Source organism: Ammospiza caudacuta, chromosome 1 (assembly GCF_027887145.1).
Source record: "Ammospiza caudacuta isolate bAmmCau1 chromosome 1, bAmmCau1.pri, whole genome shotgun sequence".
Classification (NCBI taxonomy): domain Eukaryota; kingdom Metazoa; phylum Chordata; class Aves; order Passeriformes; family Passerellidae; genus Ammospiza; species Ammospiza caudacuta.
Genome location: NC_080593.1, coordinates 2,346,664 through 2,490,842, shown reverse-complemented (window position 1 = coordinate 2,490,842; position 144,179 = coordinate 2,346,664). Strand labels below are relative to the sequence as shown.

The 144,179-nt window shown below is 46.4% G+C and overlaps 1 protein-coding gene across 1 annotated transcript; it reads right to left on the bottom strand.

Annotated features, from left to right (window-relative positions):
• Positions 1–37,519: 37,519 nt before the first annotated feature.
• Positions 37,520–136,689, bottom strand: WNT3A (Wnt family member 3A). The gene is made up of 4 exons (XM_058811455.1): positions 136,619–136,689; positions 79,934–80,175; positions 41,558–41,823; positions 37,520–37,999 (listed from the first exon to the last, which is right to left on the bottom strand). The coding sequence occupies exons 1-4, from the start codon at positions 136,687–136,689 to the stop codon at positions 37,520–37,522; spliced, it is 1,059 nt and encodes a 352-aa protein (XP_058667438.1).
• Positions 136,690–144,179: the final 7,490 nt, after the last annotated feature.

Here is a 144,179-nt window from a genome sequence, read left to right as displayed (position 1 = left end):
ATTGTCCTTGGGGGTGATGTCATTGTCCTTGGGGTGATGGCTCCGTTCCCCAAACCACCTCCTCTCTCCCACCTTTTTTTGCTTCAGAGCCTCCCACCACCATCTTTTGGGAAGCGCTTGTGGATTTTTCAAAGGATGGAGCCTTGGACCCCGTGTCCTGCAAAGCCAAGCAATGGTGACACTGTCATTGTCCTTGGGGGTGATGTCATTGTCCTTGGGGTGATGGCTCCATTCCCCAAACCACCTCCTCTCTCCCACCCTTTTCTGCTTCAGAGCCTCCCACCACCATCCTTCTGTGGATTTTTCCAAGGACGGTGTAAAAGGTGCCTTGGAGAATGAGCACTGCCTGCTCAAAGGCTCTTCAATCTGCCCAAAAACAGACAGTGGGAGATGGAAATGTGGATTAATTCACAATAGAAATAAAGCAGAGGTGCCCCAGGAGGGAAAACAAGCCCAGCTGATTGCCTCTAGCAAAGAGAAAGATTTGGGACAATCTTCTTGTCCAAGATAAATGTCCACAATTTAAACAGGTTATGTTTGGGATGACATTAAACAGCCAGGGAGAAGACAATGAAGAAAAGCCTGGGATCACAAACTGAGCCTTTGCATCAACAGCAAAATAAATCCATGCAAGTAAAGCTGGATGTTTGCTCAAGATTTGATCTTGGATAGGGGGATCAGGACCACTGAAACAGGAATAAAACCAGAGCTGGGTGTTTCAATCTTCGCACTGAGTTCTGAACCTTTGGAATGGGAAATTCAGGTCTGCACCTCAGAAAAATTATTGGGATTATTCCTTCTTCCAAATTGGCAAAAATGTTTTTTTTCCAGGCAGTGGGAACTCAAAACTTGATGTTTGGGTATTTGAAATTCAGCTCAAGGGCTTAAACCCCTCCAGAGGGAGAAGGTGATCAGAGCTGGGATGGTTTTGCCAACGCTCATGTGGACACATCTGAGAGGGCTTTTTCTGTACCAGCTTTTTGGAGGACAGGAAATCTCCTGCTAAACAGCATCTCATCCATGTTCCTGCACAGCAGAGATTTCCAAGGGAAGCTTTTTCCGTCTCAGAGCTGCACTTTGCCATTTTACCAGCAGGATACAGCTCATACTCAGGATTTCAAGTGAGAAAGAAAAATCAGATTAGCCTTCCCAGCAACTCCTATTAAAATTTGTTGGTTTTCTTTTTTTTTTTTTTTTTTTTTTTTTTAACATAGATCTACACAGTGATGGAATTCCTTTGGCTTTCTGATAAATGCTTTGAACTTCCAGCTGTTCTTGTGAAGAGAAAAAACATCAAAGACATTTCTGCAAAGGCCATTCATGTACCTGAGCAGCTCGGGGCTCTGTTCTTCTCCTGGGGTGCCTCTAGGAGACTGAGGGGTGTGAAAGTGTGGTTTCTCCTGGGAATTCAGGAGAATTCCCTCTTTTCTGTGATTGTCTGGCCTCTTTAAAGCTTCATTAAAGATCTTTTTCAATCCGTTGCTGTTTTTCAAGGACCCACAACATCTCATTGCCCCTCAGCCATGTGCTGAGATCCTCTTCCAGGTACTTCCAAAATTTGGAACAATCATGTTTCAAACTACCAAAAATCAATCAATTAATTCTATGGCATGGAATTACAGGTGAGGGACCCTCAGGTGGTGACTTGGTTATTAAAACAGGATCTGGCATTGCTGCCTTGTGGGAAATGGATTGGTAGAGAGTCCTCAAAGTTTGATAGAAGGTTGATGTAGTGTGCATCTGTACGTAAACTTGAGATAGGAAATGCTGATTTAGAAATGCCATGGAATAGGACAGACATTGCTGAGAGAGAATTGGAACCAGGAATAAGTTTCAAAAGTGTGGCCTTGCAAATAAGACTGGATACTTTGGAGAAATAGAACTGTGAAAGATGTATTGTAGTGAGATCCATGAGGGGTAATTTTAGATTATTGGCTTGAAGGCATTTTCAGCATGGTGTGGCTAAAGCTGACAGGCCAAGAAACATTTCTAATGTATTGGAATTAGGAAATAGTTTGCTTCTGATTGTGATGGTGATGTCTTGTGCAGACTGCCCTAGAACAGAGCCTGGACAGAGCTAAAGAATAAAGCAGGGATTTATTCAAAGGCCTCCATGGCTGCACCTTGGGCAGCACCAGAGCCCAGCCAGGGCTGCACCCAAGATGAACCAAAATGGCCCCAAAAAGGCACAGTCCTGCAAGTGATGGTTGGAAATACCTCTAGATGTCATCTCAACCTTGGAAACAGCACATGGAAGGGGTCAGAGACAAGTTAGCCACGAAAAAAACCCCAAACAATTGGAATAAGTATTATTCAGTCCTTCCAACCCAAACTATTCTGTGGTTCCATGATTATGTGGTTTATCTCCCTGCTTCCCTCAGGAGATCATCTTGGTGGGATGGAAAATTCCATGGGAAATTTTCTCCCCTTGGGAGGGGATTTGGTGTTTCAGCCGTGGAGGTGGATGGAGCTGCCAGGGGGTGAGATGTAGGCACAGTCCTGCAGTGATGGTTGGAGATATCTCTGGATGTCTTCTCAAAATTAGAAACAGCACATGGAAGGGTTCAGAGTCAAGTTTGCCATGAAAAAACGCCACTGGAATAGAAAATTATTCCAGTCTGATTCTTCTCCTGCAGTGGGGTGATGCAGGAGGGGAGAGAACTCAAAGCCCTTTCAGACAAGGCCAGAGTGCAGAGCTGTGCCTCTCCATCCTTCCTTTTCCAGGCAGAAACTGAGGCAGGGAAATTTGCTCAGACAGCAGGAGAACACCCCTGACAGCTCACATTTACTCTTCTGACACCACCCTGCTCACTGTCACATGAGGAAATGCTCATAAATATAATTTTTCTTTTTTTACTGTGGTGGTTGGAGAAACCAAGGTGATTCTTCCTATGTGATTTCCCTGCAACTACTTTTGCTACTTTTCCAGCAGCCACAGCTTTAAAATCTGGTTTTTAATGAGCAGAGCCCAATCCATGTCCTCTGAAGGAGAAGATCTTTGCAAAGTTTGTTGGGAAATTAGGAATTTTCTCAACACCATCCAGTAATTCCTAAAGGGAAAATGTAACAGCAAAGGATATTCACCCCAATGTTACACTGAGAGGGGAGAAAACCCTTTTCATCCCAGGTTTCAGACCTGGGATGTTGGAATCCAAAGAAAGTGTTGGGAATTTGGGCCAAATTCACTGAAACAGCCTCAGATTTGGGGCTGATTTCTCCTTGCTCGTGCTGCACTGGGAGCAGAGCTCACAGCCCTTTTATCCCAGTGGGAATAAAGAGCAGGATCAGCTCCATGCCAGGCTCCAAATGCTCTGAGTTTGCTGATCTGGAACTAAAAGGCAAACTGGGATCTCTCCAGCTCAAAGATCACCCGGGGCAGGAGGAAAAACTCAGCTCCCATCCCCTGCCAGGTTGCCCTCAGCATCTCTCAACTCACATAAAATCATTAAATTTGGAAAACACCTCTCAGGTCACCCAGTCCAGCCCTAGTCCTGCAGCATTCCTTGAGCTGCACCTCTGCAAACTGAAGGAAAATGAGAATTTCCAACCTTTTTTGGCTGCAGCTTCCACACCAAGGACCCTGCCCCAAGCCTGGGTAGCTCCAGCCACAGCCAAGCTGGGTAAAGCCCCAGGTTGACCTAAAAAATATGGGATCTAAAGATATGGGATATAGGAATATGGGATCGTAAAGAATATGGGACTGCCACCTCCTCCTGCTACAGCCAAGTTGGGAAAAGCACCTGTGAGGAGCTGGAAAATCCTAAAGAAAATGGGATTGCCACCTCTTCCAGCCACATCCAAACTGGGGAAAGCCCCAATTGGGAGCTGGAAAATCCTAAAGGATGTGGGACTGCCACCTTCCCAGCAATGTGGATTTGCCCCAGCATCCCCCAGAAGGAGCCAGCCCCGAGATAAAGGAACTTCTTGACTTTTAACACCACCTGGGAGAGGGGAGGAGGGGAAGGAAGCAGAGCAACAAACCCAGAGGAGGAGGAGGAGGAGGAAAACAAGAGGTTTACAGCCTGCCTTGAAAAGCCCTATTAAAAAAAAAAAAAAAAAAAAAAAAAAAAAAAAGGAAAAAAAAAAGAGTGACATTCTTGGCTGCCCTCACACCTATTAGCTTAGGAAATGGTGCCCTGGGAGCTGGCTGAGACCAAAGGCAGGGACCTGTTAGCAGGTACTTGAGAGAGGGGCTGGAGCCCCGCACCCGCTCATTCTGCCCCCCTAATGACCATATAAAAGGCTCGGGGGGCAATCAGCGCCCTGCGAGCCCCCAGCCCCGCACAAACCCCCCTGGCCGTGGCGGGGAGCATCCCGAGGGACGGAGCTCCTGCATATCCCCCCCTGCCCAGCTGCTTTCCCCAGGAAAAGCGGGATGCTCACACCCCAGGGCGGCCCACTGGCCTTTGATGTCCGCCAGCATCTCTGGGCAGCGGCTGCTGCTGCATCCCAGATGTGAATCCCGGGGTAAAGACAACTCCATCCCGCGTGTTTTGTAGCAAAATTGCTCGTTTTCCTCCAGAATCACAGAATGGTTTGGGTTGGAAGAGGCCTTAAAAATCATCAGCTCCAACCTCCCCACCAGGGGCAGGGATCCCACCCCTATTTCCTGGGGAAAGCGTCAGGTTTTGTGGCAGTGCAAGAGCTGTAAAAAATTGAAGTTATCAGAGAAATCTAAAGGAATGCCTTTCTGACCTGGATGAGGCAGCAAGGATTGTCTGGGCTCCCGCAAAATTTGGCTGTGTCATTCCTGGCTTTCCCAGAAGAGAAATAGGGATTTTGCTGTTGATTTCCCCTGATTTTTTGGGCTGGAAAATCCTGCAAGTGCCTTCCATGCCTGTTATGGAGGGCATTGCATGATTTGAGGGCATGGAGCCTGGGACACATCACTTAAAAACCTTGGGAAAATTCAGATGGGCTCCTACAGTGTCTCCAAATTTCCATATCATGGGGGGATGATGGATTGGATCATTCTCTCACTCTTTTTTTGGTCATGGATTGGGTTTTAGACACACCCTGGAGGTGGTGGGGATGAATTTTTGGACTGGAAAATCCTCCAAGTGGCTTTGATGCCTTTTGTGGAGGACAGTGCATGATTTGAGGGCGTGGAGCCTGGGACAAGTCACTTAAAAACCTTGGGAAAATTCAGATGGGCTCCTGGAGTGTCTCTAAAATTCCATATTGAGAGGGGATGAAGGGTTGGATCATTCTCTCACCTTTTTTTGGTCATGGATTGGGTTTTAGGCACCACCCTGGAGGTGGTGGGGATGGATGTGGAATAGGGGTTTCTTTAGGAAGTGCAGCCTGGTGTGTTGGGGGTTAATTGTATCAGGAAAAATACCTGAGGAATTAATAATGATTTGCCTCTTGAAAAATGCTACACAAGAAAAAACACGTTGGGAAATGCCAGAAAAATGCAGAGAAAAAACAAATTGTGGGGGTGTGGGGGTTGGTGGTGTGGGGAAGCGGTTTGGGATCCCATTCTGGTTTAGTCTAGGGGTCACACAAGAGGATTTTCCCTGCTGGATGAGGTCACCCTGAACCCCAGGGCCTGGATCTGCCCTTTGCCCAACTTCCCCAAAAGGGGAGACCAAAATTTTGGGGGATTTCGTGCAGGGCACGACCTGTCTTGCTGTGGTGCTGCAGCTCCACAAAAGGAGCTGGGAGGAAAAAATTCAGTCTGCTGTGTTAGGAGAGGCAGGGCTGTGGTATGAAAGGCATTCCTGAAGAGGATGGATCACCTGGGCTCCTGTCAGAGTGCAGATCGGGGATGCAAACCCAGCACGAGCCACGAACAGCTGCGCTGCTCTGTCCCCATCTGGGGAACTCCTGGCTGTGCCACCATAAAAAGGGAAAGGGGGGAGGAAAAAAAGGAGAAATAAAGTGATTTACAGGAGTAAAGGAGTGCTTGTACCTCTGGAAGCTCACAAGTGCTCATGTCCCAGGGAATAGGTGAAGCAGAGTAAGAGTTTTTTATAATTCCCCCTAATTTTGCACATCGAGGATAAACACAAAGAGCTGGCTTGGCATGGCAGCATCTCCAAATTCCTGGATTTCCTTGCTGCCATGGGACATCCCCAGAGGGATGGCAGTGCCTGGGGAGGTGGCTGAGGTGGCAGAGCCATTTGGAATGACACAGTCCAGGCCTGAGCCACATGTCCACAATGGCCCCTTGTTCCCACTCGCCCAGCTGTGCCCTGCCAGGGACGTTGGGTGTGCCAGGGTGGGCACTGGGCAGCAGGACACGATTCCTGTCCATGGTGCCCCTCTGCTGGAATGGAAAATCCCATTTCCCTGGAGGATGAAACTCTTTGGTTTCTGTCATTCCCACTTTGTTTTCTCATTGATTCCCACCATGGCTTTCCCCCAGGTGAGCCTGGTGTTGGCTTGGGACCTGCTCATGGATATTCTGGCAGCAGAAGAAGAGTTTTGTGGTGGTTCCAGGTGTGGGTTTCTCTGGGTCTGGACTGAAGGCACTTGAGATGTTATTTCATGTTCACACTCAGGTGTTTATTATTTCTTATCAGTAAAACAGTCTCACTGCTGTGAGCTCAGCAGCTTTTCATTAGAAGGCACAAAATGGCCAACAATCTCTTGTTCCAAGGGCTTTTCAGACTAAACTATCCCATGAAGAACTGACACCTGGATTATTTTCCCTTTTAACCCAATAACTGATCCCACAGAGCTGCCATGGGGACTTGTCTGCCCAATTACAAAATGCCACCCAAACCCATGGAGAAGGAGGAAGAAGCAGCATGAAGAAGAAACCCAGGATGACACCCTGTGCCCTCCATCTTGCTGCCATCCACAACACACTAAAAACCCCAAACCCTCAATTTCTCACCCAGTGACACACCTACACTGCTCTCTATAATCTGTTGCACACTTTGGTGGATTCCAGTCTATTTTAGAGTTTAGGAAACTTTCTCCATGGATGAGGGTCAGAGTCAGTGCTGCCCTGGGGGTCAGGGCACCCCAGAGCAGACACAGAAATATTCCCAGTGCTGCCCTGGGTTTCCACAGAGTTTTGTCATGAATTTCCCTGTGGACACCAGATTAAGGCAGGGACACCCAAAAATAGCCAGATTTAGGTGTTTTCCTCCCATTTTGGAGCCTTTTGGGATACCTATCCTCCCTATTAAGCAAACTACCAAAATCAGTGCAGTCTGCTGCTCAGCTCCACTGCCAGGGAATGGCACAGCTGGTTTTGGGGTCAGGATGGGTTTTTTGATCAACAAGACCTGGGAGCAGGGAGCTGCCGCGTGCCCTGACCCGGAGCCAGCTCATTGATTGATGCTGCTGGGAGCTCGTGCTGTGGCCAAACAGCTGCTGAGCCACTTCTCAGCCACCACTGCCTCTGCCTCTTTCTGCCAGGAATAATTTCAGTCCTGAAGCTGTGGAGTCGCTGAAATCCTCAAAATCCTGTGGAGAAGGATTTTGAGAAGAAATTTGCAGTCGTTCTGTGCCCGATAAATATGGCATGGAAGGAAAATACCTGGCTGCTTCCCAGACATCTATTCCATGGAGCTTGGTGAATATTAGAATTAATTTATGAAAATCCAAGAACCTTCAGCAGCCTTTAAAATGCAGAGATTGGGTCCTGGCAGTTGGATTTTAGTTCTGATATAATCCTGCCTGAATGACTTTTCCTGAAGCTTCAGTCCCTGAGAAGAAAGCAGGGAAAAAAAAAAAAGGAAAATCAGGACAATTTGTGTCCATTTACAGATCTGTGGTCAACACCCCAGCTCATTCTCTCCTTTCTAATTGCTGCTTTCTTCTCTTTTGTTTCTCTCTGCAAGCAGCCGCAGCTTTCAGATGTTTTAGGGTCATTCCTCCATGTGCTGCAATGCTAATTATTTCTCCTGCCCTAATTGGCTTTTCCATATCACTCCCAGGCACCCAGGACACCCGATTCACATGAGAAACCCTCCCCACAGCCACACTCAGGACAACACAAAACCAAAAAAAAAAAAAGAGACACTGGGGAGCAAACCATGGGTTGTGTCATTTCTTAATTGCGCTGTCTTAATTAGGGGGTTCCAAACCTGCTGCAGCCATGTGCCCAATTTGCCCCATTAACACTTTGGAATGATGAAAATTGCATTGATGATAGCCAAGATTCCTTTTTTTTATCCACAATATGCAAAACATTCAAATTGGAAACTACTCCAAACACTTCCCAGTTCATGAATGATTTGGGAAAAACTCTCTCTCTCTCTTCCAGACAATAATAGGAATTGGTGCTGATGTCATGGAACAGATCCCATTCAGAAAAACCATTGACAAGAGTCCAAATTCCTCCAACTGTTAAATCTCCTTTAATTTCTCCTCTTTGTGGAGATATAAGCTGTGGGGGTTTTGTTTGTTTGTTTATTTCCCCCTTGTGGAGAGTAAGTTTTAATTTAATTTGCATGTTGGGTTGCTGCTCTTTTTGTGTTGCTTTTTAATATATTCAGAGCATTTGGGGAGCCTGAGGTTTGGAGGCAGAGGAGGGGGAGATTGTTTTCATTGATGGGATCTGGCTTTGAGAAAAGAAAGTGAAAAATGGGGAAAAATAAATTCCAAAAGAGGAAATGGATTATTTTTTTTCTCCACACATTTTTCCCAGGAAAAATAAGCAAAACCCTGGTTTTCCTCCTTTTTTTTTTTTTTTTTTTTTAATAGTACCTGCTTTAATAGAAATAATTGCAGCAAGAGCAAGGAAAAAAAAAAATAAAAACCACTAAACAACTAGATAGGGATTAAAGTAGATAAATTCCAGAGAAAGATTAATCAGAAGGATTCATGGAGATATGCAGCCCTCACCCAAAAACAAACTGGAAAAATTAATAGAAAGAGGATTATGGAGATCTTTCCATGGACATCCTTGTGCCCTGTGTGTTCAGTTGGTGTTTTGCATCCTGTCCATGAGGATGAGGATGTATGGGATGGGGATGTTTTCTCTTCTATAAAATATATAAAAATCCCTTTTTTCCCTCCCCTCCCCTCCCCACTTCCCGCTTGCTCCATTTCAAAGTGGAATTCCTAATTTCATGTTTTAGAGCCCGAAATGAGCAATTTGTTACAAAGAGGAGTTTCCCTGCAGGCTGAAGGAGGTGACAATGCTGAGGACCCTTGTCTCTCCTAGAGGAAGATTTAGTACTTCTCAAGGGTTTAAAAACACCCCAAAAACAGCTGTGGGAAGGTTTGTAGCTGTAGGAATATTCTGTGCAATCTAATCAGATTTTATCACTCCAAGCTGCTGAGTTTTGCTACGGTTAAAACACAGGAGCCAAACTTGCAAAATCTCTGGTTTTTGGGATCATGTGGCCAAACCCATTTCAAAATGAAAGAGAATGGATATGGGGATGTTTATTTTTCTCTTTTCACCCCCCCAAAATGCCCATTTAGAAATGCCCCCACCCAAGGGATGCACAGCCACAGATGACACCCAGGGATGCTGGGCCAGGCTCAAACCTCTGCTTTTCCCACTCAGCGCCATCCCTGGCCCGATGTGAATTCCAGGAGACAGTGAGAAGTGTTTAAAAACATCCCAAAGGGAGCTGTGGGAAGGTTTGTAGCTGTAGGAATATGCTGAAATTAAGTGGATTTCCGAATTTCATGTCTTAGTGCCTGAAATGAGCAACTTGTTACAAAGAGGAGTTTCCCTGCAGGCTGAAGGAGGTGACAATGCTGAGGACCCTTGTCTTTCCTAGAGAAGGATTTAGTACTTCTCAAGGGCTTAAAAACACCCCAAAAGCAGCTCTGGGAAGCTGTAGGAATATTCTGTGCAATCTAATCAGATTTTACCACCCGAGCTGCTGAGATTTGCTGTGGTTAAAACACAGGACCCGGAGCCAACCGTGCAAAATCTCTGGTTTTTGGGATCATGTGGCCAAACCCATTTCAAAATGAAAGAGAACGGTCCCTAAAGGTGACATGGGGATGTTTATTTTTCTCTCTTCACCCCCCAAAATGCCCATTTAGAAACACTATCCACCTAGGGATGCACCGAAGGATGCACGGCACAGCCAGAGGTGGGGACAGGTGACACCCAGGGAGGCTCAGGCAGGCTCAAACCTCTGCTTTTCCCACTCAGCTCCATCCCTGGCCCGATGTGGATTCCAGGGGACAATGAGAGCTGCCTGAGGCCCATGAAAGGCTCCTGCCCTGCTGGCTCTTGGGGGAGATAACCCCGACCAAACCCCCGCCAGGCTCTGCTGCCGCCCTCCCCCCGGCGCTGCGTCCCCGTGCTTGCAGTTCCTGTGTGTGGCACCATTAAGAATTGATATGCTCGATATGAATGGCCATACTTCAAAACCCCCTGAATAGACCCCGAGCTTGCCCCTACCACAAAAAAAAAAAAAAAAAAAAAAAAAAGAAGAAACTCCCCCCCCCCAAAAAAAAAAAATTTGTTGGAGGGTTGGAGGGAAAAACAAAAAAAAAAAAGTCCCCTACTCAGCCTGGGAGGGAAAGTTTGTGTATCAATCTAGTTTTATAATAGTGTAATTTAGTGTCTAGGCCTGGGCTCTGGTGGTGATATTGTACTGCAATGAATGAGCCAGAGGGCTCCAGGCTGAGCAGGAGCTCGAGGACCCGGCTGCTCTATTCAGGCCAAACTAATCGGCTTCAGCTCAGCTCTCCGCCAAAGCTCCCCTCTCAGTAGTGGGTTTTTCTCTGGGTTTTTGTTACTGTTTCTTAAAGAGCTCAGCTGGCTGCTGAGGCTGAAAAGAATCAAATTATTAAAGATTTTGTGGAAAATCCAGTGAGAATGGGCCCATGCAAGAATAATAGCATTGTGCCACCGTGGGCCATTCCCAGCTTCCAGTCGGGAGAAATTGTCAACTCTGTCTTTGTTTTCTTAACCCTTTCAATGGAAACAAAATAATATTTAGCTCAGCACAAAATACCTTCTTTTTAATTTCTAATCCTTTCAGGTTCTTTTTTTTTTTTTTTTTTTTTCTCCTTCCCCCCTTCTCCTCCTCCTCCTCTTCCTCCCTCTCTTTCTCTCTCCCCCTCTCCTTTTTTTTGTTGGCTGTCCTCTGAAATACATTTATGTCCCTCATACATTCCCCTTTCCCTTGCCAGTTGGCCAGAGGGGCATCTGTTATCAGGAAAGCCCCTTCTTTTTTAAACAGGATGTAAAATGGGTGATTAAATCCTTTATTAACAGTTGCCACCAGAAAAGGGAAGAGGAAAGGGAAGCGTTTTCTTTCAAGCTTCTATTTTTAACATTTAGAAACAGTTAATAAATCATTAGCGTGTTGTTTGGAGGACTGGTTGTAAAATGTGTCATGTTTTTAAATGTCAATGCATTTTAAATTTAGAGAAGTGTTTAATTAGCATATTGTAACGGCATTAAGGAAATGTCTGTCTGTCCATCCTCAACCCGTCAGGGAAGATACAGACAAGCAGTTTAATCACTCTCCTCTTTTATTTAGGGACTAAGTAGCTTTTCCTGTGTGATCCATCTCTTTTCTGGGCTATTTTTCCTCTGCACACACCAATCCTGAATGCACTGGGGAGAGGCATTGTGTGAGGGAAGGGAGGAAAAGGCTGCTGGGCCCAGCGTGGGTGTGGAACCTCAGCTCCCTGAGGAACTGGGGCTGGGGAATGTGTAGCACCCCAACTCTCCTGGGGGATGGATGCCCATGGTCAAAACTCCTTTCTTTTTTGGCAACAAAGTGGCTGCCACCTTTTCCAGGCTTTCTCAGGGATGGAGCAGAAGGGGGAAAAGAGGGGGGAAAAATCAAATTGTCAAAACAAAACCTGTCTATGCCAAGAAGCCAGCAGCAGGCACACAATGCCAAATCTTGTCCTGGTGTAAAGCTGATGGCAGCAGAGCTAAGCTGGACTTAAACTGGATGAGGCTGTAACCCTCCAAGTTATGGCATTGATGGAAAGCTCAGTATCAGGGGCTGGGGGTGAAAATAAGGCAAAAAAGGTATTTCTGTCATATTGTGGGAGGTCCCTCTAATCTGGGTATTCTCCCTCAGCTTTGCTCTGCTCTAACCTCTGATAACAAAACTGGGTCATCTCAGCGAGTGGGGTGGGTTTGGGGCCACTAATGTGTGTTTGGGGCTGGGGGGGATTGTGTGTCCTGTGTCACAGACTGGACAGTGTCACAGATTGAACAGTGTCACAAACTGGAGAATGTCACAAACCTGTGTCTCAAACTGGACAGTTTCACAAATTGGACAGTGCCACAGACTGGACAGTGTCACAGACCGGACAGTGTCACAAACTGGGCAGTGTCACAGACCGGACAGTGTCACAAATCCATGTCACAAACCCATGTCACAAACTGGACAGTGTCACAAACCTGTGTCACAAGCTAGACAGTATAATAAACTGGACAGTGTCACAAATCCATGTCACAAACTGGACACAGTGTCACAAATTGGACAGTGTTACAAACTGGACAGTATCACAGACTGGACAGTGTCACAAACTGGACAGTGTCACAAACCCATGCCACAAACTGGACAGTGTCACAAACTGGACAGTGTCACAGACTGGACAGTGTCACAAACCCATGCCACAAACTGGACAGTGTCACAAACTGGACAGTGACACAGACTGGACAGTGTCCCAAACCTGTGTCAAAAACTGGACAGTGTCACAAATTGGACAGTGTCACAAACCCGTGTCACGAACTGGACAGTGTCAAAAACTGGGCAGTGTCACAAACCCATATTACAAACTGGACAGTGTCACAAACATGTGTCACAGACTGGACAGTGTCACAGACTGGATAGTGTCACAAAGCCATGTTACAAACTGGACACAGTGTCACAGACTGTCACAAACTGGACACAGTGTCACAAACTGGACAGTGTCACAGACTGTCGCAAACAGACCTTCTGTCCCCCTGTCCCAGCAGCTGAACAAGGGGACAGCTCCTGTGTTTTCCCTGTCACAGCCAGAGGGTCCCATCCAAGGCAGCCTTGCCAGCTGGCTTTGGGACAGGGGAAGCTTATTCATGTCTTTAGAGCTCAGCCAAGCTGAGCCAGGAAGGCTGAGATGTTTTAAGCTGGGGGAAGGGCTCAGGGAGCCAGGGAGGTGCCAGCTGGGAGGAGGCAGGCGTTGCATTATCCCGGTGTGCTCTGGAGCTGAATCCCTTTGTGTGTGCTCCCAGGGATAGATTTGTCTCCCTGTGGGAACACAGCACATCCCTCTGGCTGTCCTGGACTGCCAGGACCCCTGCCAGGGGGCTCAGAGACCCTGGCACAGAGCCCAAAACACCTGTGGGTTTGATTATGACCCATGGAGCAAATTACCAACCTTGTATGAAGATCAGCAAGCCACAACAGTTTAGGTAGAATAATAGTGAAGTTATCACAGGGTGGAAAAATAGATTTTTTGGGGTTTTTAGAATGGAGGTTCAGGAGGCAAGATGGAGGGATCTGGGTGTGTCCAGCCTTTCTCCTTCTTCTTCTTGGCCTCCACCTTCTGCTGTGATGGTGGCACTTACAGATTGGTTTAGAGTAGAAGCTCACTGTCTAACATAGGTGATGGGTATTGGAAAGTTATTGTACATATTGTATATATGCTTTTTAGTATAAAGACATAACGCCTCCCTGGCTAGAGCTGCTGGCATCCTCCCATTGTCATAATCATGTAATGAGACTGATGCTGAAAAATAAACAGCTCAAGACACTTTCCCAGCAGCCCCGTCTCATTCGTAGTCTGTAAATAAACCCCCTTGCCAGTGCCAAAGGCAGGAGAAAATTTTTTATAGATAAGGAACGATAAACAACCTTGAGACCGAGAAATGAAGAGCTCTGAATCCTTCTTCAAGCGCTGGGCTGGGAAAAGAGACTTTCTAACACATCTCGGGGTCGCTCTGAGCAGCTAAAGATCCCGACACTTCCCTAGCCCTGGCATAATGCTGGCTTGGGAGGGTACTTTTTGTGGTTCTCCTGGCACTTGTTGAGAGGACAAGTCCACCCCTGCTTGCTTGAATCACCTACAATGGCAGGAGAACAAGGGAGGATGTGCTGCAGCACCGTGCTGGTGCTGAGGGATTCACCAGTGAGTCAGCCCAGTGTTGGTGGGTGTTACACTGCAGCCCAAGACACTGACATGTCTGCTGATGAGGCAGACACAGAGGAGATGTTGATTATCTTCCTCTGGACAAGGTGTTTGCTGGGGAAGTTAAAACAGGAAAGCCTTACAAATATGATTGTCTGGTAAAAGATTTTGAGAATATGGAAACTATAAGTGAGATTGAAATGAAAGCTTTGAGATACCTCAGTTAATGAACAACTGGAAAACAATGGTGTGGCTGGCTAAAGGTAATCCCCTTTTGATAAAACAACACCCTCTGCTTTCAGACAGGCCCAAGGGGCAGAGCAGACCCTACAGCCTGGCAGAAGGGGCCCAAAGAGGAGTTTGTAGGGTTTAAAATGTAACAGAGTATGGTAATGTAGTGATTCTTATAGGCTGTATGTAAATGCTATAGGATTTGTATATTATACTAGATTGGTTAGTGAGAATCAGAATATTCAACACAGAAGATGATTTATTGTATTGAAACGAGAACTTCGCTCTCTTGCCTCTTAGCTCTTGCCTTTTACTCTCTTATCCCTTTTACTCTCTTATGCTTTTACTCTCTTACACTCTCATTCTCTCTGCCTCTCTCTTCTCTGGGACCTGCTCCGAGCTGTGGCTGCAGCTCCCAGCAGGGCCCTGCACCCAGGCCCTGTGCAATAAACCAAAAGTTCCAAGACCAGAAGAAGATTTATTGTATTGTAATGGGAACATCACTCTCTCATCCTCTTCACCACTCTCTTTATCTCTGTCTCCCTCTCTCAGGCCTGCCCCAAGCTGTGGCTGCAGCTCCCAGCAGGGCCCTGCACCCAGGCCCTGTGCAATAAACCCCAAATCCCAGCAGGGCCCTGCACCCAGGCCCTTTGCAATAAACCCCAAGTTCCATGACCTGGCTGCAGAGATGTTTCGTCTCTGACCGTCCCGACCATGCTACCCTCCGATGCTCTTACAGTGTTTGCTCCCCATCCCACCTCAGGATGTTTCCTCTTCACTCTGCTCCGAGGAAGGAGGGAGCATCATCGTGCTTTCTGTCTGAGGTCATGGGGGAATGTCCCAGAAAAATACCTGAACCACCTTGGTGTAATGCTGCTCCTGGCCTTTGTCAAGTGTAAAAACATCCTTGGATCTTTCAGAGCAGGTGATAAGAAGAGCTTCTCCGAAGGAATCCTACCCTGGAGATCCCTCAGACATTAGCTCAGGGCCTCACATGCCTTTTCCTTGTTAGTCAAACCTCACCACCAGTACTCTGCTGTCCTGGATCCTTCTCCACCCATTCAGGAATGTCACCTATCCCTCATTGAGCACCACATCCTGCGGATGACAGGAGAGAACACTCAGTGTGGGAATCCATAAAATCAGAGGGTTTTGGGAAAGCTGCAAAAGGCAGCTCAGAGACAGCAGAACTGTGATTAGAGCTAAGCAGTAGCCATGAGATTGGTCAGCAGAAAAATTATGTAAGAAGTAGAAAGGTAAGGACAAATAGAACAATGATTTGTGTATTAACGCTTGTCTAGAATAACTCCCTAAGCTGCAGAAAAGGATATCTAGTGAGATATTAGGAAGTTTGAAGTTTAATAATGGAGCTCTGTGTGTTGTGTTTTAAGGCTTACCAGCAGGTATTATATTTGAAATAAGAAAGCACTGTTTAACCAAAGGTACCTGTGCTTATAGTGGTTGGATGGAACTACTGTCAATGTGCTTTTGCTTTGTGTGATTGGTGAAAAAACGTATAAAGTTGTAACATTAAAGCTGCAACTTATAAAGTGGTAACATTGGTCTGCTGCCTGGGATGTGAGCTGCTGGCATCTTCCCATTGTCATAACCATGGAATGAGACTGGTGCCGGAAAATAAAACAGCTCAAGGCCCGTTCCACAGCAGTCCTGTCCCATTTATGATTTGTACATAAACCCTGGCCAGAGATAACCCAGCACTATCCATTGGGCTCTCCATGACTTCCACACTGTGATTCCCACTGCTGACCCCACAACCACTCCCCAGCACCCTTTGCTGGACACCTGGAAGGGGCTAAGCAGGGGTGACTGAGGGTGTTTGTTGGAGAAAACCTTCTCAAGGACATTCTCATCCTGGTGACACTCAGCTTTCCTCACCACAAGCCTGGAGATCAGACAAGGAGCATCACAGACAAGGAGCATCACAGGAACCCTCTCAAAGTTCCCTGTCTCTTGTGGTCCTCCTTGGTCTGCTCTTGGAGATGAGTTTTGCACCTCAAGGGGCTTTTGGTTGATTCGTGAGAGCTCTTCTCAAGCTGTAGGATGCTCATGGAGCTGCTGCAGCTCATGCTGAAGATGCTGTTATACAAGAGACAGTGTGTCCTAAACTTGGCTGTAAGCCTGGATTAGAAATTAAAGGCAAATAAGGCAACCTAAGCTCTGGAACTGCATCAAAGGCAAAGCCAGGATAATGGGAAGGATCCAATTTCACAGTTAGGTTTGTTAAACAGGTGGGTGGTGGCTGTCGGTGCTGCACACGTCCCTTTATTAACAATTTAAAAATGAAAGGTCCCTGCCTGGAGATAGCTGGAGGAGCAGAGCTCTTTTGGGCTGATCCTTTCTCATGCAAAATTCCTATTAAACCCAGCAGAGCTACAAGGACCATCCTGGATAAATGGAATATAGAAGCCAGGACAGTAATAAACCTTTGGCAGTCACAAATCTTCCTCTTTCTTTTTCATTTGTGTGTAATTCATGAGTAAATCCCAGATAGAAATTATTCATCTGTTCATTCACACAAATATGGTTTTTGTTTCAGGCGGCTCCTGAATTTCCCTGGAATCAATTATACCCCTTGCACTGAGCCTCTGACTGCTTTCCCTGAGGTAGACTCTGGTTAAAGATGACAATTTGGCAAAGAGAATTTGCCAGATGATTACTTGCCTTTGGCTACAAATCTTAATGTCATAATTATTGGGTAGTCATTAAAGCCAGAGTTAGCAGAGATCTCACTGACAGCATTTTTAAATCTCTTTGCAATGTAGAAAATAGGCTTTGTGTAACCTTAGAAAAAATTTAACAGCTTCATTCCAAGACTCTTACATATGTTTGTTTGCATTTTTCACTGGACAATAATTATTAAAGGTATATTTTCTATCTACATCAGGATCAGGATGAATAAATATAGTTTTCATTTATTTTTGGGCATAACTTTGTGTGACCTCAGAAAAAGTCTAATAGCTTCATTCCTAGGCTCTCACATATGTTTGTTTGCATTTTTCACTGGACAAGAATTATTAAAGGTGTCTTTTCTATCTACATCAGGATCAGGATGAACAAATATGATTTTCATTTATTTCTGTGCATAACTTTGTGTGCCCTGTTGAATTATTGCTACTTTTTGCCTGATTTTTTTTTCTTGCTTATGGCACTTTCTGCTTCAACTGCAGACCTTTTATATATCTGAACCTTTCCTCACATTTACATTCTCAGCCATGTGATAAACGGAGCTGTAAAGAAACAAAACCTCTTCCCTGGATTTCCACAAAACCATTTCTCTTGATTTTTAGCACTCAGAACCAAGTTGGAGAAATACGCACATGAAGACTCAAAACTCAGGAAATAAACTGCATGGATCCAGCATGAATTATTTCTAAGGTGTCAGGATGTTTGAGCAGATCTGATGATTTTGGCAGAGAAATGCCTGGAGAGGTTGTTGGGCTGCTTGGCAAGGGCAGCGCTACACGAAACAAGGCTGTAAACAAAAGGAGGTAATTAAAATACATTTGCCAGAAAAGAGCCCCAGATTTCCCATGCAACGTGGAATACCCCAGGCAGCAGAGCTCTTCCTTTCTGTGCTCCCCTCAGCTCTTTGGTTTTGTCACCTCTCAGTCAGAGGCAGGCAGGACAATGGGAATTCTTTGAGGAATTCTCTACAGGGGACACGACGCCGAGGTCTGTGGTGCCAGTTTTACATCTCCTTGGGACTTGTCTTCGTGGCAAATGTGACCAGAATAGCTATTTTGGAATTAGCTTTCTATGGTGTCACTACTCCAGAGGAAAGAGATTTTATTCCAGATGAATTACCCCGTTGAGGAGGGCGCTTGCTGTTTTTGCAGCCAAAACGCGTCATGGGTAGAGCAGCACATGGAAACGTGCAGAGATATCTGACATGAGGAGGGTCAGGTGTGATAAGACCACATTAATGCCGTGCTCAGATCATGGTCTTATCTGCAGCAGCATGTGGGAAAAATAGAGTATTTCTCCTTAAAATGTGTTTTACTAAAATACCTTGTTCAGCACGGGCTGCACACCTTGTGTCTCTTACCAGGTAATGGGATGAGAGGCTCCTCCAGAAGGATCTCAGCTGTTTCTTCCACCCAATTCTTCCATCTTTGAGTGAAAAATTTGCTTGGTATAAAATTTTACCCCTCTTTGATTAAAAAGGAAGCCAAAATTCAGAGCTTAATGTAGAACTGCAAGAGTGGTGATGAAACAAATCCTCCTTCAGGTAACCTCTCCTCTCAGACAGGACATGGGACTCATCCTGCCAGCTCAGATCAGGTACAGGTTGTGTTCCCTATGGTGAGAACACCTTGCCACAGACATGTTTTATGGAAAATCCATTCATTAGGATTTTTCCTCCTGAGAAGCTGGGAGGCCTCAGGAGCAAAATGTAACCAATGATTATCTGCTGTTGTGGAATGCAACAGGTGCATCTGTGATTGGTCTCATGTGGTTGTTTCTAATTAATGGCCAATCACAGACAGCTGGCATGGACAGAGAGCTGAGCCACAAACCTTTGTTATCATTCTTTCTTTTTCTATTCTTCGCTAGCCTTCTGGTGAAGTCCTTTCTTCTATTCTTTTAGTATAGTTTTAATGTAATATATATCATAAAATAATAAATCAAGCCCTCTGAAACATCGAGTCAGATCCTCATCTCTTCCCTCATCCTAAGACCCCTGTGAACACCATCACAACACCTCAGACAAAAGCTGTTGCAGTCCCTGAGATGAACATTTAAGATGCCAGAAGGACACCTGTGGGCAAAATCTGTGCACCTGAGTTCAGTGGTGTACTTGGGTTTCTCAGAAATTGCCACCTTCCCATTAATTCCCCCATACCATTTTACCTCTTGCCAAGCATTGTCTTTTGTGTGGCTCAGGTCCCTCCACATGCATGTTCTGCCCTGGATTTAAAATGTTTTTAAGCAGTGGGAAGCTGGCCCCCAATGCTTGGCACTGCCCTGCCTGCAGAAATATCCCTTCTGTCCCTGGTGGAGGTGCTGATTGTGGATTTTTAACCATGTATGGCCCATGGGGAGTGATAAAAACACACAGCACATGTTCAGGCAGCATCTCTGCGCCACAGAGCCTCCATATCAACTGCCCCAGAGGAGAGATGTCTGCATGGGTTCTCCCATTTTGATGGAAAATAAATATTCTTAGCTTTTTTTTTTGTGGGGGGAATGTGAGGATGTTCCCTCCAGTCAAGTATTGTTGGGGAAATTGGTCCATCCCCTGAAAAATGCTCCATAAATTCAGGGGAAAATCAACCCTACCAAGGATTAAGGCCACTCAAGAATTTGTGGAGAGGGTGAATATCTTTTATTGGGCCATCTAATATGGCCAGAGCAGAGAAATGTGCTTCTGGCTACACAAGATCTCCTTCTCATCTAGATCAGCAAAAATTAGGAGAGATCAGACAAACGGAGTCGTTAGATTAGATTGTGCCCTGTGGTGGTGGAGGGTTTGCAGCCTCCCATCTGTGACGTAGGCTGAGCCTTATCTCATCAAGTTATGCTCAGAATGAACCTCAGGGGCCTTTTCCTGCTGCAATCATTTCTACGGTCCCTGAGGATATGGATGGATGGCTCTGGAGAGCACAGGCTGCATGTCCAGCGTGTTGCAAGAGCCAATATGTGGATCAAGTATTGGCAAAAAGCAAATTACAAGGGTTGGGTTGGCCCTTGGAATGTGGGGATTCAATCCCTGCAATGCAAGTGCAACACTGGGGGAGTTATTTGCTGTGGGACCCATCTCACATTATTTACCAAAAATTGATGTCTAGTCCAAGGTAGTCTTTCACTTTCTGCTTAATTATAGAGTTCTGGTTGTCTGGAAAGAGATTTATTCCATTCATTCTGGGGGCAGAGGATGACTCTAATTCCTGGTGTGTCACATCAGCCTCCCTTCAGCAGCTTTTGCAGAATGAGACATCTCCATCTGCCTCTCCAGAAGGCAGCAAGAGACCCAGCTCCTCAGCTTTAGGAGACCAAAACCAAGTGAAACAAATCATATCCTGGTTTCTTTGTGCTTCTGCTCCTCACTTGTAAAATAAAGGCAAGCAGCCTCTGCTCCATCACAGAGAAGGTGTGGATGGAGATGTGATGAAGAACCTGAGGTGTGTGATGTGGTCACACAGCTGAACTTTGGCTGCTCAACCCTGGAAATGCTCCAGATCAGCTGGACAGGGTTTGGAGCACCCTGGGTTAGTGGAAAGTGTCCCTGACCATGATTTATTATCAAAAGGAAAAGTGGTGGGAAGGCATGGAGAAGGACTGTTGGCACTGGTGGGTGGTTGATGCCCAAAACTGACCTCAGAAATGTTGATCTGAAAACCTTGTCCAACACAGAGGAGCAAAGAGTCTCTGTCTCTGTGGAAGCACCTCTGGTGATGGGCACTTTACAGCCTACAACAGCCACTGAAAATCCAGGTACCTCAGCAAATCCCAGAAAAAGAAAATGAAATAAGGATAATGGAAATGCTGCACTTCAGATCTAGGGGTGCCAGGAGCAATGGGAAAACAACATAGTGTGGGGAAACAGTGCAGAATGCAGCTCATTTGGGGCACTTTTTCTTCCCTATTATTTTCATCCTCTGAGAGGAAAATTCCAGGTCAATTTGGAATTTTTGATCTGGAAAATCAAGATCAAATTGATCCCTGTGCTGGTGACTCTTCAGGTTTAGAGTCTGGAGGGATTTACAACCATCTAAGGTGTGTCTGGATCATCAATGCCCTGGCTCTAACACCTGGAGCTCTTGAGAAGGTTTCATGTCATGAGAGTGGAGAATTTGGAGGAATTATTGAGAGTCCCTCTGCAGAATTCAATTCCAGATCCTGGTTTTAGTGCTGCAGCTCTTCTCTTCAGCCAGATTTTGTCTTGCAGGACTGCAGGGATGAACCAACCCTCTGCCCCAACTGGACCTCTGCTGCCAAGGGCAGAAGAGCTTCTTTGAAGCCTAGTGGGAGAAACCTTCTTTTTCCCCAATATTTTATTTAGAAAAGGACAAATCAAGATGGGATTGATTATCACCCCTTGGATGCCCTCTGAGCTGAAATAAGAGAGGGCTGGGATGAGACATACAGGCTGTAAAATCCAACATTTGAGGCAACAGGAAGAGATCCATAGTATCAACAGGCACATTTTGGCACATTTTTTTGCCCCAAGGAACAGATGGAAGGTTTGCTATTGAAGAGGGAGATGTGGCAGCACACGATTGTGCTTCAGGCAAACTCAGTGGCGTCACATCTCTTAAGGGACACGTTCTTCTTGAGACATCCCCCTTCCCAAAACACCTCCCCAAACACACATCTCCTGCAATTTGCCTTGCAGGAAATCATTCAGCCACCAGATGTCTCTCCCTGCTGCCCTGGTGAGCAAGGAGGACAAAAAATGGAAGTCAAGTCATATGGAAAAATGCTTATTTATGGATTTGCGCTCTCATCCTTGTTAGACCAGATGCTTGGAGTTGGTTTTTCACCACCTCAGTGGGTACTCTGCTTCAGGGGTGGGTTTTGAGGCATCTCCATGGGTTGAAGAGGGTGGAATAAATTGTCTATGGAGCTCTTTTTGCCCATGGTGGCACTGTTGAAAAATTGGTGCTAATGAGGTCACTTTGGAGGTCAGAGGAAAATTAAGGAAGAGATGGTCTTTAATGCAGGGATTTCAAAGTGAGGAGTGTCCTAGATGGAGTGGAGTCCCCAGAGAACATCCAACCATGAATTTAGAGCATGGGGAACACACCTAGACAAGATTCAGTTCCAGTCTGGAGTGGAGTCCCCAGAGAACGTCCAACCATGAATTTAGAGCGTGGAGAACACACCTAGACAAGATTCAGTTCCAATCTCCGCTGTTTCTCCAAACTGCTGATTCCCAAGCTTTTAATCGGTCAAATATCCAAGATTCAAACTATCCAAAGTCTGAGACAACTTTTGCTTTCTGTTTGTATTGAGAAGTTTAAAGACCATCGTGTGATCTGGACACTTCAGAGTATTCCCAACAAATGAGGACTTTCCTATGGAATTGCACATTCCTGAGACTAAGAGGTCATGGAACTGGAATAAGTGCAAGTTCCTCTGTCCTCACAAATCATTTAAGAATTAAATCATTTAATTCTGCTTGGTGGTCAGTCTGCAGCAGGTTAGGAATGAAATGTCCCGAATTTCCTCTCTTTTTCCATGGATAATCCACATTTTTCTTTAAAAATAGCAGAATGGACTGAGTTTGTGGAGCTCGTGGACTTACAGCCCCTTAAATTTACTCTTCAAAATCACCCCCAATTTGGATTTAGCTCCTGAATCCAACAGAAAAATCCAACAGAAATCCTTGTGCAAGTGGAAGACGTCAGCTCTAATGACTTTGGATCTGGAAGAGGAGCCCACCCTCCACCACTGGCACACAGGGAAAGATCCAGCAAGGTGAGGGCTGGGTTTGAGCACCTCCTGCAAGGTCTGAATCTTCCTTGCAGCCACGGAGTTGAAATCCAGCCGACTCAACTCAAGCCTTTTGTGCTTCTTCAGCAGCTGTTCAGATTAATGCCATTAAGGATTTATTATTTCATAGCCTGGGCAGACACTGAGGGCATTTTTTGGTAAAGAATTGGATTTGTTTTGGTGTCTTCAGCTGCAGGTTTCTCCCTAGTTAGAGGTGGCCTTCACTCTTCAGGTCCTGTGATTATCAAGAGGTTTTCCTTCTTATGGGAGGCATTGTAGACTTCTCAGGGAGAATCAATTTTGGGCCAGGAGCCGACATGTTCAAAGGAAATTTTGATACCAAAATTTATTTAACTCATGCAAAACACTTCTGAAACACATGTGCATTTCCTTTAGTGTTTTATACTTTTTTTTTGGATACAGTTCAATCCAACATTTGAGGCAACTTTCTCTAAGTTCCACCTCACAATGGAGAATCCTGCAAATCTGATTCATGCAATTTTGGGAAGGTTTCATCAACCCTAATTTGCACCTCTAAAAGTGAGATGCCCAGGTCCAAGTCAGTCAGGCCAGGCTTGTTTTGTGGTCAGGGGAGAGGAGAGTCACCCCAAGGGGAGATTCATCTCCTAAAACAGATACCCAGGGTTGGCCATGAAAATCCCTTGCTGGACATGTCCCGCTCTTTCCTTGGCTGTAAAGATTTGTCAGGATTTTAATCTTTTCAAAGTCAGGTGGAATGACCAGTGTCTTCATTTTTTCCAGTCAGACTGAGAGAAGAAATCGCCTTTTTCTGAAAGCCATTCCACCATGAAGTGTTGAAGGAATAGTAGTCTCACGGGACCTGTTTCACATTTATGTCCATGGATTTATCATCAGCTGGGCTGGATCAGGTTGTGTTGCCCCATCTCCTGTTTCTGACACAGGCCAGGCGTAGGAAAAGGGAAGGAGAAGAGGACAAACCCATGGTGACACTTCCACCCAACTCCCATGGATTTCCCATGGAAGATTTGAATCGTTCATATAAAACCTCCTCACGTGTCTTTCTTTGCTGAACGCTGCCCAGTTGCTTCTTAAATTCAGATAAATTTAAATACCCACACCTCCCTGTGGCAGAGATTTCTGCCATCAAACCCCATGAGCAGAAAACCTCCTTTCTGTTGCTCTCACCCTAATTACAGTGGATGTCTCCTGGGTGTAATATGATGAGAAATGGGTATTGGATCCACATTCACCTCTCAGCACTCCTGTGTCCCAAAGCCTGGCTGCCCCGAGGATTTCTTTGGTGGATTGTGCCAGCTTGCACCACGTAACCCGTGCTTACAGAGCAGTTCCCACCTTCTCCATGCCAGCAAGCTCTAACCACCTGCCTGATGAGCTAGCAGAACGTTCAGATTTTTATTGGCTTGTACTAATTGCAAGCCACAAGGGAAAAAAAAGTCATTTCCTTGACATTACAGGCTTGATAAATGATGGTGAAAGGTGGACCTGACTTTTTTTCTAGTTAACCAGTCATTGTGCTGTTAATAATCTGATGTTTTGCTACATTTAGGTGACTTGCAAGACATCTGCTTGACGTGGAGAGCTGTGTGTCCACCTTGGGTACAGCTGTTTTTACAGACAAATGGCTGAGCCCACAGCAATGATTGAGAACTGGTTTTATTTATCAGCATCACTGTGGATGGAAACAGAGATAGCCCAAACCAGATCCCTGGAAGTTCTTTGGGGCAGGGTCCACCACCCTGTGCTGTGTTTGGGCATCACCCAGCACATGAGGGATGGTCTTAGGATGGTGATGAGCCCAGAGGCAACACCACAAAACAAGGATTATCATTGTGATGGAGGCTGTGATAGCAACAATGACACCTGGATCTCATTGTGCTCCCCAGCTATCAAAACATCCTGATTAAAGGGGAGGGAAACTAATCCATCCAAGCTGCACAGCCAGTCCTTTGGTCACATTTTATTCTGTGTTTGGAGTGCCTGCTGCCTTTTAATGAGTAACCTTTATCTTCCCCCAGCAGGAGCAACATCTGCTGCTAAGGCAAGGTGTGCCCAGCAGCCCCTGCCAGCCTGGAACAACAGCTGGGACCTGGGGAACTTACTCAGAGTTCTTGAGGACCACTCAATTATCATTCATTAACAAGCCTAAAGGTTAGGTTCGTGTGCCAAACTCCTCCTGTGTGACTGTGGTGCTTGCAGGGTGGTGTTCCCACTGCATGGCTGGACCAGGAACGAGTTTCCTTATTGATTTAGCTGTTCAGTGTCAGCCAAAGTCCTTCCCTTCCCCACTTCAGGACTATTTACTTGTCCTGCCCTCCCCACTTCATCGAGACACCGCGTTGTCCCAAGGGACACTGAGGGAAGCACAGCAGAGAGAAATCCCCTGCAAAGTCCTGGCACGGAAATGTGGAAGGTAAAACTATCTGTAGGTGCTTGAAGGGGCTGTGTCTCATTAAATTCTGCACTCACAGTGACAATTCTTGGTCAAAAAAACTCCCCCATCTTCATCCTGATTAACCAAAGTCTCCCATGTGGTCCCTTCTGTCTGAAAAATAAGTAGGACCTAAGCTGCTTCTTTATTTTTGATAGACATTTTTAGAAATAAATAAATTTCTGGAATCTGGAAACACACCTGGAATCTGGGTGTGTTGCTTGTGAAGGAGCAGCTTGAGGAACAGAAATTCCACAGGAAGCATTTGTCCTCTGGAAAGCAGCAGTTTGTTGAAACTGGAATTCCTGCGGGGTTGCTCAAGACCAGGCTGGAGTTATCAGTCCCTGGTGACTCAGAGAGGGCTTCAAGCCTTTGTCTGATAGGGAGGGGAGGCTTGGACCTGGATTTCCATATGCTGCCATAAAGGCCTTGATACTCCCAGGATGAAAGGCACTTCCTGCACAAAGCAGCTGCGTTGATTAGGACAGAACAAACAGGTTCAAGGCTCTCCCTGGATTCCTGCATGAAGGAAATTCTCACTGCAGCAAAGCTGGCATTTCTTCACCACCACCTCTCTTTCCCACACACAGGATTGAGAATTATCTCACATATTCCAGGAAAAAAATAAATTACAGAGCAAGTGGATTTTTGAGAGCTCAAGGGCTTGGTGAGGTGAAGCCAACACAGCCTTGCTGTGCCTCCTGTCTGACAAAAGAGGAGATGGAATTCAGGGTTTTGGGATGTTCCTGAACCTGGAGGAATGGCACAAGGACTCAAGAGGGTCAAGCCCAGAGCACAGATCTGTTCTAAATCACCATTAAAGTGATTTAACCTTGCTGCCCTTGCACAAAACCAACTTGAGGAGGAACTGAGCTGACCTCACCCTAACACCACCACCGAGTTCATTAGTGAGCACTTCACCTGCTGACACTCCCAGGCAAATCCCAGACCGGATTGAAGCCCTGTGGAATGCAAACCTGGCTCTGTGCCTCCAAATGACTGCATGGTGGGGGGAAAAAACCCTTCCACACCTGCAAATAAAAGACATCAGTAAGCAAATTCCAGAGCCAGGCTGGGTAGCAGTTAGATGGCAGAGCTTTCAGATTTCATTGGGTCACAGAGTGTTTCTTTATGGCCTGGTGAGCTGCTGGTCAGGAGCTGCTTTCAGCTGGATTTCACAGCTTCAAAGGATGCTGGCTTGGACTGATTGCTCAAGCAGGATCCAACTTGCAGATGAAGACATCATCATTTGGGTGGCAGGATGCAAATGCTGCCTGCTCGTGCTCAAAGCTCTGAGCTCCTGCTGCAGCCAGTGGAGATGGGATTTTCCAGGTGCCTGACTGAACACAGGTGTCCAGAACCATCTGTGGTGTCTCACTGTCATCCCTCTGGGTGTCCCCCTGCCAATCCAGAAGGACACAGACCTCCCAGAGGGTCTGTACGTGCCAAATCCAGATTTCCAGATTTCTGGTGTTCACAGGGCGCTCAGGATGGGGGAAGAGATGAGGATCTCCATGCTTCAGAAGGATGATCTATTATGATATATATTACATTAAAACTGTACTTAAAAAATAGAAGAAAGGATTTCATCAGAAGGCTGGCTAAGAATAGAATAAGAAAGAATGATAACAAAGGTTTGTGGCTTGGGCTTTCTGTCTGAGCCAGCTGGGCTGTGATTGGCCATTAATTAATAACAACCAACATGGACCAATCAAAGATCCACCTGTTGCATTCCACAGCAGCAGATAATCAATGTTTACATTTTGTTCCTGAGGCCTCCCAGCTTCTCAGGAGGAAAAATCCCAAGGAAAGGATTTTTCATAAAAGATGTCTGTGACAGGATACAGGCAGCACTCAGCCCTCATGGTGGAATGAATCCCTGAACTCAGTGTGAACAATAACAGGAACTTGATAGTCAGACCTCAAGTTCAGGCAAATTGGGCTCAGTCACTTGGCTGGAGTGTCTAACGCCTGGTGAATATCCTGAGGGATCTGAGACATCTCCCTGGAGCTTCCAGACATGACACAGACCCGTGGAGCAGCACCCAGAGGACAGGCAGAGCCTGGAGGGCATCCCCGTGCCTGTTTGTGGTTCTGTGGGCTCCTTCACTGGGCTGGGTGAATCCATGAGCTGAGCCTCACTCCCTGCAGCCCATGGAGGCTGTGGGGCAAGGCTGTGACTTCATGGAGGTTTTGGGGGCCTTGCTCAGGATGCCTTGTGAAGGCTGGCCTAGCACAGAGACTAGATAGAGCTACAGAATAAAGTATTCATTAGTATAAAGTATTAAAGTATAAGGTATTTATTCAAAGGCCTCCATGGATGCACCTTGGGCAGCACCAGAGCCCAGCCAGGGCTGCACCCAAGATGAACCAAAATGGCCCCAAAATGCACGAGCGCTGCCGGGGTCTCTCCCTGGGATCAGTTCTGCTCCATTTGCACCTTGCAGTTCATTGTCCCATTGCAGCTTTAGCCCCGGCAGTCCCACCCTGCTTGTTTTTCTCTCTGCAGCCCACGGGGTTTGTGCTCTGGGGCTGAGATTTGGGTCATTTGTCCTTGGTGCCCAGCTGGAGCAGGAATTGTTTTGTCTCCCTGCTCTGTGCACAGAGCTCACCATGCCCTGATGTGGAGCTCAGACCCACACACTAAAGCAGCACAGAATCTGAAAATATAAAACCTCAAACCTGAGGCATCACTCACATTGGGAGTGGTTGGTTTCCACCAGACTGGTGCAAAGAACTCAGGTACAGAACAATCTGCACGGTTCCTGTGGATCTGGCACATTCCAGGCTGGTTTGAGGTGCTGTTTGTGCAAGGAAAGCAGTCAGGAGAGGGGATGAAGTGCTACCAGAAGGGTGAACCTGGCCATGGTTTGCTGAGGAGTATCTCAATCAGTGCTGAGGTGAAAGACTGAGAAATGTGAGGCTGTTCAGCCTGGGGAGAAGGTCGCAGCACCTTCCAGGATCTGAAGCAGCTGCATGAAAGCTGGAGAGGGACTCTTCATCAGGAACTGTAGTGACAGGAGAATGGGAAACGTCTTCATTCTCGAAGAGAGGGAAATTAGGTGAGATACAGCAGAAATTCTCTGCTGTGAGGGTGGTGAGGCCCTGGCACAGGGTGCCCAGAGCAGCTGTGGCTGCCCCTGCATCCCTGGCAGTGTCCCAGGCCAGGTTGGACAGGGCTTGGAGCAACCTGGGATAGTGGAAGGTGTCCCTGCCATGGCAGGGGGTTGGAATGAGATGAACTTCAAGGTCCCTTCCAACCCAAACCACTCTATTTCTAATAATTCTAATTCTAAAATTCTAATTCTAATTCATTCTAATTCTAAATCTAATTCTCTTTCCAGTTCTAATTCTATGAGTTTTTTTTTGATGGTGACCAAGCTTCACCAAGTTCAGTGCACTGTTTCTCAAAGGAACATGGAGCTCTCAAATCTTCTGGCTGTCAGGCTCCTGGTACCTCTCTGCAGCACCTCAGTCCTTAAATTATGCCTGGGGATGAGGTCTGACTCTTGGCTCTCGTGTCAAATATCTCCTACTTGGTTGTGGAGCAGTTTTGGGTGACTTTTGTGAGCTGATTTGTCTTGAGCAAAGGCCATTGCCATGGCTAAATGTGACCGTAGTTTGTGCTGCCTTCCCATGGGGGAATAATTCTACAAAAACAATAGGAAACTTCAAGAGTTTCCCTAATAATGGAAAGTCCAGGTCATGAGGCAGCAATAAGTTAATAAGACTGTTTTATTTCATTCCTAAAATGATCTGGAAGGGCTCACAGTATCTGTAAGCTGAGAGTAACTGAGATGTCCACTCATGTCTTAGTTTTTCCTATTTAGGTTCAAAAAAAAAAAAAAGGAAAAAAAGATTCTTGCTCAAACCTGGCAAAGCAGGCAACACAGCTTAACAAATACGCTTATCTCAAGTGCTCTTTAATAAGAATGTTTATCATTTATTTCTGGAAAATATGCTGAGCCCGGAATGCTGAAAGCTCTCTGTGGTGTTTGGCCTGTGTTGCTCAAAGCCAGGCATGTTTCTGGGAGGGGGATATTCTGTCCCAGCGTGCTGCCCACCTCCCTTCCCAGGAAAAAGCTGTTTTACATTTATACAATAAATTATAAATGAACACATTTATAGGTGTGTTCATTTAGAGCCTCTGTAAGAAAGCAGATTTCTCCAGAAGGTGATTTATTCCAGCTCAGGTCTGTGGTTTAAATAATTGGGATAAATCTCTGGATGTGTTTAAATCCCTCTGTCAGTTATAAAGAAGTTATCAAGGTTGGTTTTAGAGCAGGTTCAAGGCTCCCAACCTAAAGTAATAACAGAGGAAGGAAGGAGTGATTAGAATTGGCAAAACCAACATGAAATTTCTTCTTCTTCCAGAGACATTGTGAAAACTCATCCCTTTGCCATGTTGGCTTTTTATTGCTCTGGGGGAAGAAGCTGGGTCCCGGAATGGTGATGTTCAGCTGAGAAACGGACTCATGGTAGTTAAAATGGATTTGTTTTATTTATATTTGTGTAGTCACCTCCCACAGGAACTGTTCATGAGTTAAATGGTGACAGTAGAAGTGACAATCTCTTCTTCCAAAGCACACAATTCCTGTCCCACAAGAGGAAGTAATATTTATTTCTTATTTCTCATAACTTTATTCTCATAACCTTATTTCTCATTTCTTACAACCCAGCTGAATTTCAGCCTGTGTTATGAAATTCCATCCAGTCAACACTAGTGAACACTGGGAAAAAGCACCCAAACGCAGAATTAATTAAAATTAATGCACTTTTTTTTTTTTTTTTTTTTAGATTTTAATTATAAAGTCAACACATCTATCAAACTTAACTGGTAACAAAAAACAGTTACAAGACATTGCTAATGTGCTGTCAGTAGAAAATGGGGTAAAAGCCAATGAGGTCACAAGCACAACAGCAGAGCAACAACACTGTCCCGATGAGTTATTTCAGCAAATATATACTCTTACTAATATATACATTTATTCATAAAATAAATAATCATAAAAAAATCATCAGATTTAACAAAATACTGAGAGGGAGGAAAAAAAAAAAAAAAAGAAAAAAAGGTGACAACTCTACTTTGTACAATAGCTTTGGAATTCCAGGTTGTATCATACATGCAATCTGTACACGGGGGTGAGGGCAGGGGTCACAGACAGTGATGGAGCTTTGAAGGAGGCGATGTAATCAGGCAGACAGTCTGTGGGAAGGGAAAGCAACAGCAAAAAAAAACCACTCACAAGAAGAGACTTGTCCCTGAGTGCTGGACAAGCGTGTTTTGTACCGTGGGGGAATCCCCTGGGGTGCTGCAGGTTTTGTGTTTTGTGTCTTCCACACTGCTGGTGGGCTTGTCAGAGAGTCCAGAGCTACAGCAGGGCTTGTTTGGGCAGGTTGGGTCCTGGGAGGGACAGAAAGTGATGCCACAAGGGACTGATGGAGTGGGATCCCACTGGGATGAGGAGGTGAAGGCTGAGCTGCCATCAGCTGGGGACGGGGACAACCAGGACTACAGCAGAGATCAGGAGGATTTTATCTGATTTTGGAGTTTTTGGGGGGGCTGATCTCAAACCTCTTGTGCTTTCCAAGGGGCAGCAGCAGGTGGCAAATGCTGGCAAGAAGCTCTGACACCATCCCTCAAAACCATGGGTGACACTCAGCTGCTTGCTCAGCCCGTGTCTGCAGCAGATCTGCCTTCAGGATTTTTGGTGGAGTGGAATGAATGGAGAGAAATAAATAAATACTAATAAATAATAAGAAGAAACTCGTAAAAGGAACGGAAACGGGGAAAGCTTCTCCTCACGCTTTCCCCACTTCCATGCAGGGCTGTCCAAGACCTTCCTTGGTGTAAGTAAAGGTCCACAGAGACAGAGGAGGAGATCACAGAGGTGGATCAGACCCTTGTGGCTTCAGGAGCTTTCTCCATCTGGGTGGTGTCCACCTAAGGGCAGGATTTTGCCTGTGGATGATTTGGTGGAACCTGTCCATTCCCTTTATGTGTTCCTCAGCAGGAAGAGCAGAGATGCTCCCTTGGGGTCACAGCCATGATAAACCAGGCAGTAAAGTAGATTAAAACAATTATTTTTACAGAACAGGTTCACCTTCTGCTCCCCTTGAGACACTTGTGCCTGATTTTGGTTGGTTTAAGTGAGAATTGAGACCTTGACCAGTTTTCCACCTCAGAGAATCTAAAGAGAGTTTGGAATCTGGAGTGGGATCCTGCTCATGGATGAAGACACACACAAGCCTGTGTCTGCATGGGATTCAGACATCTAAACACCCATCTCTGATGGAGAACCATCTGCATGGGCCTTCCAAATATGCCCTGGGATCCAAGGGAATCCCACATTCCTCCAGAGTAGCTTTCAGGAGCCACTGGGGTAACCTGGAGCATCCCAGATGGCTCTAGACACCTATTTCAATAATTTAGTTCAGCCCTAAATGCTGGGTTTAGGCAAATGGAGCCCATAATTTGGTTTCTATGGGGGTTTAGGCACCTAGCACACATGTAGATACCTGCCTTTAAAAATCTAACTTTGTATTCCAAACCCCACTGTAGGTGCCACTGCCTGGGAATCAACTCCTGGCCTCTTGTTCATGCTTGAGAAAAAAGTCTCCTCCTCCAAAGTGGAGATGCACCAAAGAACCCTCTGGAAAATGCAGGAAAGTGGGAAATTGGAAACTTAAGGAAACTTAACCAAGCCAGGAAGACACTGAGAGGGGCAGGAATGAGGATTAAACACCCTTTCATTGAAATGGAGGCCAGAGGAGCCCCCATTTCCCACCAAACTGAGGAATCTGCACCCCACAGGTGTTTATGGAGACCTGAACTGGGAGTGAGGAGCTGCAGAGCAGGAACTTTGCTGGAGAACACCAGGGAGGGCAGGGAACAGGAGGATGGAAGGGTTGAGGTGTGGATAAAACAATTCAGCCAGATGCCACCGCTGCTTCCAGTGAGAGAGGGGAAATCTGGAAAAAAGAGAGACTCCCATGATGAAAAGTCACAACTAAAGCAGCCAAGATTTGGCTTGGAGGGAGGTAGAAAATAGGAAATTATAGGTATGAAGAAGAGATGAGGTCTTGTCCTGCCCAGCCCACCTTCTCTCCCTTCATCCAACACTCCCTGACATCTCATCCCAGCAGCTGCTGGAGCTCAGGAATGACAGATCTGAGCAGGGCACTTGGGTTTGGTGCCTTTCATGGCCCTGTTTTCATCCTCCCAAATGGATTTTGTAAAAGCATCAAGGGAAGTCTGGAGTAATTTCCATAGTGCAGACCCTGGGAGTGGATTCACAGCTCCCAGCTCCTGCAGAGTGCTCATGCTGCAAACCTGAATATCCCCAGCGACATCAAGCACCAGATTTTCAGCATTGAAACCAATTTGAAGCTAAAAATAAAAATTAAAAAAAGTGACCCAAAGCTCAGAGTTTTTCTCCTGTATATTAATTTAAGGATGGGGGCATGATAAGAATATGAAGACACATGACAAATGTAACATAATCCAGGGACATTTCTGTGGCAATACCTCTGAATGCAATGAAAACACCAATAACATTTGAGTTTGAGAGGCAGAAGAAATTGTTTTCTGGGGTTTGTTAATACAGAAAATCTGCAGAGCTCAGCTTAGACGACAGCACTGCAGGGCTGACGTGGTCGGTGCTGACTCAGGGATTTCTGTGCCATATTGCATTTTGTGGTGTGGTTGTCTCTGCAATCCCCTCCAAATATTAAATCCCAACTGCTTTAGTTCTGCACGTGAAGCTTCCCATGAGGAGTGGAAGCAATTTGGGAGATTTCAAAATGCTTTGGAGAAGACTGTCAGTGCTGGGCACGACACTCAGTGAGATAACTGGGATCAAGCATCAAAAATGTTCTTCCCTCCCCATATTTTCATTTTCTCTGAGAAAGAGAAGCCCCCAAATTCTAAAACTAAACCAAACTAAGGGCAAAAAAAAAAAAAAAAAAAAAAGAGCAAAACCCAACAAAACAACCAAACTCCTAAACTTTCCATTTCTTTCATAGAAAGAAAAGAGATGAGGCCAAATTCACCCCTCGCAGGTAACGCCACTGTCTTGAATAAGCTGGATGTGGAACTGATCTGACCCATCTGTTCAGCTGAAGGAGAGGCTGGATAGCAGCATGGGAGAGGATGGAGTTATGGCCCTTTCTCACTTTTATTTTTCACATCTGTTCCTTTGTTGGGTGACACCTTGTCCCTTTCCCCCATCCTGCCAGAGACACCCCTGGTACAAACCATCTGCCTGAGGACAAACCTCACCAGGGAAGGACACCAGGGAGCACAGAGGTGAAGATGGCCAGTCCCATTTGTGGGAAATCAATGATGTTTTCCTTTTGGTTATAAACTGGAGCACTACACCAAGGTGAGGGAGAAGGTCTGACAGAAAACCACATCCAGAGAAGCGCCCAATTCAATTGGCTACACAAACACATCTTGGGTTATTTTGGACACCCATATGTCTCTGCCCAGGTTTATGATCTGTGTGGGTCTAAGGCCATTGAAACAACATCTGGACCCCAACAGGACACTGTAGGGCACCTGTAAAATGTCACCAGATGTTTGTATTATTGAGTGAAATGCCAAGACCCTTCCATAAGTAGTGTCCTGCTGTTTTCACAGGAGAAGCTGAGGCAGAAGGCACCTCTGGGTGGCATTCAGACCATCTCCTGTAGGGAAGGATGGCACCTCACTCATCACTGGCTAAATTTTCTCACTGGTGCAGTGGAAACCCTGACTTGAGACACTCAGTGTGGGCAGTGGAGAGGGATCTCAGTTTTCCAAAGACACCTCCCAAATTCATGTGTAGCAGTGAGCAATGGCCCAGGCCCCCTCTCCAAAACCATGGGCCCAGCTCCCAGACCCCTGGCAGGATTTTTTCCCCCTCAGGGATGGGGAGTGTCACACCCAGGACTGGAACCCCCTGGGTGTGCTCAGGGTGATGAACAGAATTCACTCAGGCATTTTTCATCGACTTTAGTAGCAGCTGCTCAGCCCCTTACATTGGATCACCACAGGGATGATTAATTACATAACAAACCCAAACAAGCACCCACAGGCTTTGTTAAAATCCCCTTGGATGGGGAGGAGTCCCCAACCACTGAGCTGGTTCCAGTGTGACCCCAGCTTGGAGGGAAGGAGCACAGCTTCCAGCCCATCTCAGATGATGATCAGGTTGTAGCTTCGCCTCCTTGACTCATGGTGGATTTCACATCATCAGTCTGGACCCATGGAAGAGCTCATTATCTGCTCCGAGCTCAGCAGCTGAAGTCACAGATACACCCAGAGGGCACTTAACCAAACATAACTTAGGTACCATCCTAAACACCATGAATCACCTCTGAGTTTGTTTCTTGTCATTGATCCCAGCAGAAAATTAGATAAATAGCTTAGACCGGATGAAGTAAATCCCACTGTTGCGGTCAAAATTTGTTCACCTCTAGAGGCAATTGCTCAGCAAATGCCCAGTTTCAATTTTTTTTCCCCTCTGCTTCCCAAAAAGCTTCACCTGCTGGTGATGCTGGGCTTGCTCTGGTGCAAAAGCAGAAATGGTGGATGTGAACACGCTGTGGATGGGCTGAGGGCAGATTCCAGCTCCCACTCATGGAAGCCAAATCCTGCAGCCCATTCCTTCACTGGTATGATATAAAAGAAGGAGTTTGAAACCACTTGGCTTAAAAATCTTAAGGTAGAACCAGTTGTGGGCGTGACCCCGCTGAAGTCAACGGATTGAAGGGACTGTGGTGGCCTGCAGTGATTTGAATTTCCACTGTTGCGTCACCATTTATAGGCAGAAGTTCCTGGTAGGACGTGTCTGACATCTCTCATTGTGGCTGCTTGCGCTGCATCACATTAAGTAAATCAGATGTATCTTCCCTTATCCCATCCTCTCCAATTTATCAATGTCTTCCACCCCTTGTGTGGCTTTCTGGAGCATTTGCTTTCCTGACAGATTGTGTTTGAATGTTGGTTACAGGTGCAATCTCCCCCTGCAGTGGCTTCCTTCTCTATTTCCCATGATTAAGTTTTCCTTTTCTCCAAGACTGCATTATGAAAATCAGTTATACATCCCTTAATTGATCTTCATTTAAGTTTTCAGTGACCTATTGCCTTCTCCACGTGGTGTGTGGCCATTAATGATGTGCAGTGTTCACATGGACAGGTGTCACAGATTGATTTTTCTCCCCATATTTTTCTTTGCTTCTCTCGATCTCCTCTCTCCTTCTGCTCTCATTTCACTGCAGCATTTTTATTTTTTTTGCAAAGCACTGATAGAAGTGCCTCCATCAATAAGCAAATCTTACTTGTGCCCTTGGGCACAGCCCCGAGACAAATGGGTGATGCATAAACTGCACCAGCCTAGGAGTAGTCCCAGGAGACGCTGTGAGTCAGAGCCAGCCCTTGGAGGCATCATTTCCTCCTGTTTTCTCTCTGATGGGATTAAGCTCTGTTTGTTCCCTTCTTCTTCTGCATACTCCCTCCTTTGGTTCCTGGGAAAAGGCTGACACACACAGAGAGAGCAGCACTCTGATTTCTCTACAAAGATTTCCAGGAGTGATCCAGCCAAGGGCCATGATTACCTCGCCATGAAATGGGAATTAACTCATGCCCTGTTTCCCTTCCTGTGCTGAAGAGACAGAATAAACACCCATCCATTGTCCTTTTTCCAGGATAGGAACCCAAAAGCAGGGGTGAGGCAGAGAGGACACAGGGCAAGTGCATCTGGGGCTAAAACAGGCTGTGACTGTGCTTGGTTCACCTCTCATTTATCCCAGTATTGACCAGGAATGGCCCAAGCAGGGTTCCAGTGCTGTAAACACCAAGGTGGTGGGCTGAGCTCATGCCTGATCCCCTGCAGGAATTCCTGATGCCCACGGAGGAGGTGAGACCTGTTTCTGTGAACTGTGATCCTGATTTGGAATTGGAAGCACTCAGGATGGGCACTCAGGGTGAGCAGCAGAGATGGGCCAGCGCTGCAAAGCTGGGGTTTGGCTCTGTGTCCAAACCTACCCAAACTCTGGGCTGGCTCACACTCTGGGTTTTGTCCATTTTAATCTGTGCCACTTTCACAGGTGGGAATGGCTGTAGGAATTAGCTGTGGGACAAGGTTTGGCTTGAGTCTGAGACTGCTCCAGCTTGGAGGTGGTGGTGGGTTGCTTCACCCTTGTGTCAATTAATGGGTGACAATGAGTCCTTCAGATCCATGCTCCCAACAGACCTGTGGGCTCAGGCTGCTGCCAAGTGCCTGGGGAGCCTGCATCAGGTGCAGAGAGTGGAAGAACGAAGTGCACTTTCCACTGCTGGTGACAGACCTCCCCAGCGAGGTGGGAAGGGTGAACACTGTCCCTTGCCATGCTTTCCCTGGGGTGCTGAGGAGAGGGATGTCCTGTGCTCAGGAGTGAGTGAACAGCCCCAGAGATTCACTGCACCACGTTTCCAAGGAAAACTCACTGGCTGAGCCACATGCCAGGTGGAGAGCTGCAGCAGCATTCCCAGCTGTGGGACTGTGTCCTCCTCAATGCACACAGAGTCCTCTTCACTTCACACACAAGACACTGAACTTTTCCATACTGTGCACATCACCTGTGTGCCAACAGAGAGTTTACAGGAAGTCATCAGCAGTTTTCTCTCTTTGTCTCCCTCCTCTTCTCCCTCCTTCCCTTTCTACAGATGTCACAGGATCCTATTGCCACAGTCCAATCTGGCAGAAGCTACTACGCTAAAAAGTTCACATCAAGAGCTTGCCCACTCTCCAGCTCTGTTAAATATTTGTAGACTTCTCTGGTTCCAAGGCAAAAGCAAAGAAGTAGTCATGTTTTTTATTTTAAAAATCCTTAATTTATCTGCTTTTATTTCTTTTGCTGCTGTTGCTCATATCACACAGTCTGGCCATTGGGGTTTGCAGAGAGATCTCTCTGAGTGCTCAGTGCTGCTGTTCAGCACAGCCTCTGCCTGGCTGAGGGAAAAGGAGATGCTTAGGAAGATGCAAGTCTTTCAAAGGACACTTAATCACACGAGTCACTTCAGGTGGGTGGGAGCAGAGCAAATCCATGCTTTTGCTAATGCTCTTCCTTCCAGCTCGGTGTTGTGGGCTGGTGGAAAGAGCTGCTCTCCTTCCGGAGGCATCGGCGTCGGGGCAGAACTTGTGTGACTGCCAGATGTACCTCGGGATAGCCCAGAAGTCATTAGACCTATTCTATCCAACCAGTTTTAGCCTTTTTATTTTTTAAATTTTTTTGTCCAGTTTTTATTCTTTTTTAATATCCAAAAAAAGTAGACTTCTCTCACGGATGCAACCTCAGAGGAAGTAGGCTCAAAAAATCCATTTCTTCACTCGGAGCCCGGCCAAGGGGGGTTTTACACCTGATTTATTTGCACGTGTGGACGTCGTAGACTCGTATGCACTCCTGGCAGCGGACGTAGCAGCACCAGTGGAAGATACAGTGACACTTCTCTTTCCTTTTCTCAGTCCTCGTGTTGTGCCCGCGGCCGCAGCACAGAAGGTCACAGCCGTCGATGCCGTGGGAGGTGACGTTGCAGATCCTGTCGCGGGTCCCGAAGGAGCCTGTCTCGGGGTTGGGCTCGCAAAAGTTTGGCGAGTTCTCGTAGTAGACCAGGTCCTTCTCAGTGGGGGCCTTGAAGAAGTTGTATTTGGGCCGCAGGGTCTCCACCCAGCCGCGGGATTCCCGGTGTTTCTCCACCACCATCTCGGACGCGCTGTCATACTTGTCCTTGAGGTAGTCGCCGATGACCCTGAAGTCAGGCTGGGACCACCAGCAGGTCTTCACCTCACAGCTGCCCGAGAGCCCGTGGCACTTGCACTTGAGGTGCATCAGCTCAATGATGGACTGCAAAAGAGAAGAAAGGAAAAGGAGAAGGAAGACATTAACTGTGACGGCATTCACAGGAGTCTGAGGGATGAGGGAAGAGATGAGGATCTGACTCCATGTTTGAGAAGGCTGATTTATTATTTTATGATGACTATTACATTAAAACTATACTAAAAGAATAGAAGAAAGGATTTCCTCAGAAGACTGGCTAAGAATAGAAAAAGAAAGAATGATAACAAAGGTTTGTGGCTCGGCTCTCTGTCCGAGGAAGCTGGGCTGTGATTGGCCATTAATTATAAACATCCAAGATGGGCCAATCAAAAATCTACTTGTTGCATTCCACAGCAGCAGATAATCAATATTTACATTTTGTTCCTGAAGCCTCTCAGCTTCTCAGGAGGAAAAATCCTAAGGAATGGATTTTCCATAAAAGATGTCTGTGACAGTTAACCTGTAATTAAAACTCTTTATGACATTCTGCCACTTGGCCATGATTTTCCAAGGAATTATGGATGTTTGCATAGATATATTTATACTCTTGTGAACAAAAACCCTCTTATTCCCCCAGTCACTGCTGGGTCTAAGACATAAAGCTTCTGTACTTTACGGTTTTCAGTGACTGATTCTAACTCCCAGCTCAAATTTAAGGATTTACCAAAAACTTTCACCAAGGGGATTTATTAACTTCTGTCTTATCAATGTTCATGTGGGAATATTACAGTGCTGTCACACAGGAAAAGAATTCAAACACATGTGGGCAGAGAAGCAAAGAACGCCCAAAGTTACTCAAACAATGCCTTCATAAATGAAAATAGCAGCTTTTCTGTTGGAAATAATAGGAAGATGAAGTGTCCTAACTATCTAGAACAGAACTCCATCCTTTACATATGTTTTGTGTTTACTTAAGCAAACAAGGTTCAAACCTTGCTATGGCTACATTCAGAAACTGAAAAGGGATTTGTTTTTATTTTAAAGCCAGGGTTATGATTTTTCTAAAATCACTTCAAAGGACAAAAAAAAAAATAATAAGAGCCCTACTTTTGATTTTAAAGGCTCAGGCTTCAACACAAACCACTTTCCTGGGATAAATGGGAGGGTGATTATTGATCCCAGAAGCTTTGCTACTTGTTTTTACCTCTTATATAACGAGTTTAAATAAACAGAGGTGTTGCCCTCCAGTACTCTGGGTGGGAGACAACCTTATGCAACTTGATAATCTGCATTTCCAGAGTGATCAGCAAATTTCTGGGTACGTGAACAGGCGAGTGCCGGCCTGAGTCCATGAGATTTGCCATGAATCAGCACCTTGGTGCTCACCAGGTGTTTTCCTGTGTTATTTACCGAGTATCACCCGCCACAGAGCTGGCTGCAATTAGCGAGGAGGGAGAACCGCAGAAGGTTTTGCTCATATAATCACCCTGAGCTTAATCAAAACTCCTGGAGGAGCAGTAGGGTTGGAGTTCCTGTGGGAACTGATAGGAAACATTGCCCATGGCTCAGGTTTAGCTGGGAACACTCAGGTATGGAGGCCTGGAAGAGCTGTCCCATGGGTGCTGGAATGGTGACGATGGAAAACACCAGTGCTTTCTAAAATACTGGGATTTCAGGTCATGGTGTGACATCTGTGGGATTTCACGTCATGGTCTGACACCTGTAAAATGTCCTAGAGTCAAGGAACAAAACTTAGAGTAAAAAGACCTCTGCAGGCCTGTGGTCACAGGGATGTTTGTGTCACGGACACATTTTATGAAAAATCCTTTTACCAAGATTTTTCCTCCTGAGAAGCCTCAGAAAAGAAATGTAAACAATGATTATCTGCTGCTGTGGAATGCAACAGGTGGATCTGTGATTGGTTTCATGTGAATTGTTTCTACTTGATGACCAATCACAGGTCCAGCTGTGTTGCGATTCTGGTCACTCACAAGATTTTATTATTCATTCTTTTCTAGCCTTCTGATGTCTCCTTTCTCTTTCTTTAGTGTAGTTTTAACATATCATTTTCTTTTTATATAATATGTATCATAAAATAATAAATCAGCCTTCTGAAACATGGAGTCAAGATTCTCATCTCTTCCCTCATCCTGAGGACCTGCAAACACCACCACATGTTTGTTTTTTTCCAAGGATTCTCACTTTAAAACAGATTCTCACTTTAAAGGAAACCCCTCTTTTTCCCATTACATATCCCAGTAACTGCCCCATCCCTGGGGGTACCTGGGATAATTTAGGCCAGAGCCGGAAGAAACCACATCATTGCTTGTGGTCATCTCCATTGCAGACAATTTTGGTTTCTGGTGGTATTTCCCTTTCAGAAGTTGTATTCCAACAGCTCTGCTGTGGTGTGGGGTGGGATAACAGCACTGGGAATTTACAGCATCCACTTCAGGAGTTCTCAGGAAACCCCAGCCTGCCTGAGGACGTGTCCCAGCACAGCAGCTGTGGTGGCTTTGGTACAGCTCAGCGCACAAATGTTCTCCTGGATATGTGCAAGACCTGAGGACAAGACCACATTAACCTGTCCTTTCTTATCTCAGAAAAGCTGTGGCATAATCTCTGTTAGAAAGGGCTTTGTGGTTCTACAGTTCTACAAATTGTTTCCCACAAATTACATTCTTCTGGATTTCTGGGCTATTCTTGAGATGGAAAAAAAAAAAAAAGGAATATCCCCCTTTTGGGATTATTCCACCTAGGGAAAAGATTAATTGTGTATAAGGCAGATTTTGTGCCTTCTTTTCCCCAACACGTTTTGTTCCAAGATTGTTTGAAGTAAAAACAGCTTCAGGGCATGGTCCAAGTTTAATCAGGAGGCACCAGAGTTCTATTGCCTCTAATTTTGTTTAAATATTTCCTGGGAAATAGAACAGGGTTGAGAAGATGGGTTGTGGGAAAAGCTCTCCTGGCTCTTCTCCTCCCTCAAGGCTGCAGAGAAGGGGAATGGACAATTGCACCAAAACTTCAGGTGCCCCACACTCAGTGGAAGGGAACAGCCACAATTAGGACATTATTAATAACTCTAATAGTGGAATAAGGGTTAATAACTCTAATAGTGGAATCACAGAATGATTTAGGTTGGAAGGGACCTTAAAAATCGCTCAGTTCCAACCACCCTGGAATGGGCAGGGACACCTTCTGCTAGCCCTGTCCAACCTGGCCTTGGACACTTCCAGGAATGGGGCATCCACAACTTTTGGGGGTAGATATCTTCAAAAGATGGGTTGAAATTCCATCTTCTGGGGGTAGATATCCTCCTAAGCTGGGACGAAATCCCATCTTCTGGGGGCAGGTATCCTCATAAGATGGGAAGAAATCCCAGCCTTCACCTGCCTTGATCCATTCTCTATAAAAGAGATCTGGCAGCTGACTCCAAGGCAGGTGTTTATATCTGTGTGGGTGAATTCATGTGGAGCTTTCAAAGACCAAGCACGTAGATCTAGACTATCATGAGACAGGTACTACCATTTTGTGACACAAATTAGCCCAGATTTCGGCCTTTTGAGCCCCCTTAATCCCCTCCCACCACTCATCCTCTCAGGTCAGAAAACACCAACAGGAAAGGAGGAGATGAGACGTCCTTACCGTCCTTCCAGCCTCGTTGTTGTGCCGGTTCATGGCCGAGCGCGCGTCGGGCCGGTTCTCCCGCGCGTCCGCGAACTCCCGGGACACCATGCTGCCGAACTCCACGTCCTCACTGCAGCCTCCCCACTTCCAGCCCTCGCCAGGAGAGCCCTTGTGGCGCGTGTCACACCCGCAGATGGTGGCCGAGCCCTCGGCACAGGACCTGGTGACAGCGAATGCCACCCCGGCGGAGGCGATGGCGTGGACGAAGGCCGACTCCCTGGTGGCTGCGAGAGAGAGGAAACGTCACTGGGATATTTTATGGAAAATCCCTTCGCCAGGATTTCTTCTCCTGGCAAGATGAGGAGCCTCAGCTTCCCCATGTTTTGCTCCTCTGGAATGTGATTTAGAGAGTTGTTTATTCAAACATGTTAATTGTTTTTACTTAGTAACCAATCCAAGTCCAGCTGTGTCAGACTCTCTGGTCTGTCATGGGTTTTTATAATTCATTCTTTTTTAGCCTTCTGATGTCTCCTTTCTCTTTCTTTTGTGTAGTTTTAGTATATAATTTTCTTTTAATATCATATCATATCAATCATATCATATAATGTTGTAATGTAATGTAATTAATATAATATAATATAATATAATATAATATAATATAATATAATACAATATAATATAATATAATACAATATAATATATAATATAATATAATATAATATAATATAATATAATATCAGGCCTTCTAAGAACTTAGAGTCAATTCTCATCTCTCACCTCGTCCTGGGGACCCTCACAACACCACAACAAGGAAGGGCCAGTGAAGCATGGATTTGGTCAGTGCTGTGAACACTTTCTCTGGAGGGCATGGCAGAAGGCCAGGGAATCCTCCTCTTCCCTGTGGTCTAGCTTGGACCTACTCCAAAGACTTGTTTTTTGCTAGGAAATGAGTTTCTGCGCAGACAGGACCAGGCTTGATCCAAAGCCACTGAGGTCAGCCAAAAAGTTCTGACTGGGGTCATCCTCAGGTCTTTGGAGAGGGCCATGGCAGCAGAGACAGCTGTGCAAACCTGAATTTCAGGGGAATATTCTATCTGGTACTGTGCAGCCAATGCACCACATAGCCAGCCCCTGAGCTGTGGGCTTTGCTTCAGAATTTGGATATGTTCCCAAAAAAATTAAAAATGCAGGTTTACACTTAACAACAACCTGGGACCAGCACCAGGTAAAGCTCCTCTTCCTTGACAGGGAGAGGTGCTGGTGGCTGGAAGGTAGGAAAATGCCAGGATGGTCACATCCTCAATCCTCAGGATGTGAACCAAGCCTTGTCCCCTCCCTCCATCTCTTTGCCCCAAGGCTGAGTGTTTTACTCAGTGACAGCACTCAAAATACACCTTACACCTGCCCCAAGTTCTCCTCCCTTGCCTGACCAAGGTCCCTGCCAATGGAAATGAGGGAAATGAGGGAAATGAGCTTTCCCTTGTGCCCACAGCCTCAGGCTGGAGAGTGGGATCAGCACAATGATCCCACCAGAATCACCAGAAGATGTCATGGCCAAGGACTGAGGAGTTTTAGTCTTTGTGGAGAACTTCCCTCACAGCCTTCCATGCCAGGGAGAGCTGGGCAGGGAAGGGGAGCAGGGAAGGCTTTCCTGGATGTATTAAAATGAAAACCAAACTTTTCAAACTGCTTTGCAAGTGGGGAGCACCCCAAGATATCAAATTTATTTCCCTTTCTCCTCACGGTTTTAGTTTCTTCACTCTCAAGAAATGACCCTGCAGTTCAACACCACACCTCAGAAAACACCAGAAGGGTAAAAATGGGAGTTTAACCATGAACAGGGCTGCTCTCAAACCTTTGGGGCAATTCTAAGCAGGCACAAAGATTCTGATAACAGGCCTACCTTAACCTCCTGTATTATTCCCCACTCACCCTGTGCTTATAGAGCACTTATCCTAGAAATTGTGTTGTCCCTGAAACTTTTTATATTATTCCACTGAGACATTGAAATATTAATGGATCCATAAAGTCACAAGGTCACATTTTCAGTTGATGCAACTTCACCAAAGCTTCTAATGAATTTTATATCACCTGACTGCTCAAAAACCACTCAAACCTTCCCTGCACCATATTTTGCTGATCTGAGCTTTCCCTGGGCACTTTGGCTTAATCTTTGCCTTCCAGATGCTTCCAGGCTTTGCTAATGTGAAGAAAGTTTAATGCACCAAGCCAAAAAGCTCAACATGTTTTCGGGGAGCAATCACGACTGTGGGGCAGTCCTGGCTGGATTTTAGGCTTAAGCAAGAGCTCAAGCTTTGCTTTGGGAAGGCTACCAAACACAACAGTATGCAAATCCCATAATGTGCATGACCTTACAGGCTGAAGGGATGAGCAATGTCCTGGAACATGTTTGCCAGGGCACTTGGGGAGGTTATTAACTCACCGAGGGCTACAACCAAAAGAAAAAAAAAGAAAAGGAAAATGCAGGAACCCTGAGGTCGCCAGTGAGATTTTGAAAAACCCTTGTTCAGCATCTGGCCAGCCTGGAGGATGCCAGCATCCTGCAAATGATGACCATGCAGTTCTTGATTGTGAAAGCTCAGCTTGGAGCATGGACAGGAGAGCCCCGTTCACACAGGAATGGGGACTCTGCATCTGACACTTGCCTAAGTCCAGGTGGGGATCCAGAAACCAAATTTTGGGGGTGCAGTGCTTCATATGAGGTCTCCAAGAACATTTCTGACCAGCTTTGGGGTCTCTGAAGAATGAAAGGCTCCTCACAAAAGCCAGTGAAGTGAAGTGAGGGGTGGATGCCATGATAATCTCTAAATCTCTAAAAACCAGTTGCAGAAGATGGCCTTGAAAAAAGACCAGATATTTTAGAGAATTAGAACTGTGAAAGATGCATTGTAGCAAGACCACGTGGGGTAGAATAATAGGTGATTATACGTGATTAAAATAAAGGTGATTGGTGTTAGAAGTATTAGCAGCATTGCCTGGCAAAAGCTAATAGGCTGAAAAATAATTATAAGGTATATATCTGTAAGGTAATATTTATAAGGTAACCAGGAAATAGGTTGGCTTCTGATAGATTGGTGTTCAGTTTTTCATCTGTCTCACCCTTCATTGAGACTGAAAATGGAATAAAATCTTTTAAAACACCTCTCAGGTGCCCTGTCTCTGTAGAGCTGGGATTTTCCAACACAGGGCCTTGCATTTGGCCTTGAGCTTCATGAGGTTTGCACAGAGCCACATCTCCATCCTTTCCCTCAGCCTGGTGTCACAAAGCTCCTGAGGGTGCCCTGGACCCCACTGTCCTTATCACCAGCAACCAGTGCCAGCCCCAAGCCCCAAGGAACACCACTGCAGTGCCACCATCCAGATAATTCCTGACCCACCAGGTGGCCCATCCATCAAACCCAGGTACCAGAGACAAGGATAGCGTGCTTTCCTAAAGTTCCTTGGTCAGGCCAGCTCTCATCTCTTGGAGATCACCCTTTCCTCTGCCCAGGAGGGATCTGGTTCAGGCCTGGGAAGGAGCTGTGGGTGCTGAACTGATGTTTGCAAACCTCCTGTGCCTCCTGTCCAAGCTTGGACCAAAGAGAAAATGTCTGCAGAGGTGGTGTTTGTGCAGGAAAACTTCTCCTGTGTGGGGATGAGAGGGGTGGCCTTGGCTTGGGAGTCCATGGTTTGGATTCAGCAGGAGCCATCAGCCCAGTGGTGTTTCCCTGGGCATTGCCCTCACTACAAGAAAGATATTGAGGGGATGGAGAGTGTCCAGGGAAGGGTCTGGAGCACCAGGAGAGCCTGAGGGAGCTGGGCAGGGGCTCAGCTGGAGCAAAGGAGGCTCAGGGGGGACCTTGTGGCTCTGCACAGCTCCTGACAGGAGGGGACAGCCAGGGGGGGATTTGGGATCTGCTCCAGGGAACAGGGACAGGAGCAGAGGGAACGGCCTCAGGCTGTGTCAAGACGGAAAATTTGTGAAATTTTAGGGAAAATTGGATGTTTTGGTTGGATATTAGGGAAAATTTCTTCACTGAAAGGTTTGTCAGGCCCAGGGCAGTGGTGGAGTCACCTGGAGGGATTTTAAGGACATGGCACTTGGAGACACGGGATTCTGTGGCAGTGCTGGGTTCATGTCTGGGCTCGGTGACCTTGCTGGTCTTTTCCAGCCTTAAGGATTCTACAACCCAGTGATTCTGTCCAGGTGCAGAGCTCAAACCCCAGGGAGCTTCAGGCAGCACAGCCTGGAGAATTCCCATATTTGCCAGACTTGGCCACAAGCAGTTCCAGGCGGACAATTTTGTCTGTAGACACCAAACCCTAAATCTCAGGTCCATCCCCTAAACTCTGCACGGTTTTTAGCCCTCATTGAAAGCCAGTAGGGCATTGATGGGATTTTCCTTAAGAAGCACCAATTACAGCGAGCTCTGCTCTTCCCAGAAAGCGCCGGGTGCCTTTTACAGCCTGGGACAGGACTCAATCACTCCCCTGCTTTTGAAATGCAGCCACCACTTAAGAGCACACAACAGGAAGCAAATCGCCTTGTATCTGATGGCAACTACCTGGGGAATGCAGGCAGGCAGGCCCAAGGAGCTCAGCTCTGGCCCCGGGGCACCGAGCTGAGGAGTTTTGTCTCTTGAGAAAGTCGCAGCCAGGTCTCTTAATGACTCCACGAAATTAGGGCACTGGCTTTAACATCTCCTGCCCCCCTAAGTTAAGGCAGCGGGTTCAATATTGACGCAGATGGAGCCGTGCCATGCTGTGAGTCACGTCCTGCCACCTCCCAAAAGCCATGGGACATGTCCTGCCTTCCCCCAGCATCCCCGAGCATCCCAAAAACATCCCCGGGATGCAGCCGGGGGCGGCGCGGCTGCAGGAATGGAGCAGGAGCAGCGTGGAGATGGAGATAAGCAGGAGGAAAGCATGCACTTGTGATGGAAATGAGGGGTTATTAAGGTGCCATATAAAAATGCAAGAGATTTGGTGAAGATAGCAGGAAAGTGCCCTGTGTTTGTCAGGCCTCATTCCTCTCTGGGTGGTTCTGGTGGCAGGAGGTGGTTGGGGCTTGGAGAGCTTCTGGAAAGTCACCTGGAAGGAGGAGGTGAGCAGGGACCACAGTCTCACGGGGATGTTGACTTCAGAGCATTTTAATTTTGGTCACCAAAGCTCTGCCTTCAGCTCGTTTGATTCCCTGAGTTTCCCTGCAGGGCGCAGAGCTGGATATCTGCTGCTTCTCCACAATTCCCTCTCCATTCTTGAGGGACTGAATATCAGTGAAAAAATTACTTACAGAGGGCCTTAGGGGTGTCCACCAAAGCAGAGCTCTCTCTCTCTGGATAGGGTTTCTAAGAAGCCCAGACTGAAATCTGAGAAAATGAACATCCCCTGAATATTCCGTGCAGAACCTCTCTGACCACTTGTCCCAGCACCAAACCCACCTCAGATGCAAAAACACGTGGCTGAGGAGTAAAATTTTGACAACCAGAGGCCTGAGGATGATGTGACCCAAGATTTGCTTTTCTGCTGTGACAGGGCTGTTTTGTGTGACTTTGGGCAAACCCTTCAGTAGCTCTGTGCTTCTCCTTCCTTATCTGTACACCTGAGGACAATCCTGCTTATCTCCCCAGGAGCCTGCAATGCTAAATTCAGTGATGTCTTCAGAATTGTAAGGAGAAGGGATTGGAGCCCAGCAGAGGGTTTTCAGATTGTGGCATGGGGAAGGCAAATGAATAACTGCATGAATATCTCAGCTGTCTGATATGTGGCAACGGCTCTTGTGTGTTCTTCTGCCCAGACAGTGACTTATTTTCCCTGAATGATGAAATTATTAACCCCAGGTCAGGTAGGTGTCCCAGATACGTGGCAAGATGGACTGTGGTGAGGCAGCAGGGTGAATAGAATGGTTTATTTTGCTCTGAAAATCCCTTTTTATCACATCTATCCTGCAACACTGAGCCATTCTCCATTCTTGAAACCCTAAATCTTTCCTTTTTGAAACAGAGTCCTTGGAGTGAAGCACTGATTTTGTGCATTTTGGGCTGGATAATGTATAAACAACATGGAAAAGAACAGAAATGTCCCAGACAATGAAGGGAAGAATTCCCAGCCATGTCTGCTCTTGAGGAGAGGATCCTGCTCCATTCCATGATTGGAAAGACATTGGGAATGTGTGACTATGAGCCCTGAATTTCTGACACCACAGACCTCTGGAGTGCCCTTGGGAGAGGCATTTTGCTAAAAATGGGGTGAAATAGAGGAAATGGTTTATCTGTTTAGCAGGGCTGTGGGGAGAAGTCGTGCTGGCTCCTCTGAGCTTTGTTTTTCAAAGCTAAAATTCTACAGAAAGTACCCCTAGCTCCAGCTTCTTGAAACCCCCATCTTAGAGGGGTGGAAGGGGCCAAGGCTTCCCAACATCTTTCTGGTTGGGCCGATTCCTTAGGTACACAGAGAGTGTGAGAAAGGGTTTCAATTCCCTCCTTGGCTCCAGGGGATAGAAACCCACAGCTGCCAGTTAAGATTTGCACAACAGCTGACACTACAGTGATTCTGGATTAAAAGGGAAAAAACCCAACCAAATAAACAAAATTAGCCCTAAGAACTAAGAAACTGGAAATAAAGCTGGGAACAAGCTGGTGTTTGTGGTATTTGGAGCAGCACAACGCAGCCTTTTACACAATGGGCTCAGTTTTCCTGGTTCCTGTGGTCCTTCTGCACCTTTAGCATCCCAGGCATTGGAAGGTGCTGCCCAGTGGAAAAAGGTGGTGAGGAATTTGTGAGGAGCTTTGGAAGCCCCGGCTTAGACTGAGGTGGGGTGAAGCAGAAACCCTGTGAGGAACCCCCGAGGGAGCTGGGGGTGCTCAGCCTGGAAAAAAGGAGACTCAGGGCTGCCCCCATCACTCTGTGCAGCTCCTGAAAGGTGCCTGTGCTCAGCTGGGGCTGGGCTCTGTCTGCAGCAGCACTGACACAGCCAGAGCACACAGCCTCGAGCTGCACCAAGGGAAATACAGGTTGGAGAGCAGGGAAAAGTTTTTACAGAAAGAGTGATAAAGTTCTGGAATGGCTGCCCGGGGAGGTGGTGCAGTCCCCATCCCTGGGTGTGTTTAACAAAGCCTGGATGTGGCACTGGGTGCCAGGGTTGAGTTGAGCTGTTGGGGCTGGGTTGGACTCGATGATCTTGAAGGTCTCTTCCAACCTGGTCATTCTGTGATTCTCTGAATTCTGTGAATTCTGTGAATTCTGTGAATTTTGTGAATTTGGGTTTTGACTGCACTACCAAGATCACCACCCAGCTGCTCTCAGCACAATGTGCTCTCTTTGAATCCACCCAGAAACATCTCCATGAAGATAAACCAGCAGGCTCTGAATGAAAGCCCACACTGCATCACTTTGGATGAAAAAGAAGAATCCCAGAAAAGATTAATACAGAAGGAGCCTGCTGATTGCTGAGGAGCTGGTGGCCCTTGGGAGAAGGAGTTTCTCTAGGCTCTGACAGCCTTGCAGGCACAGCTGCTTTCTGAACAGCAGGAGCGAAATCCAGAGGGACTAGTGAGTCAGAGCTCCCAGGATTTGCAAAAGCACATGGAGGCATCACTGCTGGCTTATACCAACACAAATGGCATTGCCTGCTGGCCCTGGGATCCACGTGCAGGAGGAGCAGTGCAGCCCAGGCTGCCCCAGATTCCAGCAGAGGATACCCCAGTCCTTCAGCACTGCTGGGCTCTGCTGAACCTGCAGCAGATCAGCACATCCCTGACCAGCAGATCCCTGAAAGCCAAAACCTGAGAGTTCAGGATATGGGGATGGCGTCCCCCACCTCACGATGCTCTTTGGTGGCTTGCAAGAAAGGAGGAGAGATTTCTCAGTAGAGCCTGCTGAACTAAAATAGAGGCAATGGTTTTAAACTAAAAATATGTGGATGCAGACATAAGGAAGTAATTTTTTATGATGAGGGTGGTTGTCCAAAGAGGTGGTGGATGCCCCATCCCTGGAAGCAGCCAAGGTGAAATTAGGTGGGGCTTTGAGCAAGCTGATCCATTGGAAAGGGAGCTGGATTTGATGAACTTTAAAAGTCTCTTCCTTCCAACCTAAACCATACTAAGAAATGAAGGTTCACATTTTCACAGGACATATTTCTCCCCAGGGAAAGGAATGAAGATGGGAAGGTGGGGAAAAAGAAAAAATGCTAGAAGTGTTTTTTGTTTTTTTTTTTTGAATGATCACCAAGCAGGAAATCATTTGCCAATCAGAACTATTAAATATTGGCCCAGCACCAGGGGAAGGCAGAGAACAGGGAACTCCTTGGCACAGGCTGGCTGACAGATCCATCCACAGGCTGTGCCCAAGTGCTGGAGGGCAACAAGCTCTGTTCCCATCACAGGGGAGGAGGAGGAGGAGGAGGATCACAGGGGTGTCACGGTGCTGGGACCCTGGCAGTGCTCAAGGGGAAAACACTGGGAACGTTGGAAACCAAATATTGGCACTGGGAGCCTCGGAGGCAGCTGAGCTTCAGCTTCCCCACATTCCTCTGGGTTGTACAAGAGAGGATCCCATCTCAGATAAAGCAGCCAAAAGGTTTTACATAAGCCTGGCTCAGCCTCCAGCTCCCCTCAGCTTCCCTCTGTTTCCAGAGTTCCCATTTCCCTTGACCCATCCTCACCTTCTGCAGCACCTCAGACCTCCTCAATTATCCCTTTACTCCTTAAAAAGGGGCTCCTTGTCCCACATGTGCTGTTTGCTTTCCACCCGTTAGGATGGAAGATTTCCACCCTTGGATGTGCTCAGCACCAGGACTCTAAAAGGAATCAGAATTCCTGGTGGGAGGGAGATTCATTCCACAGAGCACATTCCCAAATTCTGCAGTGTGAGCAGCGTCCATTTCATCCTGGTTATGCTGGAAAACACCTCCCTAAGTGGAAGCTTAAGGAAGAGATCCTGAGGTTCTGAGATTTTTAAACTTTTGTTTCTCTCCTTGGGGTCACTCCCAGCCTAAACCACCAAGTACCCTGACCCTGATTTTCTGTCTGACCCACCAGGGAGCCCTTGTGGAGCCCTGAGGAGCCTCCAGAGGCTTTGGGAACATCAGAGCCTGTTGGCTGCACCAAGGACCTCTCTGGACAAGGGTGACTCCAAAACTCTGCCTCAGTTTCCCCATCTGCAAAGCAATGGGCAGACATCTCATGTTACCCTCTCCAGCCTGAGCTTTGGGCACCTTTTCAGCCTGCAGCATTCCACAGGGGAGGGGAAAAGGGCAGGAATGCTCTCCTCAGCCAGTGCTGCATGATGCCTGAGCACCCCATGAGTGATGCTGGGATCACTGTTTATCCATGGAGCCTTCCAGAACATTCTCAGCACCTGGAGCTGCCTCTGGGTTGAGTTGTGGTCACCTCATTGCAAAGGGGTGGGACTAGAGGACCTTTAAATGTCCCTTCCAACCCAAACCATTCCATTATTCCATGACATGGAGACTTTCTAGCCAGCACCTCATCTGGTTACAGATCTTGGCAGCAGCTCAGGATGTTCCAGAGCAGCTCTGTGTTGCACAAAGGTGTGCCCAGGGTTATATAAACCCCATCAATCTTATCCTGAGGACCTTGGGAACTTTTGAACAGGAGCAGAGCCCAAATGGCTGCCTGGGATCCCTTGGTGCAGAAGGATCACTAAGTGTATTCCTCAAAGATCTCTTTGTGACACTGCAATCAGAGAATTATAGAATCAGAACGGTTTGGATGGGAAGGGACCTCAAGATTGTTTCTTTCCAAGCCCCTGCCATGGGCCCAGGTTACTCAGAGCCCCCTCCAGCCCAGCCCTGACCATTTCCAGGGATGGGAATCCACAGCTCCAGTCTCCACACAGTTGCACAGACTGGCCTGAATGATCTGGAGTCATTCCCCAAGCTCCTGCTGCCATTGCCTTGTGTCACATCCCCTCCTCTTCAGCAGCACTCCCACATGGGATTATCTCCAAACCAAGGGAAGCCCACTCCACCAGAACAGCAGTTACTGAGGGCTGCAGGTAACTGAGGCTTTCCCTGGAATGGGATGAGGGTGGCTCCAAGAGCAGCTGCAGCACCCACAGCACTGTTACCTTGGTTTTTTAAGATTTTCTAAACTTTCTGATGTTGACATTCTTGTAGTAAACTTTCTCACACACTTTCTGTAAATAACTCATTGTTTCGCATTTCTTTATGGAAGAAGAGAAAGTTGATGGCCTGTTAGTTTGACCAGTGACATTGGAGAGGTGGCACTGTCACCCTCCAACCCGCTGTCACTTTTGGAAAACTATAGATGTTGAAGTCAGAAAATAACCTTCCCTTTTTTCTTCACTTTGAGAACAGGGGTGTGATCTTGTGGTTTTTTGTGTCCTATAGTGACACAGCACAGCAGATGATGCCAACCAGGAGCTGTCCCATAGCTCTGTGTGGCACCACAGCCTGTCCCCTTCCTCACAGAGAGCTCTGTGCCCAGCTGGCTCTGCACAGTTTCTCATCAAAATCCAGCTCCAGACTTTGCCTGGCTTCTTTAATCACTTAAAAATCAGGCCCCTAAATGCAAAGATTTATGCAAATGCGTAGTAACAAGAAGTTAACCACACTTTTGCATATCTGAAAGGAAAGGTTAGGTTTGGGTCCCATCTGTGTTTTGTGCGGAGTTCTGATTGAGTTCTTGTTTCCTCTGAACCAGCTGTGCTAGTGTCAACACATCCCTGGGAAGATGAAAGGCCCTAAAAAGACATTTGATCAGATTAGCAGTGATTCAGCTCATTGGAGGGAAATTATTAAATGGGCAATTCCTACCAGGGAACATGAAGGCAATCCAGATAAGAGGCAATGCTGGATTGAAGGAGGTTGGATTAGCGCGGCTTGTAAAATCCTGAAGGCCAAGTTCCCCCAAAACATCTGAGTGATGGGAGTCTTCTCTCATTCTTTTTCTTTTCACTTTCTCATTCTTTTTCTTTTCACTTTCTCCCTGTTGGTTGCTCATGGTTCTTGTTGCACATCAGAGCTGCAACCTCCAGTGTCGTGCTCAAACCTCCAAACTTTTCTCACACTTCCAAACCTTTCTTACACTTCCAAATGTTTTTTGCACTTCCAAACATTTTTTGCACCCCAAAACCTTTCAGGCTGTACCTGGAACGGGCAGAGCCAGCTTGCCCAAGGCCAGGCCAGCCTGCAAGCCTGGTGTCCAGGGCCAGTGCTCCCTGCTGCCCTGCCTGTGAGCCCAGGGTGGAATGCTCTCCCTAATTAGCCACTGTCAAAACAACCCCAGGTGATCTCGCAGGTAACCAGACCCCCGAGATAGGCAAATCAGCAGGACGGTCTGGTATCAGTAACCCGAGTCTGATACCCGCAAAGCAAACACTCCCTTATCTCTCTCCCTATCGCCCTATCTCTCTGCTGATCTAATCATTGCCCTGTATGTCTCCCTGCCTACCCCGCTTAGTGCTTTGTCTGTCTTTCTGTTGGCTTGGTCATGTGTGAAAGGCTCTGATCCCCCCCTCCCTCCATCCCATGCATGCCTTCTCCTGAATATTCCATCTTCCTGGAGCAGCACGGTCCTATCCATCCGCCCCGAATTTCCCCTGGTCTCCCCAACATCCCTGGGAGGCTCCGGACAAAAGGAAGCTGTGTGTGCCAATTGGGGGAGATTAGCAGGGATACAGGGCTCTCATTGTGCCAGGACAGGGTCCTTAATGAAAGGGGAAGGAGGAAAAGGAGCAGGGAAGGACTGGGGTGAAATTCTCCAGGTTAAAGAGTCATTGGGGTCCCTCCTAGCTTTGGGAAAAAAAATAAATAAGGCAAGAAAAAGAAGGCAAACCCTAAAAACCACATATAAAAACAGCCCCAACGGTCAGTAGGATACAGGGAAGCATTAAAAAAAAAAAAGAAGAATATAATTGTATTCCGTTATCAGAAGCAACATGGTCAAACAAAAGGATCTCCTTCGCCCACCTGAGAATGGAATGCGAGGCTCCATTTCGCTGCTCTGATCGCATTTGACAGCCCCCCTCGAGACTGCCTGGTTGGTATGGCAAATCGTCCTTATTACCTGCTGGGGGGAATGAATCCCCCTTTGTGCTGCCACTGTCACGCCGCATTAGGCTGACAATGGGCCGAGATATTTTATATGAAATTTGCCCTCACTTGTGATTAGCCAGCACCAACTAAGTCATAGCAACCTAGAACTATGCATTGGCCGGGCCCCGTTGTCGGCCGAAAGGGAAATCCCTATTCAAATGGTTTAATAAAACAATCTAAAGGGCGTGTGAATCGTGAAAAGCATTTTCACTTTTCTCTTTAGCTTAATCTCATGGTCGCTGGGATATTGTGCTCCGAGCAGACCCCAGCAGGGTGTGGGCTAAGGTCCCCCATCAACTTCTTTTACAGCCTCCTTTTCTGCGAGTTAATGATATACCGGTGTGATTGCCTCCCGCAGCAAGAAGAAACACGCATTTGATGAAAAGGATGGACCTCCTAACACATCCTAAATGGCAACAATTTCTCATCCAAAGGTCACAGGTCATAACCTGGATTTTGAATCACCACCCAGATCTTTTTCAAAGCCCTGCTAAAGCTGGGGGATTCGGCGAGGCCGTTTTACACACACACACACAGACACGGCGTTATCTCCAGAGGTTCCTGCTCTGCTTGAGACCTGAGCTTAGAGCTTGGAAACAATTGGATTTTCCCCTGGTTTGGGGGCTACAGTTTGCTGCTTTTCACATCCTCTCAGCCCCGGGGAGAGGTGGGCAATGCAGAGATGTGCAGCCCCTGAGGGTCACCCAGAGCTCAGCAGCACATGGGGTGCCAGAAACATCCTTGCTTGAACCAGCAGCTTCTCAGCAGGGCCTGCTGAACTAAAACAGGGACAATGGTTTTAAACTAAAAATATGTGGATGCAGACATAAGGAAGTCATTTTTTATGATGAGGGTGGTGAAGGACTGGAGCAGGTTGTCCAAAGAGGTGGTGGATGCCCCATCTCTGGAAGCAGCCAAGGTGAAATTAGGTGGGGCCCATTCACCCCAAACCTGTCCCACTCCTGGCCCCAAACATCACCTCCAGCAGGGCTTTGAGGTCTCAAAACTCTCCCCACCTGCTTGAAGGTGTGGAAAAGCTTCCCCAGTGCTGACCCCTCCATAGATGAGGTCTCCCACAATGGGAGAGATGCAGCCACAGAGGTTTGGAATGGGGCAGTGTCACAGACATCTTTTATGAAAAATCCTTTCCTTAGGATTTTTCCTCCTGAGAAGCTGGGAGGCCTCAGGAATAAAATGTAAACATTGATTATCTGCTGCTGTGGAATGCAACAGGTGCATCTGTGATTGGTCTCATGCAGTTGTTTCTAATTAATGGCCAATCACAGTTGGGTTGGACAGAGAGTCCAAGACAGAAGCTTTTGTTATCATTCTTTGCTATTCTATTCTTAGCCAGCCTTCTGATGGCTTCTTTTCTTCTATTCTTTCAGTATAGTTTTAATGTAATATATATCATAAAATAATAGATCAAACCTTCTGAAACATGGAGTCTGATCCTTGTTTCTTCCCTCATCCAAGAGCCCCTGTGAACACGGTCACAGGGTGGGGTGGGAGGAGGGAGAAGGAGACACACAGGGCTCCCCTTCTGCATTTCTGCTCCACTTCCTCACTGGGAGGAAGCAGGGTCCCTGCAAGGCTGGATCTCAGCATTTATCTAAAGCTCTGCCTCTGCAAGACAGGGCTGGAAATCCCCAGGGTAACAAGCTCCCTCACGAACCTCCCTCAGCCCAATCCTGAGCACAAACCAAGGGTGAAGGGGGAAAGCAGCACAGGAACCTGTTCAGCTTCCCCCATTTTTCTCCCCTTTTGATTCCCCTCACAAAGCCTTAATCCAGGTGGGGAGTTCATCTGCTGCTTGAACATCAAGATTCTCCTTTGAGGTTTTCCCACTGGAGCCCATCAGGAAGAGTGGGGCTGCACAGGCTCTCGTGAGGGACCCTCTTGCCTTCCAAAATCCACATTAACCTCTCCTAAAAGGTGCTCACATGAGCTGTGGTGTGTTTCCACTGCAGCTCCCCACATAATTGCAAGCTATCTGGGGCAAGGAATGGTTCTGTTATTAAATGCTTGTACACTATTCAGCACAATGGGGTCCTGATCTCTGCTTGGGGCCTCAGAGTCTACTGTAATACAAATAATTAACCATAATAGAGCTGGGAAAATATCTTAATAAAACCATGGAATCAATTTGAGGCAATTAAGCAATTTTTCGGCTTGCAGAAATTTTTGCTTTACAGGCTGCATTTGGAGAAGGGAGGGGGTCTGGGTGCTGGAGGAGCTGCTCACCTCCCTGCAGCAGGCTTGGGTAATCTGGGTTTTTGGGGCTTTTTGTTTTGGTTTTTTTTTTTTTTTTTTTTGGGTTTTTGTTTCTTTTTTTTTTTTTTTTTGGTTGTTTTTTTGTGGGTTTTTTGGTGGGTTTTTTTTTTGGGTTTTTTTTTTTTTGGTTGTTGTTTTTCGGTTGTGGTTTTGGTTTTTTGGTTCTTTTTTTTTCCATGGGTTTCAGTTCCACCCAGTTGGGGAAGCAGAAAAATTTTGATGCAGCTCCCACAGCATAAAAGCCACTTTTTATAAATAGCTCATGAGAGGAAGCATGGTTTGGAGGCTGGATTTGTGGTCCCTAAGGGAGAAGGGGCTCCTACAAAACAGGACTTTCAAACAGCTCCTCTGCCCCAACTGCCCACCTGTGAGATAGAGAGCCACCATTATCTTCCCATTTTCTAATCCCAAACACTCAAGGACAATGCTGGGGAATTTCAGATCTATTTAGAAATTAAGGAATAAGGAAATTGCAAAGCCCCAGACACAGAGTGGATGATTTACAAGCAATTTTAAGTCAGCAGATAAGCTGTGGATGACAGATATTTTGATTATAGTCGGAGGCCTTGTATAAATCTCAAGCAGAAAAGGGAGTTAAATATATTGAACACTTGTCTGAAATGTCTCCATCATTGGGGGAGTGCACATGAGCACACTGCTGAAGGAGCTCAGCTCCTAAAGATGGGAAATCCAAAAAATCCCCTGCCTCACCCAACCAAAGCAGGAACCTCAAAAACTGAGCTACAGCTCCCTTTCCAGCAGCTCCACCTGCCACGAACACATCTGCTGGCCTGGTGAATAAAGACTCAGAACTTTGTCATGCAGAGATTTGTATGGCCCTTGGAAACAAGGAAAATTTATCACAGAACCACGGAACCACAGAGGGGTTTGGCTTGGAAGGGACCTCAAAGTCAGATTTCAACCCCTCTGCCATGGCAGGGACACCTTCCACTGTCCCAGTTGCTCCAAATCCCATCCAACCTGGCCTTGGGCACTTCCAGGGATCCAGGGGCAGCCACAGCTTCTCTGGGCACCCTCTCCAGCCTCCCAGCCAAGAATTCCTTCCCAAAATCCCCCCTGACCATTCCCTCTGCACCTTAAAACCATCCCCCCCGTCCTATCACAACTCGCTCTTTCACCCTGACCAACAGCTGCATTCTGAGAAATTCCCTTAAATCTTGCAATCCTAATTAGACGTAATCAAAATAATCAAAACAGGAAAAGTGGAAAAAAACAAATTTCCTCCTTATGTTGTGCATTGCCAGCATGGCTGAGAAAAGTCTATGAGCTGGTGATCAGCCTGGTGCTGGTCCCAGATACGGAGAAATAAATCCTAGAGGTTAAAAATGGAGGCAAATTATCCTGACCACAATTTCAAAGTGAACTTCACCCTTTACAGCATCATCTAATAATGTTTAATTTCACCCACCAAGAGGAGCCAGCCTGCTATTGTGTTGGGCTGAAAATGTCACTGGCTGGGTTTGGGAAGCTGAGCAAAGCACAGAAAGTGAATACATGGCCAGGGACCTCCTGGGAATCTGTCACACCCTGAATAAGACATGGGACCTTGTGTTCCTGGAGAATATAAAATCACAGAAATGTGATTTTTGGACACTCTCCATTAGCTTTACAGTTAAATCACAGACAGATGTTATATAATAATAATAATAATCATAACAGCACTAAAATAGCCAGAACTTTTATCTGCTTGTGATTTAAAACAGTGAAGCTCTCACCTTGCCCTCACCAATGAGAATGGGCTATTTGACCTCAAAAAACCCCCCAAAAATCAAACAACCTGCTGTAGAAGCAGAGGATACCAAACACCTCTGAATCTGACACACATGAATAAGACATATTCATACGACCTTGTGCTCCTGGTGAATATAAGATCACAGAAATGTGATTTGTGGTTGCTCTTCATTGGCTTCACTGTCAAATCATAGACAGATATTAAATAATGATAATGATAATGATAATGATAATGATAACGATAATGATAATGATAACGATAATGATAATGATAATGATAATAATACAGCACTAAAATAGCCAGAACTTGTATCTGCTTGTGATTTAAAACAGTGAAGCTCTCACCTTGTATTCACCAGTATGAGTGGGCTACTTGACCTCAAAAAAACCCCAAAAAATCAAATAACCTGCTGGAGAAGCAGAGGACACCAAACACCTCCAGATAATTTTCTTAATCAATCATAATTTGTATTCACAAGACAAACCAATTTCATTTATCTAATGCTTCCCTTGCTTTATCCAGGTTTCTTAAGCTCAAAGAATGACCCCTCTAATCAGAGAGATGCCCTGTGCCATGCACCGGTCAGCCCTCACATCCAGGAATCCTCTCTGCTCTGGAGATGATCCCTTCCAGCCTGACCTGCACATGGATTTTGCCCTCCCAGGCAAGGAAAGCACTGGGGACCAGACTGGGAATAATCTCTGGGTTGGGATTGGGGTCTCTCTGAAGGGCAATGGCACAATGGGAAGAGCAGGGAGGTGCTCTGGGGTTTGGTTCAGGGTCAATCCCTGGCTCTGGGCTCCCCCATTTTAAACCAAATGATAACAGATCCCTTGATTAACCCTTCCCTTGCTCAAGCTATGTGTCATTTCAATATATTTTCTTCTTTTCTTTCACATTGTGAGCTTTTTTCAGGGCTTTGCCAACCTGATTGCAAGAAAATTCACAATTCCAGCTTTGGCTTCTCATTCTTGCTGCTGTCAATTCACCAAATTCACCTGCTTGCTCTTACATCAACCCTGCCTTCATATTTGAGGACTGGACAGGTTTTTATTCCTGATTTGACTGATTTTATTCTTATTTGAGGACTGGACATGATTTTAGTCTTGATTTGACTGATTTTTTTCTTATTTGAGGACTGGACATGATTTTAGTCCTGATTTGACTGATTTTATTTCTGATTTGACTGATTTTATTCCTATTTAAGGTCTGGACATGATTTTATTCCTATTTGAGGACTGGACATGATTTTATTCCTGATTTGACTGATTTTATCCCTATTTGAGGACTGGGCATGATTTTATTCCTGATTTGACTGATTTTATTCCTATTTGAGGACTGGGCATGATTTTATTCCTATTTGAGGACTGGACATGATTTTATTCCTGATTTGTCTGATTTTATTCCTGATTTGACTGATTTTATTCCTGATTTGACTGATTTTATCCCTAATTGAGGACTAGACATGATTTTATTTCTGATTTGACTGATTTTATTCCTGATTTGACATCTGATGTTCTGTTTCAGGTTCTTGAAGAGCATCCACACCCCCCAGCTCTGGGTTTGTGCTCTCCAGGGTTGGTGGGAACAACTCATGGCTCCTTATCAATGATATTAATTGGAAGGGAGGTGATGACCTGTTCTGATTTTGGTGGTTTTCGTGGGAGGGAAAGGCACTTGTGAAGCTGCTGGAGGAACCCAGCACCTTGAGGATTTCCTGCCAGTGCACATTGCTTTCATCCCTGCCTATCTTAAAGCAACAAAATCAAAGCTCCGCATCCTGCGGCCCCCTGGGATGGGAATTGCTGAAGATTCCTCTCTTGCTGTTAAATGTGAGCTCCCTTGGTGGCAACACTGCTGCTGCCCTGTGTAATGAGTGGGGGGGAGATGACATGTGAAGTGCAAAAAAACTGGGAAAAAAAAAAAAAGAAAAAAAAAAAAAAAGAACTGAACAGCCTTTGGAAATGTCTATGCAAATCAGTTAGTGAATAAATCGAATCAAGTAAAAATATATATTTTGGCCATCAGCAGAAAAACACGTGGCCTGATTCTCCTCTTGGCCTGGTGTAATTTAGATCTAATTCAGTGGAAGGGGCAGAAAAGTTTAGCCAGTGTAATTAGGAGTGCATCTTGGTGTTAAAATACTCTTTTTTTCCTAGAAAAACTTACTTGGTTTATGATACACTTTTGACTTTGCACTGGATAGACTGGCAGGGCTCAGCCTGTGCTTGCAGGAACCCAGGACATTCCTCTGGCTGCCCTGGAGGACTCAAGACCATGGGAGGGGGCTCAGAGACCTTGCCATGGCCCTGTGCCTTTGATTTAAACCCATGGAGAAAATTACCAACTTTATGTGAAGATTTACAAGCCATGAGAGTTTAAGTAGAACGATAGTTAGTTTGCTACAAGATAGAAAAGTAGAATTTTGGGGTTTTTAGGATGGGGGTTCAGAAGCCAAGATGGAGGGATTTGGGCATGTCGTGTCCTTCTTCTTTCTCCTTCTTGGCCTCCCATCTTCTGCTGTGATGTTGGCACTTCTGGATTGGTTTAGAGTAGAGACAGACTGTCTAACATAGGTGATATGTACTGGAAAATTATTGTAAATAAAGTACATGTAGGTTTTAGTATAAAAAGATAACACTGCCTCTGGGGTGGTCAGTGTGCCACCAACTGACTTGCTAGACAGATCTCAGCAGGTCAGAAAAAGATTATAGACAACAGAGAATAAAAACCTTGACAACCAGAGCTAAAGAACCCTGACTCCTTCTTCAATCTCGGGGCTGGGAAAAAGAGACTTTCCAACACCTCGGGGTCATCCTGACCACAGAGACCCTGAGATGTGCTCCAGAATCCCCTAAAATCCCAGATCCCAGACTTGGACCTCTCACCCTGCTGCCCAAAGGCAGGATCCAGTGTGCCTGAGCCGTGCTGACAGATGTTGGTCTGACCTGTTCTCCAAAACCTCCCAGGTTGGGGCTCCCACCCTGTTGGAACTCAGCGCATCCATTTGGATGTCCAGAGTTGCCAAGGACCACTCTGGGGGGCTCAGAGACCCTGGCATGCAGCCCAGAACACCTCGGGATTTGATTATGACCCTTGGAGCAAGTTGCCAACTTTGTATGAGGATATGAAAGTCACACAGGTTTGAATGGTGTAATAATAAGATATTCACAGGGTGAAAATGTAGATTGTCGCAGACATTTCTCCACAGAAATCCTTTCTTTTGGATTTCTGTGTCTTCAGGAGGCCAGAGGCCTCCGAATACAAGGTAAACAATTATTATCAGCTGCTGGGGAATGCAACAGGGGTACCTATTTTGATTGGTGATTGGTTCATGTTTTATGTTTATAATTAAGGGCCAATCACCAGTGCAAGCAAGGGGACTGAGTCCTTGGCCACAGCTTTGTTGTGGATTCTTTTCTATCTATGCTTAGCTAGCCTAGCTGCTCTGCAAAACCTCTCTCCATATTCTATTAGTATAACTATAATGTATTATATCTTATATTAATAAATCAAGCCTTCTGATTCAAGAAACTAGATTCACCGTCTCTCTCTCACCAGCCGCGCCCACTCAGGTGCGGTAATAGTAGATTTTAGGATTTTTGGTATGGGGGTTATTGGGACAAGATGGAGGAACTTGGGTGTGTCTAGCCTTCTTTCTTCCTCTTCTTGTTCTCCATTTTCTGCAGTGATGTTGGCACTTTGGGATTGGTGTAGAGTAGAAGTGCACTGTCTAACATAGGTGATGGGTATTGGGAATTAAGTGTAAATATGTTATACGTAGCTTGTAGTACAAAAGGACAACACAGAGGGCCTGTGGCTGCCCTGCTGAGCAGATCTCAGCTAGGCAGAAAGAAAATTTTATAGATAAGAATTAATAAACAACCTCAAGACCGAAAAGTGAAGAGTCCAGACTCGTTCTCCAGTTGCATGGGCTGAAGCAGAGACATCCTGCTCATCTCGGGGCAGCAATGATCAACAGCAACCCAAGACCCTCCCATCCCTGCTCACTCCTCGCTGCCCTCTCTGTTACTCTGCCCTTCCCAAACTCTGCCCTCCACGGGCTGGACTTGGAGAGAACTCGTCCCATTCACCTGGAGGGGGTGGGAGTGCAGGGAAGGGGAGGATGGAGTTGTGGAGTTGTGTAACAGAGCTCAGCTCCCTGGGCTCTGTGAGTTATTCCTGCGTAAGCAAGGGAGCTCCTTAATTTCTAACTCCACTGGGAACCTCGCCTTTCTCCTGTCCCTTTTTTGAATTGGTTCCCTCTCCACGCTCCTGATGCTAATTTCCCTTCGCTCTCAGCATCTCTCACATGTGCCCTCAGAGGGAGAGGCTGCTGTAACACAAGCAGTCCCTGACTGAATCATCCCTTTGCTTCTGCATGACTAACACCCCTGCTATTTGTCTAACTATTTCCACTGATGTACATTTAATATGTAAAAAGTTAATTAAAGGCTTATTCATAAAAAAATATCTGGGCCAATTTAATATTTTTTTTATAAATACCTCAAGGTAGTATTTCAATTAGGGACTAAATACCAGAAAATACTGTCAGATTCACCCCCCCCATCACCACCTCTCCATCTCTAATCAAAACATCAGGTTTTGATATTATAAAGGAAAAGCCACCAAAACCACAACAATATTTAGAGAAATTCACTCTGCAGGTGCAGAGATCAATCCTGAGAGAAGCTGAGAACATCCAGCTCTCGTGGAATCCACTCTTAGGAAAACCCAGTTCCGTGCCCAGAGCTCCTTCCCAAGTGGATCTGGGCTCGTGCTGGGCTTGGAGAACCTGTTGAATCTTTCTGATCACTTTGGTCCAGCAACCTTTAATCATGCAAATAGTTCAAGTCTTCTCTGCAGCTCCAGATTCGCCAGCTAAAAGTTTGCAGGACTAAAACTGGGATTTGTCCTGGCCCAACAAAGCTGCTGATGGTTCCAGGCTGGAAAATGCATCCCAACAAGCAGATGCTTCCCCCTGGTCAGCTGGGAGGAGTGGAAATTCTGGAGACTGTTGGGATCACATGTTCCAAACAGTCTGGTCAGTCGGCAATATCATCCAGGGGCTCAGTGCATGTATTGGTGCATTGTGGAATCCCAGAATGATGGAATGGTTTGGGCTGGAGAGGAACTGGAAGATCACTCCGTCCCACCTCTGCCATGGCAGGGACACCTTCCACTGTCCCAGGCTGCTCCAAGCCCTGTCTAACCTGGCCTTGGACACTTCCAGGGATCCAGGGGCAGCCACAGCTTTCTCTGGGCACCCTGTGCCAGGTGACAGAGAACAATTTTTGCCCCAATATCCCACCTAACCCTCTCCCCCTTCAGCTTAAAGCCATTGGTGTTCAACCTATGAATGTCCCACCCCCTGCAGGTGACCCTAGAACAGATGGCAAAGCCACCTCCAGAATGTGAATTCTACCAAAGTCAGGAAGTTGTTTACTCAGAGAATGGTAAGGCCCTGGCACAAGTTGCCCAGGAGAACTTGGGGAGGCCCCATCCCTGGAAGGATCCAAGGCCAGGTTGGACAGGGCTTGGAGCACTCTGGGATAGTGGAAGGTGTCCCTACCCAAGGCAGGGAGTTGGAATTGGATGATCTTTGAGGTCCCTTTCAACCTAAACCACTCCAGGAATTTGATTCTGGGAAATCTCAAAATCTGACACACCAAAAACAAGCCCAATGAAAATGACACATGGAAGGAGCAGTCCCCAAACTCTCCAGCAAAGGCCGAGCCATGAGATTCATTCTCAAGAAGATCTCCAGGCCCATTTAACCCAAGCCTTCATTTCAGGAATTTTTATGGGGTCATTCCAAAACCTCCTCCATCTGTGCCTTCAGTGGGGTACCTGGAGCAGTTGCTGGTTGGTGATTTCCCCTCATGGAGCCTTGCAGGCCACACCCAGGAACTGTCAGAAATGCTAATCTGGGAGCACAGGCCTCAACTGGAAACCTTAAAGAGGGGATTAGAACAGATGAGTCCTCACTGAGCCCTCCAGAACAACAGCAGAGATAAATCTGGCTGCTCCTTTGGAGGGTGTTAAAGCAGGATTTCCTGGGAGGTGGATCCCCTCAGTGGGGTGTTATTGTGTGGGCTGTGGGCAGGGAAGGAATGGATTAGGCCACTGGCAATGGGATGTGGGGCCTTTTCCTGTGCTGACAATGGATCTGAGCTGGGCAGGGTGGATGGAAAGCTCTCCGTGGGTGGAGAAAATCAGGGGTGGCTCCTGGCTTTGTCCTGGAGGCCACACTGCTGCTCTGGAGATGGAAATTACTGCTCAGATGTTCAGCCATGGCTCTGCTGGGCCTCCTGGTGTGGAGAGGCAGAATTTGGGTCACCACACACACTGCCCAGTCCTGTCCTGCAGCAGAACAATGCCAATGCTGATAAGAAATGTTATAGATGTTATATCCTGCCCATAAATCACTCCTAGGTCCCACCATCCTCTTGACTTTCTTGAAGATGCACAAAAGAAATGTTATGAATGTTATATCCTGCCCATAAATCACTCCCAGGTCCCACTATCCTCTTGACTTTCTTGAAGATGCGCAATTTTTTTTGTGCTGTTTCTTGGCTATAGTGGGAATTTTGGGATGTTTTCCTTCCAATCTGCATGTTTGTTCTGTTGTGGATAATAGTGCTTTGGGTATCACCACCAGCCTTGGTGCTAATTTTGGGGATTGGTGGAATTCCACAGGGAGCTAAGGAACTGAGAGCTCAGCTGAGCAAAGCAGAGAGGGATTTTGGTGAGGAACTGCAGGGATTCTTTTAATTTCAATAATTCATTATTTGATTATTTTTAATTGATTTTAATTAATTAATTAATTTTAATTTCAGTACTTGCTCTTATTTTAGTGCTGAGTGCGACACGCAGCCCATGACGCTCAGAATCCTCTTGAATAAATACATTTTTTTTAACCCAAGACATAAAATTCCCACTACCTGCAGATCCCCACAGTCTCACAGAGCTGCTTAGAGGTCAAGCACTGAAATGAGGAGCTCCCAGATGGTGAATTTTACATAAGGAAGGCAAATCTTTCACCCAAGCTTGTAAACCTCACTTGGGTTAAATCACTTTTTATGGCAGGGCAGTTTGTCCACCTGCTTGGGTGAGATTCAAGGCAGGTTTGGGTTTTATCATGGGTGAGGAGCTGAATTCAAGCTGTGAGGGCTGGAATGACTCCCTGGCAGCAGCTCCTGGATCACTTTGTGGCTCTGCAATATTTTGTGGATGGTTTCTGGCCTGGCTGTGGCCTGTAGGCAGCAGGGCTGTGCCCAGCAGGCTGGGTCACTCTGGGATGTGGTTTTCCTGCTCAGATCAGCTCCAGAGGAGCCACCACCACCCTCTGAGGTTCATCCCAAACTGCCTGATCCCAATCAGGACCAAGCTTATCTTCTCTGCCGTTTTAAGCCTGAGCTAAGAGCACCCTCCTTATTCCGGCAACGTCAGTGGAACAAATAAAAGCCTGAAGCACCACGAGTCACAACCCTCACAAAAGAAGGTGCAGCCCTGCATTTAAAAAATCAACTCCAAGCCTTTTAAATATCAGAAGACCCATCCTTACCAAGAAAAGCCCAATATACCTCCAGCTTTTAGCCAATCACAGTAGTGGTCAAGCCCATAAAATGGGTAAATGCATGTGGTGAATTGTGCTTGATGCAGTGACCTCATTGAGTTGCAGCACCAGTGATTACAGGCTTTTTTCCAGTTGGAATGATGATCCATATGGTTTTAAAATGCATCTACCCCGCTCTCCAGACTTGGAATAATTAATATTTTGTAGCCAGCACCAGTGTAAGGGGCTTGTCCAACAACTGGTGGGTGTTGGAGCAAAGTATATGTGAAAAATTAAGTTAAATATGGAAATATGTTTGGAATCCTTAAAAAAAAAATCAACTCACAAAACAAACACTTCGCTATTTCTTAAAAAAAAAAAAACAAAAACAAACAACTTTATGGCTTTATGTCATGTTGGAGTGAGAATTTCAAGGATGTCACAGTGGCTTTAACATGTACTGGAAACATCCAAGGTGAGGTTGGGTGGGGATCTGAGCAATCTGACCCAGCCCAAGATGTCTCTGCTCACGGCAAGGCTTGGACTTGGTGACCTTTAAAGATCCCTTCCAAAAATCACCAACATTTTCATCCTTTTTTCCTCAATCTTTTCCTTTGGATCTTGACCCTTTTCCAGATGAAGTGGGAAGAGGGAAAAGCTGGGAAGAGGGAAACGCAGGAAAAGAGAAAGGCAGGAAAGATCAGGAAATTGCTCGCGCTAAAAAACCACCAACATCACCTCAATTTTCCTGCATTTTTCTCAAAATTTTTATTTTTCATCCCAATCTTTCCTGCCCATTTTCCAGCCAGCCTAGGTGGCTCCATAGTGGGAAGAGGGAAAGCAGGAAAAGGAAAAGCAGGAAAAAGGGAGAGCAGGAAAAAAGAAGGGCAGGAAAGAGGAAAGATCAGGACATTGTTCCCACTGAAAAACCACTGACATCACCCCCATTTTTCTCCTTTTTTTCCCAAACTTTTTAGTTTTCATCCTGATGATTTCTGACCATTTGCCAGCTGGCCTGTCTGGCTCCAGAGTGGGAAGAGGGAAAAGATGGGAAGAGGGAAAAGCAGGAAAAGGGAAGATCAGGCAAAGGGAAAGGCAGGAAAGATCAGGAAATTATTCCCACTGAATAAACGCTGTCATCACCCCATTTTCCTCCTTTTTTTCTCCGACTTTTTGTTTTTCATCCCAGTCCTTCCTGACCATTTTCCAGCCAGCCTGGGTGGCTCCGTAGTGGGAGGAGGGAAAAAGAGGAAAAGAAAAAGCAGGAAAAGGGGAGAGCAGGAAAAAAGAAGGGCAGGAAAGAGGAAAGATCAGGAAATTACTCCCACTAATCATTCAGCCTCAATAATATAAAAACCACTTCTATATTCTATAAAATACTAAAGGTGTGAGTCTATGATGGTCTAATGATTTTTTATTTTAGCATAAGACTGCATTTAAATTAAAAAGAAATAAAATGCCTCATTTTCAATAATTCAAATGAAACTATCTGAAATGCGCAAAAAAAATTTTAAAAGGCAGGAAAAAAACCAAAGTTGTGAATTTTTTATTCCTGAAAATTAAGGGGAACCTGCAAAACATCTCCAGTTTGGTCCAGCTTCTTTTTCTGCTGGAAAACTGGCTCAGAAAAATAAATAAACTCATTTTTTGACAAGATACAAGATCTCCTAGGCTGAATCTGGTGTGCTTAGCCTAAGGGGTCTCCAACTTTTTCATGGCTCGGGGTGAGCAGAAACATCTCCTGGTGCCCTCCCCACCCATTCACACTCCCACAACATCCCTGTGGCAACGGCTTCCCTGGGAAAGCAGCGTGATTAGGAAAGGATAAACCATAATTATCAGCTATCATTGAATGTGATTTAGCACCTGGAAATAATGGGGAGGAGGAAATGGTGCCAGGTGCTGAGTCAGCAAACTGCAGCCTTAACCAGGGAAGTGTTGCTGCCCTGTCCATCAAACTGCAGGGGAAACGCTCATGGAGGCCAATAAAAGTTCCTGAATTGTGTTTCAGGAGCTGCAGGGCCCTGTGTGTGACCTACTTTGGGATAGCCAGGTGGCTCCATGGGAAATGGAGAGGCAGAGGAAGGAGGATCTGCTCTGCTGGATCCAGATCCAGAATCAGAACATCTCTTCCCTGCCTTGTTTCCCCAGAACCAGAACCAGAATCTCTTTTCTCTCTTGTTCCCCACCACTGCTCCTGGCTGGGTCATTGAGTGCTTTGTACACTGATTTTCTTCTCTGGGAAGGGTGAGATGAGTCAAATTAAAACTAAAAGTGAAAGACAATTTCTGTTTCTCCAGCCAGGACCTGCTCCCAGGGCTTGAGGGCAGCTCTGCATTTCCCAGCGTCTGGTGGCTTTCTGCATTTCTCCTTGTGTTTTCACAGCAGCATACAAATATTTGGGTTGGAAGGGACCTCAAAGCTCATCCAGTGCCACCGCTGGATGGGCAGGAACACCTTCCAGTGTTCCAGGTTGCTCCAAGCCCTGTCCAACCTGACCTTGGACATTTCCAGGGTTCCAGGGGCAGCCACAGCTGCTCTGGACACCCTGTGCCAGGGCCTCAGCACCCTCTGAGTAAAAAAGAACATGAATTCTATTGAATTCACATTCTATAGATGGCTTTGCCATCAGATTTTAGGGTCACCTCCACCCAAAGCTCCAGAGCTTCCCTGGGGTTTACCACCTCACCTTCCACCTCCTTAAAAAGCCTGCCCAGACCAAAACCAGCCCAAAAGAGTTTCCTTCAAGCCCTTCTCTGGAGCATTTCCAGACTGTGACATATCCACATCCCTCTCTTATGGGCAGGGAGCACAGGAGGTGGGCAGGAGACACAGCACCACTCACTGCAGAGCTTCATGGCTTGGGGTCAGCTTCACACAGCCCTCAGCTGCCTCAGCTCCACCCATCTCATGCTGCTTTCCAATAAATGCCATTTCTGTGCACCTCCTTTTCACAGGAAAACTCTTCACCTGCATCAGGTGGAGCTCTCCAACCCCTTTGCATCCCCCAAGATTTTGGAGTCCCATCAAAACCTGCTTTCCTCCTTCGTCCTCACTGCTCAGCCTCGAGTCAGCTGTGCCCCCATCATTCCTAGGAGCACATCATTCACCTGCACAGCAGAAACCCAGAGTCACACCAACCCTCCTGAGCCATTCCCTCTCCTGGCGACTGATCCCTGCCTCTCTCTAAACCTTGTGGATCTTCAAGTCCTCACTTTGAAGGAGATGCTCCCAGAAAGATTAGGCTGAGGAAACAAGGAGTGAGAGAGGCTGAACCATCCAGGCACAAGATTCCTCCTGCACCAGAGCTCAGCAAGGAATGTGTTAAGCATTATCCTGCTGGAAAATTCCATGGTGCTCTCCCATTCCTCTGCCATGCAAGTCCATCACAGGAAAAACCAGGCAGGGCATCTTTATCCAGCCTGGTTTTCCTTTGTCTGCTTGAGGATGGAGAGGAGGAAAATCATTCCTGAAAATCATTCCTGTCGGGGGTTACTTGGGTGAGTCAAAAGTTTAGTGTGGTTAGGAGGATGCTTAGGGTCAGTGATAGGGCTAGTGTGAATAGGATTGTGTTTATTGCTCTTCTCTGGATTTAAACCAGATTCTAAGGATTGGAAGTCGACTGTAATTAATATCCTAGAAGAGTAAGATCCTCATCAGTAGATAGAAATGTAGAGGAATAATCATACAACGTCTACAAAGTCCAGCTGATGCCTCAGGTTTTGGTTTTTATATTTTCAGATTCTGTGCTGCTTTAGTGTGTGGGTCTGAGCTCCACATCAGGGCATGGTGAGCTCTGTGCACACAGCAGGGAGACAAAACAATTCCTGCTCCAGCTGGGCACCAAGGACAAATGAGCCAAATCTCAGCCCCAGAGCACAAACCCCGTGGGCTGGAGAGAGAAAAACAAGCAGGGTGGGACTGCCTGGGCTAAAGCTGGAATGGGACAATGAACTGCAAGGTGCAAATGGAGCAGAACTGATCCCAGGGAGAGACCCCGGCAGCGCTCGTGCATTTTGGGGCCATTTTGGTTCATCTTGGGTGCAGCCCTGGCTGGGCTCTGGTGCTGCCCAAGGTGGATCCATTGATTAGGATTAATAAATCCCTGCTTTATTCTTTAGCTCTTTCCAGTGTCTGTTCTAGGTCAGCCTCTCAAGGCATCACCCCCAGATGATCCCACAGCCCCTTCTGCCCTCAATCCCTCCTCCACTCAGCACTGCCAGCTCCCAACGCATCTCCAGGTGAAGAAAAGCCACATTCACCAGCTTGGACCCCTCTTTGTCAGGAGGGAATAGAAGACACATTTTCCACTCCTTTTGCCTCTTTGGGACGTAGCAGACACATTTCTGTCCTCAACCAGCCAAACCCATGCAGGGCTGGTTGGTTCTGGAGCCATCCCAAAGCAGCCCCCAGCTCATCTCCCTTCCCCCAGCATCCGGGTGAAGGCGACCAAGGCTTTGCTGTCGCTGTTTGCCTGCTTGGCTCCCATCCATGAGCGTGTGTGTGTGTGTGTTTGTGCCTCCCGTGGCGAGCCAAGGGCCCGTTTGGGGCCGGGATTCTCCCGGGACAAAGGGATGCTAATTCAGCTCCCTCTGCTGTTCCCTTTTGTCTAGGGCCAGCTCCCACGCCTGGACTTGGCACTCTGGGGATGCGGCAGAGGGAGCTCCTTGTTGCGACCAACCTGAGCCCTCTGTGGGGAATGGACCCAGCGGGGAAAGGGGGAAGGAGGGCAAGGGGGGGATGGAAATAAATCCGTAATTCCGCGCATTGTGAGCGCAGCCCCGGGCTGGACGTTCCAGTGACTCCCGCCGCTGCCGGGAGAGACGGCACCGGGTTTGTAGCCACGGGCTGTCTTGGTGCTTTTCCCTTCCCTTGATCCCTTGTCTAACGGTTAAGTAGCCAGGAAAAAACAAAACAAAACAAAACAAAACAAAACAAAACAAAACAAAAAACAAACCAAAAACCTCCCCAAAAAACCACCAAAAACCCCCAAAAAAACCAACACCAAAAAAAAAAAACCCAAACAAAAAACCCCAAAAAACAACCAAAAAACCCCCCCAAAACAAACAAACAAAAAAACCCAAAACCCCCAAGAAACAAACAAAAAACACCCCGAAACAAACAAAACCCACCCCAAAACAAAAAAAAAAAAAAAAAACAAAAAAACCCCCAAAACAAAAAAACAAACCTTACCAAACCCAAAACAAAAAAAAATAAACATCCCCCCCAAAAAACCAAAAAAACCAACAAAAAACACCCTTAAAAACAAACAAAAAACAACCAAAAAACCCCCAAAACCAAAAAACAAACCCGCCCCAAAAATTTGAACCAAAAAAATAAACCACTCCCCTAAAAAACCCCAAAAACCCCCCAAAAAATCCAAAAACAAACAAAAAAACAAGCCAAAGAAACATCACAAAAAAACAATACAAAACAAAAACAACAAAAAAACAACCAGACCCCCCCAAAAAACACCAAAAAACCAACAAAAACCCTAAAACAATCAACCAAAAAACCCCCAAAACACCCCCAAAAACAAACAAACAAACAAACAAACAAACAAACAAAAACAAAACCAAAACCCAAACCAAACCAAGAAGCCCCTGCATGTCAGGGTTGACAGATGAGTGGGAGGTGGAGGGAGCCCAGGGAGCAAACGGGATCAGCTCCTGGAATTGCTGCCATTTCCTTTTCCCCATCACTCCTCTCAGGGTGTGCAGCCTGCACCAGGTGTTGGCTCTTTCCAGCTGTTTCCAGCTGTTTCCATGGGCTGTCTCCTCTCCAGATGCACGGGAGCCAGATCTTTATCCCTTTATCACAGGGAGCTGATGAGGGCAGAGCCTCTAAGAAACCCCAAAAACCCGAGAGCAGTGGGGATGGAGAGGCAGATGCAGCCAGGTGTGATGCTATCCACAGTCTCCTGGTGCCATCCCTGCCCAGGGCTTGTCTTTGGACACCTCAGAAGTCACCAGAGGAGGAAGTGACCCCTCTGATGGTCCCACCTGGCTCCAGCAGCAAGAGAAGGAGCTCCTCACCACCTCAGTGCACTCCTGCGCCTAAAAGCTGAATGATAACACCTCGGCACCTTTCCTCAGCATCTCTGTTTGCTGTCCTTGCCACCCTACAGCTCTGCTACATCCCAAGGCTCAGGGGGAGCTGCAAATCCCCCACAGGACTCTGTGGGATGCAACCACAACTCCTTCAGATCTCCCCAAACTGCTTGGCCAGAGTGCTGCAGCTCCAACACGCTGGGTTAGCCACCCAAAACCCAGGTCAGGAATGCTGAAATTGGGAATTTGGGCTGGAATGGGCTCAGCAGTGCAGCATCCCCTCATCCCATGCAGTATTTCCCACTCCTAACTCAATTTCCATGGGCTGGAATGGGCTCACCAGTGCAGTATTCCTTCACCCCATGCAGTATTCCCCACTCCAAACTCAATTTCCACTAAACCCAACTGCAGCTCCTGTCTGGAGGAGCTTCAGTTGGATTTAGTGGAAGCTCAATTTCCATAGGCTGGAATCTCCAAGCTCAATTTCCATGGGCTGGAATGGGCTCAGCAATGCAGCATCCCCTCACCCCATGCAGTATTCCCCACTCAAAGCTCAATTTCCATGGGCTGGAATGGGCTCAGCAGTCCAGCATTCCCTCATCCCATGCAGCAATCCCCACTCCAAGCTCAATTTAAACAGACTGGAATGGGTTCAGCAGTGCAGTTTTCCCTCATCCCATGCAGTATTCCCCGCTTCAAGCTCAATTTCCACTAAACCAAACTGGAGCTTCTGTCTGGAGGATCTACAGTTGGATTTAGTGGAAGCTCAATTTCCACAGGCTGGAATCTCTGAGCTCAATTTCCATGGCCTGGAATGGGCTGAGCAGTGCAGCATCCCCTCACCCCGTGCATTATTCCCCACTCCAAGCTCAGTTTCCACTAAACCCAACTGCAGCTCCTGTCTAGAGGCTGGCACCTCCTGCCTCTGGATTTCTGCAGGCAAACCTCTGGATTTCTGCATCCTGCTGGCTGAGAGGAGCTTGCACAGTCACATTTTCAATCCTGATCCTTCCAGTTTCCTTCCCCATAGTTACAGGGCAGAGTTTGTAGATCTCCGTTGTTGATACCAGGGCAGCTGCCCAAATTGCCATCAGCGGGGAGGGAGACGGGGTGGGGCTGGAAATCAGATCCTCTTGGGAAGAGTTTCATGAGAGAGAGAGGAGAGAGAGTACCTCCTACATGTAACAAACCTCCTGGATGGATCAGTATCTTGTGGCTTTCTGCTCATGCCTTACTTTATTGCAGAAGTGGAGAAGGCTGATCCAGAGCAGGGAAAAGGAGGAGGGGAAAGTCTCCTTTTCTCTGCTGAGATGCCAGAATGCCATCAGGAAAATAGGATGAGATCTGCTAAATGTCTTAATTTTAAATGGTTATGAGATGTTATTACGCCTTGAATAGCAAGGGACTGGCTGCATTCAGTGGTCCAGGAGATCCTTTCCATGTTGTTCCATTGTTAAAATAAATGGAACTCTCTCTCCAGCTGGGGCTGGATGTCAGGATTGCTTTCCAACGGAGAAACGTGAGGAGTGGGAACAATCTGCCCCCAAAATGGGCCTCTAAGGAGCACCCATGGAAGTCTGAGGCTGTAGCCCTAGGCTCCCTCTATAGTCAATGGAGAGAAATAAACATCTTGCTATGATTCATGTTATCCTGAGATAGGTGTCTGAGATAGGTCGGATGAATTGCTCCCCGGAGATGCCGGCTGCTCTCCACGGACTGCAAAGGGAGCCTGGGGTGACTGCTCAGACTCTGACAGCTAACTCTGGGAGATGGGATCAGGCCCATCAGGGAGCCTGGGCAGCCATGCTGTTATGACACAGCAAGAAAAAAAAATCTGGAGGAGACTTGTGACTCCAAGGGATGATAACTGAATTTAAAAGTCTGGCTCCATTCTCACCTGATCTGGGGAAAAACTCGCATGGATTTCACCAGACATGAGATCAGCTTCCTCATCCACAATGGTGAAGAGTCAACCTTTGAACACAGTTTCGTTTGGGCTTTCTTGAAAGAAAGAACACATGGGGCTCATCCCCAGAATGTCTAGAGTCCAAACTAAACCAAACTTCACAAATGAGCTGAGCCCAAGGCCAGCCTGGCAGCAAAGGTGACAGTGCCCAGCATTCCACAAGGAACTGGATGTGATTTGAATCCCACCTCTCTCAGGAGCTAGAGAGATGCCTGCTCTGCCCTTCACGCAGCCCCTGGGAGCAAGAGTCTTCTCATCCAGAGCCGGTCTCCCTGGATTCCCTCAGTGATTGATGGAGAGATGTAGAAACGTCAGGGTGTGAATAATTTAATCCAAACTGTCTGGAATACCTCAGATGAATCATGCCCTGGAGGACCCCAGCAACAATTGGAACTACCTCGACCTGTCTCGCTGTCTGGCATCAAGGACCCAAAGTTTTGCTGACCTGCAGGCCCCAGTTTTAACTTTTTAGGAAGAAGCAAAGGAAATGGTCAGTGCTAGAAGAGAAAATAGAGGGGCTGGTTGTCAACACCAGATCAGTGGAGGAGATTTGTAAAGAGGAGGCTGTCTATCTCTTGTTGATATGTCAAGGCAAAATGTCCTTTGGGGAGAGATGTTGCAGTCAAATTCAGATTTTGGTTTCATTCCAGAAGTCTGGAGGGGAAATTCTCCAGTCTGGATCATGCAAGGAGCCTGCTTGGATAATGACAGTCACGTCAGGCCACGAACAGGCATTGTGTGCTCTGCTGTGGGAAGGAATGAGGCACTGGAAATCCAGGGATTCCAGATCCCTGCTGGTAACACACTCTCCACTGCCAGGGGACCTTCAAAGGGGTTATTTGGTGTCACATCCTGAAGGACATTGTAGGACAGTGTCATCTGCAGGGACATGGTGAGGGAAGACAACACGGAATGTTTGGGCTTTGTGGTCATTCTGGGGAAGACGACAGAGAGATCCCATCCCATCCCATCCCATCCCATCCCATCCCATCCCATCCCATCCCATCCCATCCCATCCCATCCCATCCCATCCCATCCCATCCCACCTTGATTTGAGATGGAAGTGCTGGAAGGCAAGACATCCTCCAGTTTAACAGCAAAGCAATGAAGTGGTCTGAAATATTTCATATTTCATCCCATCCTCAGCCTGGTGGGTGCCCAAACAGGAGCTGCACCAGAAAGGAGACTCAGGAGAAAAGGAGACTCAGGGCTGAAGGTGCCTGTGCTCAGCTGGGGCTGGGCTCTTTCTGCAGCAGCCCTGACACAGCCAGAGCACACAGCCTCAAGGGAAATACAGGCTGGATATCAGGGAAAAGTTTTTTACAGAAAGGGTGATAAAGTTCTGGAATGGCTGCCCGGGGAGGTGGTGCAGTCCCCATCCCTGGGTGTGTTTAACACAGCCTGGATGTGGCACTGGGTGCCAGGGTTTGGTTGAGCTGTTGGGGCTGGGCTGGACTCAATGACCTTGAAGGTCTCTTCCAACCTGGCCATTCTGCAAATTCTGTGAATTCCGTGGACTCAGTGAATTCCGTAAGCTCCATGAATTCCGTGAATTCTGTGAATTCAGTGAAAGGACAGGGCTTTGCTGGCCACAGACAGGATTAACCGCAGGGAACATGAGCAGAGGGTCACCCCAGCACTGCCGTGACTCTCGACATTTGCCTTGGAGCAGGCTCAGCAGCCAGCCATCATTTCCGGAATGAATTTACGCCCCTGGGCCTTGGTCACCCATCGGGCTCTCATTTGTCCACTGGGGAATTTGCTGCACATCCTCACAGGGCTCATCCCATGGGTGCAGAGCCACGGGACACCCCTGCCCTGGCTCCTTCCCACCTCCCTGTGCACACAGAAAGGGCAGGAGTGGCTTCCCAAGGCTGCACACGAGTGTTAAAGTCTAATAAACAAGCCCTGCCGGCCAGGGCTGAAAGAACCCGAGCCCTCTCCAACAAAGCATTTAATCCAGTTTGGCGTAACCTTTGACATTATTAGGGATCTCAGTGACCCTAATCCAATCAGATTGATTAACTAAAGAGGAGACCCCATCAGCAGACCCCCCTGTGGCCTCTGCTATTTAGCCCTGACCAAACAGTGGGAGAGACGTGCCGTATTTACACCACAATGGGTCGGCGCTGAGAACCTGTTTCATTACAGAGAGACTTAAACTCCCATTACTCCATCAATGTATCATTCTTCAATAGTTCATTAAAAGCTGCTCCTCCACAATAACTATTAACCATTTCTCAGCCCAGCTGGCAGGTTTAAAGCCCTGGCCAGTCTTTAGCAGAAGGAGGTGGGAGGGAGTGAAAGAAATAGATAGACAAGGGCTCCCTTTTTAAATTTAAACGAACAGCGGGCTTAAATAGTTGGAGGTAATTTACTTTTATTGAATGGGGGGGTGGAGAAGAGAGAGGAAACTTTTATTTTGACTTAATTATGTGCCAAAGTCCTTTAAAGAGACACGGCCCATGATAAGCTTTAATTGTGTTACTTCTCTTGAGATTGGTTCATATTTCTGCCCAGAGAAGTTTCAAAGGGAGCTCACGCAGCACTGAGAGACTCTAAACTCACAGCTTAAGCATGAACAGCCTCTTCAGGCCACAAAAGCTAAAATAAAGGCAAAAGGCACGATTCCCAATGCACGGCACTTCAGCTGGAGATGGAAAATGCCTGCCAGGTTGCACTGCTCACTTTCTGCTGCCAGTGACGGGGTGTCCTTCTCCTACATCCCCCAAAGTTTTGTCCTGCCTCTTTTTAGAGGCAACTCAAAAATCTCCCCTTCTCCTTGGTGAACTGAAAGATACAACAACTGCATTAAAAACTGCCAGGCCTCTCAGGCAAGTGGCTGAGCATGAGCTGCGGCTCGGTGGTCACTTCAGGTCGTATGGCCATTGCCATGGTTTTCCCCACTTGATAAAATACAGGTGGAGAAAAAAATAACAGTATTTTTCTTTTCAATATTACAGTATTTTGCCTTTTGATATTACTGTTGCAAAAGTTCAAGTGGGAGGTTCTTTCTACTGTCCGGCAGCTGAGATTTGAGCTCCTGGGAGACCAGAAATGAGTTGTAGTGTCTTTATATCAGAAATCACAAGCAGATTAAGTTCAGGTGGAGAGAAAGAGATCAGACTCAATTCTTTCCCCATACAGAAATCCTGTTTTTTGCATTCCAAGTAGTCCAAACTGACCAAAACTCCCATTTCCTGGGGACTTGCAAGGAAGACCCAACAGTGGCACCTCTCTGAATGCTTCTCCATTAAGCTGCACACCTGGCCATACACTCCCAAGACCACAGAGGAGGAGATAAACCCCATTCCACAGCCCTGACCCTAAAGCTCATCTCATTACACCCCTGCCATGGGCAGGGACACATCCCACAGGCAGGGACACCTTCCACCTTCCCAAGTTGGTCCAAGCCCATCCAGCCTGGCATTGGACACTCCCAGGGATAGAAAGTCTACACCTGGATAATTGAATAAATTCAATTCTGGATAATTGAATAAATAGGGTGGGATGGGGGATTTCTGCTCTTCCTCTGCCCTGGGTGACATACAAAGAGAAAAGGGGATTTACGGTTAAGTGTGGCCTTCAATAGCAGCAGCTCAGGATCCCCTGGACATCACCATTCCCTGGTAGCTGAGCTCATCAGTGCCATTCCTGTTTAATGTGTGATTCGCCCCAAAATCCCAGAATTGTTAGGGTTGGAAGGGACCTCTGGAAATCAGGCCTGGCTAAAAAAAATTATACATAAATATAGTCTTAATTAAAACATGTGGGATCTTTCTCCATAAAAAGGCTAATGGGGAAAAATAGTCTGGTTTTAGAGGAGATATCAGAACATGGCTCTTAACAGGACCAGAGTCTGGTGACAGTTTGGCACTGCTGAATCACAGCTCAAGCCCAGTCCTGAATGAGCAATGAGCTCCCACAGCAGCAAGGGCAGCCCAGACAGTGAGATTTGGGCCTGGAAAGGATTTCCTGGAGGCATTAAAATTGATGCTTTTCAGTGAAAGGAGTGCAGATAGTGTGTGAGGCAAAGGGAGATGCTGTAGGTGCTGCTGAGGGACAATGGGATCCCCACTGACCCACACCAGAGCTGCACTCAGATCCTGGGTGCCTTAAAATCCAAGCTGCAAACCAGATTTTTGCTTCCTTGCTTTCTCTCTCTCCTTCTCCCCTTCTCTCTTTCAGGGTAAGAGCTCAAGTATGTTCCTACCCTGGGGGATCTGCCGCACAAGAATGCGACTGAGCTGTTTTTTTGAGCTGTTTTTTTTTCTTCTCCCCCCCTCTCCTGCTGTAGGTGAAGCAAAACTGAAGGGTGGTTTGATTCTCCCTCAAGGAACAACATTCTTCAGTTATGAAATCGTCCCAGTCTCCTCTCCCTCCCTGAGCCTGGCTACCGAGAGCCTCCAGTGTGGGGCAGGGACAGACCCTGGATGCTGGCACTGCTGGGCGATATTTGGGAAATTGGGAGATGGTGGGATTGGGGCTCCTCTGGCCAGCAGGGAGGTGAGGAGCAGTTTGTCCATGAGGATAATGTGGGGTCTTAAATCCCAGAGTGTCTGGGAGAGCATTGGCCAGAGAGGTCGTGGAGTCCCCATCCCTGGAAGTCCTCAAGGCTGGGTTGGAGCAATGTGGTCTGGGGGAAGGAAATGCCCAAATTTGTTCTGATTTGGGGGGAAAACTAAAATAACAGATGGGAAGCACTGAACACGCTCCAAGGTGGATATGGATCAATTACATACACCAGGTTCCCTGAAAATATTCGAGATATTCATTCATCTTTTCAATCAGAGAAGGAGGGAGGGAAGGAAAGGAAGGGAAAGGAAGGCAGGAAGGAAGGCAGGAAGGAAATGGCGGAAGGAAATGGCGGAAGGAAGTGGTGGAAGTGGCGGAAGGAAGGAAGGAAGGAAGGAAGGAAGGAAGGAAGGAAGGAAGGAAGGAAGGAAGGAAGGAAGGAAGGAAGGAAGGAAGGAAGTGTCGGAAGGAAGTGTCGGAAGGAAGTGTCGGAAGGAAGTGTCGGAAGGAAGGAAGGAAGTGTCGGAAGGAAGGAAGGAAGTGTCGGAAGGAAGGAAGGAAGGAAGTGTCGGAAGGAAGGAAGGAAGGAAGGAAGGAAGGAAGGAAGGAAGGAAGGAAGGAAGGAAGTGTCGGAAGGAAGGAAGTGTCGGAAGGAAGGAAGGAAGTGTCGGAAGGAAGGAAGGAAGGAAGTGTCGGAAGGAAGTGTCGGAAGGAAGGAAGGAAGGAAGGAAGGAAGGAAGGAAGGAAGGAAGGAAGGAAGTGTCGGAAGGAAGGAAGGAAGTGTCGGAAGGAAGGAAGGAAGTGTCGGAAGGAAGGAAGGAAGGAAGGAAGGAAGGAAGGAAGGAAGGAAGGAAGGAAGGAAGTGTCGGAAGGAAGTGTCGGAAGGAAGGAAGGAAGGAAGGAAGGAAGGAAGGAAGGAAGGAAGGAAGGAAGTGTCGGAAGGAAGTGTCGGAAGGAAGTGTCGGAAGGAAGGAAGGAAGGAAGGAAGTGTCGGAAGGAAGTGTCGGAAGGAAGTGTCGGAAGGAAGGAAGGAAGGAAGGAAGGAAGGAAGGAAGGAAGGAAGGAAGGAAGGACCCCTTTGTGCCAAACTTTTCCAAGACTTAGTGCGACCAGCAGGACCAGACTGGGTTTTAAAAGACACACAAGTTCAAAGAGGGATAAAGGAGTTCTCACAGGCTCCTGCCAACTTTTAAGGGAAAAGACCAGATACTTAAGCTTAGCTTAGGTCCTAAATCTCACAAGATTTAACCTAGGGCAAGAAAATTCTAAGAGTTCCCACTTCTGTCAAGGTGTGCAGAAAGAGTTGCCTGAATTTGCACCCTGTCCTAATTTACTGCTCACAACCAAAGAAAGCCGAAGCATTAATTGATGGTGATTTCCCCAGGCCTTTGATCTTCATTGTATTTCACAATAGCATAAAAACTGCTGTTATCTGCTAAGTCCAGTCCCTAGGAACCATCCCCAACAGCCCCTCTGCCCCTCTGCTATCACTTAAAGAGCTGGAATCACAGCACAGGGTCAGAAAAGGAGCCAGGTTCAGCTTGAGCACTGCAAACACAGAAACCCTCTGTGCTCATTCCCAGGGTGCAGGATCATGGATAACTCATGCTGAAAGGGACTCAGGGAGATCTCCAGTCCAACCTCCTGCTGCCAGCTGGAACTCAGATAACCCCACTCCTTTATCCAGCTCAAGTTCTATGTCTATACATGACATTTTACAGGATTTTTTCAGAAGGGAATGAGCTCACAGGAGATTTTTCAAGATCTCTGCTGCCAATTCCACCACAGATCTCCCCAAACCCGTAGCTCCACGTCACAGACAACTTTTAATGAAAAATCCTTTCCTTAGGATTTTTCCTCCTGAGAGGCTGAGAGGCTTCAGGAACAAAATGTAAACACTGATTATCTGCTGCTGTGGGATGCAACAGGTGCATCTGTGATTGATCTCATGTGGTTGTTTCTAATTAATGGCCAATCAGTCAGCTGGCTTGGATTCTCTGTCTGAGACAGAAGGTTTTGTTATCATTCCATTTTATTCTATTCTTAGCTAACCTACTGATGAAACATTTTCTTCTATTCTTTTAGTATAGTTTTAACATAATATATATCATAAAATAATAAATCAGCCTTCTGAAACATGGAGTCAACATTCCCATCTCTTCCCTCATCCAGGAACCCCTGTGAACACAGCTCTTCACTCACCTTTATCCAGCACGGGCCCAAAGATGGCCAAGCTGTCGTTGACAGTGGTGCAGTTCCACCTCCTCCCTCGGAACTGGTGCTGGCACTCCTGGATGCCAATCTTCACCCCCTCTGCCACGCTGGGCATGATCTCCACATAGTTCCTGCAGAAGCGAAGCTGCTTGGGCACCAGCCCCGGGATGCTCCCACACAGGATGGGCTGGGTCCCCAGGGACGAGTACTGGTGACCAATGGCCAGGGACCTGGGCAACAGAAACAGGGGAGAAGAGATCTGTCAGGCTGGGTTTCACCTTTGTGCTTGGTGCAGAAGAATGGAGACAGGAAATCAATATCTTTGGTTCCTCAGCATTCCTCCTGACCAGAAAACACCATTTTCATTGTTATCTGTCACCAAAACATCTCCTGAAGTTCCCTACAAGGCACCAAGGCAAAAAACTCTACTTTAAAATATCTTCTTTTCATTTTATTTATCCTCCCAAAGCCTTAACTCATAATTGTGCTGTGAAATTTTCCCTTTCCTTTCCTTTCCTTTCCTTTCCTTTCCTTTCCTTTCCTTTCCTTTCCTTTCCTTTCCTTTCCTTTCCTTTCCTTTCCTTTCCTTTCCTTTCCTTTCCTTTCCTTTCCTTTCCTTTCCTTTCCTTTCCTTTCCTTTCCTTTCCTTTCCTTTCCTTTCCTTTCCTTTCCTTTCCTTTCCTTTCCTTTCCTTTCCTTTCCTTTCCTTTCCTTTCCTTTCCTTTCCTTTCCTTTCCTTTCCTTTCCTTTCCTTTCCTTCCCTCCTTCTCCTTCTCCTTCTCCTTCTCCTTCTCCTTCTCCTTCTCCTTCTCCTTCTCCTTCTCCTTCTCCTTCTCCTTCTCCTTCTCCTTCTCCTTCTCCTTCTCCTTCTCCTTCTCCTTCTCCTTCTCCTTCTCCTTCTCCTTCTCCTTCTCCTTCTCCTTCTCCTTCTCCTTCTCCTTCTCCTTCTCCTTCTCCTTCTCCTTCTCCTTCTCCTTCTCCTTCTCCTTCTCCTTCTCCTTCTCCTTCTCCTTCTCCTTTCTCTTTTCCTTTCCTTCCTCCCAATAATTTCCTTTGCAACCAGGGACTCAAACATGCATTTCTTTCTTTGAGACACAAGCACACCTCTTACAAGATGTTTTATAGGAAATTTTGGCAGCTGAGTCAAAAGCACTTTTGGAGCTACCCAAAGGAATAACTCCAGCAGCTGAAACCATCGAGCTCTGAGTCTTTGGAAAGGCAGCACCAAGAATTTGGGAAGGGGAACAGAACCATTCTTGTGGGGTTTTGGTTAAAGTGAGGGGAGTGAAATTAAACCCAAACCAAACCAACAACCCAAAACCAATCCCAATTAAACTTGAGTGCAAACTCTGTGCTCAGCCCAGTAGAAGTCTTGAAAGGAGTGTCCATGAACCTTTATGTTGGTGAAGCCTTGGAGACAAACAAGTCAGCTCTGCAGGGAGATCAGCAGATATGCAGCTAATTAGATAGATTTTTAAAGTGTTTTTTACTGGTGCTTCTAATAATAACCTTGATTACTAAAACTGAAGGGATTTTTAGAGTACAATTTCCTTTTCTTCTAATTAAATCTCGTGATTGTCTTTTCTGCCCTGAATTAATGACAAAGAGGAACCTGCCTGGGCAGTGTGTATTTCTGTTTACATTCATTTTTTTGCTGTGTGGTTTTCATTTGGGAACAGCCTGGTGTGTTTAAATTACCAACAGGGCTGTCAGAGAATTAAAGCCTTCATTCTCTTTTGCTCTGACTTAAAAAATAACACAAGAATTCTATCGTTGCCAAAGAAAAATTAGCTTGACTTTAGCAGTTCTCTAGGCTAGGATAAAAATTATTTTAAAATTGATTTGTTTTAAAGAGAAGGGTCCTTGCAGCCAATTAACTCCACTCCTGGTGGGGACCTGGTCTAGAGGGGACAGAATTGAGAAGTAGGTGACATTCACATGGTCAGGAGCCACATCTCAAAGGCTTTGCCAACTGCAGATTAATCCTTACAAATCCACTCTTTCCAGGCAAGTAAGGACATCCATATCTGGATCCCAAATGGCTCCAGCTAGGAGTTCAGAACCAGGATAATCAGCTCAGCCAAGAACGTGCCCTCCACTAAGTGAACTTCAGATGGACAAGGTGGAACAACCCAACAACCCAACAACCAAAGCCAAGGATTTCCAGCTGATTTCCTGAACTTAGATGCCTCTTCCCACCTCTGCTGGACTTCTGGGAGATGATTAATCTCAACATTAGAGGACAATCCATCCTACCCCAGGGAGGGAGGCTGAGACAAACAGCATGAACTGCCCTCCAGAAGTGCCCCTTTTTCCATTGCATTAAAAGGGAGGAAGGAGCTGAAAATTGTGCCCCTGTCACCCACCCTCCAATGCTTGCTGGGGTGTCTCCAGCTGACCCCAGGCTGCTTTTGCAATCAGGGAGCAGCAGACATCTCCATGCCCCTGCCCAGCTGAGCTGTGTGCTTTGGGTGAATCATGGCCTTGCCCCCACTGGCTGTGCTGGCCAGACTCAAACTCCCCCTGGGTGGCTGGGGCGTGTCTGCACCCTGGGAGTCTCCAGGTGAATCACACCATCATCCCTGACAACCAGCATGGGTAAATTCCTTGAAACTCTCCCACCCACAAAAGTTCAGCCCTGGGTTGAAGGACACGCAGAGACCTCAGCTGGAGGAAGGAGATGAGTTCCTGCAGATGAGGAACCTACAGGAGAAAGCTGAGGAAAGGACCCATTAAACTAATTTTCCTTATCTCAGTGGCTAGATATGGGGTTTTCTGAGCTTCAGATTAATTCAGGGTACACAGCTGGCAGAAAGCCATCTGTGAAATGGAGCCCATGCCAAGTGTACGTTCTTGTTTCGCTGTTAAATATTCTACAAAGCACTGGACCAAAATTTCTGGACTAAAGACACCTTCCAAAACATTGTTTCAGTCTTCAGAGGACTTGTTGAGTGTTGCCTCTGTTGCCTTGTTGAGTTGCCTCTGTCGCCTCATTGAGTTTTAGGGTGCCACATACCCAAATTTTAATCCTCTGAACTCCCCCAAGACTGGGACTTAGGAGGTATTCCCAGCTTTAGGATTGGGAGCTAAGTGGTCCTATCTCTGTAAACCATCTGGAGAGATGCCTTCATTGAACTCTCCAGGAAAAAACATAAGACTACTTGTTCCTACTCATCCTCCAGCCATTGACTACAGAGAGTCCAAAATGTGGATGTTTTCTGGTGTCTGAGGTTAACTTTGGTGGGAACATCTGTAGAGTTTGTTTCCACATCAACTGCAGCCACCAACATCCTTCCCAAAGCTTTCCAAAGTCCCTTACCCAGTTCCCAACAAAGATAAAGCATCCATGAGTTACCATCAACCTGTTGCAGGTTGTGAAGCCAAAAGGATTTTTTTGAGCTATATCAGTAGGACCCTGATGAAGTTTAGGATTCCAACCTCATAAACTTTAATCATATGAACAGCCAAACTCAAGCCTGTCTCTGTGTTGGGTTTTTTTGGTGGTTACTACAGTGGTAAAATGAAAATACCAGTCATAGGAAGAGGAGTTTGTACGTTGGTGACCTCAACTGTTCATTTCCATTGCTGGGAAGATTATCTAAGATTAAAAAAAAAACCCAAAAAACATATAGAAATATCTCTAATTGCTTTTCCACACTGCTCTCTGCTCGGTACAGCAGGGAAACAGTCACACCTGACTTTGATCTGAGTTACAGTCTGGAAAGTTTAATCTGCAAAAGACAATCTCCAGCAAGAGCCTTGTTCTCAAGGTGTCATCAGGCCTGGAGACGGTGAAACATAAATTTGGTGTTTCATGGGGCACTGTGGAGTCACTTGAAGGGTGGAATCTCAAAACATCTCCCCATCAGCAGTGGCTCTGCTGCTGAGCAGAGCTGTGCACCTTCCTCCTCCTCCTCCTCCTCCTCCTCCTGCTCCTGGCTCACTCACAGCTCCTGGATTGTGATAACATCTCCCCGAGCACCCTCTTTTGGTTTCTACTTTGCTTCCAGCTGTAAACACTTTCTCTCTCCTAAAGTCAATTTATCTTTAGGAGAAACCCAGTTCTTTCAGCTCCCTGTCATTATTATTGATCATCAGGTGGGAACCTCATGAACCTTCCAACCTTCTTCTCCACCCAGAAAAGAAACCAACAACAACCCAACAACCAAACCTTTAGAAAAGATTGGGAAAGTCTATAAAGATCAGAATCTCATTTCAGTGTTGCCCAACTCTCTCGTGGCTCCCATCATTAATTTTTTTTTTCTCCTCACTGTTTCCAATGATCAAACCTGGCATTTGCATTTTTCCACTCTCCTGAGCTCTCCTCCTAAACAATCTCCTTCATGTGGGCAATTTTGTGTTGAGAAATGGGCTGAGTGTCATCTACTGTGGTCTAACCTTCAAATTCCTGAGCACCAGCACTTCCTGGATGCACTGACCCCAACCTCCCCTTTTCCATGCAGAATTCCTGAAGCTCTCAATTTTACAAACACACTCATGCCCAGAACAGGCTCTGCTCAAGTCTGAACCAGGGGAAAGGGTCAAAGAGTTGTTCCTTTCAAACCAACCAGGCTTTTCTTCCCATTAGCACAGGAGGAGCCATGAAAACACTGCTCTGTATGTCCACAGCCAAAGTTCTTAGCTTATCTCTAAGCCTTGCATGCCCTGGAGTGTTTAATTCAGCCTCCAGTGAGCATTTTTCTTTGCCAACACACCTCGAGAGCTCTTCATTTCCCTTATCTCAATCGATCTGCTCCTTCAGCAGAGCCGTTGTAAATAAGTACCTGGCCACCTTCTTAATAAATTACATGGACCCTCCCTCTTGGAATGGACACCCCAGACAGGTTAGGAGGGAGAAATATGCAGGAAATACCTGCTCAGAGGTTTTTTTTTCAGAAAAAGAGAAGGTTTCAGCTCTGCATGACCTCACTGTACAGCACCACTCTGCTGATTTTTCAAGGTCACCACCTTCTCAGAGTGTCACAAGTCCTTGACACATCAGGAGCAGAGTATGGAGACTCCTACAGCTTCTTGCTTGTCCCTGAATTCTCTAATTCCTGAGCTTTGTTTTGCTATTTATTCTGGAGAAGCTTTTTGAGAGCTTCATGCGGGGATGTCCTTCCAGGTTCCCGACACAGGGGAAAAAACTTCTTTTATCAATGCTGAACAGCAAGGCTGCAACTTGCCAAATTATCCTGAAGAGGACCCTGAGGCACTTAAATCCCACCAAATATTACAAACTGAGCACCAGGAGTGACTTTGCTCCTCTTGTCCAGCTAGTCCTGGTGAAGAAGTCAAATCAAAGAAGCTCATCTGCTCATACAGAGGGGATTTATGTTCTCTTCTAGATGCTTTCAGTGCTTCTCCCTTTGCAGGGAGCCCCCTAACAGCAAGATGCCTCCTCCAAATCCTTTCCTACAATCCATCCAGCTTTCCAGATGTTCAGCTCAGCCCCTGTTCCTTTCTAACTCATTTTGGCTGCCTCTCTGTTGTGCCACACATCCCTTAGAAGAATCTCAGCCACGTGATGAAAGAGAGGACAAATTATGAAAAGCGGTTTCTCTAAAAAGATGTATTTTCACAGCACATCTGTGGTATAATGATCGTAAAGCACTGAAATTGAGCAGATGGCTGGAGAAGTGTCCATAGGTTGTGAAAAGCTGTAAGGAAACCCCTCCAGGCTGTCTCACCTCTCCTGGCACCAGAGGGGCTCACAGGGAAGCAGGTGAGGAGTGGGCAGCCCCCACTCCATCCTACGACATCCCAAACAGACCCTCTCTCATCTCTCACCATAACCCTCCAAGCTGGCCAGCATGAAATCCATGCATCTGAGGCTGCCTAAAACCACTTTTTGGAGTTTTTTTTTGGAGCAATGAGCAGCTGGAAGGCTGTGAAGGTTCCAAAAATGGGGGCTGCCATGCATGGTTAATGGCACTAAATGTCGAGAGGCTCTTGGGGAAGGATCTGGAGGCAATTCCCAAAATTCCTCAGCACACAGAGCTGCCACAAGACACATGGAGTGTGGTGTCCATCTAACATTTACAACTGGAAGATGGAAAGGATATCCCAGAGGCTGAGACCAGGAACAGGAGATGGAGTTGGACCAACTGTGTCTTTTCCACTCTGGACACACAAATGTCCATGAGACTCTTGGGTAGACACATGGGGAGGACATGGACCTGCTGGAGTGATCCCAAAGAGATCTGCAAAGTTGATTTGAGAGATGGACCATGGTTCCTACAAGGAAAGGCTGAGAGAATTGTATTTGTTCAGCTTGGAAAAGAGAATGATTTCAAAGTGTCTTCACTGTGGCCTTCTTGGACTGAAGGGACCCACAAGAAAGATGGAGAGAGACAATTTATGAGCCTGGAGTGGCAGGAGAAGGGGGAATGGCTTCAAATTGCCAGAAGGCAGGGATAGATGGGATATTGGGAAGGAATTGTTCCCTGTGAGGGTGCTGAGGCCCTGGCACAGGGTGCCCAGAGAAGCTGTGGCTGCCCCTGGATCCCTGGGAGTACCCAAGGCCAGGCTGGATGGGCTTGGAGCAGCCTGGGACAGTTGAAGGTGTCCCTGCCCGTGGCAGGGGGTGGAATGGGATGAGTTTTAAGGTCCCTCCAACTCAGGCCATTCTATGGTTTTATGGTTCTATGGTTTGAACCACCAGCCCAGAGGCCAGGCCAGTGGACAGGCAGGAAAACTTCTAATTCTACATTCACTGAAAACAGCAATATTCTGGCATAGGCTTTGATATTTTTTTCCCCATTTTACTATGAAAACAAAACCTTGAAAAAATTTAGAATTAAAAGAAGTGGAACTTGTCACAGCCCATTATTTTAAATGGAAAAGGAAATTGTTCTGCTCACTAATATCCCTCCTGAATCAAAGTGGTTTTATTCTATGAGATTAAAACTATCCCAAACCCAAGCAACTACAAAATGTGGACAATAGCAACAATTTTAACTGTTGTTTTAGTTGAAAACTTGGAAACCACCTTAACACAGATCAGCAAAATGATAGGTCTGGCTCTAGAAGACATGAATCAAGTAACTGATTCCGATGAAAGATATTTTTTTCAGTTTGAGGGTTGTTTCTTTTGATATGCATGGACCAGTAACCATCAAGCTTAGGCCTAAGCAGTCTAATTACAGAAGTGTCAGACTTTAATTCAGAAATTATGACTCTCCGCAACATTGATTGTAGTGAGGTTTTCAACATTTGGCTCTGAGCATCTCGCTATCAAGACTAAGACATTTCAAAGAGGTTCACAGAAAGAAATCTAAGCCTGTTAGACAGCACATATTCTGTCCTTCCAGATTTTTTTTCCTCCAGCCTGGAAAAGAAAAAGGCTGCAACCTGTGACCGTGTTCACAGCGCTCTTGGATGAGGGAAGAGACAAGGATCTGACTCCATGTTTCAGAAGGCTTGATTTATTATTTTATGATATATATTATATTAAAACTATACTAAAAGAATAGAAGAAAGGCTTTCATCAGAAGGCTGGCTAAGAATAGAAAAAGAAGGAATGATAACAAAGGCTTGTGGCTCAGACAGAAAGTCCGAGCCAGCTGACTGTGATTGGCCATTAATTACAAACATCCAACACGGGCCAATCCCAGATGCACCTGTTGCATTCCACAGCAGCAGATAATCAATGTTTACATTTTGTTCCTGAGGCCTCTCAGCTTCTCAGGAGGAAAAATCCTAAGGAAAGGATTTTTCATAAAAGATGTCTGCGACAGCAACCTACGGGGTTAACTGTTCATGCTGGATAATTCTTCATCCATCTCCAAGAACAGCACAAGGGCTATATTTAAATCTTTTTCTTTCCTCCTCTAACCCTGAAAGTATGCCCATAATTGCGTGGCCAAGTCCAACCCTGCACACACACACAGAGGTTTGGAGGTGCCTTTTCTCCCACAAGAACTCCCTCACCCTTGCCCTGTATGAATAACAGCGGTGGTGATGGTGATGATGCAGCAGCCCTGGGTTTCTGCTGCACCTTTCATCAGAGCATCTCTGAGCGTGGGACTCACCTCACCCCACTGTGACCATCTCAGAGTTTGGAATCTCAGCCAAGCTCACTGTCTACCAGGATCCATGGAGCAAGATCAGCATCTCCAGAGGGCAACTCAGCCCATCCTGGGAGAGACGCCTCAGATAGGGGGGCTGAATCACTGGAGATGCCCAGGAGGCAGCACTGGCTGTGCAAAAATGAGAGCATAAACTGGACACCTTTTTTGGTTTTTTTTTTTTCCCAAGCTGAAAGTAGGAATTGGTAATTTCGCCCTTTTTTTTTTTTTTTTGTCAGAATCTCAGAAATCCTTGGAGAGCTGGAAGAGGAGGCCAAGGAAGGTCCTTGCTATCTCTAACAGATTGTTTAGAGTGGTTTGAGGCTGGATTTTAAAAATAATAAGCTCGGTGGCAGCTTCAAGTAGGTGCTAAGAAAGCAAAATTCCCTGAGCTGAGGTTTGGCCAGGACAGAGAATTCCCACAGGAACTAAGGCACACCACAACACTCAGCACCTTCCACTCGCAGCGCAAGAGATGTTGCTTTGACTTTGTCTTCCCTTAGGATCTACAGAACAGAGGAGGAGAGAGAATACAAGTATTAACAGCCCAGTTCCTTGGAAAAAGTCTTTGGAACTCTTTAATTACCCAAGGCAATTAACTCCTTTGCTACACATGTCATCTGAAAAACAACCCAGGCAGCGGAATAATGGCCCCTCCAACCACGTTTTCAAGCCTGGGTCCAGCTCCCAGGGACCCTGGTGCTGCTTCCATTCCCCATCCTACACCAGGGGCTGCTCTCTGGAGGTCTCCCCACTTGAGATCTGCCTCCATTTACCTCCTCAAATGTGCCAGGATGGCAGTGCAGGGTTTTAGAGATGCATAAGCCTTAACATTTTAATCTGCCACCTACACTGCAGTTTATGAGCGCTGTAAATCTCGTGGTTATAATGAACTCATCTAATGATATTGCTGATGGATAAATTCACCTGGGACGAGGAACAACAGTTACTTGCAAATGAAAGGGGAGTAATTTTAAAGTTTCATGTAAACACCTTTGCTGTCTTACTTCTGACTTCTCCCAGCCTAACCCCTCTCAGGGTTTCATGACAAATGGAAAGAATGTGTGTTTGTGAGGCAACCACTGGCTGGCCTGGAAAAGGACCTGCCTCCTTCTCCCCAGCACAATGCTTATATAACTTGGGCACTGGAATGAAGTTTTAGGTGAAAATAGCTCTAATTTTCTGGGTCAGGTGTGCTAAATTAGAGAAATGGAGGGAAGGGATAAAGCAACATATTAGGCAATGAAAAATGCCTACACAATGCAAAGATATTTAGACTCCTACTCTGAATTTCAATAATAATTAGGACTGTGGCTAGTCCTAATCCTCCCAGTTCCCCCCCTCCCCAGCCCTAAAGCATCCCAACTTGAACCTTTTTTAAATGCTCAGCAATATAAAGTACAACTTGTGGTTTCAAACCTCTCATTAAGGCTCATCCCCCTGCGCTGAGGTCTGGCCTGGGCTATGTCAGTGCTAAATACCTTGGAGGACTGGGCTCAAAGACCTCAGATCCCTGCAAAGATTGGATTTGGACTTCTAAATTGCTTAAGTGCTTAAGTGCTTGGGGGAATTTTATCCTGAAACTCCTCCACCAGCAAAGCCAATTTTGAAATGAGAACCACGGATGGAGGGAATTGTCATTTTGAGGTTTTGGGTAAGAACAGCAGGATTTTCACTGTCCACTGCTCTGGTAAAGCAAATTGCTCACGTTCCTCACCCTTTCCTTGGAAGCTCTCATTTCTCACCCTTTCCTTGGAAACTCTCATTTCTCACCCTTTCCTTGCAGAAGGTGCTGTGAATATGCATTGGGTGAGCGCACACAGACCCTCACACACACACAGGGATGCACAGAGTTCCTCCTCTGGCTTTCACTGACTCATCAGGCTCACCAAATGTGTGAACTCACGCTATAATGTTCTCCCAGAAAAATAACAAATTGATTTCATTTTTACAGGCTACAGCATGCTATATAATTGGAGACACTGCCTTGTCAACTCAGACCGGTCTGACCCGACCAGAGACATTGCTTACAGCTGTTTACGGAGCCATAAAGTTTCCTCCTCTTTGTTTTTCCTTCCTTTTGCACTCTCTCTCTCTTTTTTTTTTTTTTTTTTTTCTTTTCCCTCTAATGAATCTTACAACTACTTTTTGTTCTGGTCATAAAATACTCCTAAGGAAAATGCAGGAGATTTAGAGAAGCACTTCAGCCAGTGCCTCGTGTTAACATAGGGGCTTGAGCACATATTTAAAACTGAGCATCTGGTTAAGGACTTTTATTGCACCCAGACAGTCAATAAGGAACTTGTCACACTGTTAGATGCTTTTTTTTTTTAATGTAATTATCGATACCAAATTAGAAGTTTGGATTGGGCAACCTCAGGGATTGTTTCCTTTGCAGACCCACAGCACAGCTCCAGTTTCATCGGGAATTTTGCCATTTCTCATTGTCACTGGGTCCAAATCTGAAACATCTGAGGAAGGGCAAACTCCTACATTATTTTATCAACTCTATTGAAACTGCCATCTAGGACTGGGCACAGGTTTTTTTACATTACAGAAAAACACACCCTGAAATCTTCTGAGTTTGGCATATTTGCCAAGCTCTCACAATAAGCTTAATTTTTCTGACCAATGTAAAAATAGCTGTTTTGTAGAGGGTGGATTTGCAAGCAATTGTATTTTGTGTAAAAATCTTTTATGTTTATCTTTATCAGAATCTCAAAGCAAAGTGAAGTGTTTTGATTTTTTTTTTTTGGAAAAAAAGGATTTCTGATCACACGCCTGATTTTGCTACCATGAAAAAGTTGCTTCACTTTGAACTAATGAACTAAAAAAAAAAAAAAAATCCCAAACCCAAAAGGGCTTTTCATCTACTTGCACTATCCATCAAAATACCTTCTAAGTACTTGGCAATAAATTATGGTTGTGCTTCCTTTCATATCACTCATTCATCATGGAACCTGCTCCTCCTTTGGCCTGAAATGTCACAATTCTCCTCTCATTCAGAGCCTCTGAACGACTCAAGGACTGATCAAGAGGGAATCAGCTGTTCCAGAGTCACGAATAGATAAAAACTCATCTTGCACCTTCTCTGAGGACCATTTCTGTCCTCAGAGGAAATAATGGGAATATTGTCTGGATCCTGGTCCTGCCATAAGGGAAAGGAACATGAGAGGAGGTCAGGAAAGATGAACTTCTGTCCGAAATACATTTCAGATCTGTATTCCAGCTTTTAGAAAAATGTGTAAAGCAGCAGAAGGCAGAGAGCTCCTTATCCTCTCCTTCCCTCTCTTTGGGAAAAGCTGCAGCAAAAGATGACCTGGTATTAGGCAATAAAAAACCCACATGGAGGAAGGACATGAACAACACCAGAGCCCAAAGAGAAAACAGCTCTTATTTACCACTAAAACAGCAGCAAGACTGCCATGCGGCCAAAGATCCAACTTTTTTTCCTGCTTATAAACTGATTTTTTTTTTCCTCAAATGAAAGTGCAATTTCTGCTGCAACAGAACAACTGGATTTTCTTTTTTTTTTTTTTTTTTTTTTTTTTTTGCAAAGAAACTGCTTTGCATGGGAAAAAATCCTCATGGCTCCTTGACATGTTTCAGCTAGATCTCAGTAAAATTAAAGAGGTACAGACTGATGAGTCGCTCAGAGGTACAGGAAAAATGCCAGTGGATGTCCTGGCATTTGTATACACCTTGAGAGAGAGAAAAATTCTCTCTCAGAGATCATGTCTCACAACAGAAAGAATAACAACCACAATAAAACCTGGTGCAGGAAAGGAAGGGAAAGGTTTAATTTGCTTTACAGCACTGACTTTTAGCATTGTCTGCAGATAGCTCCTGTTTACTGAAATGGATGTGCCGGATCACCTTCAGCCCAAAATTCATTCTGCTGTGAAGGGAGCAGCCAGGGAGGTTTCAGCCATAAGGCAGCTTCATTTTCTTGGGGTGCTAAGCAAAATCCCTCCATTTGGCAACCCCTCAACGGTGACAACGACCTAAAGTCAAGGTTTTATAATCTGTTTGGGAGAAAGGAAGCCATATATACATATTATATATATATATATATATATATATATATATATATATGTGTATATATATATATATATATATATATATATATATATATATATATGTGTATATATTTATATAGATTTAGACTAGGTGTTCCAAGGAATTTTTCCCTGTGAGGGTGGGGATGGGCTGGGATGGAATTCCCAGAGAAGCTGTGGCTGCCCCTGGATCCCTGGAAGTGCCCAAGGCCAGGTTGGACACTTGGAGCAGCCTGGCATGGTGGAAGGTGTCCCTGCCCATGGCAGGGGTGGAATGGGATGAGCTTTAAGGTCCCTCCCAACCTCAACCATTCCATGATTTCATGACTCTCAATCGTGAGGTCACCCACTCTCCAAATCTCTTGGGTGAAAAAAGGTGATTTGTATGAAAAGTTCTTCTAGACCTGGTCTAAATTCCAAAAACACATCTAGAGCATTATGGCACCATGTGTGCAGCACCAGAGAAAGAACCAAGCTTTCCTCCCCAGGCTCCTCTCCCTAAACCTGCTGAGGTTTGATGCTCTCACACCAGGAGCTGGGGCTCAAGGAGTTTCCTCTCCAGGTGGTTTGGCAGATGTGGTGCCCTGATGGCCCTCAGAGGAACAGAACTGCTCTCCAGGGTGGAAACTCCTTGGCTGGTGAGGCAGGGCCTGGATGGAAAACATCTGGAAAGGGTCAGGCTGGTGAACGGCAAAGAAACTGGGGAAGGAGGAGGAATCATGAAAGAGAAACACAGAATGGCCTGGCTTGGAAGGGACCTTAAAGGCACCTTAAATCTATTTCAGCCCCCTGCTATGGCAGGGACACCTTCCACCATCCCAGGGTGCTCCAAGCCCTGTCCAGCCTGTCCTGGGGCACTGCCAGGGATCCAGGGGCAGCCACAGCTGCTCTGGGCACCCTGTGCCAGGGCCTCACCACCCTCACAGGGAAGAAATCCTTCCAATGATCTAATCCAACCCTATTCTCTTTCAGTGTATAGCCACTGCCCCCTGCCCAGCCCTTGTCAATGGTTTATTTCTGTCTTTCTTGTAGCTCCCTTCAGGTCCTGGCCACAATTAGATCACCCTGAACCCTTCTCTTGTCTAGGCTGAACCATCCCCATTGCAGTCAGGAGGGGAAAGATTCTGAGGAGAGAAAGTGGGTCAGGAATTGTCCTTGCAGCCGCATAAACCACCCCAAACCTCTGACTTGGGGGATGGAACAAGATTTTGGGTGAAGAGCCAAGGACCCCTCAGTGCTGGGGGCATGGAAGGATTTGGGAACCTCTCCAGTGGCAGCAGCAGCACCTGCACACCCGAGGAGCATCCCAGCCTTAATGATTTCTGTCTGAGAGTGGCTGGGGAGCTCAGACAGGCTGCCAGGCCGTGATCAGCTCGTGGAGGGCTCATCCCTGCTAGGCACAGACACCAGCTTTGACATGCAGCAAGGGAAGCGGCCAAGAATTTGGGAAAGCAATCCCAGCTTTCTGCTGCAGGCTCCCCTGCCAAGATCCCTCCTGTGTTTACTTTAGAAACCAGAGACGAGCCCTCCTCAGCATAATAATAATAATAATAATAATAATAATAATAATAATAATAATAATAATAATAATAATAATAAAGCTTCAGGGTCACTCAGCTTAGCAGATGGATTCCTTCCAGCTTGGATTTCTGCGCAGAACTGAAGCACTTGGTGGATCTGGGGGATTATGCAATGCTCATAACTGGGTTTCACAGGAGATCTGAACGGTGACAAAACCATTCTGTGGGAAGGGAGACAAAGCAAACCCATCCATGGATCTCATGTGGGCTCTGAGAGGCCACAGGGACCTCTGCAGAAGCAGCTCTGTCTCACCAAAGAGCTGCTCACTCCCTGGTTTTCAGCTTTCCATGTTCCTAAACCCTAAATGCACAATCAGAGAATCATGGAATGGCTTGGGTATGAATGGTTTGTCTGGGGATTTCAAAGCTCACCCACTCCAACCCCCTGGTCATGGTCAGGAATGTCCCCAACCAGACCAGGCTGCTCAGAGCCCCATCCAGCCTGACCATGGATGTTTGCAGGGATGGGACCCACCACCTCTCTGGGCCAGTGAAAATGCACCAGAATGTGGGAAAGGAGGGATCTAAAGGAGATATTTTGACTGGCCAGAAATAATTAACTGAACAAATCACTCAAGATTTTAGCAACTTTTTTTTTTCTTTAAATTAAACAATATTAAACAGGAATTTTCAACTGCCCATACTGCCTGGACAAGAGAAAGTTCAGTGTTAAAGGAATTTTACAGGAATAACATCCTACATGGTGTAGATGCTCTATAATTACTGTCTTAGAGCACAACTCTGGGGTTTATTACAATGCTGAACTAATTAATTAGTGGAACTCAATTCCACAGATTATCACTGAGGTTCAGAGGAACAGAAGAGGATTTAGCAGCAATAGGAAGGGCTCAGTTGTTTTACACAAAGCAGGAACACCTGGAGATTTGACAGCCCAAAGACACCAGGGCTTTAAAGGTCTCTGAGCTCTTCACCTACAGGATATCATCCCAATTATCACCAACCAGGAGGGCAGAGAGGACGCTTTCTTTGGAAGGGATTGCTCAACTGCAGGGCTGAGAACGGCAGTGGAGGCAAAGCCATGGGCACAAGGACGTGTTTACCCCTGGTGCCACCATCAGATGTTCTCTGTTCCCTTCCCTTCCCTTGTGTACCCACGCATGGACACACCTATTGACACATCCCCATGTTTGGAGGCTTGGTTGAACATTTCTCTGCTCTGGTGCACCCAAGCATCCACCAGAAACATTGAGGGTGCCCTCAAGGAACTCCTTCTTACACCTCCTTTTCCTACTAACAGTGACTAATAATGCTTGGGAATCAGAAGCTCAGGACGGGTGAAGTCTCCAAAAGCTGGTGAGATATCTCAGGACATGCCAGGATCAGTTTGAGTGCACAGGGACACCTCTTGGGGCTCCCAGGTTTTCTGTAGGACCCGTGCAGTGGCTTCCAGCCCTGCCTGGGTGTCTCAGGTACCACTGGGAATCTCCACCAGGATTGGGAGCCTCAATGGGGACCCTCAACTGCTGTGGGTGGCCACAACACAGAGCTGAGCCAGCCATCCCACAGGTCCCAGGTGTCCAGTGGGAGGAACTGGACACAACTAGGAGATAAGCAACTTGGCCTAGTCAGGATAGCAGTTACAACTAGAAGCTGAGTCATGGAGTTAAGTCCAGTTTAGTGCTGGACTCCACTGGCCATGGAAGTGTAATGCTACCTCTGCATCCCTGGAAGTGTCTAAAGCCAGGTTGGACAGGGCTTGGAGCACCCTGGGACAGGGGAAGGCATCCCTGCTACAACATGGGGTGGAATGGGATGATCTTTAAGGTCCCTCCCAACCCAAACCATTCCATGATTCTGTGATTCCTCAGCTGTGAGCTACTGGCAGTGCAGGTGTCCAATGGGATGAATCCCACCTTGACCTCAGGATTATTTAGTCAGGCGAAAAACAAGAGGTTTGTGTTAACCTGTACCAAACCCTCTGGCCAAAGGTGTCCAACACAATGAATCTCACCTTGACCTCAGGATGTTTTAGGTGATGAACCAAGAGATTTGTGTTAACCTGTACCAAACCCTCTGGCCAAAGGTGTCCAGTGGGATGAATCCCACCTCGACCTCAGGATTATTTAGTCAGATGATGAACCAAGAGGTTTATGTTCACCTGTACCAAACCCTCTGGCCAAAGGTGTCCAATGGGATGAATCCCACCTCAGCCTCAGGATTTTTTAGGTGATGAACCAAGAGGTTTGTGTTCATCTGTACCAAACCCTCTGGCCATAGGTCTGGCTCTGAGCTCCACAGAGACTTGCTGAGAGCAGAAGGCGGGCTGCAGTGGGGTAGAAACCCCCTGCATGGGAATTATAGCAAATGCAGGAGAAAAGCCCCAAGCCCAGCAATTCCCACTGTAGACCAAGCCAGGGGCATCCTCACCAGAACACAAAATTCTGGCATGAAGATTCAGCACTGTTCTACTCATTTGCCTCCCTGTGGGATGGTTTTTCCTCAGCTGGGGCAGGGGAGCTGGTGAGAGGCAGTCACAAAAGCTCAGGAATTCTGCCGAGCTCCCTTCCAACAACACCGTAATCTCATGGATTCATCAACGTGTATAATTACCAAGTCAGACCACCCATTAACTCATCTCCTCTACAGCACTGGCCTGAATCACCTCCTCCAGAGAGGTGCCCACTCTTGATGCAGAGATATCCAGAGACAGGGAATCCAGCATTCCCCCAGGGATGCGCTGACCCATCCTCCCTGTGAGAGCTGCTGTAGCCACTCTCTCATGGCAGTGGTGGCAAAGAGGTTTGTGCACAAGGACTGTGGCTTTCCACACACGGCACCTGCAGGTGCTCATTTGGACTCTGCTGAAATCACCGAGACCTGAATCCTGTCTAGAACAGGAAGCAAGAAGAGGAAGACAGCCAGCCCCCCATAATTTTTAACCTGGGCTTGGTTGACGCCCTTAAAAATAATAATTAAAGGCTTCCCCCTCTCCCTGCAAGAGATCATTTATAGCTTCTGCTGTAAAAAGGAGTTTGTGTGTGAACACATTGGAAGCTCTCTGCTGTAAGTGTTTGTGCTGGGTATTCACTGTAATGGGGCTGATCTCACCCAGTGGGTGGTGGGGAGAAGGGGAAGCTTTGGGGTTTTCAAGGGGACCTTCCTGCCCTCCTGCTTTCCCCTCTCTCCCCAGCACAGCTCACCTCCTTTTCCTTTCTGAGCAGCAAGCTGCTGCTGCTGTTATTGACACATATTTCAAACAAGCCCGTGCAAGGGACTCGAGACACATTACATTGCACATGGTGCCCCGGGCCACACATTCGCCTCCTTACACCGACAGCACGTTTTGCTTCATAAAGAATGTGCAGGCCTTCACCTGGAGCTATTTATCTGCTGTGCTCCAAAGAAAGGAGAGGGGGAGAAAGCCCCACATGCCCATGTTGGCTGTTAACCCCAAGCTCCAAGCCCCATAAGCAGCCAAACATTGACCTCTGTGCCTGTGAGGTCCGAGCCACTGTCTGCTGATGGACCTGGACAGATGTCTGCAGTCCATTCCCCAGCTTTCTGGGCACCTGAATTTAGGAAAACTCCTTTTTTGCACCCTGACTGACCCACTGCCACAGCTCCCAGCACATGCTCCATCAGGGAACACAAGCAGAGCTCCCAGACTCCTGCATCACCCCACCCTGGAAGAGGAAGCCTATCTGGTGATTAAAAGTTGCTGATACACACCTCTTTCCAGGATCAGGGTAATCTTCCCTTGCTGTTAGCAACATTTTTTTTCCCCCTTGCTTTCTCTAAATCTTTCCATCATTGTTATTACAACGATAACAACAATAATTATTACCATTATGCCTTGAACCTGAGTCTGAGATTAGGGCTCCCATTGTGTTAAGAGCTTGGTGGAGAAGCATCAGGGAGATGATTGCTGCAGTAAAAAGCTCATTTTCTGCACTCAGGCAGGACAGGAAGGGGTGAAAGAAGGAGAGAAGGGGCCAGGAATGAGGCAGGATGGGAGGCAGCAGCGAGGAGAGAGCGAAGAGCAGGGAGCAGAATAGCAGGAGTCAGCACTGGTGCATTGCCCAAGCAAACCCCTCTCCTTGTCTGTGTCCACACATGTCAAATCTCGACAGGGAGAAGGGGAACGCTCCCTTCAGTTTCCCAGCTGCAGAAATGTGCATTCTGTTATTTTTCTTTTCTTTTCTTTTCTTTTTTTTTTTTGACACAGCAGCAGGAGAGCCTTCAGCAGCTGCTCGCAGCCATTGCCTCCTCTCTGCTAGACCCCTGCTTCAAAAATGCCAAATTCCCTGAATAAAGAATAAAAACCCCTTCCTCTGTGGCAAAATCAGGGTGGAGAACTTTCCTCCACACACACAAAAAAAAACCCCTGCTCTGATTTACCTTGAAAAGAAATACCTGCACTCCTGTCCTTTTGGGGGCTGGAAAGCTGCCAGGGATCCGGGGTAAGGAGTTGCTAACATCGTGCCATACTAATAATTCTTCATTTCACCCGCCTTTTTTTCTGTCTCTTTAGATTAGATTCGAAGTGCTGCAGGGCAGGGACTGTCTCTTGCTATGTGCACACAGGGTGCTCAGGACAAGGAACCTTTCCACTTCCTTGGAACTGGCAACTGCTAAGGCATAATCATAAATAACAGGGAAGGTCTTGAAAGGCAAAATGACAACAGGGGGCTGGGAGGGCTCTGAAAAAGTTTTGAAAGCTTATTTTTTTTGGTTTGGTGAATGATTAAAAACAAAAGGACATGTTTGCAGGTTCTAAGAAATCAGTGGTTCTACTGGGACAGGGATACAGGAGCACTACTACAGGGTAAAAGCAAAATCTGTCCAGGTAGAGCATGACAAGTTTAAGAAAAGTGAATGCAATTCCCTAATTCACCTTTGCTCTTACAAAAAACCAAGAAAATAAATGTAGTTTAATGAAGTTTAAGAAAAGTGAATGCCTAATTCACCTTTGCTCTTGCAAAAAAACCCAAGAAAATAAATGTAGATAAAATCCCATGGGGTGGTTTAAAATCTCCCAGCACTGCTCATGAATCTCACTCACCCCAATTCTCAAAGATTTTCACTCAAAGACCAGGTCAGAGGAGTGGGAAATTGTGAATATAAATTAGCACACAAAAAGGCAGATAAGTGATAAGGAGAAAGCCCATAGTGGATAATCCATGGTCAGCAGTGCTAAGAACATGAGGATGACCAATAAATAATTGTTAAATGTGTTGTTAGAGAACATACAGAGATATTCAAACACATATTTGTAGTCCCTAATAATGTATTAACCTCCTGGAGATAAACAAGGAGATAAAGAAGGAAGCGAATCTTGGATATTTCTGGATAACTACTGTTAACATTTGTAATAAATCTCCAAGTGATGATGGAAAACAAGAGAATGCCAAATAGGTTAGGAATCCACTGTGCTGTTAAAGAGCAAATGGATAACTGTAAATCTGTTATCTGGCCCAAAAGGGAATTGGATGATACAAGACTGAACCCACAGAGGACGGAAAAATTGTAATACAATTAGTGGTAGTAACCACAGTTCTATGGAAAACTAATTTTGTGCAATTTTTAAATGAGATTGTTAAACAGAGGTGATAAAAGTGATGTTGGTACAGCATTTTTAGTCAGAATATGAAGAAAAAGAGGGAATAAAGAATTCAAAATGGTCACACTTAGGATCAGCATAGTACAAAAGAAATACATGGGGAGGTGAACACTCTCCAGTGTCACCCTGCTGAGCAATGCCATCCAACAAAGCTGGTTTTAACTGAAACTCCTTGAGATCATCTCAGTGCTACTGAACTTTCTTACCAACAGCCTCAAAAACTCCACATCATCACTGAGAGAGCCTGAGGGATGTGGAAACATCAGAGGAGTGAGAGGGAAGGACACGGGCAGGGCAGCAGCACAAAGAGAGGGGTGAGGATGTCACCATCCAAAGCCACCTCCGTGCCCCAGGTGCCAGGCCAGGTTGTGGCGGTGACAGGAGCCTTGGAAAATCCACAGGGGGATGTGGGGATTTGGGAACTGAGCCCCAGGATGGGAATGCTGAGCACAGCAGGGCTGGAGAGTGAGCCCAAAGGAGGAGGGAATGACCCAGAACCCAGCACAGGGGAGCACTGATGCCTCAGGTTTGAGCTTTTATATTTTCAGGTTCTGTGCTGCTTTAGTGTGTGGGTCTGAGCTTCACATCAGGGCATGGTGAGCTCTGTGCACAGAGCAGGGAGACAAAACAATTCCTGCTCCAGCTGGGCACCAAGGACAAATGAGCCAAATCTCAGCCCCAGAGCACAAACCCCGTGGGCTGGAGAGAGAAAAACAAGCAGGGTGGGACTGCCTGGGCTAAAGCTGCAATGGGACAATGAACTGCAAGGTGCAAATGGAGCAGAACTGATCCCAGGGAGAGACCCCGGCAGCGCTCGTGCATTTTGGGGCCATTTTGGTTCATCTTGGGTGCAGCCCTGGCTGGGCTCTGGTGCTGCCCAAGGGGCATCCATGGAGGAGATCCTTTGAATAAATCCCTGCTTTATTCTTTAGCTCTGTCCAGCATCTGCTCTAGGTCAGCCTGCACAAGGCATCAGGGCAGGACCCCAAATGCCACATCCAGATGTTTCTGAGCATCCAGATGTACTGAAAAGCTGCAGAAGGCCTGGAAAAGCAGAAGGACATCCAAATGACAGAGGAACGACTGATCCATACCATCTGCTACATCATCCCTTCAGATGAGGATATTGGACATGGGACTGAAGCAAGCCACACACAGAGATACTTTGAGTATCACCGAACTTCTTTTTGGTGCTCAGAACCAGAGTTTTAACCTGAATTATTCATTGACATCACAGTAGTTTCCAATAAATTCCTCTGAGGTTTAAGAATTGAGTGTGAGCCACAGGAATTTTAGGAAATGCCACCCAGGTCATCTCTTTGAATGCTCTAACTCAAACAGGGGTTGTTAGAGCTGACAAAGGAGCCACCAGGTGTAGCCCTCATGTTCCTAATGGTCCTGAAGATAGAGTCATACCGAGATTTCCTTGGAGCTTTCCCACCCAAGTAGTGACTCAAGCCCCTCATTGTTTTCGGGCAGGAATCTGACACGATCAGGCTGAGATGCTCCACGGCTCCAGGCCACAAAGTCCGCTATCACCGAGTGCTGTAAAACCCCCTGATCAGAGCAGCATTCCCCACGAGCCCTCAAAGGGCTGAGCACCACGTTCTGCCTCCAGACAATGGGATGCAATATATCTACAACCATATAAATAGCGAGCTGGATGAGGCTGGGATAAGATCATGGCTTTACAATGCTGCCCCTCCTGCTTTTAACCCATCCCAGCGTCGGCTGAAACCGGGGATGTGGCAAGCCTCAAAGGGATTTATGCCTTGGAATTAGCAGCCTTCTCCAGCCTTACAGGAATAAGGATGTGGATTCTCACCAGCAAATTGCTCCCACTCAGCACCGACTTTCCTCCTTGATCCTTTTAGCACCACCTTTTGTCGAGAGCATCTAATCACTTATCAGCAAGGGTCTTCAACTAAAAACCATTTGGGAACACCTCAGCCGTGGCCCTCTCATTCATTGTGCAGCAGCATCCTGCCCAACAAAGGATTTTGCACCCAGGGCTTTCCTGTAAGTGAGACTGGACCCTGGGTCCCCGGTGTTGTGAAAGACACCCTGTGCCAGCACAGGGGAAGGGATTGCCTTGCTGCAATTCCCATGCTGCTTGCTGTGACAGGACAGAAATGTCTCTTGGGTACCCAGAATTTGGTTGGCGCCAGAGCTCTGGGAACAGACTGCAAGGCGTGGGTTGTTTTTGGATGAATCATGTTTTTAATCATCAAACACTGCCAATCAGAACTGCAGCAGATTTTCCCCAGAATTTTTTTTTTTTTTTGTGGTGTGTGTTATGTGTGTGTGTTTTACCTTAAGAGTGATAATTTCAATTTCAGGGTCCCAATTCTGGATTAAGCACACATAGGAGCCTCATGAGCACTGAGTAACAAAAATGCTCAGCCCTCTTGTTGGAGATGGAGAACCTTCAGCATTGACAGATCGGGTGGGTTATGAAACTGTCCCAGCACTGGATTGGTGATAATAATCACCCCAGTGTGCACATGGATCAATTCTATCAGCAAATTACATTAATTAGAAGAGAAGGTGATGCAGCTCTTAAGGCGTGAGCATGGCACTGTGGGCTGGGGGCATTTTGGTTTGCCTCAATTTCCTTCCTGTGAAGTGGGAATAACATCACCATGCCCATCCATGGAAACAGCCATTCCATTAGGGAATTAGGGACAGAGCTGTTGGCATGTAGGTGATGGATTATTAATGAATGAGTATTCATTAGTGTATTTCAGTGGTGAACTGCTGACGGATCACTGGGTGGGTGCTCTTAGAAGAGCTCCAGAGGTGCACATCCTGTCTCTGCCTACAACCAGCTATTTGTCAGTGGTTATGAAAACCTCACTTCCACTGTGGTAAGCCTATAAACACAATTTTGGGTGAGGGAGGCTTCACTTCTACTTCTATTTAGGAATCTCCCCACTTCATCAATAAATTTTATCCTTTTAATCTCTGGAACAACACCAAACGCTGTTGTTTTCTGCATTTCCACTCAAGTCTTGTCTGATCTGAGGTTTTTTTTTTAAGTTTTCAACCTTTCAACTCACTCTACTAAGCAGGGCAGGTGGTGGGGGGCTGGAAATTTCCTTTTCCCCCCTCCTGAGTCAATTCCAATTGTTCCTGATTTACCCTGAGAGATGGATCAATGAGACACAAGCAAGAACATAAAGGACAGGATGTCCCACGTGCTTAAACATGTGGTTTAAGTGTTTGGCTCAAGGAAAGTTTTCATAAGGATTAGATTTAATGCAAGGAAAATGAGTAATCCCACGCATGACCCAGGTTCCCCTGTGTTAGATGCTTCAACATTGGACCCTGCTTTGAAGAAATGGCTGCTCCAAATGTTTTAAGACTTCCATGACTTAAAATCATGAAAATCTCCAAGAATTTTAATAAATAAATAAGTAAACCAGAACCAAAACCAACAAAACCCCTCTCAGGTCAAACTTCCAATAAATCCATGTTCAGCTCTACTTTACCAACCAAAATTATGCACTGAGAGATTTAATTAAAATTTTGTTTTTAATGAAAACTACCATTTTCATATCAGTTGCTAAATTGACACAGGTCTATAGGGATGCTTTAGCAGGAGTAGAAATAAAATTGGGCATGCTGAAAGAAAGCTTGATCCATAGCCTGATCCAAGATCTATTCCAGAGTAAGAGATTTTCAATAAAAAGACCTCCAGGAAGCCTCTGCCTCTCCAGCTGGATGGAGCTGACTCCAAGGGGAGCCCAAAACAATAAACTGAGATAGGAAATGAGAGCAGGGAGGTGACACAGTTGTGTCTTTGCACAATATGTATATTTAATGTATTTTCACCCATTCTTTCTATAACTTCTTAAATTATGGCCAACAGGAAAAATCCAGGAGAAAGCACAGGTAGGAACCCAGGGAAGACTCAGACAATTGTCTAAGATTTGGTGCTCACAAAAGTCTTGAGCAGATTTGCCTTAAGAGAATCACACAAACCTGACCCAGATCAGATCCCTGAGCCTCACACTCACTTTAAACTTTTGAATTCATCCACAGTTGCATGTGGTTTGTACATTATCAGTAATGTGCAAAGGAATTATTACTTTTATCAGCTCCCCTTCAAAACCACTTGGGAGCTTCTGTTTGTGGGGTTTTTTAGGATAGGTGGAAAAAAAAAACACTGGGGCAGCCAAGTCAAACCTCTGATTTTGGATAATATCATTCTTCAGGTTGTTTTTTCTGCTATTTCTCCTCTTTTTCACAGAGACAGGTAAGGAATTGTGGTCAGGCTGTCCCCACCTGGAGCTCAGCTCCTGAAGTTTGGAAATCAAAAAGGATTTTGCCAGTTCCCCTCATTGGAAGGGCATCACTTCAATGAGCTTGGAGTGAAATCAGTGTTTCCTGGAAAGAGCTGGCTGCAGAGGGCTTTGGATAGAGTAAATCAGGATTCTGGTCATGGTTTTACAGCCTGAGCCCTTTGCAGAGCTGCTGGCAGCTTTTGGATACCCCGAGCAGATGAGATCACCTTAGTGGGCAACCAAGATTGGGGATTTGATCCAAGTGAGGAGATAAGAAGAATCCCAAAGGGCAGCTTTATGGCTTTGTTACTGATAAGGTGACAGAGCGGGGACTAATCTAGATACCAGCATAATTGATAATAACCTTGGAGCTTCTCAGAGCTGTTTGATGACCCAGGAATCTGGGGAATGCTGGGGCATGGCAGAGCTCCTGCCATGAGCCTGACACAGCTCCCACCTGGGGGCTGTGAGAGCAGGTATTGGGTCAAAAAAGGGTTTCTTCAGCCCCAAATGTTGCATGCCTGAGATCTTAACTCCTCACAAAGCCCCAATCCTGAGACACCACACCATGAAGGGGAAGAAAAACGCGCTTCTCCCTTGGATAATTCAGCACCTGGGAGACAATCCAAATCCACGGGGCCAGCTCCCATCCAGGAGCTGCGTGTCACACCTCAGCCTGGAATCAAACAGATTCCAGTAGCTATGGGAAAACATGCAAACAGTGCCTTCCAGCCGAGACAAGTTCAGCACAGCTCGGCCAACACGGGGAGGAGGCTCCATGTTTTGAGTCACCTCATGGAGCTCCTGCCCAAGGACCACGAGGGTCCCTGTGCAGTGGGCCACGAGGTCCAGCCAGGGCTGGGAGAAGGAGAGGGGAGATCTCTGGGTGGATTTGGCTGCCAGCTGGATGGGTGTGGGAACTCAGCACATCCCTTTGGATGTCCAGAGTTGCCAAGGACCCCATTGAGGGGCTCTGAGACCCTGGCACGCAGCCCAGAATACCTGAGGATTTGATTTGGACCCTTGCACCGAGTTGCCAGCTTTGTATGAGGACATGAAAGTCACACAGGTTTGAATGGTGTAATAATAAAATATTCACAGGATGAAAATGTAGATTTTAGGATTTTTGGTATGGGGGTTATGGGGACAAGATGGAGGAACTTGGGTGTGTCCAGCCTTCCTTCTTCTTCTTGTTCTCCATTTTCTGCAGTGATGTTGGCACTTTGGGATTGGTTTAGAGTAGAAGTGCACTGTCTAACATAGGTGATAGGTATTGGGAATTAAGTGTAAATATGTTATATGTAGTTTATAGTACAAAAGGACAACACAGAGGGCCTGTGGCTGCCCTGCTGAGCAGATCCCGGCTGGGCAGAAAGAAAATTTTATAGATAAGAATTAATAAACAACCTCAAGACCGAAAAGTGAAGAGTCCAGACTCGTTATCCAGTTGCATGGGCTGAAGCAGAGACATCCTGCTCATCTCGGGGCAGCAATGATCAACAGCAACCCGAGAGATGGGGAGGGTGAGATCCTGCTGCTGAGCTTGCCTCAGCTGGATTGAGCTCAGCACAGACACAATTCATCCCTGCTCTGTCCTTTCTGTGCAAATCTCATCCCAGGGCGTTTTGGAGCAGCACAGGGTGCACCATGGCCAGGCTGCTGGAACCCAGGGGTCCCTGTCAGCTCCCTGGGGACAAACGGCACTCCTGGACTTCCAGGAAGCCAGCACTCAGGTCCTTAACAGCATTTAGTGTGTCCCTAAGGATGCCAGCCCCACCTTGGCTGTGAAGGCAAAACCCTTCCTCCTTCCTTCCTTCCAGCTGCAGTCGCACTGGGATCTGATGTAACCCCACAGCCAAGAGCACTGGGGCTCCATCACACTCATGGAGATCCCAAAAATCAGTTTGCAAGTTCCATATGCCCTCCTCCTACCAGTATCTTGCCAGGTCAATCAATAAACCCTGTTTGCTACATTTATGTGCATTTTTGGCCATTTTCTGTGAGGAGCCTCTTCTTAAACACCAGATCTTTGATTAAGGAACATGCTGGTTCCTTATCAGCAGGGTGCTAAAGAGAGAAGTGGCCCAGTCCTTGAACAATGCTGATCCTGAGAGTCTTTGTGCCTCTGCTGTGGGTACAGCCCTTTCACACCCTTTAATAATGGGGAGTTGAGAAATGACCACCTCACACACTGAGGGTGTGCCCAAAGGAGGGGAGTATCTGTGTCCTGCTCCTCTGAGTGGCACCAGCTCAATTCTTCACCTCATCCCCACTCAGGAAAATCTAAAAGAGAGTTTTGGCCAGAGTTGAGGGGCTCTGACAAAGAATTCCCTATTCTCATGCACCCAGGAGCTTCTCAAAAGCTCATTTGCAGCTCAGATAGGACCCATCTCACTGAACATAAACCACCTGAAAATGTAATTATCTAAATGCAGCCTGACTATTCACCCACAGATCTGATGAAAGGAAAGGTTCTCACAGGCAGCAACTCAATCACAACCCAGTTATGGCAACCCAAGTGAGAGAACTCCCATTTGTGGAATCACAGAATGGTTTGGGTTGCAAGGGACAAGTTCCTGTGTCCAACCTCCCTGCCATGACCAGGGACATCTTCAAGCAGGTGGGGTTGTTCACAGCCTGTCCAACCTGGCCCTGAATGCTCCCAGGGATGGGTTATCCACATCTCTGGGCAACCTTGGTGCTGTCTGCTAAGGGTTCCCTCAATGCCACTGATCCACGTCCCTGATAAGGGAATTACACAGCACTGGACACCACACAGACCCCTGAGGAACCCTGGGGGTCACTGACCTCCATGTGGACATTGAGCCACCACCCTCTGGATGTGACCATCCAACCAATTCCTGACACTGAGCAGTCCTCCCATCAAACCCACACCTCTCCAATGTTGTGGGCACTGAATACAGTGACTGATCAGGTTAGAAGATAAATTTCATTATTAACTTGAAGGCGCTCAAACCTGATCACAGTGAATTATTGCAGTCGGTGGGAAGCTATAATTGTGCAGTTTGTTATCCCTGGGACACAAAGTCACAAATAGGCAATTTCACCATTTTGTATCCAAACAAGTGAATGCCCAAGTCCTGAGGCTGAGGCACAGATAAATGCCTGGAGAGTCCATCCAGTCATATCCTGAATTCCAGCCCTTCCATCGCCTCTCCCATTTCTTTGGATTCTGCAACAGCTTCACTGAAGTCAGGGCACCTCTGGGTAATTCTCACCAGCTGAAGATAAACCCTGACTGAATTCCAGTAAAACATCACTCACTTGGTACCACCCAGCCATAAAATGGAAACTACATCACACATTCCCAAGGTCTTGCCTGGGATCACACTGAATAAATCAAACAATGATACTTTCATCATTTTAACATCACTCCTCTACACTGTCATTCTAGGTTGCACATTCTAGATTCTAGAGCATGCAGGCAAGTTGTTTTCTCTGATATTTCACAGGTATTCCCCTTTCTTTCCTTCTCCAAGTTGTGCTCCTGGTACCCTGCAGAACGATCCCTCCTTGCTTTCCCCTACTGCATACATGTAAACCTTCCATCAAGCTTTAAGAATTTTCTATAAATCCATTTCTCACACATACACCTGAAAATGCTTGAGAGCCATTATCCTCTCATTCTTTGGCCCAGATTAGCACCTAGAACCAATCTTTGCCCATCAGCATCAGTCCTTCCATCCCTCTGGCTCTTTGCCTGCCCTCCAGTTTGTCAACCCCTCCCTGGCATGGGCAGGGGATGGAGCCCTGCAGTCCAGGTGTGCTGTATCACCCCACCAGCCCCATGCTGAGCTGGGATGTGTCTCCTGTGGGTTCTGCTGGCCTGTCACCCCTCATTTCCCACTCAGCTGAAGGGGAAATTCAGCAAGTTCAGCACAGCTTGGCCAACCGGGTGGAGGTTCCATGTTTTTGACTCACCTCATGGAGCTCCTGCCCAAGGACCACAAGGGCCCCTGTGCAGTGAGCCATGAGGTCCAGCCAGGGCTGGGAGAAGGAGTGGGGAGATCTCTGGGTGGATTTGGTGCCCGTGCAGCGCCCGTTCCCTCCCGTGGGTCCGCGTGCGGGTGCACACATCGGCACGGCAGCCCTGCAGTCCAGGTGTGCTGTATCACCCCACTAGCCCCATGCTGGGCCGGGAACAGTCTCCTTTGGGTTCTGCTGGCCTGTCACCCCTCATTTCAGACCCAGCTGAGGGGTATGTGCCTTTTCAGAGCCCATTCCCTGCTGTGGGTCTGTGCACGGGTGCACGCGTCGGCACAGCAGCCCTGCAGTCCAGGTGTGCTGTATCACCCCACCAGCCCCATGCTGAGCTGGGATGTGTCTCCTGTGGGTTCTGCTGGCCTGTCACCCCTCATTTCCCACTCATCTGAGGGCCGTGTGCCCGTGCAGGGCCCGTTCCCTCCTGCAGGTCCGCGTGCGTGCATTGGCACGGCAGTGCTGCAGTCCAGGTGTGCTGTATCACCCCACCAACCCCATCCTGGGCTGGGATGTAAATCCTGGGGATTCTGCTGGCCTGTCGCCCCTAATTTCAGACCCAGCTGAGGGCTGTGTGCCCGTGCACAGCCCGTTCCCTGCCCTGGATCCGCGTGCGCGTGTCGGCACGGCAACGCTTTCCACAAACGCGGAGGCCGCGGCTCTGCCCGCCTCTGTTTGCTCACCAAGGTGACGAGAAGCAAGGTACTGGCACACAATGAATGAGATCAAGTCATTCACAAGTTGCTGCCTGCCAGCAGAGCTGCTGCAACTGTCCATGCGTGCGTGCTCCGAGCCTCCACCAAGACGGCGAGGCTTAAATCCCTTCCTTTGCCCTTGACTCTGGATTAAGCTGAGGTCATGCACAGGTGTTGCAGGGCTGTGAACGTGTCAAGCCACAGCAGCTCTGCTGCAATCAGTCATCTGAGGATGATGCATTTTTTTTTTTGCTGCAAAGGAAGCTCAATGCTTTGATAACCTGCCTGCCTTTCGTGCTGCTGCTTCTGGTGGAAAATTGAAGATTATCCTGTGTAATGCCATGACTTATCCTTCTAGGTAACACAAACACCTTAATTTTCCTCTCCAACAATAATCAGAGCCAGATCTAAATCAGTGCTACTCGATTACTCTTGAAAGTGAGAACTACTTAAAGTCAATTTAGGGTCAGTGGCAGGTAGTAGGCTACCAGCAGTGTCAGGAAAGTGTGGGATTCCTTTACCACCACACATCAAATGAACTTCCACTTCCCTGAACATTGGCTCAACCTGACCCAAATTAGCTGAACCAAAACACAGAGTTCATTCTTTTCTTTCATATTTTGGTCATTCTTTTCTTTCCTATTTTCAGGTTGCCCCGGGAAGCTGTTGATGCCCCAGCCCTGGAAGTTCTCAAGGCTGGACTGGAAAGGTCTGGAGCAGCCTGGCCCTCTGGATAATCCTCCACAGCCATCCCAACCCCTTAACATTCCAGAATTCCCTGGTTCTGTATTTCATCCCCCTGTCTCCATGATCAACAGCTCCCTGTGATGTCCAAGAGCTCCATGGCCAGGCTAGCAGAGCTCTCAGCCATCATTCCCTTTATTCCCAGGATAAATCCTCACTGCTGCACAGAAGTCAGCTGGCCTCACTTTACATAACACCATTTCCAGCCAGGCAGCAGACATTCCAAAGCAAACCTCCCAAGAGCTGCCTTTTGGGAGAAATTGTACTCGCCTGCTTGAAATTCTCTGGATATTTATTTCTTTCCCCCCCCTCATAGTTTATCACATGTTGAATTCTCAGGCTGGAATTCAGCTGCTTGAGCACAGGTGTGTTGAGTACCTTTTGAGCTGCTTTCCAGCACCCACCTGGCTCCAGCCTGGCTCCCTAAATCATGTGGATTCCTGGGGGGACACAAAGCACCCCTTTGGATGGCACTGCACAACTACAGAGAGCCTTAAACCTCCACTGACTTGGATCACTCTGGTAGAAAGCCAAATAAAAATATCTGGATCTGAAGCTCAGGAATCAATTCAATTAGTTAAATATTTCCTAAATATTTCCATGTGAAAACCCCTCTATGAGATTCTTGCACAAGACAAGATCATGAGGGACCTGTGGGAAAGCTGCACATGGACTCCAGGGAAATCTCAAATGGTTTTAATCACCTGCAGTTAAACAAATATCAAAACTCTCAGGGAGGGTTATCACTGCTCTCTTTGGAAATTCACTATTTCCACAGGACTAAAATCTTTAGTCCTTTTACCTGCTAAGCATATTAGGAATCCCAAAACTGAGTTTATGGAAAAGACTATCTGTATCATGGAAAGAAACTTGGAAAAGGTTATTTATGTTAGAGAAAGGAAACTTGCAGCATTGTACAGGTTATTGAAAGATTCTGATTTGAAAGAGTAAATAAGTGCTTGGAACATTGTTTCTAAGCCCAAAGCCTGTTCATTCATCTCCTGTGCACTCAGTGCCTTGGAACTTGACCAGTTCTATGATTTTGGCTCACATGGAGGCAGGAATTGCAGCCTGCAGAGAATTCCCAGCTCTCTGAGTCATCGTGAACACCTATAAAATGTATAGAAATCACTAATGATTTACCTACATGGGACAGCATCACAGAGCAACCAGGACTGGAAGCAGATTCCTACCTGTCCCTCACAAACCCTGAAACACAAACAGGCAGCAGCAATTGAATAATCTGCATCAGAATGCCTCAAAGTCAGCAATTCTCCTTTGAAAGCTGCTCCAGATTTAGGCCACAGATTCTGAGATATCAGCAGGTCTGACATGGGATCTCTGGGAGACCTGAGGCCTTTTGAGAGGCAGGTCCTTGGATGGCACAAGATCCTCATCATGTGTGACAAAACTGATTAATAAAATTGTAATGGGAGGTCCATTTGTCATCCATTTGTCCATTGTCACCCAGCTGATGACCTCCAGGAGGCATGGAGTGGTCTCCATCTGAGACAGCCATCCAGCTTTCCCTCTCAGCAGTTAAGAGAATGAACAAACACCATTTAAGGGCACAGTTCAAGGTGTTTTCACTCTATTTTTTTTTAAAGTTCTTTAGGGTAAGAATCATGTCTCACTACAATCACCCATTTCTCCTCCTTATCGACCACAGAGGAGACAGGAAGAGATGTCTCTGCTGCAGAAGTCTGAGCGTGGATGTCCTGGAGCACATCCTGAAGGAATCACTGCTCAGACACCACAACAAATCCCACTTAGGGCTCAATCTCATGGTCAAGCAAGAGAGCAGCTCAAATTACTGCCTGGTGCTAGCTGACCCACAGCAATCCTACACATGCGAATCTCTAGCCTACAGCAAATGCTGGCGAATGTGATTTAAATTAACCCTTTTTTATTGTGGGTAAGCAAACTCTAATTACCTCACTAGCTGCAGGCTAGTGAGCACACAGACAGGTACCAGGGGTCAGCTGATGTGTGGTAACTTGCTGCACTGCAGAAACTCGATCAGGACTTTAATTTGCTGGGACTTCCACACGCAGGCAAACCCTGAGACCTGGATTCTAATTTCTCCCGAGGCCTCGGGCAGTACAAAACCGACTAAAAGTTGTATTTGAGGAGAGGGAGAGGTCACAGAGGTGCCCCTCCGTGCTGGGAGGTGCCACGACAAGGTGGACTTCAGTATTGCTCCAAAGCCCTCCACTTTGTACAAATCTAACTGGTAAAAATAAAAAAAAACCCTTATATTCCTTAATTTTTTCCACTTTGTACAAATCTAACAGTGGTAACAATAAAAAAACCCTTAACGTCCTTAATTTTCTCCAGCTTAAAACATTAAAGATTCTTGTATCAAAGAGCAGCAGATTTGTTTCACCAGAGCACCCAGCATCCCTTACAACAGAGCCATGCCAAGTAGAAAACAGTAAAAAAGCATCTATTTCTCACAAATAAATCAGTTTTTTATTCAGCTAAGTTGAATAAAAAGGACTAATAATAATAATAATAATAATAATAATAGTAAATAGGACTAAATAGGTCCTAAATAGGACTTTTGCTTCTGAGGCAGGAAACAACAAATGAATGTCACCAAAGTCATGGGTGCCATGATAGTCCAGTTAGATCTAAGTCACAAACTCAACCTCATTACTGTTAGAAGAGACAACTTTCAAGGTAGACACCAAAAGTTTTACTCTCCCATCCCACCTCTGCTCTCAGCTCCCAAGACAGGTGTGATCAGCAGCACTGTGACCATGAGCAGGGTCCTGCTCACCTCACCAGCCTGGGACAGAGCACAGAACGCTTCATTCCAGACCTCCAGTGGTCCAGAGGGGCCATTGGACGCTGCTGGAATTACCTGCTCCAAGTACTCTTGAAATGACAAACTCCCAACCAGATACTCGGGTTATACAAAGCATTTTTTCCAGTTTGGAAGGGAAATGGGAACCAGTTCACTGAAACCAGACTCAGCTCAGAAGCAGACCTGAAATGTGGCCAAATCCCTCAAGAAAAAGGACGGATTCTCCCAACCTGTTGACATCTTCCTAATCTCAACCCATAGTTCTTCCCAAAAATGCATTTCAGCTCAACTATTTCCCCAACAGGGGAAAAATGTGGTGGAATCCTCATTGCAATCCTAAAAAATGAGCCCACAGACCTTTACATCTCAGATCCACTTTCAGATGGGTCAAACTATCAGTCACAAATGCTGGAATTTCCTGGGATGGGACTCAGTTCACAGACTGAGACAAACACAGGGATGGATGGATGGATGGATGGATGGATGGATGGATGGATGGATGGATGGATGATGGATGGATGATGGATGGTGACAGATGGATGGATGGATGGATGGATGGATGGATGGATGGATGATGGATGGATGATGGATGGATGGATGGATGGATGGATGGATGGATGGATGGATGATGGATGGATGGATGGATGGATGGATGGATGGATGATGGATGGATGATGGATGGATGGATGGATGGATGGATGGATGGATGGATGGATGGATACAAAAATTTCCAGCAGGGCTAATTTGCCCTTTACTAAATTCACTGTACACAGAATATTTGGTGATTAAACCTCATCCATTCAGGGCTGCAGGAGACCCCAGTCACCTGTGGGATCAAGCTGTCAGTATTTATAAGAAAGCCCTGGAAATATGGACCTGTTTTATGCTAAAGAGTAGAGCTTGCTGCTCCCACCTTTTGCTCTGACTTTCTAAACAAGGCATGGATTGGACTGCACCAACAAATGAAAGATTTTCTTAAATCCTAGGGGAAACATGATGCAAAGAACAGCAAAGCAAAGGGAAAGGTGTTCAGACATTGTGGAGCTACAGGAAAGCAGATGGATGTTTCAACTAGAGAAAAATTAGGAAAATTCTGTTTAAATTTTGCAGAGCTGAAACTTTGCACTAACTTAGAAACTCAATTGTAATCACTTTTGGCATAAAGGTAAGAATGGGGAAATCACCATAAAACCAAGTTGCCATGGAGCTCTGGAGGTCACTGGAAACCAGATGTGATGATATCCCTCAGTTGCTTAGGATTTGCTTCATTTGCTTAGGGTTTTCTGGGGAAACCTCCCTATTTCCAGGTCAGCTCCTCTGAGCACACATCCCCAAAAGCCTGATGAAACACCCAGGCTTGCTCTTATGAAATCAGTCTGCAGACAGAGGCTTTCTCACTGGGGAGGTTTGCAGCAGAGCAGGGCAAGAAGGAAGCTTCCAGAGCGCGGTTAGAAAGTTCCCTGGAGTCAGGGTTGCTGGAGGATTAGCACAATTCAGATTTTGGGAGGACGTGTAGGTACTAGCAGACTTCTCAAGCCCTGACTGTGTGCAGGCAGCAGCTCCTGCAGCTTCCCCAACCACAAAGGAGCTGAGGGTTCACCTCTGAGCTGTAACATCGTTAGTGTGACATTTGTCACCTGCTGTCCCCATCCTCCAGGCTATGGAGCTGTGCCAGTTCACACCATTCCAGCTTTAAACAGGCTCTCAAGGCTGCAGGACTTCAATAGATACTGAACAAAAAAACCTCCTCTGGATTCACCAGGACTGGAATTTCACACATGCTCATGGCAGAAACCAATGTTCAATGGAGTTCATCTAATCTCCTGGAACACCTTGAAGTTAGGAATTCAGTTAATGGCATCACCCAAACCCTCTCTGACCTTGTAACAGAATCATCAGGGCCACAGAAGATCAGCTTGCTCTGTCCTAAAATAGATGGCTGGAATAGGTGGGTGGAATTGCCCTCTGGGGGAGTTAGTCCCTAAAAAATGGTTCTACATGGAGATTATGGACCAGAGGTTTCATTTTGGATGACAAAAACTTGCCATGATGAATCTCATCCTCCTGAGCCATAGACACACACAAAAAAATATTCAACAGTGAGTTCAGGGGAGAGGTTTTTAAATCAAATCTCAGGTTGGTTTTAAACTAAAAGAGAGGAGATTTAGATGAGATATTAGGAAGAAATTCTTGGCTGTGAGGTTGCCCAGAGAAGCTGTGGCTGCCCCATCCATGGAAATGTCCAAGGCCAGCTTGGAAAGGTCTGGAGCAATCTGGGATCATGGAAGGTCCCTGGCCATGGCAGGAGGGTGGAATGAGATGATTTTCAAAGTCCCTTCCAGTTAAACCCTTTCTTCCAATTAAACCCCTTCTATGTTTCTATTATTTCTGCAGTTAACAAACACTGTCAGGAACTCAATATTTCTCCAAAGCTCTGTGAAAGCTCTACCCAGCCATTGGCCAGTCACAAAGCATGAGCTGCCCTCTCAAGGGTGCAGTGATGAAAAATTGCTTCTGTTTTCTCTACAAGGTCTTGGCTGCACCCATCACAGCCACAAATGGTTATGCTGGGCTGGTAACAATGGTCCAGTCCTAAAGAAAAATGTGATTTTCCAGACCTGAGGTCAGCAATCCTTCCCTAGAGTGGCCAGAACCAGCTCCTCTAGAGAAAAAATATAAGTGCCTGCACAGGATTTTCATGGAACATCATTTCCTTGCAAGAATCTTATTCTGGTCCGCATTAGCCAGATGTCACTTTAAGCCCAGAAATGAAAGTGCCAAAATACTCTTTGTTATTATCTACAACAATCCAGAATTTTTTGCAATAACTGTAAATATTGCCTGGAAAAATATATTGAAAAACACTGTGTTAAAACAAGAAGAGTTTGAAGAAGAAGAAGATTTTGGTCTTTAACCTGTTTTCTCCAGGCAAAATCAGCAAGGAAGGTCAAGGACCTGACAAACACCTCAGGTTTCTCACCAGCCTCTCTTAAAATAGGGATAAAAACCTCCCAGACACCAACTGGCATCACATCAATGACATTTGTGGGGTGCTCAGGCACCCAGTCATCCCTCCCCACTTTACCTGTCTAAAAGGGAGGTGTTTGGGCTGTTTCTGGAGTGGATAGAGAGAGATAGGCAACTCCAGACAGTGATTCACCACATCCACTCGAGAGATCCCAATCTCAGGAAGGATGAATCGCCCTCAGAGGGTGCCCAACTATCTAAGATGGTTGGCTCAGATAGTTGAGCATTACACGGCTAAAATTAAGTGGATTTGGTCCAGAGGTCTCTTAGGGGAGGTTCTGTCACCCAACAGAGCAGAGATACCACTCCTGGAGTGCTTGGAGACTCAAGGAGTGCTTGGACATCCTGAGGAAACCCCACTTTCAAACCAGAGCTGTCCCCATTTGGTGCAAGGCTTCCTGGAGGATGAATTCCATCTTCCCCATCTCACCTGAAAGGAGATGCCTCAGATAACTTGAGTCAGCCCTTGGGATCATCATGAGACAAAGTCCCAGCCCATAAGAAAGTGGGTTGTGGGTTTGGTGGGTATTTTTATTTGACTGGAACATTCAATCCAGTTCTTGGAATATTTAAAAGACATTTTCTTTTGCTCAGCCTCAGGCTCATGCACAGTTATGCTGTGTCTGCTCTCAGGATAGGTTTCTATCTGTGCAGCACTGGAAGACTCACAGACCACTGTTCCAAGGCCTTTCCTTCAGAAAATCCAGGTCTTTCCCTCAGAACACTTGGTGACATTTCCCAGATCTATGGAAAGCTCTTGGAAAACACCTGGTGACCTCACGACAACCTGGGAGCACTGCTAATCCCACAACCACATCACCCTTCTCCACTGGCTAAAGAGCTTTTTATGTGCCTGAATTCATATCTCCACATGTTTAAAACTCTTCAGGGCTTGGGAGCTGGCTGTGAGAAACAGGGATTATTAATATTCTGTCAGTGCCCAGAAGGTCTCTGACTATGAGGCAACCAAAGCTGCTGTGGTGTCTGTAGATTATCTGCCCTTGTTGGCTGGCCCTGGCCACCAGGACCTCAATGACCTCAAGTTTCCTGCCAGAACAGGAGCAGTGGAGTCAATCTCAGCAAATCCTTTCTGGCAAACCAGGGATGAACCGAAATAATTGCAATTTGAAATGAAGAAATGGCAAAATTTGTGGTTTATGTAAAGCAGAGGAGTTGGATTTTTCTTTTTTTTTTTTTTCCTTTTTTTTTTTTTTGGGATGGCTTCTCAAGGGTGCTGAGGTTAGAGGCACAGGCCCAAGTTACTGGGAGTCAAACCAGGGTGTGAGCCATGTGAACAGCCATGTGAACGTTCTTCCCCCCTGGTGAATATGAACCACCTCGTGTTTATTGCAGGGAAAGAGCATTCACACGGGCAGTTACCACAGAAAAACTGGCATCTGATGAGTTCACACCCTCCCTTACCTCCTGGTAATTTGTTCAGGTGCCCATCCCCTAAGGTGCCATTCCCAAAGTGAAGGTGGAGGACGCAATGTCCCCTTAATGCTCAGAGTCAGCAACTCCGTGGTTATGGCACCAGCCCATGGGATGGGAAAATGAGCTTCACCAGCTTCCTCTGCTCCTTCCCAGCAGGGTTTTGAGCCCAAGCTTCCCAAATCTCAGCAGCACACCCTTGCCAATGGATTATGCCATTCCCCAGAACAACCAAATCAATTATTCACATGGATTGAGGCTTGGCCAACGCTGAGGATTCAGCCAGGAGCCTGTGGAGCTCCCATCCCAGCTGAGAGCTGGGTGCACAGATGGATTTTATGAGGAGGATACCAAAGCTCTGCAATTCTGCCTTTGCATGCCCGAAAACCCCATCCAGTGATGGTGGAGGACGCAATGTTCCTTTATACTCAGAGTCAGCAACTCCGTGGTTATGGCACCAGCCCATGGGATGGGAAAATGAGCTTCACCAGCTTCCTCTGCTCCATCCCAGCAGGGTTTTGAGCCCAAGCTTCCCAAATCTCAGCAGCACACCCTTGCCAATGGATTATGCCATTCCCCAGAACAACCAAATCAATTATTCACGTGGACTGAGGCTTGGCCAATGCTGAGGATTCAGCCAGGAGCCTGTGGAGCTCCCAGCTCCCATCCCAGCTGAGACCTGGGTGCACAAATGGATTTTGTGGGCTCTGGAGGATACCAAAGCTCTGCAATTCTGCCTTTGCATGCCCCAAAACCCCATCCAGCTCCAAGCCAAGTTTTGCTGCACGTTGTCAGATGTGTACAAGCCTTAACTGGGCTCCTTCTCTGCCCTGCACTGGGATAGGGGAGATGGGACTCAGATATGCCTGTAATTTCCATATATTATTACTCTGTGTGTCCCTGATAGCAGGGATAATAACCTGCTGTGCATCAGCCCAGCACAGGAAAACTCTCCCTGCTCCCAGGCTTCACCTCAACCCCTGCAACCCAGCCCGGTGCCCAAAATGAACAGAAAATGAACAGAAATGCTCCGGTATTTAAGGATAAACACAAAGCAAGCATGGCACTTTCCTGGCCCAGAATCAAAGGTTGAAGCAACTGGAAGGATCAGGACCTAAAGGAGCTCAAAGTCTTAAGACACGAGACAAAGGAATTGCTCCAAAGCAGAACTTTCCTGGCCCAGAATCAAGGAATGAAGCAACTTGTAGGATCCTGAAGGATCTCAGAGTCCAAGGCATGAGACAAATAGGCTGTCCCAGAGTTTGTTACAGTCAAAGGAAGATTTTCCATGACTTCCAACTGCCTTTGAAGCAGAAGGCAAAGCTAAGAAGAGGGTTATGTGATCTACCTATCTATGCACATACATATAATCATATTTATACATTTGACCACTTTCCTTCAAAATAAATGCATTTTCTCCCCACAGAACTCTCACAGAAGAGGTTCAACCTTCTGGACTTTTCTAGGACACATCACTGGGAGCTGTCAGCACCGATCCACCAGGGAAGAAGTGAGTGGCACACAACTGTGACTGGGAACCACGGACCTCCAAAGCATGGGAGTCCTTCACTCTCCTTAAACCTGATGAGGAGGTTCCTCCTCTTCATCCCTTCCTTCTCTTCATTCCTTCCTCAGCCACGCAGAGCAGTGAGGAGATTCCTGGCATGGCCCATTCTTCTCATAAATCACATCTCAGGAAGGATGGAGGGAAGGGAAGGAAAAAGAAAGGAAGGGAAAGGGAAAGGGAAAGGGAAAGGGAAAGGGAAAGGGAAAGGGAAAGGGAAAGGGAAAGGGAAAGGGAAAGGGAAAGGGAAAGGGAAAGGGAAAGGGAAAGGAACTCTCTGATGATCAGAGGGCTGGAGCAACCATCCTATAAAGATTGTTCATCCTGGAGAACTAGGAATATCTCATTGTGGCCTTACAGTAACTAAAGGGGGGTTATAAAAAAAAGAGGAGGAGGGATTTTTTATGTGGGCAGACAGGGATTGGACAACAAAACCAGTTTTAACTAAATGAGAAGAGATTGAAATTAGATGTTAGGAGGAAGTTCTTTACTCAAAGGGTGGTGAAGCACTGGATCAGCTTGTGGATGCTCCACCCCTGGAAGTGTCCAAGGCCAGGCTGGCTGGGGCCCTGAGGCACCTGAAGCAGTGAATGACATCCCTGCCCATCACAGGGGGCTGGAGCTGGGTGACCTCAAAGGTCCTTTCCAACACAAACCATCCTGTGGTCTGTAATTCTGTGAAACAGGGTGAATTGAAGAAAACAAAAAAACAGAACAAGGAATTATTCTGTGGGCACTGAAACTGGTGAGCACTGACTGCTCTGTCTGGATTTTGGATGTCCAGGGAGCATGGATGCACACACACACACATATCCTCACACCCTCCAGCCCCTGGCAGGACACTGCTCACATTTCTACCCCATTTCACTGCCCATTTTGGTGAGATTTGTGGATATTTAACATTTCTCAGAACCTCTGCCAAATGAAGCTTGTAGGGCCAAGAGGTTTAAATGTCATTATGGGGACAAAGAGGCAGCAGGATTGCTCAAGCCTGGGATCATGTAGAAACCAGTTCTGAGAGATGGATTAGGGCAGAAGTGGATCTGAAACCTTTCCATGAGCCCCTCCTTGCCCCCAGCCTGGATCCCTCTCTGCGGCCTGAAGGAGCCCTTTGCACAAGCAATTACAGCTTTTACTGCATAAAAAACACATTGCAAAGACCTGAATTTCACAAAAAAAGGGTCAACGTGGCTGAAAATTACACAAATTACACCCGAGATGTCTCTGTCTATTCTTTCCTAAGAAAAAATTATTATTTTCCTAATAATAAAATCTAACTCAGCACAGTAATGCCCAAGGCTGAGTTCATGCCTAACTTAGGACCCAGACAGATTTAAAACCTGTGCAGAGACCTGGAGTTTAGCCAGTTCAGAGTTCACATCACTTCCCTCACTCCTCCATTACATTGATGCCACTGTGTTCTCCTGGCTCCAAAGATGTCTTTCCTGATATCTCTAAGATCAAGGAAATTGGAGATAAACCCAATTCTTCCTCATCCACAGGAACAGAAACAGTCTGGGAATTCCAGGAGCAGACAGCACAAGGGCATGAATAAATCTGTGCAGATCTTATCAGCAAGGTCAGCAGAACCATGAAAACGTGAGGCTCAGAGGGCAGCAGGGGCTGGTGAGTCCAGCTGAAGGGATTTTGGGATCAGAACCATGGCTGGGTTGGAGGGTGCTCTCTGCCAAGGTGAATCTACCCTGAAACAAGAATTCCCTTCCAAAAGCCCTTCTGAGAAATGGGATTTTTGCTCTTCTACACCTGTGGAACTTCAAGTGAAGAGTTTTTTAAAGGTGATTTGGTCACTAAAGATTCACATTGAAGGGTCCCCCAATGGAAATATCTCTTTTAAGCACTCCACATGTCCATGTAGAACATAAAATGCCCAGATGCAAGTTCACAAGAATTCCCTTCAAAAACCCTGTCCTGGCTCTTATCCTCACCCAAAAATTGCTGGGTTTTTTTTAAACAGTGACTCAAAGGTGAGTCTGGCTCAGCTTCTCCTCCTGGCTCTGCTCAGTGAGCCCACACTGTCCCTTGGGTTGGGACATGAGCAGCTGCTCCTGTAGCAAACTCTCATTTTCCAATTCTCCTCTCACCAGGACACCCAGATAATTGTTGAGGCTTGAGAAGAAATATGGCCAGAGCTGCCAAGGATGTGTTTTAGCTCCTGAATTGCCTTGTCCTCTGGTAAATCACAAAGATATTGGATAGTCAAGGTTTTGCAGGTTGCCCTGCTCTCTGGCGTTGCCAAAATGGGCCCTTGCATGCCAGAATCCAACAAGAGCCTGGTCTGCCCCATTCTGGAGCCTGTCTGCAGGACAGAATTCCTCAATTCATTCTGAGTGCCAGTGCAGGGGCAGCAGGAGCCACCACCAAGGTACCCATGGCTGTAAATTTAAAGTCTATACAAATACAATACAATAAATACAACAATATACACAATAAAGCCTATACAGCCTACACAAATCCTGAATTAGTTTCTCTGTTAGAATTTGGAGATTTTTCTGGCCAATTGCAGATCTAGTGGCTCTGTTAGGAGGCTGTGCTGGGAACAGCCTCTGTTAGGCTGGGCTTGACCCTCTCATCCACCAGGAAACCAGACTACACATGAGTCAGCAGGACAAATTCTGAATTAGTTTCTCTGTTTGGAGAACAGAGAATTTTCTCCAGAATTTTTGGAGAAAAGATAATTTTTTGGGGGAATTTTCTCCAGAAAATTCAGAGATTTTCTGGCCAATTGCAGTTTTTGTGACTCTGTTAGGAAGCTGTGCTGGGAACAGCCTCTGTTAGGCTGCGCTTGACCCTCTCATTCACCAGCAGACCAGACTACACATGAGTCAGCAGGACAAACGGACTCGATGCTCCTCCTCGGGATCACAGACTTCCCAATTGCCTGTGGGCAACTCACACCAAGGGTTTCAGTGGCCACGGAATTAGCACTGCCCTGTCTGATCCCCGATCTTCTGCTAATGGGCCTTATCTATTCCCTTTCAACCGGGCTGTTTGCCCCATCTGTCTGGGCCGTGCACTCACCCAGGCCAAACCCAGTGCCCAATTTTCTACCAGTGCTCTCCTGCGAGTGACTCCGAGGTTTTGCAATCAATCCGCTCATATCCATGAGCCATCCTGCTAGCAAAAAGCAGTGATGCACTGAGCTCCTTCCTTCCGAAGATGATATTCCTGTTAGCAGTGACTCAGAGTGAGCTGAGCCCTCACATCCAGGACTTCTCCGCAATTCTGACTGAGGCAGATTTAATCCAGCCTGGAGCACGTGAGGATGGATGAGGCGATTTCTGGATTTAACGGTGGTAGAGATGTGGTTACACCTATTTTTGCAAACCCACAGTGGGATGGAGCTCAGCTAACCCAAGGTGTCTGAGAGTTAGACAGCCAAATCTGTGCTGCTTAAAGCCTGTTCTGTCTGTGAGAGATACTCCTTCAACCTCCCCTACAGCCTCCTTGTGTGCAGAACAGATGCATTTTAGATAAAGCAGGACTCATACTGACCGATCCTGCAACTTTGAGAGCTGAGAAAACACATAAAAATAATGAAGATATGTGGCCAAAAAATGACAGAAAGAGCCCCCTATTCTTTGTCTAAATATCTGAACTGTTACCACATATGACACCAGCAAGAGCTGTCAGAGGTTTTAGAGGTGTCAGCAATCTGTAAGGCATCCTTCCTCATATTCCATCAATATCCCATCTCCTTGAGCAGAGACCATAATTTTCACACCTGCCTGAAAACCTCTAGCAACTCACCAGTTTCAGTGCCCACAGAATAACTCCTTGTTCTGCTTATGGTTTTCTTCAATTCACCCTGGTTTTGTGCAAGCTCAAAATCAACACCCCACACAAAATCAATACAATGGCACAGCATGACCTTTAGCCAATATGTTTTTATGGAAAACTCCCAGAGCAACTACTTCAGATTTGGACAATCTCCAACCATATTTCACTGTAAGAAACATTCATACTCTAAGAATAAAAATACTCATACTGTAAGAATAAGAAATACTCATACTGTAAGAATAAAAAAAAAATTAAAACAAAAATTAGAGAGCAATAAAAATAGCTCAGCCATGAGAGGAAATAAGCACTTAAAAAAAAGCGACAGAGCTCATCCACTTTTCCTCAGGCTCAGGATGAGCTGAGGGTGTTCATGGAGCAGTCACTGCACCCCACTGGCAAGGGGCAGCTCAATAAAATCAGCTAATTGATCACTCTGCAGCAATGCCATTGATAAATCTGAGGTATAAAGCACAAATTATTTGCCCAAGCAGCCCCAAACTTCCTACCCAGCCTCTTGGGATGACCCAACCACAGCCCTGCTAATGCTGCAGCACAGCAGCTCTCAGGGCCTGGAGATTGAGCTGCCAGGTCCTTTCTGTAGAGATTAAAAAATCAGCACAGTTTGGGAAAGGGGATGGGCTGGGCTGAGCTTCCCAGCCCCTGAATCCTTCACTGTGGGAAAATCATAGAATACATCGATAAAAAACAATAGAACACATCAGAAGGGTGGATGGGGCTCTGAAGCACCTGGGATGGTGGGAGGTGTCCCTGCCCATGGATGGGCTCCAAGTCCCTTCCAACCCAAACCACTCTGGGATTCTGGGATCCACAGAAGGGCCCTGCCCTCAGAGCCTTCAGGATGGCTCCTCATCACCCCAAATCCATGGGATCAGGATTTGGGATGGTTCCCAGCCCTCCTGGTCTGGATCGCTAATGCAGCTTCTTCCACAGCAAATTCATCTCCATGGCTGCTCCCAGAAATTGAAAGTTCACAAGAATTACCTTCAAAAACCCTTCTGAAAGATGTAATTTTTGCTCAATTCCTTTGCACCTGTGGAAAGCAACTCCAAGACTTCAAGTGAAGAGTTTTTTAAAGGGAATTTGGTCACTAAAGATTCACATTGAAGGGTGCTCCAATGGAAATACCTCTTTTCAGCACTGCACGTGTCTGTGTAGAATATAAAATGCCCAGATGCAAGTTCACAAGAATTCCCTTCAAAAACACTTCAGAGAGATGGGACTTTTGCACAGTTCTTCCACACCTGTGGAAAGCAACACCTGGACTTCAAGTGAAGAGTTTTTAAAGGGAATTTGGTCACTAAAGATTCACATTGAAGGGTCCCCCAATGGAAATATCTCTTGAAGGGTCCTTCAATGGAAATATCTTTTTTCACCATTCCCCATGTCTGTGTAGAATATAAAATGCCCGGATGCAAATTCACAAGAATTCCCTTCAAAAACCCTTCTGAGAGATGGATTTTTTGCTCAATTCCTCTACATCTGTGGAAAGCAACACCAGACTTTAAGTGGAGACATTTTTAAAGGTGATTTTGTCACTAAAGATTCACATTGAAGAGTCTCCCAATGGAAATATCCCCTTTCAGCATTCCACGTGTCTGTATAGAACATAAAATGCCCTGATGCAAGTTCACAAAAATTCCCTTCAAAAACCCTTCTGAAAGATGGAATTTTTGCTCAGTTCCTCTACACCTGTGGAAAGCAACACCAGGACTTCAAGTGAAGAGTTTTTTAAAGGGAATTTGGTCACTAAAGATTCACATTGAAGGGTCCTCCAATGGAAACATCCCCTTTCAGCATTCCGTATGTCTATGTAGAACATAAAATGCCCAGATGCTCCTGATTTTAGGAGTGTTTCAAAGCCAAACCTGACCTGTCTAAAGGGAGATATCTTTGTCCCAGTCATCCAGAATCCTCTTCCAGGCAATGGTTGGGAATCTGGGATGGGATGGGACTCACCTCACCCCAAAGCAAATGTCTGACAGGTGTCAGATGAGCTGGATCCCATCTCTCACCACTAACTCTGAAGGAAACTTCACTGCAAAATATTCAGGAAGATCCTCCCTCCAGGAGGGACAGAAACAAATCATAGATCTCCCCAAAAAAATGCATTAACTAGATTTTTGTGTCTCCCAGTAAATTTTGTGCATCTTCTCTGATGCCCAGTGGGATTCTCCTGACATTCAGGGGGTTTTGGATGGACTCCTCCCTGTCCAGACTGTCCCATTTCTTCCCAGCTACAGCAGGCTCAGGGGAAAAAAAGGGAATTTCCCTCGTGTCCCTCAGCCTGATGAGGATTTAGAGCTGTTTTCTGTCACAGCCCTGGCTAGCAACGGGCCCCATTGTTGTTCTCCTAGGGGCAGAGGGACAGACTGAATAGAAAGCTTGGCAAGTGTTCAAGGACCTCCATTCCTGCTTCCCACCCCTCTATTAAACATTGGAAATATCTCTGTCAGACATTGGAAATATCTCTGTCAGACATTGGAAATATCTCTATTAGAAATATCTCTATTAGACATTGGAAATATTTCTATTAGACATTGAAAATATATCTGTTAGACACTAGAAATATCTCTATTAGATATTGTAAATATCTCTATTAGACATTGGAAATATATCTGTTAGACATTGAAATATCTCTATTAGATATTAGAAATATCTCTATTAAGATGTTGGAAATATCTCCAGTAGATATCGGAAATATCTCTACTAGACATTGGGAATATCTCTATTAGATATTAGAAACATCTCTATTATACAATGGAAATATCTCTATTAGATATTAGAAACATCTCTATTATACAATGGAAATATCTCTGTTAGATATTGGAAATATCTCTATTAGACTTTAGAAATATCTCTATTGGACAAGGTGCACCCCTCTGGAGGCACAAGGAGCTCCTGCTCTGCTCAGAGAAATTTGGATTTGTCTCCCAGGCTCAGCTGCAGCAGAGATGGGCTCTGGCTTTTCTCCCTGGTGGGAATTCTGTTGGATAAAGCTGGCTGCCCTGGAAAGATGGGTGTGCACAATTTTTTGCTATAAAACTGCATCTTCCAGCAGAAACACAAACCTGGAAAGGGAAATTAAGAGGCATGGACTGGGAAAAGGTGGAAAGGGTTTGATTTCAGTGAACTGAGAGCAAAGCAAAGTCAGAGGAATTCTTGAAATGCACAAACATCTGTGGCTGTGTCCCTTTGCCAAGATAACTGTCAGGACAGGGAAATCACTTCAAATCTCTCCTTAAGAAGTTTTGAGATAAAGTTCTATCACAATCTGGAGGTAATGACTTGTGCGTGTGACTGGGGGACTCTGGATGTGCCCAAGAGCACGAGGAGGATGCATTTGTTCTCTGGAGTGTCCTGGAGTAAATATTTTACAGAGGAAGTGGCAAAACCCTCAAAAACCCCAAAATATTGAGAGCCTCAATATTTCACAGAGGAAGCTGCTGAGGCTTTTAGCAGCTGGGCTGAGACAGGACAAAAGATGAATTTCCAGAGGAGAGGGGTGGTCTGGAGGTTTTCAGAACCAACCTGGATGTCATGAATGTTCCTGCACCCATTCCAATACATCAATGAGCACTGAAGAGATTATAAAATACAGAGAAATGATGGATAAAAAGTTAATTACTTGGTTTCATCTATGTGAATTTATGCCTGGCAGCAGGAATGACAGATTTTAACAATTAGGAAACGGGCAAGTATGCAAAGACTTTTGGGTATATTCTGAGCAAATTTAGATGATGTTGGTGGAGGTGCCTCTGAGCTGGTCTCCTCAATCAAGCTGGCACACGGGGTTTCACCAGCCAGGCTCCATCAAACACCTGAGACAGGAATTGCACCAGGAGAAAGTGCCCAGTTCTCCTCAAAGAAAGGAGCCAGGAGCCCCTGGCTTGGATGGGAATTGCAGCCATGGGGTGGATAAAGTGAATTCCACCTGAAGTTTTGCCTGCAGATGGACATGGAGCGATGCTGAGATGCTCTGGGATGTCTCCAGCTGCTGCCAAGGACAGAGCAGGTCACTAATGGATTGTGTGCAACCCCTGCCAGGCCTCTGGCGATGCCCAGGATGTCACCCAGCCCTTCAACCTGGCATGGGCTCCTGGTGGGAACCTGGCCATGCCCATCTGTGCCATTCCAGGGAGGCCTGTTTAAACTGGGAACAGTGGGAATGGTGCCTGGAGACCAGGAAATCTCCCAAACCTATGATGAACCCCAGGACAGGCTGGAAATGTGAGGGTCTGAGCTTGAGGAAGAGCTGAGGCACTCCCTGACCCTTCTCCAACCCACTTTGAGCCTGCAGAACCCCATGGGAGAGGAGAAATGACCCTCCCAGACAGCTGGAACCCCTTGCAGTGCTGGTGATGGAGAAGGGAACCAACCACGTACTCTGATGTGACTTTGCTGGCAAAACCTGAGAGTGCAAAGGTGCAAAAGGAGAAAAGAATTTCACAGCATGAAGGAATATCCACCTTGGGAAAGGGCAAGAGCATCCCAGCTAATAATTATCACTGAATCCATGGAAGAATTACTGAGTGGTTTGACACCAGGTCAGAAACTGTGCTGAGGAGGAGACCAAAGGCACCTGGAGCTCCTTTGATAGCCCAGTCTCTACAAATGCAAAGCTCCCTCTGGGCAGCAGCAGCAGCACCCAGATGGGAAGGGGGCTGTGAATATGCAGGTGACAAACCAGGAAGAGGGACAAACAGCACCTTTGTGATGCAGAACAGCCTCCCCTGGCTCCCAGGCTGCCTTTAAAGCCGTGCCCTATGTTAGGAGCTGAGAACAAGGCAGTTAATGCATCAGCTCTCCTTCCTCCCCTCGGCTTTTGGGAGCTCCTGGAGAATTTGGAGTGAACTGATGGATTTTTAGAGGGTGTGCTAAGCCAACAGGAGTTAAATCCTGTCCTTTTTAAAGGGACAAAAGGGAAAAGAGAATGGGTGGCACAGGATGGATGGAAACAGCTGGCATGGACATTTTCATGAGTGGTTTTTCTGCAAGACCAACCCCAGACCTGATCCAGCAAAGCTTTGATGGATTCCCCATGGGAAGACTCCTGCCTGGGTGCTCCTTCAGTTCCAGGGTTAAACCCCACTGAACCATCCAGGCTCTGTCTCTGGGTGGTGACAGCAAAGCAGAGATGGGTTCAGAGAGACCTTTTGGAATGGGGACACTCCTGCTGCAGCCCTGGCTGGGCACGGGGAGGAGACCTGTGTGCTCTGCCATTGAAGTGCTTCTAAAGACCAGTGCTTCTGCCCTGCCATTAAAGCCCCTTCCTGTCACAGAATCACAGAATCCCCAGAACGACCAGGTTGGAAGAGACCTTCAAGGCCATCGAGTCCAACCCAGCCCCAACAGCTCAACCGAACCCTGGCACCCAGTGCCACATCCAGGCTTTGTTAAACACACCCAGGGATGGGGACTGCACCACCTCCCCGGGCAGCCATTCCACAACTTTATCACCCTTTCTGTAAAAACTTTTTCCTGCTATCCAACCTGTATTTCCCTTGGTGCAGCTTGAGGCTGTTTTCCCCATATTCCAGTGGGTTTAACCCCAGTTTAAACTGTCTGGGCAGAAATCACAGAGCTCCACACCACCAGAACAACGTGGGTGCCTCTTCAGAGCCTTCTCCTTCCCATCCACCATCTCCAGACCTCCCTCATCCTCCTCCTCTTTTTGCAGCCACACTGTTCATCCCCACAGGGACTTCTTTAGGAACCAGCATGACTCCAGCACTGCTCTGGGAAGGGAATTTCCCTGTGGATGGGGTGGGACCTTTCCACCCCTGCTGTAGGACGAGGCTGTCACCCCCAGGTGTGCTGCTCCCAGGGGCTCATCCTGGTTCAGAGCTTGCAGGATTCCCCTGGTGCTGGGTGCTGTCATTAGCCCAACAAAGCCCTTTGAAATGCAGCTGGGCCCTTTGAATCAGCACTTGAGGAATCCAGAGCAAGGGCACAGCCCAGGGACAGCCCCTGCTCATCCCAGTGGGATTTTCCTGCCCTCCCATGTGGCATTCACATTCTCTGGAAAAATCCCTTTGCAGCCAGGATTTTTCTCCTGGGAAGTTGAGAAGCCTCAGAGAAAAAGGAAAATAATTCTTATCTCATTTGCTTCTCCTGTGTTGTGCTCCTTTGGAATGTGTTTGGAGAGTGTTTACCCACAGGTGATTGTTCCATTGGATTCTGCTGTGAGTTGTTTTCACTCTTTGCCCAATCAGGGCCAAGCTGTGTCAGAACTCTGGAGAGTCACGAGTTTTCATTATTATCTTTTTAGCATTGAGTATCTTTTCTGTATTCTTTAGTATAGTTTATTATAGTATTATAGTATTATAGCATATTAGAGTATTAAATATATAGCATATTATAGTAGTATATATATATAATATAGTATATATAAACATATATTATATATATAATATATCTTTATATATATAATATATATAACATTTTATATGTATTATATTTCTATATGATAAATAGTATTATAGTATAGTATTCTTTAATATAATATAGCTATATACTATGGTATATAGCTATATTATATAGCTATATATAACTATGGTATATAACTATATAATATAGCTATATATAACTATGGTATATAGCTATATTATATAGCTATATATTATATATACAATGCTATATATACTATGGTATAGTATATATAGCATTGTGTATAGTATATTATATGTACTATATATACTATATTATATATAGTATATAATATATATACTATATTATATATTGTATATTATATATACTAGTATACTGTATACTAATATATATAGTATATTATATATACTGTAATATATAGCATATTATAGTATTTTATATATCATATATATATAAAATAATATATATTCTATATATTTATAATATGTATATAATATATATATTATATTTTATATATATACATACATAGATAGTATTATAGTTTTCCATTCTTTAATATAATATAGCATCATAAAATAATAAATGAGCCTTCTGAGAACATGGAGTCAGATCCATCATTCCTCCCTGCCATGGGGCACCCCACAAATACAACACTCCTGTGCATGCAAAGGAAAAACATCTGCTCCTCATGAGGTCTGAGGTGGAATAATCCCCTCCTCCTGTGCCCATGCTGAGCACCAGTGTTGCAGGGATTGATGCAGGGCCTGCAGGAGCAGCATTGTTGCTGCATGGCTGGAGCTGGGTAGGAGGGAATTAGGATGGAAGCAGGAAAGGGATCCTGCAGGGTTGGGATGGAGACACCAGGGAGTCAGCCTGACTTCCCCTGCTGCAATCAGCAAGCCTTGATTCTCAGAATCAATCAGAAATCCTTGATTTCCCTCTCTAGGAGACACCAGAGTAAAAATCAAGGCTCCTCCAGCCTTAATCTTTTAGAAGGAATGGTCAAAAAGTCTTTTTTTGGCCAACAGAAATTAGTATGATTCCCATCCCTCAGCTCCAGCTACCCTGCTTGAAGATGTCTCCACTCACTGCAGGACCAGATGACCTTTAACAGTTCCCTCCAACCCAAACTATTCCAAACACTCAAAACCTTTCCATAGAGAACTCTCAGAGGTGTTCAAATGTCTGCAAAGGACAGGTTCCACTTCCAGGGTTACCTGGAAATATCTGGGGAGAAAAAGGATTCACTTTTCTTTATCTGAGTTAGGAAAGGCTTTTTATTGGATGCAATTCCTTCAGCCAATGCTTTGAATATTGAGTTGCTGGTTTTCAGGTTAATTTCTCTAATAAAGTCCTCTTAAAATGGAAAGGAAAAATCAATTAATACGTAGCAGAACAACACAATTTGATAAAATGAGTCTGAAAGCTGAGCAGATGAGGGATTTGGGATTTTCTATAGCACACACTGGGCTCTCTGGGGAAATCCCAGCCCTCCCCATGTTCCAAACAGGGACTTCTTGCTAAAACTTTACAAAACTTTCAGTTCCTGCTGAGAAAAAACCTCCTGGTGTGATCCTGGTTCAGTTATTAATCTCAACAGAACTGGACCATGCCAGGAAGAACACAAACACCACCAGAATTCGTTTCTTCAGTCTCACCAGAAAAATGGAGATGGGAAATTATTTCCCTTTCCATTTGCACACAGCATGGACAAGAACTGGTTTTTACCACTCAAATCTGCACAGAAATATCCCTGGACCCTTTTCCTTGTACCCCACTGGTGCTTGGGTGCAAAGCACCCATCCCAAATCCCAACTGGTGTCTGAGAGGGGCCTAAACCATCACTCTGTGATTAATCTCTGCCTGGAGAAACAGGGCTGGCTGAGATCCTGCTGTCATGGCGATAATACAGGTACAAAATGCAACTCCAAGGTTTGGCACAGAGATGGATGCAGAGCAATTGCACTGCTCCACTTGTTGGAATCCAAAATGCAGGGAGCTCTCAGAACTTTGGGCCTGGCAGGCAAAGCTTAGAATGAAACCCAGGATTTGATCTGAGACCTTGGAAAAGGCTCCCAAACTGAGGTGCTAGAAGTGAGAATGTGGAGTTATAGTTAAAAGCAGAGACACTTTCAGCTAAGTAGAAGAAAGTTTAGAGACATGTTAAACTAAGTAGAAGAAAGTTTAGAGTTTTAGAGTTTAAGATACAGAAAAAAATAAATGTAGTTACAAAGGTAACAAGAAGTTTTTGTAGGTTTGTATGTCATGACATGAGTGGCTAAGAAAGCTTACACTGTAGCGTGGGTACATAAGATGAAATATTTAAAGATTGGATCAAAAGAAGAAATATCCTTGTTGGCAGTGGTTTATTGGTCAATAACTCCTTAAAAAGTCTTTAACTAAGGGTTTTGTGACCTTCTGAACCACGCAGTGAAGGTGTGAGCTGAGCTCAACCTTCCTGCCTATGTAGAAGACAAGAAAAATAAATAATTTTTTTTTTCCATCATCAAAACCAACTGAGAGGTCCTGTACCTAACTCAGCCCAAATGACCACATACCCTGATGGATTTTAACATCTCCCCACGACCTGCTGCAGCAGGGGAGGAGACACAGGTGAATTCCAGCACCTCACCCCAGCCAATGGAGCAGAGGAGTGGGAAGATGCAATTCACACCTGGGAGCCCCAGAGATGGCAGCAGGAGCTGGGCTGGCCCTCAGGTGACCTCCCAGGGATGATCACCCCAAGGCAAGCAGGGCTGGGTTGGTTCTGCAGACCAGGATTGGGTTTCTCTCACTTTAAAACAGGAGCTGTTGACCTTCCTTGAGGGGGACAAACCCCAGAAAAGAACAGAGAGCACCAGGAAGGAGCTCATCCCTGCCCTGCTGCTGCTGTGAGGATGCCACAGTGTGGTGGTTCCAGGTGTGGGTTTCTCTGGGTCTGGACTGAAGGCACTTGAGATGTTATTTCATGTTCACACTCAGGTGTTTATTGTTTCTTATCAGTAAAACAGTCTCACTGCTGAGAGTTCAGCAGCTTTTCATGAGAAGGCACAAAATGGCCAACAATCTCTTGTTCCAAGGCCTTTTCAGACTAAACTATCCCATTAAGTATCAAGCTGCGCCAAGGGAGATACAGGCTAGAATTACAGAGGAAGTTTTTCACAGAAAGAGTGGTCAAACACTGGAATCATCTACCCAGGGAGGTGGTGGAGTCACCATCCCTCGACGTGTTTAAAAAAAGACTGGATGTGGCACTTGGTGCCATGATCTAGTTGAGGTGTTAGAACACGGGTTGGACTCAATGATCTTAAAGGTCTCTTCCAGCCTAGAAATTCTGTGATTCTGTGATTAAGAACTGACACCTGGATTATTTTCCCTTTTAACCCAATAACTGATCCCACAGAGCTGCAATGGGGACTTTTCTGCCCAATTACAAAATGCCACCCAAACCCATGGAGAAGGAGGAAGAAGCAGCATGAAGAAGAAACCCAGGATGACCCCCTGTGCCCTCCATCTTGCTGCCATCCACAACACACTAAAAACCCCAAACCCTCAATTTCTCACCAAGTGACTGCTCTCTACACTGCTCTCTATAATCTGTTGCACACTTTGGTGGATTCTGGTCTATCTTGGAGTCTGGGAAACTTTCTCCATGGATGAGGGTCAGAGTCAGTGCTGCCCTGGGGGTCAGGGCAGCCCAGAGCAGACACAGAAATATTCCCAGTGCCCTGGGTTTGCACACCACAGAGCAGGGACAGGCTCAGGAGCTGCACTGAGCATTGCTGGATGATGTCCCTGCTGTTGGCCGGGCCCCCTCGACCTCACAACTCCCGAATTGCAAAAAAAACCACAGAGGAAAGAGCTGCTGGATCCCTCTCCCCAGCCCTCAGAAAGGGGATCCTGCAGCACATCACATCCTGCAGGGATGAGGAAATCCGTGGGTGTGCTGAGGAATGAGAGCAAAGCCACAGCAGGGAAATGTCTGCACACACATCCCCGTCCTCTTGTTCCACTGGAACTCCTCTTCCCATCCCTCTCCAGGCACAGAATTTAACCCCACACATCCCCAAGCTGCCTCACACCCAGCAGAAATGATGCCAGTTACTTTTTCCTACACCAAAGGGCTCTCCCTGTACTTCCAGCTCAGCCCAGAGAGCCTTTTTGTCTTTTTTTTTCTGCTTTCTTTTAAGCTAGTGCTGTTCATTTTTTGATTTGTTAAAAAAAAATTAATAATTAAAAAAAAGAGATTGGAATGAGTGAAGGAAGGTTGAGGGAATTCTGAAGCAAAATTCTGGGATGACCTCCCCCAGGAGCAGCATCCTGGGCTGCAGGAGGATAAAATTCCCAGCATGGAAGCTCTGTGTTAATTTTTATGGATTTTTTTTCCCCCCCTTCTGAATAATTTCTGCCCACTGGCTGTGTTCAGGCCAAGTCAGGCCACTTAGCACAGATTGATAAATAAAATAAATAAAATTAAAGGGTTTTAGCCCCCCAATTCCATGTGGAGTCAGTCAAGCCAGTGCAAACCAACAGGAAAAAGTTTAAATTCTGCTCATGCTGCTCCTGTGACTCCCCCCAGGACAGGGAACAGGTTACATTTAATCCTCCCTCACCCAGGAATTTTGCTTCAAAATTCCCTCAACCTTCCTTCCCCCATCGCAATCTCTTTTTTTGAATATTCTCTCTCTTTTTTTTTTTTTTTTTAACAGACCAAAAAATGAACAGCACTAACTTAAAAAAAAAAAAAAAAGCAGCAAAACCCGAAAATCATCTGATTTTTGCAGTTAATCTGGCCCCTGGGTGTGGGAGAGCCTGTTGCTGCTCTAGGTTGAGCGGCTCAGTGCTGCACTGCTCTGGGGAAGGTCCTGTGGGGTTCCCGAGGCACAAAAAACCCCAAAACATCAATCCCAACAGCAACCAACCCCTCTCCTTGGATTATTGTTAAACCATTATTTCCAAAGCTTCTTTTATCCCAGTTTATAAATGAATTATTTGCTGATTTTTTGATTTTTTAAGGAACTCACAGAGCCTCCCCTCCCACCCCCAGTATCATCAGGGAGGGATCTTTTCCTTTTTTCTCCACTGAGCTTTTCCCAAAAGCTCCCAGGAATGTGGGAATCTGCTGGGTCTGGCTCCAACAGGTGCCCTGTGCCGTGCTGGGAGCAGCAAATTGAGCAGCTCAGCCTAAAAATGAGTTCTGAGAGGGCAGACAGAGCTTACAACACCTGATCCCCATGAGAAATTTACATTTTGGGGCAACAATTTAGCAAAACTCGCAGGAAAATATAATTTCTCAGCCATTGCTTTTTGCAGAGATTTTCTCCAAGTGTAAATATCCACAGGATGAGCTGAAGCTTTAACTAGATTTAGTGGGGAGAGTGGCACAATTTGGGGCTGGTAAATGACAGATTTTCTGCTCTAAACATCCAAAATCACTGTGAGCTGATAGAAGGGAGATGCTTGGGGTGGGATGTGACCAGACTTAAAAATTCCTGATTCTCTCTTCCAAAAAATAAAAAAGAGGAAAACAACAACAACAACAACAACAAAACAGAAGGAGGAGCGGGACACAATGAAATGAAATGAAAATCAAATCAAGCAGCAGGGTGGATTTTGGTGAATTTGGGACCTGGCCTGGCAGAGAAGGAATTTGGGATGTGCATCCTGGGCCACCTTGCAGACCCCAAACCTCACATCCCCAGGGCTCATATCTCACTTGGGGATGAATAAAGAGGGAAAGGTTGGGGATAAATGAAGAGGGAAAGGTTGGGACTAAAAGAGGGAAAGGTTGGGGATGAATAAAGAGGGAAAGGTTGGAGATGAATAAAGAGGGAAAGGTTGGGGATAAATGAAGAGGGAAAGGTTGGGGATGAATAAAGAGGGAAAGGTTGGGGATGAATAAAGAGGGAAAGGTTGGGGATAAATGAAGAGGGAAATGTTGGGGATGAATAAAGAGGGAAAGGTTTGGGGATAAATGAAGAGGGAAAGGTTTGGAGATGAATAAAGAGGGAAAGGTTGGGGATAAATGAAGAGGGAAAGGTTGGGGATGAATAAAGAGGGAAAGGTTGGGGATGAATAAAGAGGGAAAGGTTTGGGGATGAATAAAGAGGGAAAGGTTGGGGATGAATAAAGAGGGAAAGGTTTGGGGATAAATGAAGAGGGAAAGGTTTGGAGATGAATAAAGAGGGAAAGGTTTGGGGATAAATGAAGAGGGAAAGGTTGGGGATGAATAAAGAGGGAAAGGTTGGGGATGAATAAAGAGGGAAAGGTTGGGGATGAATGAAGAGGGAAAGGTTGGGGATAAATGAAGAGGGAAAGGTTTGGGGATGAATAAAGAGGGAAATGTTGGGGATAAATGAAGAGGGAAAGGTTGGGGATGAATAAAGAGGGAAAGGTTGGAGATGAATAAAGAGGGAAAGGTTTGGGATAAATGAAGAGGGAAAGGTTGGGGATGAATAAAGAGGGAAAGGTTGGGGATGAATAAAGAGGGAAAGGTTGGGGATGAATAAAGAGGGAAAGGTTGGGGATAAATGAAGAGGGAAAGGTTTGGGGATGAATAAAGAGGGAAATGTTGGGGATAAATGAAGAGGGAAAGGTTGGGGATGAATAAAGAGGGAAAGGTTGGGGATGAATGAAGAGGGAAAGGTTGGGGATAAATGAAGAGGGAAAGGTTTGGGGATGAATAAAGAGGGAAATGTTGGGGATAAATGAAGAGGGAAAGGTTGGGGATGAATAAAGAGGGAAATGTTGGGGATAAATGAAGAGGGAAAGGTTGGGGATAAATGAAGAGGGAAAGGTTTGGGGATGAATAAAGAGGGAAAGGTTGGGGATGAATGAAGAGGGAAAGGTTTGGGAGGGCGAGGGGAATTTGGGCAGCCAATGCAGCAGCTCCGGGCCTCTCCCGCGACTCCCCCAGCCCAATCCAGCCCCGCTTTGCATTTCCATGGCCCGAGGGGGGTTTGGCCTTGCGAAAGAACCGTCTGAGAGCACCGGGGAGGTTCGGGGGGGAGAAGCCACCCCGGAGCCCGCGGTGTCACCGGGGAAAAGCCACAGAGCCCGCGGTGTCACCGCTGCTGTCGCACCTGGGGATGCCCCGCTCGGGTGGCACCTCCTGCCCCATGCCCGCAGCATTTTCCCATCTTTTACCGATTTCCCGCAGCTCCGTGGACCGAGGGGACACGGGGGACACAGGGGGACAAGGGGGGCCGGGACCGCCGGGTGACAAGCGAATATTTATGTCGGTATTAGAGGAATGCGTTTCCTTCTCCAATCAGGAATGCGAGCAGAGTTTCTAATTATAAGTTAGATGGTGGCTGGCAATAAAAGATTGCTTTTTAATGACTCCCGTCCAGGTGCTCTCTCTCTCCTCTCGCTCTGCCTGTCTTCCCAAGCGCACATTTGCATTTTATTGCTGCTTTTTTTTTTCCCTCTTTTTTTTTTTTTCTTTTCTTTTTTTTTTCCTCCCATCCCAACGAATTCCCTGCTTTCAGACATACCTGAAATAGTTGCAGAGGCTGCTGCCTTCACCACCCTCTCACCTCTGCACCGCCGGACAAGGGGGGGACCGCGCATCCCGCACCCGCGGACGGGGGGGAGCACGGGTTAATTAATTAAAAAATCAATTAAAAAATTAATAACAGCACGGGGATGACTTTTTGGTTGTTGTTTTTTAAGGGGGGTGTTTGGGAGCCCCCCGGCTGAGCCCGCGGAGCCTCCCTGCGTTAGGGCTTCCCCGAGCGAGCGCAATTAGCTGCGCGGGTAATTAGAGCCGATCGTGCGCCTACATGCCTTGCCCAGCACCATTTGCTTTTCGTGGGGGAGCGAGCGAGATTTTTCTCTTAAAGGCGTAGGGTGCAGAGCGAGGGGAAAAAGGAGGAAAAGCGGCGAAACCCCCCCAAAAAACGAGGTGCGCATCCCCGCGCTGCGGGCGCGCGGGTTTTGCGCGGATTCTGCGCGGATTTTGCGCCGATTTTGTCTCCCCCAGCCCCGACTTTGCTGCGCCTTCCCTCAGCCCGGCTTGTGCAGCTTCACCTCCTTTTTCTTCCCCTTCCCCACCCCTATTTTTCTTTTTTTTTTTTTTTTTTTAATTTTCCCCTCAATATTCCTTAACGCGAAAGGAGGGGGGGGGCAAATAAAAGCAAATAAAAGCAAATAAAAGCAAATAAAAGGCACCCAAAAGTTTTGCCGCTTTCCCCCCTCTCCTTCCACCTGACTAGCTCGAAATCACCTTGAAATGCTCATGTCAACTTCTATCATTATCTCTTTAATTCAGGCAGCGCCTTTTGTTCTTCACAGGAGAGGATCAAAGCGCTCAGAGAGGGGAAAAAAAAAATAAAAACTTTCCGATCGCTCCCTCTCGCTCTCTCTCTTTTACAGTAGGAGAAGGAGAGATCAGGTATAACCCAGTCAAAATAAACAAAGTGAATGCATAAATAAAAGAGGTGAAATGCAGGTTCTAAGAACTTGCTGGCGCTGGAACAATCCCACCTCTTTAGCTGAGTGGCAACGAAAGGAGAATTTCAAGTCATCTTTAAGCGCAGGGGTTGCAGAGAAAGCAGAGGAGGGGAAAAAAATAAATGAAAATGAGCGAAAAAAAAAAAAAAAGAAGAAGAATAAAAACTTACCACCAGATTGGGTAACTTGACAGAGCCTGACTCAACCCACAAAGAAACAGGAAATATCCAAAAGAGGCCATTGATGAAAAGTTGTCTTTCTTTTTTTTTTTTTTTTTTGTTAACCAGAGTTGCCAAAAATCTTCCTTTCTTCTGAGGCAGGATGATTATTTTAATAATAATAATAGTAATGCACAATAATTTAAACCAAGGAAAAAAAAAAAAAAAAAAGTCAAATGAAGTGAACTCAATCCGACCAGGTAAATCCTCTCTTGCTTCCTTCTACTACTCTCAAGGAAAAAAAAAAAATCTCCGAGAGGTTAAAAAACTCTTCTCTCAGCCAAGACACTGAAGGCAAATATTAAAAAAAAAAAAAAAAAAAAAAAAAGAAGAAGAAGAAAAAAAAAAAGTTTGAAGTAGCTCTCTTAAAAAGGACCCAATCAGCACTTATTGCCAAAGGGAGAATTCTGATGCTTTGGCTTGTTCTGTCAATCAGGAGCGTGAAGTCAGGAATGAGCTAATTGCGAGGAGATAGTGTTTTAATACTCATTAGGGGGCACGTTGGCCCACAAGCCAAGGGATAAAATGTAGTTTTAAAAAGGGGAAGGAAGATTTAGGGGGTTTAAATAGACAGGGGGGACCCCTGTGGATTTGGGTAGCTATAACAACCTGCCCGGATTTCACTCCCTGGGTCGAAGCTACTAAAATGCAAAAAAAAAAAAAAAAAAAAAAAAAAAAAAAGTGTGAAAGGTTGTTGTTTTTTTTTTTTTTTCTCTTCTTCTTCTTTTAAAAATTAGTATTTTCTCAATTTTCTCCTTCTTGCCATTCTGTCTTCTTCTTCTTCTCAAAGCTCCATTTCCTCACGGGGACCGTTGGGATGTATTTGAAGTAAAACTTTCTAGAAACTTTCGCTTGGTCTCTTTTTTTGGGGGGGCTTTTTTTGCTCCTTTTTTCAAGGGGAAAAAAAAAACCAAAAAAAGAGGATTTCCACCCAGGCACGCAGCCCCTTCCCCAGCAGTCCAAGCAGCCGCAGATCCAAGAGCTCCACTGAAGACATCTGCTAAAAAATCGACTTTTCCCATGCAAATCTCCAAAGGGCTCCTTCAGCTCATCCCAATTTCCAGGAATCCCAACCCCGGACATTTGGGAAGGCGCCGCTGCAACGACTTCATCCACCAGATCCACCCCACAGGGCACCAGTAATTGAGCTCTTTTTTAATTTCTCTCTCGCCACATTGTCCCAATTTCTCTTTTTTCAGCGCCGGTGGTGGGGGGTGATTTTTGCATTTCTGCCGTACCCAAAAATTCGGATTTTTTTTTTTTTTTTCCATGGGGGCAGAAAGTACAAAAAAAAAACAAAAAAAAAAAAAAAAAGAGGGGAATGGGGGGGGGGGGAAATCATTATTAATATTATTATAAAGATGTAGCTCCTGGATTCCCGGTCCGTGGTGGGATTTGCTGCTGCTCTGGAACATATTGGTTAAAGCTGGCTGGGGCTGGGAGCAAGTGTCACCCACAGCTGACAGGCGTCCCCTTCCCCTGGCTCATTTGAAAGGGGCTGGAGAGGCGAAAAGAGGGGATGGAGGCATTGCCTGGGCGAGGAGAGATGTCTCCCGATCCTCTTTTCCATGGTTATATATATATATTTATATTTAAATTTTTTTTTTGTGGTTGTATTGCTTGCCGCCCGTTTTTGGTTTTTTTTTCCCTGCGTTTTATCACTTATTTTGTTATTCTTTTAAAAGGATTCAGCGAGCTGGAGGAGATTCTATTATTTATTTATTTAATTTATTTATTTCTTTATTACTATTTATTTATTAAAATAAATATTTTAATTTATTTATTTTATCCGCGAATCAGAAAAACCTCTGTGGCTCGCAGGGAACAAAGCGAGGCACAATTTTTAATGACTTTGTTGGGGGAAGCCTCGCAAAACCCCGCATTAACTCAAATCAAAATGCGCTTTCATCCTCATTAAGAGCCGCATTTATATTTTCCCTGAGTAGGGAATATTTCTATTTACACACACAGGGCTTTTACATGCATATATATTTATAAAGATATGTTTGTGTGGAGCTAGATGGGAGAGATAGATTCATTCTAGTGAAATTATACTAGAAACGCAGTTCATTCGGGGATATTTAAATCGCCGGGAATTTTGGCAGGGGTCGGGCCCTGATTATTTTCTTTTCGGCTTGGATGACAAGCGATTGCAAATGCGAGCTCTGGCAAAGCGCTCCGAGATTTTAATCGCGGAGCGGAGCCGATCCCAGCGCCTTCCAGAGGGGGGAACGGATGCTCTGCGAGGCTCCTCTCGCCAGCAAATCCCCGCCGTGTCGATGCTGCAATTATAGCCAGGGTATTAAATTTAAATCCACCCTCCTCCTTGGGCAGCTCCCCCGAACCCCCCAAGGGGGTTGGAGGAGGGAATTTTATTGCATAAGGTGGGATTGAGGGAAAAGGAGGAGGAGTGGTGGTGTGTGTGTGTGTGTGTGTGTGTGTGAAAAATCATCTTAAGGACTTTCCCTGTGTATTAGAGAAAATCCCATCCAATTATAGCATTACTGGAAAGAACCAAACACTGCGACTTTCAAAGGAGGGGATTTCTCCGCCTTTTCAAGTGGAATTGCTCACGCTGCAGACTGGAACACACACACACACACTCACACACAGCCAAAGGGCAGGACGCACGGACAGACGGACGGACGGGGCAGGACACACATCCCTCCCGGCTAATCTGCCCCTCCTTTTGTTCCTGCAAACATCTCCGCAAGGCTCTGCCCCTCCCTGCAGGAAGCAGCTTTACCTGCAGGTACAAATTCAGCCACTCTCCCTTTTCTTTGCTTCCCCCCCTCTCCTGGCTCTGCAGCTGCCGCTGGCTTGGGGAGGAGGAGGATGGAGATAATCCACTTTGTCAGGGGCGGACAGACACACAGACACGGCCCGGGATGGGCTGCCTTGCCTCTCTCTGACGCCAGCAGCTTCTCATGACGCTGATCCCAAGGTTTGGGCTGGCTGAGGGTTATTCCCAGCCCCAGGAATTAGATATCTGTCAGCAGAGTCACTTCTGGATCTCCAAGGGCCGGGTTTTGCATTAGAATCTAAAAAAAAAAAAAAAAAAAAAAAAAAAAAAAAAAAAAAAAAAAAATGCTACCAAGCCTTAGGGATACAGGGCAGCCTCAGGGAGGTGACGCCAAAGCTGCAGTGTTTTCTCCCAAAGGCTGATTTAGGGCCAGGCTGGTCCCTTTTTCCTAAATACCTGCACATCATTCAGACACGTGTTGGGATGGGCAGGACCTTTGGCTTCTTCTCTCTTGGATCTGCTCATCAATATCTGGGGAGTTTTTTGAGGGGAGAAATTGCCCAGAGGATCTGGGAAATTGTGAGCACTGTGGCTTGCTCTGACACCAGCAGCTTTTAGTGGTGCTGATCCCAAAGTTTGGGCTGGCTGAGGGTTATTCCCAGCCCCAGGAATGCTCCTGGGCATTGGATATCTATCAGCAGAGTTACTTCTCAACCTCCAAGGGTCGGGTTTTGCATTAGAATCTCTAAAAAAATTGCCAGGGGCCTTAGGGATGCAGGGAAGGTGGCACTGCTGGAGTTTGGCCGCCCAAAGCCTCAGAGTTTTCTCCCAAGGCATGATTTAAGGCCAAGTTGGTCCCTTTTCCCCAAATATTTGGGAATATATATCAGACACACGTTGGGATGGGCAGGACGTTTGACTTCTCTCCTGGACCTGCTCATCAATGTTGGGGAGTTTTAAGAGGAGAAATTGCCCAGAGAAGCTGTGACTGCCCCTGGAAGTGTCCAAGGCCAGGTTGGACGGGGCTTGGAGCACCCTGGGATGGGATGGGATGGGATTGAAGGTCCCTTCCAACCCAACCCATTCCAGGATTCTGTAACCCCACAAGAACCTGCTGCAGGAGCAGGAGCAGGAACTGGACAACTCCAATGACCCAGCTGGGACAGGGAAAAGGGGATGGGAGGACACATGGGGCTGGAATGTGGAGGCAGTGCTGCTTCTGTCCTGCTGACTCACCCTGGCAGCTCCAGGGGCTGCCTGAGCCTGTCAGGAGAGCCGGATTTGGGGACATGAGTGATGCCCAGAGCGGGCACCACCACAGGCAGCAGCTGCTCCCACGACAGGCTCCTCCAGGCTGTTCCCATCCCACAGGAAGAGATGAGGGAGCTCTGCAGCAATCCAGACTGGTCACAATTCCCAAATAACCCCTGAGTCACTGCTCCTGCTCTCCCTGTCCCTGTGCCCCCCATGGCAGAGGCTGCAGGATGGGAGGATCACCCTCATGAAGACCCCGCCAGAACAAACTCCTTGTGGGGGTGAAGGTTTTGTTTCATTTTAGTGGAGGACACCAGTGATTCATCCCTTCCCTCCTTCCCATCTGAATTCCCACTGGTAAATTCTGATTTTGCTGCTTCTGCAAATTTCAGCTGGGCTGAAATTTCAAAAATTTCAGTTTTCTGGCTGGTGGTTCACCTTCCCAACTCACAATTTACCTCCTCTGTGCTCCTCTCATTGCCCTCTGCTCTCCAGGGATGGTGCAGCCACCCTGGCAGTGGGAAGATGGCACAGCCTGGTGTTCCTGCTGTGCCCAGAGGCACAAACTGGATCATGAGGAGCCCTGGGAGCACCAGGAAATGCCCACGAGGCAACTCTGCAACCCTCCCTCCCTAAAAGCAGCCCTGCTGTGTAACCCTCAGAGCACGTGGGAGACACAGATATCAAAAGAAGAAGAAAAAATTATATTTATAAATATATTATAAAAAATATAAATAGAAATATAAGCATATTTTATATAATAATTATATATAATATTATATAAATACATTATATTATAATATAAAATTATATTTATAAATATATAAATATATACAATATAAAATATATAAAATATACATTATATTTTTATATGTTTATATTTTATATATAATATATTATAATATATTATTTTAAATTATATATACAAATGTATATTATATATTTAAAATACTATATAATATATATATTTATATAAAAATATATATATTTTTATATATTATAGAAAAAAGTCTTCCTTCCTTCCTTCCTTCCTTCCTTCCTTCCTTCCTTCCTTCCTTCCTTCCTTCCTTCCTTCCTTCCTTCCTTCCTTCCTTCCTTCCTTCCTTCCTTCCTTCCTTCCTTCCTTCCTTCCTTCCTTCCTTCCTTCCTTCCTTCCTTCCGACACTTCCTTCCTTCCTTCCGACACTTCCTTCCTTCCTTCCGACACTTCCTTCCTTCCTTCCGACACTTCCTTCCTTCCGACACTTCCTTCCTTCCGACACTTCCTTCCTTCCTTCCTTCCTTCCTTCCTTCCTTCCTTCCTTCCTTCCTTCCTTCCTTCCTTCCTTCCTTCCTTCCTTCCTTCCTTCCTTCCTTCCTTCCTTCCTTCCTTCCTTCCTTCCTTCCTTCCTTCCTTCCTTCCTTCCTTCCTTCCTTCCTTCCTTCCTTCCTTCCTTCCTTCCTTCCTTCCTTCCTTCCTTCCTTCCTTCCTTCCTTCCTTCCTTCCTTCCTTCCTTCCTTCCTTCCTTCCTTCCTTCCTTCCTTCCTTCCTTCCTTCCTTCCTTCCTTCCTTCCTTCCTTCCTTCCTTCCTTCCTTCCTTCCTTCCTTCCTTCCTTCCTTCCTTCCTTCCTTCCTTCCCTTATTTATTTATTTAATTATTTATTAAAAATATATACCAAAACTTTATTTTCTTATTTTCATGAGATTATCCACATGCTAGGTTTCTGGATTCCTGTCTGCTGGAGTGAAGCAGGCCAGAGTTTGTCGTGGCCCGGTTGACTTGTGCCGTTTTTATTGTCTCACTTTTAACATCCCTAAAGACTGAGATCCACCTCAGCCGTGTCACTGCCACAACAGCACAAAAAGTGACAATTTGGTCACCATGGTGGGGCAGGAGATGGCACACAGGGCTGGGGAGGTGGCTCTGGGCAGCCCTGGTGACAATGAGGAGGGTTTGGAGCTCAGTCCCTGTCCCCTCACCAAGGCAGGCCCAGCCGCTCTGGCTGTGGCTCTCCATGCTGGAGAGGAGTTTTTCCCCCAGATAATTCCACCTTTCCTTCCTCCTTGGTTCCCCTCAGGTTCAAGGGTGACCTGAGCAGCTCATCCAGCCCATGGAGGTGGGGTGGGCTCCTCCTGGAGCTCATTCCTGTCCTTGGGATCTGGAGATGCCTGAGATGCCCACAGGCCCCGAGGTGGAGGCACTGATAGCACTGAGCAGATCAGGGCAAATTGGGCTGTGCTTCTCAGCTCTGCAGGCTTCAAAGAGATGTCCTCAGCTCACCAGAGTGGGACAGCAGGTAGGAGATGGGGACACAGGGCTGGGGAGGTGGCTCTGGGCAGCCCTGGTGACAATGAGGTGGGTTTGGAGCTCAATCCCTGTCCCCTCACCAAGGCAGGCCCAGCTGCTCTGGCTGTGGCTGTGCCCACCAGAGGAGGTTGCTCCCATGCTGGAGAGGAGATTTTTCCAGAAAGAATTCCACCTTTCTTTCCTCCTCGATTGCCCCTGAGCTCAGGGCTGACCTGAGAAGCTCATGGAGCCCTTGGAGATGGGGTGGGCTCCACCTGGAGCTTATTCCTGCCCTTGGGATCTGCTCTGCTCCCATCTCCTGAGCTGCCTGAGATGCCCACAGGCCCTGACGAGGAGGCACTGATAGCACTGAGCAGATCAGAGCAAAGTGGGCTGTGCTTCTCAGCTCTTCAGGCTTCAAAGAGATGTCCTCAGCACGCATGAAAGGCAACAGCAAACATTGGACATTGCCCCAAATCCCCCTGGGATGTGCCCGGGTCATTCCTTGTGTAATCGGAATTTTGGCTGCTCCTGGAGTCCCATTTTAAACATTTCAGTGTAATTGTGTTATCTTCTGATCTCAGGGCTCCAGAGGGAAATGAGGGATGTCTGGGAGTGTAAATCCAGTGCTGGAATGAGCCCAGGAGGGGTTGGAGCTATCACTGGATGGAGGCAGAGCTGCCAAAGATCTGCTCTGCTCTGTCCCAGACCTGTGGCACAGCACATCTGCCATGGGTGCTGATCCTTTGCAATTCGAGATTCAGACTTTTCTATTTCTGCTACCCAACCCAAAAGAACCCAAAATGTTCTTTTGAGAAGGTTCTCTCATGTTTTGTGTGCCTCCAATTCCCCACAGGCACCAGGCTGACCCTTCCTTGGATCCAGGCCCTGCCAAATGCCCTGGAGTGTCCTGAAGCACCAAGAGAGGAGTGGTGGGTGCTGCTCTTCTCTGGCCTCCTCTGTGCACGGCCACTGCTCAGGGCTGGTGTCACCAGAGCACATCTGCCATGGGTGCTGATCCTTTGCAATTCCAGATTCAGACTTTTCCATTTCTGCCACCCAACCTCTGGTGACAAAAATCTTCTTTTGAGGAGGGTTCTCTCACCTTTTGTGTGCCTCCAGCTTCCCCACAGGCACCAGTGCTGACCTTTCCTTCCGTTCCAGGCTCTGCCAAATGTCCTGGAGTGTCCTAAAGCACCCAGGAGCTGCTTTGGGAGGGCAGCAGGTGACAAACACAGGGTTGAAGGAG

Coding starts and splice junctions, on each gene's coding strand:
- WNT3A (XM_058811455.1), bottom strand. CDS start 136,689: ATGGCCTCTTTTGGATATTTCCTGTTTCTTTGTGGGTTGAGTCAGGCT. Junction 41,824..79,933: donor TGGGCCCGTGCTGGATAAAG/GTGAGTGAAGAG, acceptor TCTCTCTCGCAG/CCACCAGGGAGTCGGCCTTC. Junction 38,000..41,557: donor ACAACGAGGCTGGAAGGACG/GTAAGGACGTCT, acceptor TCTCTTTTGCAG/TCCATCATTGAGCTGATGCA.